At 37.5% G+C, this 143110-nt stretch overlaps 1 protein-coding gene across 2 annotated transcripts; it reads left to right on the top strand.

The window, feature by feature from the left end:
- Nucleotides 1-28465: 28465 nt before the first annotated feature.
- WRN (WRN RecQ like helicase) lies at nt 28466-131179 on the top strand (the record flags this gene model as incomplete). 2 transcript variants are annotated; one of them, XM_079726533.1, is made up of 34 exons in its annotated part: nt 28466-28558; nt 29218-29330; nt 33261-33406; nt 33872-34020; nt 34755-34904; nt 36123-36192; nt 41111-41225; nt 43161-43596; nt 45883-45948; nt 47888-48026; nt 49276-49336; nt 50786-50853; nt 51141-51249; nt 51824-51892; nt 56491-56573; nt 61227-61333; nt 73797-73984; nt 86814-86988; nt 89260-89441; nt 93245-93346; nt 93630-93722; nt 98332-98473; nt 106693-106863; nt 106940-107037; nt 108063-108132; nt 108963-109039; nt 114897-114972; nt 115198-115310; nt 116986-117100; nt 118026-118157; nt 120566-120728; nt 123995-124209; nt 127741-127872; nt 130485-131179. In XM_079726533.1, 34 exons carry the CDS (start codon nt 28466-28468, stop codon nt 130602-130604), a joined length of 4338 nt encoding a protein of 1445 aa, XP_079582659.1. In that variant the 3' UTR covers nt 130605-131179. The 2 variants fall into 2 exon arrangements, with proteins under 2 accessions (XP_079582659.1, XP_079582658.1); XM_079726532.1 differs by having other exon boundaries at nt 49261-49336.
- Between the last annotated feature and the right edge of the window lie 11931 nt (nt 131180-143110).

The following is a 143110-nucleotide window of genomic DNA, read 5'->3' as shown; positions in this document are numbered from 1 at the left end:
AGTCTGATAGGCTAGCTCTTCAGGGCAGGGCAGAGATTCACCCTCTCTCTAGGTCTCTGAGGCCGAGAAGGTAGAGATATGGGATCTTCCTAGTGTATGGTAGGAATAATAGGAGCCCATTGGAAAAAATATCAAAGGTTTGTTGCTTCTGGAAATTTTGATGTGTAGCATGAGACATCACCTATTGGCACCTGATCTTTTTTTTTTTTTTTTGAAAATGATAATGCACAGGTCCATGGTATTTCTTTATAGAACAATTAGAACTATATGGCAAAGTCAAAAGGAATACCCATCAGTCATTATTTGGCTAGAACACCAGGTTAGTAAAAGTGACTTGGACAGATGAGCAATGTTTGAACATATGTCACCGTATTTCACAGTGGACCTTATCCATGTGATAGATCATCAGTGTCAGGGACGTCTGCTGTTGAATAATGAATGTTTCCATGCCTGGAAGTAGGAACCTGATCTGCTTTTGCTGTTCATTCATGAAATGAAGGCACTGGAGTGTGGTGGTAAGATAATTGGACTGGAAGATAACTTTTGCCTTCTGGGAGGTGTACAATCACAAGATTGCTGATTTTTCCTTTTACTCATTTCACGTAAACTTGCTGTTCTTTTCCTTTTACTCATTTCACGTAAACTTGCTTCCTGTCTGAAGAGGCCAATTTGAAGTTCTTATGAAAGATTTGTGTTGGGTAAACTTATGGTTGCTTTCAGAATTATATATTAATTTTCCAGTTTCTTTTTCACTCTGTCTCTATTTTATCTTTTGCTGTTCCTCCCACACTTAAATTGGTCTTATTGTAAAATACTGCATTTTTCTTTCTACCTGACAATGCTGAATTTCAGCTCAATACAGAGCTTTGCATCCTAAAGTTAAATATCACTGCCATTTATTTAAGTTATTGTTTTGCCGAAAACCTTACTTTTGGTTTCAAGGTTCGTAGGATTCGCTGGCAAAATAACCACTCTGCACTAAGTTAAGCAAAAATTTAAAGAGTTTGTTGAATTAACACGAGAATACAGTATATTAATTAAGAAAAAAATAATATAACTAATTAAGAAAGAATAGTAAAGACAGAGGTTTATACATCACCGAATTGGGGAAGCACCTACATCCATATCCAAGCAGCGCTGGGAAGTCCCTGGTACAGCAATCTGGAGTCCCAATTGTGAAAAGGCCCCAGGCAGTGCGTCCACCCCACGGGTGAGACTTCAGCTTGCTACAAGAAGGAGTCCCACTATAAGCACCAGGCCGAAGGCTGATAATAATCAGCCTGCGTGCAAATTTGCAGCTCTGGTATTGTCATAAATGTCTTGGTCTTGAAAGTCTTGGAATGTTGTCTAATCCCCGGGGGCTGGCCAGGCCCTCAAGGTTCAAGCCCCCAGACTTACTCCCTGTCTTATCTAATGATTTACAAGGTGTGCTGGCGTCACCCCTGCTGGCCTGTATGTAGCTCAGCAGTTTGGCACTTAGCCAGTTTTTAGGGTCGTTGCCTGGTCCGAGAGAGGCCTAGTGCCGCCTCTGAAGCCTGAACAAGACTACTTTACTAGCTTCCCCAACAGTTATAATTTTCTGTTACATTGCTATTTAATGTTATTTTATTCTTATTTTGATTTAAAAAGATTTGAAACTCTATGAAGTTATGAAACTTTTGGTATTGTATCCTTTGTGTGGCTAGTTTTTTTATTGTTATAATTTATTTTAAGATAAGGGGTTAAAGAAAGAAAAGAATTGGCCACATACTTTTATTTTCAATTATATTTGTGTATTAGAATGCAAGCACAGAAAACTTGATTCAAACAGGCTTAACAAATAAGGAAATTTATTATTAAAATGAAACTTGAAGGCTGAGGTAGGGCTGACTTGAAGACTGGTTTAGTCCGTCTACTGTAGCTCCATTTCTCATCTTTGCTGTCTTCTGTGTGTTGGCTTCGTCCTCAAGCTGGCTTCCATCATAATGGCAAACGGGCTGTAGAAGGCCCAGGCTTCCCATTCTCAAATATAGGGCATCTCTTCTGGTACTTTCTTACAAGAGCAAGACGCGTTATTCTCAGAAACCCCCTAAACACCTTCTTTTGTATCTCATTGGCCTGAATTAGATCATAGGTTTTATTCTTAACCCAAATTCAAGGGAATGCCTTGAGTTTAGGTCTGAGTTTCTGAATCATCATTGTCGCAAGGGGAATGGGATTACTTTCAGATCAGTTGGATTTTCCATGGGAGCTGGTAGTAGGGGCAGCTGTCTTGAAGCACATTGGCTTTGTGAGTAACTGGTCATTATCTCAATTAAATTTATGGTACTGTACAAAGGGTACAGAGTGGAATGGATGCTGGGTAGGCAACCGTCAATGTCCTCTTGATAATGAGTCCTATAAAATTTCATCTCAGGCCATATGAAGTAAGAGTAAAAAATAAAAAGGAAAAATAGGCAGCCTAAGCAAGTTTTAAATTGACTTACTTGAAAACTTCCTCTGCAGTTTCCCAGTTTATAGTGGTTGATTTTAGCTGACTGGCTATTGCTACTTACAGAACAGAGGAAATTCATTAAAAATAATGAATTATTCAGTTGGATAGTGAAATTCAGTTATAAAGCACTTCACTGTGCCATGGATTCCGTTCAGGTAAAGTCATGTTCCTGGTTTATGGGCAGTGCGGCTTCTCACAATGACACAGCATAGAGAGAAGCTTTTATTTTTTTCCCGTTGCTAGCATTTTAATGGCATTTTATTGTATTTATTTGTTTCTATTTGTATTTTATTTCAGTTGACTATTAATACAAATTTTAATTTATACTTTGTTATTATAAATTACATATTACATAATACTTGACAGTTATGAAAATTTGGTAGATGCCTATAAAGAAGTAGGTCTCTCAAAAAAAAAAATATCCCACTACTTTTAAAATTGCTGTGATTTACTGTAGCTGGACCAAATGCTAGTGGTGGTTTTATTTAGCTTTTCTTGTTTGCTTGCTTGGGTTATTTGGAGTGAAATTAAGATTAGCCGAAATCGAGCAATAGATTAATTAAAGCCTCTTTAATTAGGGAATTTAATGAGGGCTCTGTCGTGGGTTCTTTGGTCCTACTTTTTTCACTCTGCCCCTCCTATTCCTATTAGTGCATTGAAAAGTAGAAAGGAGTTCTCAAAAACAGTACAGGAGAATACCTTATAAATTATATCTTCTACAATAAATTATAGATGGTACATGCATGTGTATATGTGTCTATATAGCATATGTATATATATATAAAGTAGTTGCTAGTATATTGGTTAAGTATAGATAAACTCATAGGGCAAGGTTACATTTTCAGAAACTAATATAATAAAAGAACTCAAACCCAGAATTTTTAAAGTTTGTGGCATTGTTGATAACATTTGAAAGACTTTTTGACTGGAAACTGCCTCTTTTAGTAAAAATAACATAACTGTATAGGTGAAACCCAAAGTGTCTAACCAAATTTAGGACATTGATAACCAAAGTGAATTGCTGAATCATTTAAGCTGCTTTAGTCTTACAAGCTTTTTGTTAGGTTATTTGAAAACACTTACTAATCCAATCTTATAATTTATCAGTCTTTAAAATTTATTCTTTTTCTATGTTCTCATCTACACACATGAAAAGTTAGATGAGTGTATGTATATTACTGTTGTAACTTGGATTGTAGTTGGAAACCTCCTAAATATAATTTGTGTAATACACAGAGAAATAAAATAGATGCATGTTGAAATTTAGTACTCCTTGGATCAGATCTGATGCGTAAGAATGAAGTCTTTTTGGATAAATGAATCCATTTTCTTTTCTCTATTTGGATTTATTATTTAAAAGAACATTCTGCCTATGAAGCACTTCAGTGTTTAACTTTTTTTTTTTTTTTTGCGGTACGCGGGCCTCTCACTGTTGTGGCCTCTCGGTACGCGGGCCTCTCACTGTTGTGGCCTCTCCCGTTGCGGAGCACAGGCTCTGGACGCGCAGGCCCAGCGGCCACGGCTCACGGGCCTAGCCACTCCGCAGCATGTGGGATCTTCCCGGACCGGGGCACGAACCCGTGTCCCCTGCATCGGCGGGCGGACTCTCAACCACTGCGCCACCAGGGAAGCCCTTTAATTAACTTTTGATAAATTTATATACTTAGTCTAATTTGTGTGGATTTGATATCTCTTTCTGTACCCATAGGTTCTTGATCCTTCTCAGTATACTAAAGAGAATGAGGTATAATAGCAGTAAAAGACCTATCACTACTCCTATCAGTATGCCAACTCATGTACAGCTGCAGTTTAAGAGATGTCACATCAGGTTTATCACTGTTTATCTTCACATCAACCCCGTGGTCAGTAGGGCAAGTAATATATAATAATAATGTAATATAATAAGGCAAGTAATATAATGGCAGTTTAATCCCATTTTACAGATGAAGACATGAAAATTTAGAAAAGTAGTGCCTTGTGCAAGATCACATGAATACTAAGTGGCCAAGTGTCACAGCATATTTTTCTAAAAAAACTAAAGACACATTCTCATACAAATATACAATGAGCACATCACATTTGTTTAATTCAATAATGAGGGAACCAAAATTGGTTCAAAGCGGAGCAAAGATTATATAGGTAATAGGGTTCTCCAGAAAAATAGAACCAGTAGGATATATATATAGATACAGAGAAAGATATTTACTGTGAGGGATTGCCTCATGCGATTGTGGAGGCTTAGAATTTCCACAATCTGCTATCAGCGAGCTGGAGGCCCAGGAAAGCCAGTGGTGTTATTCTAGACCAAATTTGAGGGCCTGAGAACCAGAGGAGCCAATGGTGTGAGACCTGCTTAGAGTCCAGAGGCCTGAGAACCAGGAGTGCTGATGTGCACCGGCAGGAGAAAATGGACATCTCAGCCCAAGCAAAGAGCAAATTTCCCCTTCCTCTGCCTTTTTGTTCTATTGAGGTTCACAACAGATTGGATGATGCCCACCATTGGTGAGGGCAGTCTTCTTTACTCTGTTTACCTATTCAAATGCTAATCTCTGGAAATACCCTCCCAGACACACCCAGAAATAACTGTTTTACCAGCTCTGGGCTGGTAACCCTTAGCGCAGTCAAGTTGATACATTAAATTTACCATCACATAAAGACATTGGAGAAAGAACTTTGAAACAGTTGCTAGCTTAGGTACCAGGCTGTCCTACAGGGCAGTAAAAACCATAGGCGTTGAGATGATCTTTTCTGCTGGACAGAATTCAGTTGCATTTTTACTAGATAAAATTTTACAAGTTAACATGTAACTTCATAGAGTCTGAGTTTTTAATCAGTAGTAAATAATGAGTTAAATAAATGTATATTCCATATGACATAATCATTGGGTGGGCTTGTGCTCCTGTATGACACTGAAAGGACATATTGCCTTCTTTTTGTCTTACTTAGAACTTTTGGATAATTTTTCTTGATACAACGCAACATTGGAGCCTAGGTTTTCTGACTCCAAGTCCAGATTTCTTCCCACTGTACTTCCCTGCTTCTTTTTTTTTTTTTTTTTTTTTTTTTATTAGTTTCTGCTTTATAACAAAGTGAATCAGTCATACATATACATCTGTTCCCACATCCCCTCCCTCATGCATCTCCCTCCCTCCCACCCTCCCCATCCCACCCCTCCAAGCGGTCACAAAGCACCGAGCTGATCTCCCTGTGCTCTGCGGCTGCTTCCCACTATCTATCTACCTTACGTTTGGTAGTGTATATATGTCCATGCCTCTCTTTCCCTTTGTCACAGCTTACCCTTCCCCTTCCCCATATCCTCAAGTCCATTCTCAAGTAGGTCTGTGTCTTTATTCCCGTTTTACCCCTAGGTTCTTCATGACATTTTTTTTTTTTTAAATTCCATATATATGTGTTAGCATACGGTATTTGTCTTTCTCTTTCTGACTTACTTCACTCTGTATGACAGACTCTAGGTCTATCCACCTCATTACAAATAGCTCAGTTTCGTTTCTTTTTATGGCTGAGTAATATTCCATTGTATATATGTGCCACATCTTCTTTATCCATTCATCCGATGATGGACACTTAGGTTGTTTCCAGCTCCGGGCTATTGTGAATAGAGCTGCAATGAACATTTTGGTACATGTCTCTTTTTGAATTATGGTTTTCTCAGGGTATATGCCCAGTAGTGGGATTGCTGGGTCATATGGTAGTTCTATTTTTAGTTTTTTAAGGAACCTCCATACTGTTCTCCATAGTGGCTGTACCAATTCACATTCCCACCAGCAGTGCAAGAGTGTTCCCTTTTCTCCACACCCTCTCCAGCATTTATTGTTTCTAGATTTCTTGATGATGGCCATTCTGACTGGTGTGAGATGATATCTCATTGTAGTTTTGATTTGCATTTCTCTAATGATTAATGATGTTGAGCATTCTTTCATGTGTTTGTTGGCAGTCTGTATATCTTCTTTGGAGAAATGCCTATTTAAGTCTTCTGCCCATTTTTGGATTGGGTTGTTTGTTTTTTTGCTATTGAGCTGCATGAGCTGTTTATAAATTTTGGAGATTAATCCTTTGTCAGTTGCTTCATTTGCAAATATTTTCTCCCATTCTGAGGGTTGTCTTTTGGTCTTGTTTATGGTTTCCTTTGCTGTGCAAAAGCTTTGAAGTTTCATTAGGTCCCATTTGTTTATCTTTGTTTTTATTTCCATTTCTCTAGGAGGTGGGTCCAAAAGGATCTTGCTGTGATTTATGTCATAGAGTGTTCTACCTATGTTTTCCTCTAAGAGTTTGATAGTTTCTGGCCTTACATTTAGGTCTTTAATCCATTTTGAGCTTATTTTTGTGTATGGTGTTAGGGAATGATCTAATCTCATACTTTTACATGTCCCTGTCCAGTTTTCCCAGCACCACTTATTGAAGAGGCTGTCCTTTCTCCACTGTACATTCCTGCCTCCTTTATCAAAGATAAGTTGGCCATATGTGCGTGGGTTTATCTCTGGGCTTTCTATCCTGATCCACTGATCTATCTTTCTGTTTTTATGCCAGTACCACACTGTCTTAATTACTGTAGCTTTGTAGTATAGTCTGAAGTCAGGCAGCCTGATTCCTCCAGCTCCGTTTTTCGTTCTCAAGATTGCTTTGGCTATTCGGGGTCTTTTGTTTTTCCAAACAAATTTTGAAATTTTTTGTTCTACTTCTGTGAAAAATGCCAGTGGTAGTTTGATAGGGATTGCATTGAATCTGTAGATTGCTTTGGGTAGTAGAGTCATTTTCACAATATTGATTCTTCCAATCCAGGAGCATGGTATATCTCTCCATCTATTTATATCATCTTTAATTTCTTTCATCAGTGTCTTATAATTTTCTGCATACAGGTCTTTTGTCTCCTTAGGTAGGTTTATTCCTAGATATTTTATTCTTTTTGTTGCAATGGTAAATGGGAGTGTTTTCTTGATTTCATTTTCAGATTTTTCATCATTAGTGTACAGGAATGCCAGAGATTTCTGTGCATTAATTTTGTATCCTGCTACTTTACCAAATTCATTGATTAGCTCTAGTAGTTTTTCGGTAGCATCTTTAGGATTCTCTATGTATAGTATCATGTCATCTGCAAACAGTGACAGCTTTACTTCTTCTTTTCCAATTTGGATTCCTTTTATTTCCTTTTCTTCTCTGATTGCTGTGGCTAAAACTTCCAAAACTAGGTTGAATAAGAGTGGTGAGAGTGGGCAGCCTTGTCTTGTTCCTGATCTTAGTGGAAATGGTTTCAGTTTTTCACCATTGAGGACAATGTTGGCTGTGGGTTTGTCATATATGGCCTTTATTATGTTGAGGAAAGTTCCCTCTATGCCTACTTTCTGCAGGGTTTTTATCATAAATGGGTGTTGAATTTTGTCGAAAGCTTTCTCTGCATCTATTGAGATGATCATATGGTTTTTCTCCTTCAACTTGTTAATATGGTGTATCACATTGATTGATTTGCGTATATTGAAGAATCCTTGCATTCCTGGAATAAACCCCACTTGATCATGGTGTATGATCCTTTTAATGTGCTGTTGGATTCTGTTTGCTAGTATTTTGTTGAGGATTTTTGCATCTATGTTCATCAGTGATATTGGCCTGTAGTTTTCTTTCTTTGTGACATCCTTGCCTGGTTTTGGTATCAAGGTGATGGTGGCCTCGTAGAATGAGTTTGGGAGTGTTCCTTCCTCTGATATTGTTTGGAAGAGTTTGAGAAGGATGGGTGTTAGCTCTTCTCTAAATGTTTGATAGAATTCGCCTGTGAAGCCATCTGGTCCTGGGCTTTTGTTTGATGGAAGATTTTTAATCACAGTTTCAATTTCAGTGCTTGTGATTGGTCTATTCATATTTTCTATTTCTTCCTGAGTCAGTCTTGGTAGGTTGTGCATTTCTAAGAATTTGTCCATTTCTTCCAGGTTGTCCATTTTATTGGCATAGAGTTGCTTGTAGTAATCTCTCATGATCTTTTGTATTTCTGCAGTGTCAGTTGTTACTTCTCCTTTTTCATTTCTAATTCTACTGATTTGAGTCTTCTCCCTTCTTTTCTTGATGAGTCTGGCTAATGGTTTGTCAATTTTGTTTATCTTCTCAAAGAACCAGCTTTTAGTTTGGTTGATCTTTGCTATCGTTTCCTTCATTTCTTTTTCATTTATTTCTGATCTGATCTTTATGATTTCTTTCCTTCTGCTAACTTTGGGGGTTTTTTGTTCTTCTTTCTCTAATTGCTTTAGGTGCAGGGTCAGGTTGTTTACTCGAAATGTTTCCTGTTTCTTAAGGTGGGATTGTATTGCTATAAACTTCCCCCTTAGAACTGCTTTTGCTGCGTCCCATAGGTTTTGGGTCGTCGTGTCTCCATTGTCATTTGTTTCTAAGTATTTCTTAATTTCCTCTTTGATTTCTTCAGTGATCACTTCATTATTGAGTAGTGTATTGTTTAGCCTCCATGTGTTTGTATTTTTTACAGATCTTTTCCTGTAATTGATGTCTAGTCTCATAGCATTGTGGTCGGAAAAGATACTTGATACAATTTCAATTTTCTTAAATTTACCAAGGCTTGATTTGTGACCCAAGATATGATCTATCCTGGAGAATGTTCCATGAGCACTTGAGAAAAATGTGTATTCTGTTGTTTTTGGGTGGAATGTCCTATAAATATCAATTAAGTCCATCTTGTTTAATGTATCATTTAAAGCTTGTGTTTCCTTATTTATTTTCATTTTGGATGATCTGTCCATTGGTGAAAGTGGGGTGTTAAAGTCCCCTACTATGATTGTGTTACTGTCGATTTCCCCTTTTATGGCTGTTAGTATTTGCCTTATGTATTGAGGTGCTCCTATGTTGGGTGCATAAATATTTACAATTGTTATATCTTCTTCTTGGATCGATCCCTTTATCGTTATGTAGTGTCCTTCTTTGTCTCTTCTAATAGTCTTTATTTTAAAGTCTATTTTGTCTGATATAAGAATTGCTACTCCAGCTTTCTTTTGATTTCCATTTGCATGGAATATCTTTTTCCATCCCCTTACTTTCAATCTGTATGTGTCTCTAGGTCTGAAGTGGGTCTCTTGTAGACAGCATATATATGGGTCTTGTTTTTGTATCCATTCAGCCACTCTGTGTCTTCTGGTGGGAGCATTTAGTCCATTTACATTTAAGGTAATTATTGATATGTATGTTCCTATTCCCATTTCCTTAATGGCTTTGGGTTCGTTATTGTAGGTATAGTCCTTCTGTTGTGTTTCTTGCCTAGAGAAGTTCCTTTAGCATTTGTTGTAAAGCTGGTTTGGTGGTGCTGAACTCTCTCAGCTTTTGCTTGTCTGTAAAGGTTTTAATTTCTCCATCAAATCTGAATGAGATCCTTGCTGGGTAGAGTAATCTTGGTTGCAGGTTTCTCTCCTTCATCACTTTAATTATGTCCTGCCACTCCCTTCTGGCTTGTAGAGTTTCTGCTGAGAGATCAGCTGTTAACCTGATGGGGATTCCCTTGTGTGTTATTTGTTGTTTTTCCCTTGCTGCTTTTAATATGATTTCTTTGTGTTTAATTTTTGACAGTTTGATTAATATGTGTCTTGGCGTATTTCTTCTTGGATTTATTCTGTATGGGACTCTCTGTGCCTCCTGGACTTGATTAACTATTTCCTTTCCCATATTAGGGAAGTTTTCAACTATAATCTCTTCAAATATTTTCTCAGTCCCTTTCTTTTTCTCTTCTTCTTCTGGAACCCCTATAATTCGAATGTTGGTGCGTTTAATGTTGTCCCAGAGGTCTCTGAGACTGTCCTCTGTTCTTTTCATTCTTTTTTCTTTATTTTTCTCTGCATCAGTTATTTCCACTATTTTATCTTCCACCTCACTTATCCGTTCTTCTGCCTCAGTTATTCTGCTATTGATCCCATCTAGAGTATTTTTCATTTCATTTATTGTGTTTTTAATCGATGCTTGATTCATCTTTAGTTCTTCTAGGTCCTTGTTAACTGTTTCTTGCATATTGTCTATTCTATTTCCAAGATTTTGGATCTGGGAAATAGAATCTTGGATCAGCTTTACTATCATCATTCTGAATTCTTTTTCAGGTAGACTGCCTATTACCTCTTCATTTGTTAGGTCTGGTAGGTTTTTATCTTGCTCCTTCACCTGCTGTGTGTTTTTCTGCTTTCTCATTTTGCTTATGTTACTGTGTTTGGGGTCTCCTTTTTGCAGGCTGCAGATTCGTAGTTCCCGTTGTTTTTGGTGTCTGTCCCCCGTGGCTAAGGTTGTTTCAGTAGGTTGTGTAGGCTTCCTGGTGGGGGGGACTAATGCCTGTGTTCTGGTGGTTGAAGCTCGATCTTGTCTTTCTGGTGGACAGGTCCACGTCTGGTGGTGTGTTTTGGGGTGCCTGTGGCCTTATTATGTTTTTAGGTATCCTCTCTGCTAATGGGTGGGGTTGTGTTCCTGCCTTGCTAGTTGCTTGGCATAGGGTGACCAGCACTGTAGCTTGCTGGTCGTTGACTGAAGCTGGGTGCTGGTGTTGAGATGGAGATCCCTGGGAGATTTTCGCTGCTTGATATTATGTGGAGCTGGGAGGTCTCTTGTGGACCCGTGTCCTGAAGTTGGCTCTCCCACTTCAGAGGCACAGCACTAACTCCTGGCTGCAGCACCAAGAGCCTTTCATCCACCCGGCTCAGAATAACAGTGAGAAAAAGTAGAAAGAAATAATTAGTAGAAGAAAGAAAGAGAGATTGAAAGAAAGGAAGAAGGGAAGTAAGGAAGGAAGGAAGGAAGAAAGAAAGAAAGGAGGGAGGGAGGAAGGATGGAAAGAAAGGAAAGAAAGGAGGGAGGGAGGGAGGAATGAAAGCAAAAGGAAGAGTGAATGGAAGAAGAGAGGGAGGGAGGGAGGAAGGAAAGAAAGAAAGAAAGACAGGAGGGAGGGAGGGAGGGAGGAAGGAAAGAAAAAGAAAGTGGAAAGAAGAAGGGTGGGAGGGAGGGAGGGATGGAGGAAAGAAAGAAGGAAAGGAGGAGCGGAGGGAGGGAGGAAGGGAAGGGAGGAAAAAAAGAAAGAGCAGGTAAAGTACAATAGAATAAAGTATGAAATATAGTAGCGTTATTAAAATTAAAAAGTAATTATTGAAAAAAAACACGGACCGAAAGAACCCTGGGACATATGGTGGAAGCAAAGCTATACAGAGAGAATCTTACACAGAAGATTACACATACACATTCACAAAAAGAGAGCAGGGGGAAAAATCAAAAATCTTGCTCTCCAAGTCCACCTCCTCGATTTGGGATAATTCGTTGTAAAAAGAGGAAAAGGGCGAAAAGTCTGAAATCTTGCTAAGTCCACCTCCTTAATTTGAGATAATTCGTTGTAAAAAGAGGAAAAAAAAAGGGGGGAAAGTCTTAAATCTTGTCCTCAAGGTCCACTTCCTCAATTTGGGATGATTCGCTGTCCATTCATGCACTCCACAGACGCAGGGCACATCAAATGGACCGTGGAGCTTTAATCCACTGCCTCCGAGGCTGCACAGAGAGATTTCCCTGTCTCTGCTCTCACAGCTCCCGGGTCTCAGCCTTGGACCTGGCCCCGCCTCTGCGCGTAGGTCGCCGGAGGGCGTCCGTTCTTCGCTCAGACAGGACGGGTTTAAAGGAGCCGCTGATTCGGGGGCTCTGGCTCACTCAGGCAGAGGGGAGGGAGGGGAATGCCCTCTCCTCGCGCACCAGGCAACAAAAGGGAAAAAAGTCTCTTGCCTCTCCGGTAGCTCCAGACCCTTTCCCCGGACTCCCTCCGGGCTAGCACTAACCCCTTCAGGGTCTCTTCCTGCCGCCAGCCCCAGACCTCTCCCTGCGCTCCGACTGAAAGCCGATACCCGAGCCTCAGCTCCCAGCCCCGCCCGCCCTGGCGGCCGAGCAGACAAGTCTCTCGGGCTGGTGTGTGCCTGAGGGCACCGATCCTCTGTGCCAAAATCTCTCTGCTTTGCCCTCCACACCCCTGTTGCTGTGCTCTCCTCCGCTACTCCGAAGCTTTCCCCCTCCGCCACCTGCAGTCTCCGCCCTCGAAGGGGCTTGTAGTGTGTAGAAACCTTCCCTCCTTCACGGCTCCCTCCCACTGGTGCAGGTCCCGTCCATATCCTATTGTCTCTGTTTATTCTTTTTTTCTTTTGACCTACCCAGGTATGTGGGGAGTTTCTTGCCTTTTGGGGGGTCTGAGGTCTTCTGTCAGCGTTCAGTAGGTGTTCTGTTGGAGTTGTTCCACGTGTAGATGAATTTCTGATGTATCTGTGGGGAGGAAGGTGATCTCCGCGTCTTACTCTTCCGCCATCTTCCTCCGGCTCCCCTCTGCTTCTTCATAGTATGATTTTTAAGGCGAGAGCACTCTGCTGACCTTTGCAAAATCAGCTAGCGTTTGTTAGTAGTTTTCCTTTGTGTGCAGTGATGGTGATACAGCTTTGTTCCTTAGAGAAACTTTGTGAAACTCAATGGATATTTGTAAAATTTGCATCAGTGCCCAAAGTGAGAAATAGAAATTTTAGCTTGTTTACCGTGACTTCTCTTTTGTGACATTTTGTTAGAAAATTTTAGAATAATTCTAAAATTCTTGCATTTTTGATTAAATAATCAGGTTTATAAAACAGTGTATTTCATCAGGTTAGCCTTCATATATTTTGAACAAAACAGAATTGAACCATTTTAGGTAGTAACTGAAAATTTGTCCACATTAAACAATGTAATTGTCTCTCAGAGTGAGGCATTGAAATACTTACTGATAATTTTTTCCTGGACTTGAAATGGTTATCTGCATGTGCCATTTAACTTAACAGTGTATTTTTGTTTTTTGGGGGATGCATTTCAAAAAGGTTGGGATTCTTTATTAGCCCTCAAGCAATTAGGCAAGTCGGTTACTGTGGTAACAGTAGGCATTAATTTCCTTACCTTAGAGGTTTTAGGAACAAAGAAATCTCTGAGCTAATCCACTGAAACCCAACTTTCTCTTGAGACTGGTGTGAAGTCTGTCCGTTCTCTAGAAGATGACACCATTCTAAGGGAAAAATGTGCTTTTGAGATGAATTTCTACTCTGCCAGAGAGAAGTGTATAGTATGATTTAAAAGCTAGGTGGTGAAAAAGTTATCCCTTCTTAGCTAATTTGGAACTGTGATTGGTCTTAAATTTTCTAAATCTGTTACTAATTTAAATCTTAAATCTTATTGGTGTGATTTCTGTTGACATGAACTAGAAGGGGCTTGAGTGGATAGCTTATCCTACTATCTAATTGCTGTCAAATAAAATCACCTTAGAGGACTTCTTTCAAAACATAATTTGTAATTTTGGCAGATAATCTGTTAACATTTAATTGGCTAATATTACTAACCCTATAGTAAGCTCACTCATTTAGCTATAATGAGGTTCATTTTGCAACTAATTTATCAAAAAGCTTTTCTTTTCCAAGAAGTTGCATTCTTATTAGGTATTTTATGAATGTATTGTGGTGATTTAAAAAAATAGCTATAGTGGGTTGTTAATCACAGCAGCATTGGATATTTTCTAGTCTTAGAGCATTTTGTCTGTGTTCTATAGCAGCAGTTGGCAAACTGGCTAGTAGGTCACATCTTAACTTGCTGCTTGTACTGAATATGAGCCTAATGGTTTTTACGTTTTTAAGTGGCTGAAAAAAAAATAAAAACAGTATTTCATGAAATTTGTGTAAATCCAGGTTTCGCTGTGTATAAATAAAGTTTTATTAGAACATAACCATGCGTATTTCTTAAGTATTGTTTATAGCTTTTGTTCTATAGTGGCAAACTTGAATAGTTGGTGACAGCAACGGTCTGCCTGGAATATTTACTATCTGATCCTTTAGAGGAAAAGTTTGCTGACTCTTGTCCTATAGTATAAAAAAATGTAATCTTGGGCTTCCCTGGTGGCGCAGTGGTTGAGAGTCCGCCTGCCGATGAAGGGGACACGGGTTCGTGCCCTGGTCCGGGAAGATCCCACATGCCGCGGAGCGGCTGGGCCCGTGAGCCATGGCCGCTGAGCCTGCGCGTCCGGAGCCTGTGCTCTGCAACGGGGGAAGCCACAACAGTGAGGGGCCCGCATAGCACAAAAAAAAAAAAAAAAAAAGTAACCTTGATTGTTCATTAAACAAACAAAAAAAATCTTTCCCACTTTTACTGGCATACGTTTCCTCTGATTGCAAAAAGGTAACACGTTTTCTTATAGAAAATTTGGAACATATAGAAAAGCATAAAGAAGAGAATTAAAAGCTATCTGCATTTGTGGGATAACCACTTATATTTTGGTATACATTGCCAAAGGCCTTTAAAAATGTGTTTGTGGGGACTTCCCTGGTGGTCCTGTGGTTGAGACTTCACCTTCCAATGCAGTGTTGTGCGGGTTCAATCCCTGGTTGGGGAGCTAAGATCCCACATGCCTTGCGGCCAAAAAACCAAAACATAAAAAGAAGCAATATTGTAACAAATTCAATAAAGATTTAAAAAATAGTCCACATCAAAAAAATCTTAAAAGAAAAATGTGTTTGTGTGTGTATATATATATAAAATATGTTAATATATGCATATAGACAAATACACATACATCTTTATTTTCTGAAATTAGTCTAACTTGCCTTTTTCACTTGATAAATTATAAAAACATCTTTTTAATGACTGCATAGTGCTCTGTTTTATGGATGTACCATTATTTATTATTTAACCATTTTTCCATTGTTGGATGTATAGTCTAATTTCAACTTTTATTATTCTAAATATATATTGCACTATATAATATATATTCTAAATATTGTGTATAACATGGATGACTATCCTTGTATATAAATCCTTCTGGGGAATACTGGTTATTTTTTTAAGATTAATTCTTAAAAATGTAACTATAGGTAAAGTGGTGTGAAAACTAGAGAAGTATTTTGAAGGGATATCTTGGTATTGTGTGAAGAAACTCCCTTGGCCTGCCTTCATGAAGATGGTTTATCTTCCATTTACCCTAGGTTCTGTTTAGACATACTAATTTTCACACTAGACCATCAAACTAGTCCTTTTAATAACTTTACTGTTAAAGCATTTGATTGATGCTGATAGGTTGATGGACTGGAAGAACTGGGCCAGTGCCCCACTCTGGGTTCATAGTTTTTTTTAAAATTAATTAATTAATTAATTAATTTTGGCTGTGTTGGGTCTTCGTTTCTGTGAGAGGGCTTTCTCTAGTTGCGGCAAGTGGGGGCCACTCTTCATCGCGGTGCACGGGCCTCTCACTATCGCGGCCTCTCGTTGCGGCGCACAGGCTCCAGACGCGCAGGCTCAGTAGTTGTGGCTCACAGGCCTAGTTGCTCCGCGGCATGTGGGATCTTCCCAGACCACGGCTCGAACCCGTGTCCCCTGCATTGGCAGGCAGATTCTCAACCACTGCGCAACCAGGGAAGCCCTGGGTTCATAGTTTTTACTCACAGTTCTACAGATGGGAAGGTAAATGATTTGCTGTGTGAGTGTTCCTAGCATCATTGTGGAGGCCATAGAGTGGAGTAATGCTCCAGGCCAGTATGAGTTGACACAGTAGACTCAGAAGTGGGGAGAAAAAGGAGATGTGCTCCAGTCTTGGGATAATTGACTTCCTACTCCACTAATTAAGTAGATGCCCCAGACTACCACCCTGTTTCCTGTGGGCCTCTTGAAGGAAAATCCATTTGTTGGCCTATTCCTACTCTTTCTCAACCACTCATTCAGTAGTGCACCTACAAAAATGTACCCAAGTATTTCACTCAAAGGATGATTTATGAAGGGGTATTGACTCTTAAAATTTCTAGGGATACTCACATCAGCTGCTAGTATTGATCTGTCTACAGCAGAGATTAGAATGAAGAGGCCTGCAGGAAACTGGGTCTTGGAAATTGATATGATGGAAGATTGCATAGTAACATCCAGTTCTTTTGAAAAATTGGAAGGTCTGGCAACACTGGGTCCATACTGACCGTTGGCAAGAGTTAACTGGAGCAAAGTTAGTGCCTTCCAATTTGTGCTGCAGCATAGTGATATGGGTTATAGTAATGCAAGATTTTGATGGTTGCATATTTTTTATAATTTTCAAGTATAAAAGCACTTTGTAAGGCAAACATTCAAAGATTTATACTAGGTAAAATTATATTTGAACACTTTTTAAAAAAAAATACATTTATTTATTTTTGGCTGCACTGGGTCTTCATTGCGGCACTCGAGCTTTCTCTAGTTGCAGCGAGCGGGGGCTGCTCTTTGTTGTGATGTGCGGGCTTCTCATTGCCGTGGCTTCCCTTGTTGTGGAGCACGGGCTCTAGGTGTGTGGGCTCAGTAGTTGTGGCACACGGGCTTAGTTGCTCCGCAGCATGTGGGATCTTCCTGGACCAGGGATCAAACCCGTGTCCCCTGCATTGGCAGGCGGATTCTTAAACACTGTGCCACCAGGGAAGTCCTGAACATTCTTTATGTAGATCCTTTTGTTAGCTACTTGAGTTCAATAACATGTACGGTTAGGCATAGTAAACATGGTCAAAAAGAGTTGTGTTGTGGCTGTATCATGTAGTACTTCCTTCTGACTTTCCTGTTAAATAATTTCCTATCAATCACTTTAATTGGCTATGTGTATGTTATTTAATCATTGGGAAAGTTATGGGCGTTCTTTAAGTTTTAATTGTCTTAATTTTCCTAATTTTACTACTAGCATAGAAAAGAGTAGGATTATTAGCTAATTATTATTGTATGATATTTAGTGTTCTCTAATAGATTACAATTAATTTTATTAATTTTCTTATTATTTAACTTTTAATTATTTATTATGGGCTTTTGATGTGACAATATGGCAAACCCTGATTTTGATAGAATTTTATAATGTTTGTTTTTAGAATTTAAAGAACTAGTGTTTATGTCTAAAAATGATTAATTGAACACATGCAACTCATTTGATTCAATAAGGAAGTATAAGGCCTTGTAACTTTAGAAACTCATTTAAAAATATATTTGATTACCCTGAAGTATAATTTATGTACTTTAAAAGTTTTGATTATTAAATTAAATGAAAATAAGTTATTTCAGTACACTTAGTTTTTGTTTAGTCTCCTTAATTAAAAAAATTTTTTTGGATAGGATTTGTTTAGAAATATTCATAATACAGACAGGCTAAACAATTGACAAAAAACTTTTCCCAAGGAATTAAAGACCTGTAGTATTTTAAGTACTTTATATTCAAATAGATTTAATTTCTATAGATACCTGCTTTCCCACTATGATGTCTAAGGTAGTGATTAAAGCTGGAAAGTCATCCGATTCATGAGTTGAACCATAATAGTTAAGTATTTAATCAATAATTAGGCAGTAAAGGATTATTTCAGAATTGGATTTGGTGTTCCCATAATTCTTCACTTTCAGCCTAAATCAAATGAGGTAGGGATGTCAAACAAAATACTCTGGTACCTTTTCATAAAACATCTATTTTACTAAACAAAAGATCTGAACTTTTGAAAGCGTCTTTGAGCAAAAAATAAGAATGAATATAAGAGATTGATAAAGGAAATAGTAGATTGAACTCAAGAAGCTAGTTACAGGATTGCACAATGAATAAAGCTCAGATTACCTCACTAGTTTGCTAAATCTGCTTTTTTTCCCCCTGCCTATGCGGAACACTATGTTTGGACCAGTGGGGCAAAGGAAGTGGAAGAGTTGCCATTTTTTCAATTATTCTATTAGAAGGTATGTTGAAGATTTGTCAAGGACACAAAGACAACATTAATCCAGAAGATTAATGAAAAAAGTGTTCATCGCAGTTCATAAATATTGGCAATGGTCCTCAGTTAGAAGGCTGTATAGAATCCTTGAAAAATGCCTGGAAGGACATTATTTGCTTGGTAAAGAAGTTCCAAAACCAACCGGGGATGAAAAATGAAGTGAAAAATGAATATTTTGAAACATATGAGACAGTGGAAATTTGGGACTGGTAATAACAGAAAGATATAAAGACTTTATGTTAAGTTTCAAGGTAAAAAACCTGATATTCCAAGTAATATGTTGCCTTAGTCACAGAGAAGCTCTTGTATATTAAAATTTGCCTGTAGTTATGAATTCTACATTAAATGATGTCATACAAATGGTGAATCTAATGAAATCCAAGCTGCTACAGTACCTTCTTTTCAGCTTTAGGTGAGGAAATCTGATTAGCTATTTCATTACTGAAGTGTGTTGACAGTCCAAAGGAAGATTTATAAGCTAATGGGAAAATTTCAAATTATTCTATGTGAATGACTCTTACTTTGCAGATTTGTTGAAGTATAATAATTGGCTTCAAAAAATGGTATCCTTAACTGACATTTTGAGCACTTGAATTAACTTAATCAAAAGTGCAGTGATCGTGTGGAAAATATTAATATATTCACATGTACTGACAAAATTTATGGATCCAGAGTAAAAATTCAGCTTTGCCAGAGTGAAGTTAAAATAATTTTAGAAGTGATTTTTTAATCGGTGTTATTTGAATCCTAAAGAAGGATTAATAATATTATTAGAGCAAAGCCAGTGTGTACCTGAGACAGAGCTTTTTAGCATTATATTGAAATACTTGATATAAAAACATTCATTTTTGAAGCTTATTTACATCATCAGAAGAAATTAATGTATTTCTCAGTAGAAGAAAAGGAGAAGCATTAGATTTAAAGACTTTCAGCATCCTTGAAGTGCAATTTAAAGGATCGAATTGTTGGAATGCTGGTTAACAGTGAAAAAGGAGTCTTCAGTATATTGGAGCAAAGCCTCCTCTTTTGCTATTTGCTACCACTTGTGCTAACAAAGCTTCTTTGTGATGATTGCTCTACAGAATATTAAGAATGTGTTGTTAAAAGGTCTTAATCAGGAATTGTGTGTAACCATTTTAAACATAAAGCATAACATACAAAAGTTATTTCATCTAGGACTTCTCTGGTGGTGCAGTGGTTAAGAATCCGCCTGCTAATGCAGGGGATACGGGTTCGAGCCCTGGTCCGGAAAGATCCCACATGCTGCGGAGCAACTAAGCCCACGCGCCACAACTACTGAGGTTGCGCTCTAGAGCCGCGAGCCACAACTACTGAAGCCTGCGCGCCTAGAGCCTGTGCTCTGCAACAAGAGAAGCCGCTGCAATGAGAATCCCGTGCACCGCAATGAAGAGTAGCCCCCGCGCGCTGCAACTAGAGAAAGCCCGCGTGCAGCAGCGAAGACCCAATGCAGCCAAAAAAACAAACAAAAAGAAGTATTCCATCTAAATGATTTCAAGTTTGTTTTTAAAAAGTTTGAAAATTTTAATTTTATAAAGAAGATAAAAATTTCCCAAAATTACATATTCACACTCCCAGATCCCCTTCCCAGTGTGCCGTAAAAATAGTTTCATTTTCTGAATGTGCCATGAACTTGAAAATGTTGTCAACTTCCCTATAAAACTTCATTTTTTTTTTTTTTTTTTTTTTTTTTTTTTTTTTTGCGGTACGCGGGCCTCTCACTGCTGTGGCCTCTCCCGTTGCGGAGCACAGGCTCCGGACGCGCAGGCTCAGCGGCCATGGCTCACGGGCCCAGCCGCTCCGCGGCATATGGGATCCTCCCAGACCGGGGCACGAACCCGTATCCCCTGCATCAGCAGGCGGACTCTCAACCACTGCGCCACCAGGGAGGCCCTAAAACTTCATTTTTAAATGAAGCAGGCAATTGAGAGTCATCATGTATTCGAATAAAATCAACAGATATCAAGCTTACTAAGCTGAATAGTTGACAACCTTGATAAAAAAGAATTTCTACACAAAAAAGAACTTAAAGTTCCTGTAAGTATTATCAATGGATTCAGTAGGAAATATATTAATCAAAGAACTGAAAACAGTGGAAAAGGAAAATTGGAGGGTAAGAAAGGAACTAAAACATTATTTCCTAAATAAAATACTCAATAGAATTACTGTGGGGGCTTCCCTGGTGGCGCAGTGGTTGAGAGTCCGCCTGCCGATGCAGGGGACGCGGGTTCGTGCCCCGGTCTGGGAGGATCCCACGTGCCGCGGAGCGGCTGGGCCCGTGAGCCATGGCCGTTGGGCCTGCGCGTCCGGAGCCTGTGCTCCGCAACGGGAGAGGCCACAACAGTGAGAGGCCCACATACCGCAAAAAAAAAAAAAAAAAAAAAAAAAAAAAAAAAAAAATAGAATTACTGTGGTAGAACAAATATGGCTGAAAATTAAATCGGTATTTGTTGAATGCACTGAACAACTCATTGGTCTTAGGAAGCCTACTTGATCTTTCCTGTCTTAGAGGACTTCCAGAGGAGTTGTACTGATGGGCTCAGTGTGTTGATGGGCTAGACCTTGAGATTACAACTGGGGAGACCTGTGAATAGAGATATTGCCTCCTAGTGCTTCAGTGGAAGACTTACAGTCTCTTTGTCCTCAGTTTGCAGCTTCCTGAGGGACCCTAAGAGCTGAGGCTGCTGATGGTAAACAGAGTTATACGGGTAAAGTAAAATAACAGTCCACCCAAGGAATCCAGCATCAGGGGAAAGAAGACCAACAGAACATCCAAAATAGGAAGCTCCCATTGACACAGACCTTTGAAATAGTTAGACTATAACTTTTACGAAAGAAAGAAATTATAAGCACATTTAGGGAGACTCAACTAGAGTACAAAGAGACTTTCTTTTTTTTTTTTTTTTTTTTACAAAGAGACTTTCTGAAACTAGCAATCGAGATATCAACATTATAAAAATTCAGGAGGCAAATTGAAAAAGGACTATGAAATGAAGTTGAGAATGTTGAGAATGAAATTAGCATCTTGGAAATCAAGTGGAAGAAGTCTCTTTGAAATACAGAACAAAATTAAGGAGAGTGGAAGAAGTCTCTTTGAAAAATAGAACAAAATTAAGGAGGACGTCATCAGGTAGGAAAAAATAGACACAAGCAGAAGAAATACGGGCAAGAAATTCACTGGAATGTGAATAAATGCTGTAGAAGGAAAAAAGGAATAGATTATGGCAATTAATAACTAAACTAGTAACAGGGGTATATTAGTTTGCTACAGCTGCCATAATTAAGTACCACAAACTAGAAGACTCAACAGAAGTTTATTGTTCTACAGTTTTGGAGGCTAGAAGTCTGAAATCACGTTGTTGGCAGTTTTTTTTCCGAGGGCTGTCAGGGAAGGGCCTGTTTCTGGCCTGCCTTCGTGGCTTGTAGATGACTCTTTTCCATGTGTGTCTTCACATCATCCTCCACCTATGCATGTCTTGTCTCTTGTGTCCAAATTTCTCCTTTTTATAAAGACACCGGTCATTTTGGATTAGGGACGACCCTAATGACTTCATTGAAATTTTGTTACCTCTGTAATGACTCTATCTCCAAAGATTAGGACTCCAACCTATCTTGTACTGGGGAGAGATACAATTCAGCCTATAACAAGGGGAACATTTTCTCATCTTAAGTAAAGACTTGGAAAGCAGTCTTTTCCAAGGACTCAGTGATTCCAAGGAGAGTAAAGAGTGTACACTTAGGCTCTTAAAAATATGAAAATCCTTAAACATTTTTAATGCTGCCAGATGGGAAAAATATTACCCACAATTGAAGAAAGCATCAGAACAATGGACTTCTTACTTATGACATTAAAAGGCAGAACACTGTAAGAGAACATCTACAAACTGCTGAGAGACTGTTATGTTCAGCCAACACATCATTCTCTTACCTGTTTGAAATAGATTTTCACATATGCAGGGGATCAGTGCTTAATCACCTACATATTCTACTTGAGGAAAATAATTGAAAAAACCTCTGAACAAACAATTGAATCAGAACAGAGATTCAAGATTGACAAGATTAAGGGAAGAGGAAACTATAGTAAGCAATATATACATTTACATATATATTTAAATTTATATAAACATATTAAAATGGATGATGAAATTGGTAACATAAATGTTTAGAAAATAGTAAGGATTGTTGAAGTAGAAGGGCAATACTAGAAAACTTACAGGCTGTAGCCAAAACCGTATCAACAAAAAAACAGTAGTTAGAAGGGTGGGGAAGTCAAAACATTCCAAGAGTTTACCTTGGTGGGTAGAGGGACAGTGCAAACGTCAGGTCTTGGTGGGGAAGGGATACAGTTTTACTATTTTGCTGAGATAGTAGAGTAATAGGATGGAAAAAAAGTGAAATTTTAACACTGGCAATGGTAAAAAAGTATGGATGGTAATTTCACACAGTTGGAAAAAGTGGACAAAGAATAAGAGGAAACTGAAGAAAGGAAGGTAAATACTAATCAAAGTAAATGAAAGGGAAAACTCAAGTACTTACACTAACTGTGAATGAGATGAATCTCCTTATTGAAAGACAGATGTGTTCAAATTGGGCTGTTCAAAACCGAAACCAGAAAAATAAACCACAACAAAAATCCCAGGTGTATGTTGTTTAAAGCCAGCCTTCAAAAAAGCGATAAAAGTTGAAAAGTAGCAGGTAGTGGTGGATAGATACGTGAGATTATTCCAGGAAAGTCCAAACCAAAACAAATCAAAATATATTATTTATTTCAAAGAGGAGCTTATTATCCTTTAATGGCTCAAAGTGAAGCATTATGAAATGATACGACTTGATTTTAGAAAAAGACGTGTCAACGTTGTTCATACTCAACACGTAACAGCTAAATACATAATTTAAACATTCTATTATTCAATGACTTGGATCCCTCCCAAGAATAACCTTTATCTGATCAATGATTAAAATCCTCATGTAGGGACTTCCCTGGTGGTCCAGTTGTTAAGACTTCACCTTCCAATGCAGGGGGTGCAGGTTTGATCCCTGGTTGGGGAGCTAAGATCCCACATGCCTCGGGGCTGAAAAAACCAAAACATAAAACAGAAGCAATATTGTAAGAAATTCAGTAAGACTTTAAAATGGTCCACATCAAAAAAGAAAATCTTAAAAAAAAGAAAAAGTTAAAAAAAAAATCCTCATGTACGCTGAAGAATTTCCCTATTGCAAATTATTCTACAACTTTACTTTTCTGTATGCTTTTTATCTGTCCCAAGATCTAAGTAAATTTGACACAACTGTTAGGTTTGTAAACAATTTTACTTTCAAATTATTTGCCTGGAGGTATCTAGACAGAATTTTGTATGCAAAAAAGAGTATTTACATCTAAAAATTAGACATTTTAAATTAAAATGATTTTAGCGTTATAGGTGGCTGCAGGGAAGAGTTATTGAAGTTTATTGAAGTTTATTTCTGTTTTGGTGGTATGAATGAATTACAGAATTCCAAGATCTTATAGTTGTTTTTATTTATTTATTTATTTTTATTTTTTGCGGTACGCGGGCCTCTCACTGTTGTGGCCTCTCCCGTTGCGAAGCACAGGCTCCGGACGCGCAAGCTCAGTGGCCATGGCTCACAGGCCCAGCCGCCCCACGGCATGTGGGATCCTCCCGGACTGGGGCACGAACCCACGTCCCCTGCATTGGCAGGCGGACTCTCAACCACTGCGCCACCAGGGAAGCCCCCTATAGTTGTTTTTATAGAATTGTTTATTATTTTCAGAAAACTCAATTTTCTGGCAGTTTTGTAAATGATCTACTCTGCATGTAGCAAAAACTTGTTTTCCAGTTTAATAAAAATGTATTTTAAGGTTAAGAATAGACTCTCCTTTCCTGTGTGTGTGTGTCTGTGTCTGTGTGTGTATATGTATGTGTATATACACATACTTTGGGATCAACTTTTGACTGTCCTGTCAAGGGTTTTGGATTTGTGGCAGATATAAACTTATTAATAACCACTAACATTTGTAAAATGCCTTACAATGAATAAAGCATATATAGTTTATATATTTTATCTTATTACATATAATGCACTAACATTTGTGTTGTCCATTCTGGTTCACTGAATCATAGATCTTCCCCAATGCCAAACTTTGCTAATGATTCAAAGAGCACCAAGTGCAGATGGAATATTCTTTTTTTTTTTTTTTTTTTGGAGGAACCCCAAACTCTCATGCACAGATTCCAAAAATGTCCTTTTCTTCTGCATTAGTACATGTTATGGTTTTGGATTAACAGAATAGTTTTGAGCAATGTGTGCAAAAAAAAAAAGAAACTGCTCAAAGGAAGTTTTCATTTTGAAACTCCTCCGTTTTATATTTTCTAAATTACATAGCTTACTGATGTTGACTTAAAAAATATGTACAACGTGAGAGTTGTGAGTTAAGTTTTATTTGGGGCAAAATGAGGACTATAACTTGGGAGACAGCATTTCAGATAACTCTGAGAAACTGCTCCAAAGAGCTAAGGGGGAAGGTCAGTATATATGTGATTTTGGTGAAGAGGAAGTACATGCAATCAAGCACATTTTTTGCAGAAGGTCTTTGGTAGCCACGAGGAGCAGTTGTCACCATGAAGGATTTTAATGCTTTTCCAGATATGAGGAGATACAAGATTTGGGCTCATAAAATTGTCTCCTGAAAATATTGAACTCTCTGAAGACCTGTTCTGCCAGTTTTTCCCAGAGCGTAGAGGGCCTCCTTCCTGCTCTCCACGCTGAACTCCTTTCAGGGGGTGTTGAAGGTCAGCTGCTGCAGCAGCACATGGTTTAATCCTTGTAGAGGTAGATGGCAAGTGCCAATGGCAAGTGCCAATTGTAGTTGACAGGGCCCCCTCACGGTCATAAATTGGACCATGATTTGGGAGGCATTTCATGACCATTTCGTCCTGTGGTGCTAGGAAGGCTCATTCCTAGGTCTGGCAAAAATTTTGCTGATAGTCCACTCAGTGTGCTATTACTGGACTAGGTCTTATTAACAATAGTCAAAGGACCACCTGTCCTACTAGTCTGTTACGGTCCAGAAAAAAATTCTGCCTTGTTGCATCCATCTTCACATATGTAGAGTTGCACTATTACAATTATTGATCTCATATAAAACTATGTATTTTTGTTGGAGGCTCAGTCACGCATTTGGTAATGCAAGAAACAACAATCTTGTAAAACAGGCAAAATACAAATAACATAGCTGGCAGTATTATTAAAGTCGTAAGTAAGAATTTTTTTTTATTATTAATTAATTAATTTATTTTTGCTGTGTTGGGTCTTCATTTCTGTGTGAGGGCTTTCTCTAGTTGTGGCAAGCGGGTACCACTCTTCATCGCGGTGCGCGGGCCTCTCACTATTGCGGCCTCTCTTGTTGGGGAGCACAGGCTTCAGACGCGCAGGCTCAGTAGTTGTGGCTCACGGGCCTAGTTGCTCCACGGCATGTGGGATCCTCCCAGACCAGGGCTCAAACCCGTGTCCTCTGCATTAGCAGGCAGATTCTCAACCACTGCACCACTAGGGAAGCCCCGTAAGAATTTTTTAAAATTAATTAATTAGTTTATTTTTGGTTGCGTTGGGTCTTATTGCAGCACGTGGGCTTTCTCTAGTTGCGGTGCGCGGGGGTGGGGGGTGGCTTCTCATTGTGGTGGCTTCTCTCGTTGTGGAGCACGGGCTCTAGGCACATGGGCTTCAGTAGTTGTGCCACACGGGCTCTAGAGCGCAGGCTCAGTAGCTGTGGCTCACAGGCTCTAGAGCGCAGGCTCAGTAGTTGTGGCCCACGGGCTTAGTTGCTCTGCGGCATGTGGGATCTTCCCGGACCAGGGCTTGAACCCGTGTCCCTGCGTTGGCAGGCGGTTTCTTAACCACTGCGCCACCAGGGAAGCCCCTGGATTGATTTTTTAAATTAGCATAGGATCATGCCCATGATAGGAAAACATTTGATTCATATGCAAAGGTCCAAGAAGTCAAGAAAATGTTATGAAGGATCATACAAGCCAGGTCCAGGATCTTGGTCTAGCTGTCTGCTTCTGATGTCTTCTTCCTCTCATCCTAGTGTGAGTGTAGTTTCTCCTCTGAGCATTGTTTTAAGGTGATTTTGAGGTCAGCCATAATCTCTAGGCCGGTCCAGTGTAGGGACCCTTTGTAAGTGGGGATTAATCCGAATCAGTTCTCTTCAGTTTCAGTATGCATGAGCTAGTTAAGAGTCCCTGATAAGAGTTCTTTTGTCTAGGTTGGAGATAGTCCTTTAAATTATGTCTTTTCCAGTATGCATAATCCCCTGGTTGCAGGTCATGGGGCATCTGATCTTCATCCAAAAGATTACTGAGATAAGCTTCAAAAACAAACTTAGAGTGTCCTTTTAATAATTTAATTAAACTTTGCATTAATATAACCTAACAGCAAGGAACTATCTAGGAAGTGAGTCTTAGTAAATACAGACCCCCCATTAACAAAACTGGGATTTCCGGGATTTAATATTCATTGAAACATAATCTTTTTTCTCTCTAAATTTACCCTCATTTCTTCCAAATATAACCAAATTAAGACCAATTTGTTTGCAAAATAAGACTGGTCTCAATAAACTTGGCTTGATGATTAATATAACTATAATTGATCGTATAGGCTTTTTTGCTTTGATGAAACTTTTATAAGGAGTCTCAAACTGAACTTTTAAAAGACCTCTCAGGGCTAGGGAAGTCATGACAATGGTTTATCACAGATTTTGCTTAACAGATCTAGGTGGATTCCTCCCTTTTCAGGGTCCCCCAAATACCTTGAGATTTCTGTCACATGTTGTGCATTTTTTTAAGTCTATACTGACTACCCCCCATTTTCCAGACATAATTAATAAAGCCAGAATTCCAGGCTTATTTATGATAAGCAGCCTAGATAGGTTAGTTATATCTGGCTAACATTTTCTGGATAGATACTCAGGTATTTTTCTGCTAGTGGATACCACTGATAGATTTTCAAGGCTACCATCCAGTTTGAGGTCATTAGCACATTTGGTGGTGGAGGTCCTTCATTCCTTCTTCCCCAGTAGGGCCAGTGAGTTCCCCTTTCCTGCCATTGATCCTTTCCTTCCCAGTGCATAAGAATGATGGAGTTTGTTCTGTATGGAAAACTTGTTTGCCAAAGTAATCTTTAAAAATTTTCTTTCATACATTATTAGTGTTCTCAGTTTTGGGGGTTTATGCTTGGGAAAATGAGCACTTAAATGGATACTTGCTGGATATTGTTTAATTTTTTCAGAATTTGTATTGCTAAATATCAGTAGGGATAACAGGCTATCCCATAATCATAAATAGTTGCTTTGATTATTTCATATTGACATTGTTTCATCATAAGAATCTTCAGGTGTATACTAAAAACTGCTGTGCCTTTACTAGAAATTTGAGATAACAGGAACTAAGGTTGGGGTTTGAAGAATTTTATTAAGAACTTAAGGCCACTTCAGTTTAGTGTATTAAGTCACATGAGGATATGGATCTGTTTTATCTTTAAAAGAAAGAGTATGTCATGGTTTTCCTATTAATTGTATTTTCTACAACCATTCTTGAAGTGTGGTTTATATTGAGTAGAGCCCTCAAAGCTCGTAACAGATTTTAAAAAAATATTCTCAACGAAACTCTTATTCTTAGGGAGACTGGTTCACTTGTTAGGCCAAGAGTATAATTAAAAACCCTTAATATAGAAAAGCTTATCTGTCTCAAAATTCTCTTCAGGTAGACTTGTGAACAGTTTAACAGTTTGATGAGTTTACTTAGATCTTAGGAAAGATGATAAGAAAATTAAAGTTGTCAAAAATTTATAGCAGTTTATACACCCAGATAGTCTCATTGTAAACGAGATAAAGATTATTTTTTAAAAGGATCAAAGTCAGAGAATAATACAATTTTGAAACTGCTAGAACCTTAGAACTCAATTAAACTGGCTCACTTATTTTGAAAAGAGGAAATACTAAATGTATGGTCATTAGAGCTAGCATGTTGTATGTTTCTTTTTCTTTTGCGATTCCAGCTCTTATAACCTATATTTGGGCCTAGGTGCTGTAACTTAATTTAAACATGTATATTTGGATCTTCAATCATATTGATAGGTCTATCTCTGAGTTTTCTTACAAAGACTGTATTTATTCACAAAGTACTTGTTTTTTGGATTTTGCGACTAGAACCTTTTAAAGATGAATGAACAAACATTGGAAACAACACAGCAGCGGAAACTTCCTGAATGGATGTCTACGCAGAAGACGACATATACTGTAGAAGAAAGAAAGGTATGTATGCCGTTCATTGATTATTCTTTCAGGTGGAAAATTTAATGTGCATTTGACTGTAAAATGAGTCAATCCTAACTTGTAAACTTCAAGCCATTGTTTACATTTAGAGTTGCTGTTGTGTGAATGAACCAGAATCTAGTCATTGAATGGATGAATGGGATTAAATTTTAACTGGGTTTACAAAAATGAGAATTCTTACTCTATACTTTCCCTTTTAATCTAGTTTACATGGTTGACCTTGCCAGTTTGTTCCAATTCAGATAATAATTTAGACAGTATTTATTTTGGTGAATTTTTATGGTTAAGTGAGTTTTAAGTCTTCATAGATTTAAGCTCCATCAACCAGTCTTCAGCATTTTATAGCAATATTATTGCATGTAGAATACTAATATAATTGAAGAAAAATTTAATAAAATAAATGCTTTTATGAAAATAGGATTAGAAGTTTGCAAATAAATTTGTTAGAAAAATAGTTTTACAGTGGGTAGCTTTATCTTTGTTAAATTGTCCGTATGACTTCATTAATCTATAAAGCATTAGTTGATAAAACTTAGAACTATAATTTGAGTGCTTCAGTGAACTTTATTATTTCAGTGAATATTTATTATTTAATGTGAATTTTATTTGTGCCTTTTCGGAATTTTGTTTAACTCAAGGCATCTATTCAGAAGAGTGTTTTGGAAGATGACCTCCCCTTCTTAGAATTCACTGGATCCATTGTGTACAGTTATGAAGCTAATGATTGTTCTTTCCTATCAGAAGATATTAGGTAAAGATTTAAATTTCCTACTTTCAGTTGAATTTGGACCCTTAGAATATAACTATTATGGTAATATTTGTATGTGTATTGAGTTTTATAGTTGAGGTGTGTTCAGTACATAATTACTTATATATGTAAAATATCACTGATAAGTTCTAATTCTGCTTTTTAAATAAAAACTTAAAATCACTGAATTAAATTTGTAATGTACCTGTTTGTTCATTCATAAGCCTTTCTGTTACTCTAGCTAATTTTTTGACTTTTCAGTACTTAAGATGTTATATATAGAACACACCAGTTTAGGAAAAACATGCAAAAACTATTCAACCTCTAAAACGCCCCTTTCTGTTTCATTAAAAATACCGACATAGTAATATTGAATAGTGATTGTGATTGTCTCTGTTGCATTTAGTTAGCAACAATTATAGCAAATGATCCTTAAAAAGAACATTAAAAATGACTTAGTATTTTTTAAATTGTCTAATTAAATTAGTACTCTGCAATAATGCAGTCTAAGGCTCTTGAAGCATTTTACAAGGAGAGATAGGGAATTCATTCAGATCTTTGAAGTTATTATACCTGTCCTTTTTTTTTTTTTTTTAAACTGTTACACATTGGCTTAGAAGAAGCAGAAGTAAGTTAAGCTATTTATTAATGGTCTCCTGGTAGATGTATTCTAGAAACAGCATTCAGGTGTCCTCACTCCCACTATAGTTATCTGGCTACTTTTGGGACTCATTAAATAGAACTAAACTGTCTCACAGAGAAGGTAAAATCTGTTATTTATGATTATGTATTAACTCTACCATCTTACCTTTGACAATGCTATAGTATGTCCTATCTGAAGGCAATAAGCGTGTTTTGAAGAGTGTAGTTCTGATGAATTGTATGTTTTATGGAAGGCAGGCAAGTTTTTTTTATTTTTCACCTCTTTTGGTTACTTTAAAGATTTTTGCTATTCCAGGTTTTCAGCAGTTAGATTATGATGTGCCTTTGTGTAGTGTGGTTTGTGTTTATCTTGCTTGGGGGTTCAGTGAGCTTTTTGGATCTGTGGGTTTATAGTTTCATCATATTTGAATAATTTCTTCAAATGCGTTTTTTCTCACTTCCTGTTATTCTCCTCTTTTGCCGCTCTCAATGCAGATAGGTTAGATTGCTTGATACTGTGTTGTTGGTCATGAGGCTCTTCCAGTGTTTAAAATTTTTTCTTTCATTCTTTTTTCTCTCTGTGCTTCAGTTTGAATAGTTTCTTTGGTTCTGTCTGCAAGTTCACTTATTTATTTTTTTATTCTGTAGTGTCTGTTCTGCTGTTATCCCATCCTGTGAATTTTAAATTTTGTTGTATTTTTCATCTCTAGAAGTTCCATTTGTTTCTTTTTAAAAATATCTTCTATTTTGGCTCTTATCATATTCATGTTTTCTTTTTTTTTTTTTTTTTTTTTTGCCATACGCGGGCCTCTCACTGTTGTGACCTCTCCTGTAGCGGAGCACAGGCTCCGGACGCGCAGGCTCAGCAGCCATGGCTCACGGGCCTAGCCAATCCGCGGCATGTGGGATCTTCCCGGACTGGGGCACGAACCCATGTCCCCTGCCTCGGCAGGCGGACATGTTTTCTTTTAAATCTTTGAACATGTTCAGCATGTTTATAATAGCCGTTTTAATGTCCTCTTTTGTTAATTCCACTATACTAGTTATTTTTTCTGTTAAATGATTTTTATCCTGCTTATGAGTCATGTTTTCCCGTTTTTTTTTTTCATGGCTGACAATTTTTGATTGGATGTTGTGATTTTACCTTGTTGAATGTTAGATTTTATTGTCTTCCTTGAAGGAAAGGAACTTTGCTCTGTCAGGCAGTTAAGTTACCTGAAGATCAGACTTAACATTTTGAGGCTTATTTTTAAGCGTTTTTAGGGCATATCTATGGTAGCCTTTATTCTGGACATGATTTAGCCCTGTAATGGGTGTGACCTTTCTGGAGTCTTTGTTGACTGCCCCAGGTGATCAGAAAGAATCTACTCCAACTTTTCAGAACTTTAATGCCTCTTACCTCTCTGTAAGCCCTAGGAGCTGTCCAGCTTACAGTTCCCCGGTTTTTCTTGGTCTAGCCTCGTAGTGTCACTGCACGCTTGCACGTCTTTTCCTGCCTAGCTCCCTCCTCCCCAGGACTCTACCCACAACTTCTAGCTGCCTCCTCTTCTCTGGCTGTGAGCTCTGTCTCCCAGTTCAGTGGTCTGCTTTGGGCTCTCCTCCCTGTTCTGTTATCTGGAATGGTCAAGGCAGAAAGCTGGGGCAGCAGTAGGCCTTACCATTTATTTCCTTCCCCCAGAGAGCATAGTCCCGTGCTGCCCATTGTCTAGTGTCTGAAAACCGTTGTTTATATATTTTGTCCAATTTTCTATTTGTTCATGAAGGAAAGTTATGACTGATCAGTGTTATTTCATCTTAGCCCAAAGCAGAGGTTGAGTTAAAAAACTTTTTTTAAGTACATTTTTCACTTTTAAAAATTGTGAAATAGGCATATATAAACAATAATATAACAAGCACCCATATTCCTTCCACTAGCTTTATCAAATCTTAATATTAATTTTCTTCAAATCTTTATTAAGACATGAAACAATAAAATACAACTGAAGCCCGTGTACGCCCTTTGTGATTCTCTCCTCTGCAGTCCTCTGAGAGAACTTCTGTCACGAGTGCAGTGTTTAGTATTCCCTCACATATTTTCTATAATTTTCATAATTTCATATCCCCAAATATCATATACTATTACTTTGCCCATTTAGAAACTTTAAAAATAATGCTATCGGGCTTCCCTGGTGGCGCAGTGGTTGAGGGTCTGCCTGCCGATGCAGGGGACGCGGGTTCGTGCCCCGGTCCGGGAGGATCCCGCGTGCCACGGAGCGGCTGGGCCCGTGAGCCATGGCCGCTGGGCCTGCGCGTCCGGAGCCTATGCTCCGCAACGGGAGGAGCCACAGCAGTGAGAGGCCCGCATACCGCAAAAAAAAAAAATAATGCTATCAAACTCTGTTTATATTCTGCCACTTCTTTTTCACTCAACATTTTATATTCTTGAGAATTTTTCTTTTTGGTTTGGTGTATGAAGTTCTATTTAAACTTTTATATAATGTTACATTGTTTCAATATGTTACAATTTGTTCATTCTCTGGTTGATGGAAATGTAGTGTGTCCGTTTTTGCCAGTTGGAACAGTATTGCAATGAACATTCTGAAACGTTTCTGTGTGTGCACATATGAGAGTTTCATGTATTTATGAGAAAAACTTGTCAGTTCATGCTGTTTACACATCTTTAGCTAGATATTGTCAGTTTTTTCCAAGAGGATTTTATCAGTTTCAACATTCACCAGTATGTGAGTGGTCCCACTGGTAGATACCCTTCTCAGCATTTAATATTGTGAAGCTTTGTCAGTCAGGTAGATGTGAAATTGTATAGGTTCAATTTACATTTCTCTGAGTTCTACTGAGATTTTGTATCTTCATATATGTATTTGAATTTATTGGCCATTTGGATTTCCTTTGGGGAATTGCCTGTTCCTATTTCCCTCCTTTTTTTTTTTTTTTTTTTACGGTACGCGGGCCTCTCACTGCTGTGGCCTCTCCCGTTGCGGAGCATAGGCTCCGGACGTGCAGGCTCAGCAACCATGGCTCACGGGCCCAGCCGCTCCGCGGCATGTGGGATCCTTCCGGACCGGGGCACGAACCCGTGTCCCCCGCATCGGCAGGCGGGCTCTCAACCACTGCACCACCAGGGAAGCCCCTCAAGGAATTTTTAATATTTTCTGACTATTCATTATCAGTTATATGTATTACAGATATCTTCTACTGTCTGTGGCTTGTCTTTTAACATTTTGAATGATGTCTTTAGTTATGTAGAAATTAAAATTTTAGTGTAATTAATTTACACTATTTTTCCCCATTTAGCATGAGTGTGTCTGATGGAGATGTGGTAGGATTTGACATGGAATGGCCACCAACATACAGTAAAGGGAAACTGAGCAGAGTTGCACTAATTCAGCTGTGTGTGTCAGAGAGCAAATGTTACTTGTTTCATATTTCTTCTATGTCAGGTTGGTATCTCTTTTATTTGTTTCATTTTTATATGGTTGATAATTGTATTATGTCAACTTTATCCATATAAAATTAAACTCTTGAATTAACTGGTGCTTCTCTCATCACCTTATGTTTATTTAAGTATTTATGTTCTACCTAATTCACTCATATCCCTGTTTTATTTAATTTTTACATCGTCTCTGTCAAGCGTTGATATTATTCCTGTTTTAGAGAGTAGAGAACTGAAGTATAGAGGGGCTAAATTTTAGTGATAACAGAGGTAGCATTTATGTTAGTTGTTTTTCTGTCATTTATCAATCAGGACTTTTTGCTTTAGGCAAGAAAAGCAACACTCAAGTTAAGTGTGTTTCTGAATTTAAACTTAAACAGAAGTTTAAGTATAAACATAGAATGTGTAAGAAGTAGAAAATAAATCTATCAAATTTGATAGAACCTATGGAAATAATAAAAAAATGTTACAGTTTTCCCTCAGGGATTAAAAATGTTGCTTGAAAATGAAGCAATTAAAAAGGCAGGTGTAGGAATTGAAGGAGATCAGTGGAAACTTCTACGTGACTTTGACATCAAGTTGAAGAGTTTTGTGGAACTGACAGATGTTGCCAATGAAAAGGTAGATATAATATGTATATTATTTTCACAAACAAGAAATTTGTGTTTCACAGAATGTCCCTTCTCTCTGTTTTAGATTTTTTTGAAGAAATAATGTAGGCTATGTAATGTTTTTGTAAAAAAGAAGTCCCCAGTGAGTGTTCCATAATGAAAACCTTCAGTTCTAATCCATTGCCTTAGCAAACAGTTTCTTTAAGCAAGCACCCTCTCCCATATTTAGTATTATTTCACTTTGTTTCATATATATGCAAATTTAAATATTGTATTTTAAGTTTATCTCTTTAATCCATCTATATCAATATCTTTTTTTTTTTTAAAGAGCATAATGCAGCTCTTGTGGTATGATGCTCTTAGTGGAAGTTTGACCATCCCTTCCATCCCATATTTCACCTATTTTATTCATGTAGTCATTAAGTTAAATTCTCATATTAGCCAACTATTCATTTGGCTGAGAAGTAGAAAGCCTACCAACCTATTCAACTTTTGTCTATGAATGATGCTTCGACAGTCCAAGAATTTTAATACCTACATTGGGGAAATTCCAGTATTCTTATAATGTAAACTGCAAATGAGGTTTTTAGTGACAGGAAATCTATTAAGGACTATCTCTGCCTTATATTTTGGTGTAACATTTCCAACTTTATGTGTGACATGATCATTTGGTATCAGATAATTAGGAATATCTGAAAATAGAAGGAAATAATTTTTGCTGAGTTGATTTTTCATTGCTTTTAGTTGAAATGTACAGAGACCTGGAGCCTCAATGGTTTGGTTAAACACCTCTTTGGTAAACAGCTTCTGAAAGACAAGTCTATCCGCTGCAGCAACTGGAGTAAGTTTCCCCTCACTGAGGACCAGAAACTATATGCAGCCACTGATGCTTATGTAGGTACCAGACATCTTTAGACTATGATCTGTTTGTTAAACTTTATAATAACTTACTTTATAAAAGTTTTATTGTGGTAGTGGCACAAACTTAACTAAAATCTTTTAAATCAGTTTGGCATTAAAAATGCTTAGGAAGAAATTTAGTGAAACTTGTAATTCTGAGTATTAATTAGCAAGTACCAATCAATAGATTGTTTAATACTAGTTATTTTTATTGTCATGAAGCCAAAATAATGTCCAATTTGTATGTAAAAAATGTGAGTTCTCTGAAAACATGAAAGGCGTATAAGCTTAGACTGAGCAAGAACAAATGGTATTGATGATGTATTTTATTATAGGCCACTACAGAATAAAAATAACTACAATACAGTTTCTATATTGAAACTGGCCTTATTTCTTATGTTTATATTTAAAATGTGGTAAAAATTTAGAAAAATTGCCTCCACAATTAGCTTTTTACTGCTGTTAGTCAGATGTATTTTCATATTTACATATTCGTACATAATGAAATCTGGCCTTATCTATATATATAGTACTATTGTTTGTTTGTTTACAAGAAATGTATTTTATGTCCCAATGGACTTTTTTTCCCTTTATACTTTTATTTGTAGATGAATATCTTATTGTTTACTTTTTTGCATCTGTTTTTATGAATGGAAGCTCCTTTTATTTATAAACAGAAAAAATTCAATTTTGTGGGGAAATAGGAAGATAATTTTCCTTTATGTTCTGTTTAAAAAAATCAGAAAACTTGTTGAGAACTAGTACAAGTTCTGTAGCATTTTTATTCATGAGAAATCCATGTGACTTGATTGTTCCTATTAACAGTAATTAGAAGGAGGACTGTATATACACTGACTAACAGCTAATAATGAGATAATGGGGAATGGATATCTGTAGTCAAACAGTTTTCTCTTACTTGATTGTATTTTGTTAGATTCCACTTATAAGTTATTTGATTTCGTTACCTGCTCATAATATTGGATGTTAAAATGTGAAAAATTCTATTTTAAGGTGTAGACAGCTACTTTCTGCATTCTCACAATTGGTGTGGTGAATAAATAAAGACATTTAGATCCTTGCATAACTTAATAGGTTGAATTCAGCTTTTTGGGTGCCTTGGGAATCATTGTTTTAGATTTTTGTAAAGATGGGACATGAAATTTTATTTGGTGATCTTTAGTATACTGTTATCATTTTTTTGTTTTCCTGTAGGCTGGTTTCATCATTTATCAAAAATTAGAAAATTTGGGAGATGCTGTACAGATATTTGCTATACATGAAGGTATGTTATGGTCTGAAAACAAAAGGTAAAATTTGAATTTGCTCATTTGTGAGGTTTATCTCCAAAAAGTATTCACACATGTGCAAAATATTTAGTATTATTACAACTTCTTGATTGTCTGAGCAGTGTTGACATTAGGATGAGGTCTATTTGGCCAAAGCTTAGGGCTTCAGGCATGTTGGTTGCAGCAAAGCAGGACTTAACTACTTTTCCTTTGTAGCATTGCTGTTCATTAAGCTTCTAGAGTTGGGTCTTAATAACATCAGTGTTACAAGCACCCACCTCTCAGTCTGGAGATTATACATCTTTGCTATAAATATTTAAAGTATATAAGATGCTTTATAGTGCCCTGGTTTAAATTTCTAAATTTTCTCCAGGATACGATAACTCTGTTGTTTTTCTCCAAACAGAATGGCCACTTCCCCCCTCCCTCTCTCCCTCCCGCCCTCCCTCCCTCCCTCCCTCCTTTCCTTCCAGCAGTGTCAACCTCACCTTTCTCAAATTTCCCCCGTGTATATACAGACGATATTTTCAAATGACCACTTTTGGTTTGTATTATAAGTTTGTGTTTTTTCTTTTATTAAAGGATACAAGAAATTAGAACATCAGAAAATAAAAAGATTTTTGCACATTGTTCGTCTCTTAAAATACTAGCTTATTCCCAAGATGGTAGCTAATAAACACTAAATGATACAGTAGTTAAATATATTTTTATTCATTTATTAAATATTGTTCAGCCCTTTACGAATGGAGATCCAGCAGTGAACAAGACAGGCACGATCTGTTTCCTGAGAGGGAAACCTGCAACTTCATGGGGGATATAGATGAACCAAAAAAAGGCAGTGTAGGAAGATGAGGCTTATGATGTGGGAAAAAAAGGTGTTACGGTTAGCGTATAGGAGAGGCATCCATGCATATTTGGAGGTATTAGAGAATATTTTATGGAGAAAGTGATGTTTACGGCAAGACCTGAAATATGAGCAGGAGTCAGCTAGCTGAAGAGCAGAGAAGTGTCAAAGGCACAGGAAATAGCAGGGCCCAAGTTTCAGAGGTAAGGGGTATCTATAGGCAACGGAAAGCAGTAAAGCACGGTGAGCTATTGAATATGACAGGGTGGGGGGTGTAGGAGAAGCAGAACAAGGAAAGCAGAAAGGCCATGTTAGAGGTTTACATTTCCTCCTAAGAGCTATTGAGGGTTTCAAGCACAGGAGTGACGTGAATTACATTAAAAAATACGAACTTGGACTGTAGAGCAGAAAATGGGTTCTGGAGGGCAAGGGTCACAGTGGAAAGACCTGTTAGGAGGCTGTGCCCATAATCCAGGTGAGAGCTGATGGTGACCTGGCTTGGTTGGTTGTATTGAGGATGGAGAGAAGTGGATAGATGCAAAAGACGTTTAACAGGGCAGTAGAATGAAGAGAATTTAATGTGATGGTGTGAGCCATGTGCCAAGGATCCGTCCTGTGCTGTTGGCATGAGCAACAGTGATGAGAAACGTTGAAGAGGAGGAGCGGGGTTCGGGGTCGAGGAGGCACACGGTTGACTTTAGGCACGTTAAAGGAAGGAAGCCTGCGAGCTAGCGAAACGGAAGTGGTGGCCCGCAGGCACTTAGATACCCAGCCTGAAACTCAGGGGACAGTTTGAATTAGAGGTAAAGAATGAGGAGTTTGAGATAAAGAAGTGGGGCTGAGAGTCTCGAGGAACTCTTAGTATTTAATGTTTGCATGGAGGAGGGGGACGCCAGAGGAGCTGCCATGGGCATAGAAGGAAATGAGGAGGCGGGGTGTGCAGCAGACCAAGTAAAGAGCATGTTTTTTGTAGGAGGGTGTTATCAACTGTTTTAAATTTTCCTGAGAGTCTGAGAAGCTGAGGACTCAGAATTAGTCCTTGGATTGGGCAATGTGGCAATCATCTGTAATCTTTTACTGCAGCAGCTTTGGTGTACTGGGTGACAAAAGGGTATATCGGGGAGAGAGTGGTCATGGGGGCACAAAAAAGGGTCACAGGCTTGGGTACCATGAAGGTACTATAACCGAAGCAAGAGTGGAGTAGTGGAATGATGTGGGAGAAGTCACGTTTGTGTGAATAGAGGACTAAGATGTAAGGAAAGTGAGAAAGCTCGTGTAAATAACTTTTTTTTTTTTTTTAAGAAGCTTGGTTTGGAAAGGGAATATTTATTCATTTATTCATATACCATATTTGTTGGGTGTTTATTATGGGTCAGGCAAGCGTACTTGCTGACGAAAATGCACTGAACAAAACAGACCAAACCTCTTTACTTCATTTGTCTGAGTGAGGGAATGATGCCCAAGGGGAGAACATGGAAGGCGTGAGGGGAAGAAAGAGCAGAGTGTCTGAGGGACAGTGAGTGTAACTGAGGTGAAATGAGTAAGAGTGAGAGGAATAGGAAATGATGCCAGAGAAGTAGCTTGGGCCAGAGCATTTAGGGCCTTATAGGCTGTGAATCTGACTTCATATTTTATTAATTAAAATAAATACCACGATGAGTGATGCAAAATCCTTATAGGGTTTGGAGCAGCAGAATGATCTGATTAAATTTTTATCTTGAAAGTATTTTTCTGGATGCTGTAGGAGGGCAAGCGTTTAGGCAGGGAAGTCGGTTTGGAGGCTACTGTAATAGTCCAGACAAGAGATGATGATTGTGTGGATTAGGCTGGTAGCAGCAGAGGGGTGAGAGTCGGTAGAGGGTGTGTGTACTTGCTGATGAATTCTCTGTGGGGGGTGAGATGTAGAGAGTGAGAGGACAATCTGGATATTTTGGTTGGATCCACTGAGTGAACGGGAGGGTCAGTCACAGTGGAAAGATTATGAGGAGAGCAGATTTGAGTGAGAAAAATCTAGATTTCAGTTTTGGCTATGCTAAGTTTTAGAGGCTTATTCATATCCAAGGAGATATCTTAGTTGGAAACATGATTCTGGAGTGCTTTCAGGTGGTTGGAGATATAACTTGGCGGTCGTCAGCATACAGATGGTAGTTAAACCAGAGGAGAGAAAATAGGGAGCGAGTGGAATAAAGAACAGAAGAGGCCCAAGTACTGACGTCAAGGGCACACCAACCTCTAGCGGTCAGGAAGATGAGGCGCATGCAGCAAAGAGGCCTGTGAAGGGGCAATGATGGAAGAGGAAGCACAGGAGGGTGGTGTTCAGAAACCAGCGAAGAAAATGTTGTGAGTCCGAGTAAGTCATCTGTTTTCAGTGCCTCTGAGAATTTGAGTGAGATGAGCAACTAGGATTAACCGTTGCATTTGACTGTGTGGAGGCCGTCGGTAACCTTTCTAAGAGCAGCTTTTGGAAGAAGCTTAGTGGGAGTCAGTTTAGGAGAAAATGGAATTAGAAAATTTGAAGACAGTGAGTGTGGACAATTCTCTCTTTCAAGGAATTTTGCTGTAAATGGGGGTAGTGATACGAATACAGACTAATCAGCAGATTGGTGGGGGAAGACGAGATGATTCTCATTGTTGTTTCTGTTTTCTTAATGAAGTAAGAAGTGAAGTTGTACTCTGAGTAAAAGGAGGGACAGGCAGGTGTTGGGGGCTTGAAGAGAGAGAATGAGGTATGAAATAGTCATCTTGAGAGTGGGAGAGTGGGAAATGTAGAATAATTAACAGTCATTGCTGAGGGTTCGTCGAGGTCTGTGCATGAATTTAAAGCATAGTGTCATAATCATAATTGTGTTTTATTTTCAACTTATCTTCAACTGTTTGGGTATAGGCATCAAGTAGGTAAAGACAGTGGGTTTAATTAGAGTAGTGTTTTGCCATAGAAGAAGGAAGGAGCAAAAGAGTTCAGTCCACAGGAAGGAATGATTAATGTGGGTAAGGAAGGACCGTAAGACATGGGTGACGGGGGGAGTGACAAGGGCAATGGGTAAGGAAAAGGCGGTAGGTCAATGGACTTGGTTCTGAAAGTGTGACAGAATTGTTGTATTGGGGAAAGCGTGTTGGAAGGAAAGATAGCACGCAGGTGTTCAGAGGATGGAATGCTTGTAATTGAAGTTTGGAAATGGTGACTTTACTGGCAATTGTAAAACCAAGGGTATGGTTATGGGAAGCAGTGGCTGAGGTCAGTTGAGGAAAAGATGGTTGGAAATGGAGGGAATGAGGAACTGAAAAGGCCATACTCTTAGGTGGCCAGGAATTATCCAGTTACCTGTGAGTGTTGAGGTTACCAGGAATTACCACAGGCGCAGTAGGGAAGGAAGAGACAGTGAACCAGGTGCCGACATCGTCAATGAATGATGCAATTTTGAGATCACAGGATAACTGCAGCAAGCAGGAATAGCTAATGGTGTATCCTATGTCCAGTGCTTCAGAGGAGCCAGGTGGACTTGTAAAGGACACAGGAAGTGGTGATGAAGAGTAAGAAATTCTAAGCAGGGAAAGGGTTTGGGAAAGGTGGGCAGGTTTTGTGGTGTTGATGGAGACCCATCAGACAGAATGAAGCTGTGAGTTTGGGAGATGATCAGTGATTAGAAAGGCTTGCATTTTATTTTGTGATGACTGGTAATGAGGGCAGTGAGGAATGGCTGTCAGGTAAGGTTATGTTTACCAAACTGTATTTAGTACGTAGGCTCCCATGTGGTGTTATATTGATTTCTGATTTTGAAATAGTGCAGATGGGTTCCGATTCTCATTTCTGCCTTCACCTTCTGCCTAGGTTGATAACCACTGGGTTGTAATATGTATGAATGAAGATCACTTAGAATTTAGTCTAAAATTTTAAAGACCAAAAATTTGGAAGGGAAATAAAGTGACTGAGGTGATTTGGAGATAGGTTAAGGAAGTCTTTTTGTTGGAATTCATTTAAAGAAACAAAATGAAAATTTAAGCCCTAATACTGTTTAAATAAATATCTCTGCTTTGCAGTTTGAAAATTAGTACTGATTCTTTTTTTCCAGAGGAAGAAGTACTACCTAGTGACGTGAAGAAACAATTGATTTCAGCCTCCGAGGAGATGATAGATCTGGCTAAGCATCTTCCTGATACTTTTGAAAAAGTGGAAAATCCACAGAGGTTAAATATTTCTGTTTTCATCAATTCTATTTGTTCTTATTGCATTTTCCTATATATAGTGAAGAATTACTGTTCATTAGGGTAGACTCATGCTTGCATACATGCACACAGACTGATGTATAAATGTAGAAATATCTTTCCAGTTGTTAAATTGTGCACAAAAAGTTTGAGGCTTTTCTGTCTGCCTTGTAGGATGTTTTATGAAGCAAAGCAAAATAAAACTCCTAAGTTCACATGAAAGAAAATATTGAAGATTCAAAGTTGTCTCTTTCTTTCTGTTTATGCTCACTTTTCATTTAATTATATTTATAGTTTGGTTACTTGAAATCTATAAATAAAAGCAACTTTTAGTAGCCTCATTTTTCTGGTTATTAAGTGATTATTATATAAAGAAGTCTACCTAATCAGCAGACGGTTAAAACAAGAGGCATTTAGATTTTAAAGACTATTTTATAGCCGAAGCATTAGATAACTTGAGATACTGGGATTAACAGACATTGGACTGCTGGTGCCCAGCAGCTGATTCTTCTTGGAATCAGGCCTGGCTCTGTCCTTAATTGCTGAATGACTCCCTTGTTAAACCTCTAAAAGCAGGAGTGCTCTTGAACAGTGATTGATTATAATGTGGTAATAAAATTTTGAGGCCAAAATCCTTTGTATGAATGTGAAGCAGTTAGTTGAAATAGAATTCTGACTCTGACAAAACGCAATGTTAATGTATTCTTTTTTGGATGAGATTTGTGATAGATTTTGATGGATTTCAAAGTATGAGATAGAAATTCAGCTCTTTTTCAAAGTGATTTTCCCCCTAGCAATTTGTTTCAGTAGTTTTGATGTAACTTTGAGAATTTCTGAAAGAAATAACTGTCAACTGGGGAAAGGTACTAATAAAGCTATTTCATATTCATTTTTACATTTTTCCCTCCATGGAAGAAGAAAAATCACCATTTACATGAAAAATTACTGTTCACATGCATTTCAGATTTTTTCTAGGAATTAGAATATCTATTGAATGTAAATTAACGTGTGCTTAATGCTTTGCTTTGTAATATCAAAGCTAAGTAGTTTTCTTAGAATTTGAGAATGGGGAATACTGGATTCATTTTTTTAAAAAAAGATTTATTATTTATTTATTTATTTTTGGCTGTGTCGGGTCTTAGTTGTGGCCTGCGGGCTCTTTGCTGCGGCGCACGAGCTTCTCTCTAGTTGAGGCGCACGAGCTCAGTAGTGGTGATGCACGGGCCCAGCTCCCCGCAGCATGTGAGATCTTAGTTCCCTGACCAGGGATCGAACCTGCATCCCCTGCTTTTGGAAGGTGGATTCCTTACCACTGGACTACCAGGGAAGTCCCTGGATTCATTTTTAATAAAGGTATATCTTGTAAAGTATTAGTGTCAAAACAAAAACTAGTTAAATCTCTTATTTCCGGTTCTTTGTAAAAGTCTCCGGTATTACTTCACTTATTTAGATTACACTTCTAAACCAAGGGAGAACAAAAAAGGCCTCTGAACAGCCAAAATACATGCCATAAACATGAATTCAAGTTCACTTAACTGCACTTCCAGTGGACTGCGTGAGGCCGCATTCAGAGCATATTTGCTTTTTATTTATAAATACAATTTGACAGGCTTGGATATCTGCTTAACATGAATATCAGGTATGGATAAGGAATGACACCATAAACAATTAGTTTGGGACCAAACACTACTGACACTTTAGTAAGCACGCAAGTCAGCTGTTGAATGTAGAAGTACCTTGCTGTACTAGAGAGTAGCCCAGAAGCTATAAGCATATAGTGGGTATTAGGGTATGAAGAGCATCTTTAATCCAGTGTGTCCTTTAAGTGAAGATCTTCTTCTTTTAAAAAGCATTAAAACTTGTCCTTAGAGTTAACACAATTAAAGTTGAACTCACCTTTCTTAAAATTGTTTTTAGGGTTTCTGTACTATTGAAGGATATTTCAGAAAATCTGTATTCATTGAGGAAGATGATACTTGGTTCTACTGAGAATGAACTGAGGCCCAGCAGTAATTTTCACTTATTACCGTTGGAAGAGCCCACTGCTGGTGAAGTACAACAGAAACAAATTAGAGAACATAAAATTTTTACTAAAATTACAGATGAAGCATGGGACACAACACCTGATAATTTAATTAAACATGATGGAGAAAATGTACTTGCAAACGAAGTAAAACAAGAAGAAGATGGATTTGAAGATGGACTAGAAGATAATAAGTTGGAAGAGACTCCAGAAAGAGTTTGTTTAATGTCATTAGATATTACAGAAGATGAACTCCAACGTTTGGAACAACAGGCTCAGGAAAAACATCTTGGTGATGTTACTTGCAAATCTCCTGAGGTACTAAATACAGTAAAGAGAAAACAATTTTCATTCATGGTAGTGGTTGGCTGATTTTTTCTGTAGAGGGGCAGATAGTAAATATTTTAGGCTTTGCAGACCACACGGTTTCTGTTGTTAACTGCCCAGTTCTGCCAATTCAGTGTGAAAGCAGCTATAGACAAATAGCCTGTCTGCATTTCAGTAAAACTTTATTTACAAAAGCAAAAAGTGGACTGGGTTTGCTACTCCTGACTTACTATAATAAGCAGCATTTTATAGTGGAAAGATTTTTAGTGTCAATACACACTTGTTATAATTTGCTAAGCATTTCTCCTACCTAATATATACCTCTTCTTCTTTTTTTTTTTTTTTTTTTTTTTTTTTGCGGTACGTGGGCCTCTCACTGTTGTGGCCTCTCCCGTTGCGGAGCACAGGCTCCGGACGTGCAGGCTCAGCGGCCATGGCTCCCGGGCCCAGCCGCTCCACGGCATGTGGGATCCTCCCGGACCGGGGCGGGAACCCGTGTCCCCTGCATCGGCAGGCGGACTCTCAACCACTGCGCCACCAGGGAAGCCCTATACCTCTTCTTTTTGTGGATTCCCTACATATCTACTAGGGATTCTCTTCCAAACTTGATTTTTGAGAGTAGTTTTATTTCTTCATATGGGTTTTCTTTACTTGATAGTCTGACAAGGTTTCTAATAAACTGATGTTTTTGCTTGACACTAACCTTTACCGTCCTCTAGAGTCAGAAACCTACATTTTTTTCTTGATAGATTATTGTTAAACATTCTATATTTTCTCTCAACTTCATGTTTAGGTTTCTAGTTATTATGTTCCGATTTGATTAGTTTAATTTGTGAGATTATGTTTTTCTGTTGGCTAACTTAAGCATATTTTTTGAAATAGTAAAGTTGTATTGGAGGAATCATTGTGTTTCTTTTATTGTAGACAAAAGAGACATAACTATACTTTTTACCTCATTTGTTTTTCATTAATTAAAAAAATTACGTATGTTGCTTATATTTGGTAGAATTTTATACATTTTCTTTTATAATAACTAAGTTTTAAGTTTTTAAAATTAGATTTGAAAGTCATTTAATAGGATTATTTCCTCAGTTTTCTAATGACAGAGTCTCAGTATTTCTCTGTGTTCGGTAACTATATTAGTAATCACTTCTATTCAGTATATGAATGCACTTTATTTTAACATTGTTTTCGTACCAACCATTTGTAAAGCAGATTCCTCTTTTGGGGAATATCTTTTGCTAACATCTGCGTTACCTTTTGATTTTTTAGAAATTTTGTATTAGGTATTCACTTTAAAGTGATATGTTTCATACAGTGACATAGAATTGTGATCAGGATTTCATGATCTGACTCACATCTTTTACTCCAATTATTGCCATTTTTTATTGTGTAATAATTATTAGCATTTAAAAAATCCATTAAAGACCCACACAGCAAATAAATAATGATTTAAAAAATAAAAGATTTTTTCTTTCCTTGTATAAAACTTACTTTAAAATCTTCTTTAAAGCTTAATTTTTGCAGGTTAATTAAGGCTGTACTTCCTTTTCCCACTTCCAATTTAAAGATTAGCCTTTTTTTAGGGTCCTTCTGTATTTCTTTTGTGGGTTTCTTTTGTACAGGTTTCTATCCTTGGACACCTGCTTCGCGGGGATTGCCATGTTATTGTAGTTTCGTCATAACCAGGTATTGGCAATAGCTGAATAAATAACTTATCTGACCCTGTTTTTCAAACACCTGTAGATGCTATTTGCAAAATAACAATATTTAAAGGTATTATTACAATCATAGTAGCTTTTTTTTATCTTTTAAAAATCAGTGGCTATAAGAGAACAACTGTTGTTCCTGGCTTTGTACAGAATTTTTCAAGATTGCAAAGAGGTTCTGGTACTCAAAAAGTTTGGGAGACACAGTTTGAGATTTTTTTAACCATAGGTGAGCTTGTCACTCTGTACTCTCATTTAGAGAGTGTGGGCTTTATTTCATGTCTGTTTGTCTATCTTGTTTATCTTTCCAATTATATTTCTTTTTTTCTCTTTTTACTTGGTTCTTTGTTTCTTTCTTTGTTTCTATGTTTATTCCTCCCTACCATCCTCTCTCCCTTCCTTTCTATCTACCTGTCATATAAACATATAAATATATATTATAAATTTATTTATTAGAGAAGAATAGGAAGTAGTCTAAAGTTATTTAGCATATAGGAACTTTATTTTGTGGAAAAGAAGGTATGGAGTCAATTATACTGGAAATTAATGTTTGAAATTTTTTTTTTTTTTGTCTTCCAAGTATAACGAAGAGGATATATCTTATGTAATTGAGAGTGATGAAGATTTAGAAATGGAGATGCTTAAGGTATGTTCAACATTATGGAAAATTACTTCCAGTTCTTTCCAAGGGACATTAATTAAGTAAAATATTGCCTAATTCTAAACTGGTCCCACCACAATGAGATTGCTATCACTTATGTAACATTAGATTTTGTTTTCCATTTCATATTTCTTTATACCTTGGTGTGGTCTATGAATAACGTAGTAGTAGTAGGAGGAGGAGGAGGAGTATACTAATTTTTACATACTAGAAAACATAGTAGTATGTTTTCTCTTCCCTCTTAGGTCACTTACTTTTAATCTTTTCCTGGAACATGGGTAGTGATTCAGCTCTCCAGTATTGAAATAGGTTTCTCTTTCTTCCCATCCATGTGTATCCACTTTTATTTGGAAGTTCTGTTTTTATACATTCCATATTCTTCTTTACTTCCTTTGGTTTTATTTGCTGTTTTCTATTATATATAATTTTCTAATGTTTTAAATGGTTCAGTTTTCTCCTATTTTGTTATCAAAGTTGAAAATATCATTTTATAATTTATGTATTTTCTACTTCACCTGACCTCGGGTTTCTTTGTCAGGTCTTATGAATCAAGGATGGAAAATTAGAAACGCCTAAATTTTGCTAAATAAAGTGAAAAATGAAGAAAAACACAGAAGTTCACCATTATGCATACTTGTTAGTCCTCATCTTTAGGTTGATGTGATTTTTCTTTTTATGAAATGAGATTAAGTTACTGATTCTTTAATTTTGAGGCAGTGTAGTGGGTAGTGATAGGAATGTGGATTCTGAATGTAAATGTGGGTTCGAATTCTAGCCTCTCCCTTTATTAGCTGTGTGACTTTGGGCAAGTTTCTTAGCTTTTTGATACTCAGTTAACAGTCGTATTTATTATTAAGGTGTTACTTTTGAAGAGTTTACTAAAGAGCCTGGCATTTCCTAAGTGTTTATAATAAATATTAGCTAACAATAATAAAAGAGTGTACGTACTAAATCATATTCCTTTAGTGATGAGCCATTTCTCCGAGGAGTGCTGTTAAAGTAGTGTATTTATAGGATAGTTGTGGACTTTCACAAATTTATATTATATATTGAACCTCTTAGAAGGCAACCTGGGTGCCCATATGAGAGAACTTTATTTCCAAAATGCTTTTCTAAGTCTGTTTGTCGACTTGAATAAAAAATCAGGAAGAAAATCACTTGTTTTTCCTTTTGTAGGCCTGAAATGAATACACTTTTAAAAAAAACCTTTAAAGTCAAACTTACTAAATGGAAGGTTTATTATAAAGAGAAAATGAAGAACTGTGGTTTAATAATTCTTCCTGTTATTTCTTAGTTAGAAATTTTACAGATGAAACAATTTTGAAATATTCTTAGGTTCGTTAAATAGATAACCTTGATTTAGGGGAGGAAATCAGATATCAAGCCAAAATGAAAACAAACTTTATTTCACATTTGTAATATTCCTTTCCTAAAATTATTTCAATCTTTTGTTGTTGTTTTGACAACTCCAAAAACACATTTATTGTTTGCTTATAGTTTAAACCTTACGCTTACTCAAAAAGAATGTGACTGACACATGATATAGAGAAACTCATTACAAAAATAACATTAAAACCCACATTTACCACTTGGGAATTGAAAGCATTGAAATATGATAAAGAAAAAAATGTTTTAAATAATCTAAATTCAAAATTTATGGTAACTTTCCCTAGGGGCAGTTCATTGTATGGTATTAATGAACCCTGTTTATGCTGGCAGTATTCCTCTTTGGCCTTGTGCCTTAGAAACCATTCTTGAGCACATATTTAAACTGGAGCACACATGTTCTTTTGTGGTATTGCTTGCACATCTGCCAGCTTTGAACTAAATTGTAGGCTCTGTTAATAATACTCCTTTTGTGTTTGCTGAAAAAGATACAACACTGTCAATGATTTTGCTTTTAAAAATTCTTTTAAACGTTCAGTCGTTAGATATCCTAAATAGTAGCACAGTAGATCCAAATCATTCAAAATGCATAGAAATGGAAAGAAATCTGGGTCTTCCTTCTGAAGAAGATGATGAAGATGAGAATGAAGCTATTGAAGAGGAAGAAGTTGATGAAGGTAAGCACTGTAATATGTTTGAAATGACTCGTCTCTGATACCTACCACTGATTTTAATTTAGGGTCCAGGTTATAAACATTTTGGAGGTCAGTGATTTTGTGGCATGTAGTTAATTAGGTCCTAGAAACTTGTCATTAAATCCCTTAGTGCTTTGGTCTTCATAAAGCACAATGTTACTATTTAGAAGAGTAAAGTAATAGAAGTGTTGTGTCATTTGGTGAACATGGTGATGTGAAACTTTTCGTCCTAAATTTTATATTTTGTTTGTCAAAATCATAAAAAATAATTAATAAGAAATCGTAAATTAATTACTTATATTAAACATTATTGTAAATGGCATAGGTACACAGTGTCCTTCAGGAGCTTATTACTTAAAATAAGTGACACAGTGTCAGATAGCAAAATGGACTAATTTTCATCCTGTATATGCAAACTCTAGTAAAGAATCTACTAAGTGAATCTTCTGTCATTTAAGTGATATGGTACTCATTATGACAAGATGTGGGTGTCTTCTCATAGAGTAGAACTCTTTAGAGCTAGATTTCGTCAATGTTAAAATGTGGAAAATTTAAAATAATTTTGTAGATGGAGATACATGAAAATGTTAAAAAGGTTTTTTTCCTATGTTTTCTTGTATTAAATATGGACAAATATTCATTTGTTTAGAAATGAATTATCTTGACTCTTTGCTTTGCTCTTTCTCGGCCCCTCATGAACCCTTCAACCTGAGGAAAAAATGAAAATCAGTGGGGTAAAATTAATGTCATTCCATTCTGCTATGCAGTTGGAATTTTGGTCAAAGATTTGGTGGAATGGTAATTAAAATGAAGATCTTGTTTTATCTGTAGATTTTATTTGTGGCAGTAATGTGATTTCTGCTTACTATTGATTGAAAGTTGGTTATATTATAAAATTTGGATTGGCGTTTTGCTTGCCATTGTTGGCTCTAAATGTTAGTTTTTGAAAGTATAGCAAATTCCAAAACATTGTTTTTTTATGGGGCTGGCAAACTGAATCACAACAAAGTTCTAATCCTTAGTATTAGGTAATTAATCAAAGGGTTTACCTGGAGTCATGACTGGTACCCAGAGGACAAAATTGGGTGGATTTAAAAGACAACAGTGACCTTTGGTACCTACCACTATATTCTTTAAAAGAAGTCAGTGAAATAAAACTTACTCCCTCTCACTTTGTGTACTTCTATTTTAACGTAAATGTCCATTTTATTTTAAGACTGTTCGTTACCAGGACCTACTGCAGAGCAAATTAATTGCCTCAAGACCTACTTTGGCCATTCTAGTTTTAAGCCGTGAGTATAATCTCAGTTAATTAAGTTGCATATTTACTGTTTTCTTCACAAAGGAAAAAAGGCAAATAATCCATCCATTTAACAGTAAAAGCACAACTTCATTATAGTTTATACATGCCACACTGTATTTTTTTCTAAGTGACTACAGAATTATTTTGAAGTAATATTTTTGTAAAATTCATATCTGCAGATTGTTTTTATAAGCAGGGAAAATGGTTTTCCTTACTATAGAGAGTTCTGGGTAGAGACATTAATAAATTAATTTAATGCTGACTTGTATTTTATTATATACGTATCTGTGTGCCTGTTCTGTGCATCTCATTGTCCAAAGCATGTTGTTGTAATAGAAATTCATTAGACAATAGTTTGAAAAACAGTGATAATCATATCAGTTTTAACATATTCAAAGGTATTTACATCCAAGGGGGCACATTTATAAGTATTAAAATGAGAGGAATACAAATGAGATGAAGAACAAGTAAAGTTGAATAAAACTAATAAGAATGTAAAACTCTAGACTGTATTTTTTCTGTTTTGGGAATTTAAAATTTAATCCATGGAAGCATTTCTTTCATTTTTCCTTTTGATCTTAAACAATTAAAAAAATTAAACTATGTCCTACACATAGAAAAATGCACATAAATGTACATATCAGTGAATTTAAGATCACCTTTCCAGTTGATTTTTCCCTCAACATTTTATTAAAAGAAATTTCAAAGATACATTAGAGTTGTTTTTTTTTTACTATGAATACCTGTATATTCACCATTAATTCACTATTAACATTTTATTATACTTGCTTTATTATATATTGATTTTCTCTCTACCCACTTTTTAATCCATTCAATTTTTAAAATGCATCTCAAGGTAAATTGTAGACATCCTTACACTTCCCCCTAATTACTTTAGCATGTAAATCATTAACTATAGTTAAATATTTATTTATTTATTTTTAAACTTTTGAGCTAAAATTTACACACAAAGAAATGGTTAAACCTTAGGTGTTTAACATTTGCAAATCTTAAGTGTACATGTAACCTAAACCCTTTTAAAAATATGGAACATTACAGTCACTCCAGAAAGTTCCCTCATTTCCCTTCTTAGTCAATCCTTTCACCTAGAGCATTTCTCTGATTTATTTTAAATCAGTGACTCTGTTGGATATCTAGGATATCCAAATTCTAGGAAGCTGGAATTTATGTTATACTTTAGCTATATGTAATAAAATTTAATACAAATATGGACAGAAGTCCTAGTTGTTCAGTCAGCTTGAATGGCAGGTTGGTCAAATGGGGCTTTTGTTTTCAATTCCAGGGTTCTTATATTTTTATTGAAGCTCAAAAATGTAAACAAAATTCTGGAGGAAGTGAAAAAGTTAAATGGATTTCAACTTGTCCCTTGGGTTTCTTGTTAGTAAAACAGAGCAGCTTTTTGCTTTTCATCCTCCAGGGTTCAGTGGAAAGTGATTCATTCTGTATTGGAAGAAAGAAGAGATAATGTTGTTGTCATGGCAACTGGTAAGTTGTACTTAAGCAAATAATCTAATCCTTTAAAAAATAAAACTTCAAGGTTTTGACATGCTTAGTCTTTCTATAAACTCTCAAAATACAAATATGTATACAAATGGTGTGAAATATAGAAGAGAGTGAGCTGAGGGTAGATGCTCAAATTTATGCATGAATTAACTCTTAGGAAGGTAGCACATTAGTAGTGACTGTTCATCTCACACAAGTACATCGTAAAAAGAAATCAAAGTACCAAGGATTTAGTTTTATTTGTCTGAATGTATTATTTTTATTTTAAGGGTATGGAAAGAGTTTGTGCTTCCAGTATCCACCTGTTTATGTAGGCGGGATTGGCCTTGTCATCTCTCCCCTTATTTCTTTGATGGAAGACCAGGTGCTCCAGCTTGAGTGAGTAATGCTTTCATTGCCACATTACCACCCTTTTTTTTCCTCCTATGAAGGAAATATTTGATTTATCATGTATGTTAAAATCTAGTTCGCAGTAACGCATTGCTAAAAGTGTTGCTTTGTCTTTATTAGTAATAAATGACACTTTGGTGGAAAAGCTTATCTTCTTTCTTGAGTTCTCTGTGTAATTCAAGGCTACCAGATGGCCCTGAAAAAAATTTTTAAAAAGCAAATTTTATGCCAGTTTACACTACATATCACAAAATTCTTTTCTCTTTTGGTTACCCTTCTTTAGCCTAGTGTGAAGTATATACATGGAAGTGTAGTTTTTAGTTGTGAAAAATTTTAAATTTCTTTAGTCTGAGCCTGCGATCTTTTTGGGAAACCCACCTTAACAGCCTGTCTTCTAATACAGCCTTTGAAGGAATTTATTTGTCAAATTAGTGAGTTACAAAAAGAGATTGCAAAGAAGAGGGTGTACCTCATTATATTTCTTTGTTCTTTCTCACTTAAAAATGAAGTTGATATTTGTAGTGTGCACATGGTTCCAGAATATTTGTTTTTCTTCTTACAGAATGTCCAACATTCCAGCTTGCTTTCTTGGATCAGCACAGTCAAAAAATGTTCTAGAGGATATTAAATTGTAAGTAATCTATATGATTTCTGATCATGTGGTCAAGTGTCTGTGGTATGTGGGAAAATTTTGTACACAAAAAATTTTTGTTTAATGCATGGGCAAAATATCCATAATTTAAAAATATACTTCCTTTTTATAGTATATTTATGGAACCGTTAATTTTAAAATCTTTCAAACTCAAAGAAATCTGTTATGTTCAGTTCTTGGACTGGAAGGCTAGCATTATTATGATAGAATTGTAAAATTTTGTTTTGGAAGAGAACTTGGAGAGTATCTAGTATTGTCTCATTTCACAGATGAGGAAACTGAGGCCCAGAGAAAAGAATTTGCCCAAAGTCACCTAATGAATTAATGGCTGAGTGGGGACTGTTTTCTAGGTCTTTTGCCCCACCAATCCTGTCATGACATAATTCCTAACAGGAATAATGTCTCAGGCACACAGAAGTGTGTGTATATATGTATTAACATGTATATACATATATATTAATACACATTCACACACACATACATTTACTGAGTTTTAATAAATGCATACAAATATGTAACCTAAACTCCTAGCCAGATATAGAATATTACTGTCACTCCAGAGGGTTCCTTCATGTTCCATCCCAGTCTGTCCTTCTATTCACCATCCTAAAGTGAACCACTGTTTTAAGTTTTTCTACCATGCTTTTGTTTTGTCTGTTATAGAACTTCATATAAATGAAGTCATACAATGGGAACTCTTTTAAGATTTCTTTCCTTCAGCATCATGTTTTGACAGTTCCCCATGTTCTTGCATGTATCAGTAGTTTAAAAAAAATCAGTGGTATTTTATTATATGAAATTACCACAGTTGTGTTTTCATTTCCTTATTGATGGACACTTAAGCTGCTTCTAGTTTTGGAAAATTACTAATAAATCTGCTATGAACATTCCTATATATCTTTTTATTTTATTTCTTTATTTTTATTTTTTATTTTATTTTTGGCTGCGTTGGGTCTTTGTTGCTGTGCGCAGGGTTTCTCTAGTTGTGGTGCGCAGGCTTCTCATTGTGGTGGCTTCTCTTGTTGAGGAGCACAGGCTCTAGGTGCACGGGCTTCAGTAGTTGTGTCACGTGGACTCAGTAGTTATGGCTCATGGGCTCTAGAGCTCAGGCTCAGTAGTTGTGGCACACGGACTTAGTTGCTCCGCAGCATGTGGGATCTTCCCGGACCAGGGCTCAAACCCGTGTCCCCTGCATAGGCAGACGGATTTTTAACCACTGTGCCACCAGGGAAGTCCCAGTGTATACAAATTTTTGTATGGACATATATTCTCATGTCATTGGTGTAAACCAAGGAGTGGAATGACTGTGTCATGTAATGGATATATGTTTAACCTTTTTATTCTAATTGAGGTAAATCTACATAATATAATATTCACCATTTTAATTATTTTCAAGGTGTACAGTTCAGTGGCTTTTAGTACATTCACAATGTTGTACAACCATCACCACTATCTAATTCCAGAACATTTTCGGAACCCACCCCCAAAACCTCCATGTCATGAAGCAGTCACTCCCTATTGTCCCCTCCTTCACTCCCTTCCCGTCACTAATCTTTCTGTCTCAATGATTTGCCTATTTTGGACATTTCATATAAATGGTCTCATACAGGATGTGGCCTTATGTGTCTGGCTTCTTTCACTTAGTGTAATGTTATCAGTACTTCATTTCTTTTTGTGGATGAATAATATTCCATTGTATGGACATTTCATATTTTATTTATTCATTCATCAGTGCTAGACATTTAGGTTGTTTCTACTTTTTGGCTGTTATGAATAATGGTACTATGAATATTTGTGTATAAGTTTTTTTTTTTTGTTTGTTTGTTTTTTGGTTTTTTTGCGGTACGCGGGCCTCTCACTGCTGTGGCCTCTCCCGTTGTGGAGCACAGGCTCCGGACGCGCAGGCCCAGTGACCATGGCTCACAGGCCCAGCCGCTCCGCGGCATGTGGGATCTTCCCGGACCGGGGCACGAACCCGTGTCCCCTGCATCGGCAGGCAGACTCTCAACCACTGCGCTACCAGGGAAGCCCTGTGTATAAGTTTTTATGGGAACATATGTTTTCAGTTCTTCTGTGTACATGCCTAGGAGTAGGATTGCTGAGTCATATGATAATTCTGTGTTAACTTTTTGAGAAACTGCTAGATGTTTTTGAGACTGGTTGTACCATTTCATGTTCCCACTAGCAGTGTCTTAGAGTTCCAAATCCTCCTTGTCTCTGCCATCACTTGGTATGGCCAGTCTTTAATTTTAGCCATTCTAATAGGATGTCAGTGTGTTTTTAATTTGCATTTCCTTAATGACTAATGATGTTGAGCATCTTTTCATATACTTGTTAGACATCTGTATATCTTTGAGGAAGTGTTTATTTACATCTTTTGCCTATTCCTTATTTTTGTTTTTTTCTTATGAATTTTGATAGTCATATTCTAAATATAAATCCTTCATTTGGTATATGGTTGGCAAACATCTCTTAGTTTATGACTTCTCTTTTCATTCTCTTAACAGTTCCTTTAAAGAGCATCACTTTTTCATTTTCATAACGTCCAGTTTGTCAATTTGTTGTTTTATGGATTTTGCTTTTGCTGTTGCTTTTTGGTGCCTCACTCATGATCACAAATATTTTCTTTTTTATTTCCTTCTAAAAATGTTATAGTTCTATGTTTTTGTTTTTGTTTTTTGCGGTACGCGGGCCTCTCAGTGTTGTGGCCTCTCCCGTTGCGGAGCACAGGCTCCAGACACGCAGGCTCAGCGGCCATGGCTTACGGGCCCAGCCACTCCGCGGCATGTGGGATCTTCCCGGACTGGGGCACGAACCCGTGTCCCCTGCATCGGCAGGCGGACTCTCAACCACTGCGCCACCAAGGAAGCCCAGTTTTATGTTTTACATTTAGATCTATGACGCATTTTGTGTACATTTTGTATATTGTACCAGGTATTGATTACAATTCTTTTTTTTTTTTTTTGCATAGGCGTATCCATTTCTTACAGCTCCATTTGTTGAAAAGACTATCCTTTCTGCACTGTATTTCTTTTGCACCTTTGTGAAAAATAAATTGACTAAATATATGTGGGTTTATTGCTACACTCTTTATTTTCTGTTCTGTCAATCTGTTTGTCTGCCTGGATTGGTGTCTTGAGTACTATAGCTTTGTAATAAGCCTTGAAATAGGTAGTACAAGTCTTCCACGTTTGTTCTTTCAAAAAAATTTTTTTTGGTTTTGGTCTATTCTGGGTCCTTTGTATTTCCATAAGTATTTCAATATCACCTTTTCAACTAAAATGCCAACTGGGATTTGACTGGGTTTACCTTGAATCTAGATATCTAAGAATTAGCTGTCTTTATAATTCTTATCACTGTTTTACACTGAAGAAACTGAGGCACACTGAAGAAACTGAGGCACAGCGAAGTTAAGTACTTGTCTAAGATCACTTAGCTTGTAAGAGGTAGAACTGAGATTCAAACCTGAATAGTCTGGTGTCAGAAGTAATTATATGATTTCCTGTGTTAATTAGACTGAGTTAATTTCATGAGATTAAAAGCATATCTGTTCTGTTCTTAATTGTTTTGTTCCAATTCCTAGTGAAAGCACCATGCCTAGCACACAGTAGATTAAATATTTCATCGTCTTTTCATATAGAACATTGTTTCATTTTATTTAATTTGATCTATGTCTTCATTTGGTAGAATGGAAAAGAGACCCTATACATATTTTGCCCTAGCCCTAACCTTTATTGCAGACATTGTCTTAATTAGGATTCTATATGCCCAGAATAGAAATCAGTCACACTAGTTTAAGCAAATACTGAATTTTATATTAAGGATACAGGAATGTCTTGTGGATCCCTCTGAAAAGAAATTGGTCAGCCCTCAGGAAGAGACTGGAATGGGTATTAAAAATACAGTAGGGCTTTCTTTTTATCCATAGCCTCTGAATGTGTTCCTCGTTCTTCTCTGTGAGGAGGTGAGCATTCTCTGCTTTTCTAGTCACAAAATAGATTGCTCTGCAGCTTCTTTTTGTTTTTTTTTTTAACATGTTACAGGTCTTGACACTTGGAGACTGACTGGTTGTTTCTTGGTTAGACCCCCAAATTCTAGGACAGAGACTAACTGACTTGACTTTCATATGCTGTCTGTCCCTGGCCCGAGAAGATGTAGGCAAGACAGCAGAGTACACAGGAGAAACATGGGTGCTATGGATTTAATCATGGAGATGGGGGTCAAGGGTAGGATAATGGGTGGATTGCTAACATAAAAAAGGTTTACTCTAGGCTTGATCATTTAACTCAAGCCACTGTAGTTTTGGGGCTAGACTGCTGGAAATCAGAATCTGGCTTCCAATGGCACCTTATGCTGAGTCCTCCCCGGCTGGTATTGCCAACGTTTGTTTTGAGGCATTGAAGTGAAATCAGAGAACCAGCATATGTGCATCTCTACATACATATAACATTCATTTTGTTTTTAATAAGTGGTGTAATATACTACTTAAAAAATTATCAGGTGTTATGGTTTTCGGTTGTATTCATTGGGTGATTGTTTTTATATTTCCTTTCCTGTTTCTTTGTTTGTTTTTACAGAGGCAAATACCGGATTGTGTACATAACTCCAGAATTCTGTTCAAGTAACTTGGACCTACTCCAACAACTGCAGGCTAATATTGGTAAGTGGTATGATAGAATCTTTATAAGTATTTATTAAATTGAGATATTCTTTAAAGTTAAACTTATGAATAGATACCGGATTTTACTTCTTTTAAAGTTTATTTCAAACCTTATCTCCTGGGGGCTTCCCTGGTGGTGCAGTGGTTGAGAGTCCACCTGCCTATGCAGGGGACACGGGTTCGTGCCCCGGTCCGGGAGGATCCCACATGCTGCAGAGCGGCTGGGCCCGTGAGCTGTGGTCGCTGAGCCTGCACGTCCGGAGCCTGTGCTCCGCAGCGGGAGAGGCCACAGCAGTGAGAGGCCCGCGTACCGCAAACAAAACAAAACAAAACAAAATAAAACCAACCAAACAAAAAAACCCCTTATCTCCTCCAGGAAATTTCTGCCTCTGCAACGTGGTGTCTCTCCTGTCCTATCCCAAAGTATCCTATAATTCCCTCTGCCATAGAAATTAGGCTCCTGCATTGTAATTACCTGTCTATAGATCTGTTTTCTTCTGCTATACTGTAAACTTTTCAGGGAAAAATGCCGTTCTTATTTCTTTATATTTCCCGAGTGCAGTGCCTGGCACATAGTAGGCATTTAAATGTATTGTTGAATAAATATTGAATCTTAGATTCTGTGAAATTATAATTTCCTCTTTTTCATATTCTGAATCTAAATTAAGTCAGTGTAGTGATTCTCTACCCTTGTTGTTCATGAGAATCACCTTTCAAACTTTAGAAAAATGTCAGATCCTCAAACCTTGAAAATTGTGATTTAATGCACCTGGCACGAGGCTGCGGCATCTGTAGTTTTTTTCACAGGTGATTCTGATGTGTAGTCAGGTTGGTTTGATTATTTGCTACCAGTGAGTATGATTAATTTAAAAAATTAGATGGTAAGTCAGAGCCTGTGTCCTAGAAAGTGTAAATATAGAATTAGTTAAAAGCTGGTATCATTTTTTTCTTTTTTGTGATTAAAACATTTCTGTTGGTTTTTCGCTTGTTGATGGTTAGGCTCAGCTATCCAAGAGTTGCAGTCACGGCTTCTATTGTAATTGCACATATTTCAAACATTCAGCTGAACCAAACGATCTTAGCTTTCTAATGTAATATGATCTCATTTTATAATTATATATTAAAATAATTCCTAACAGGTAGTTTTTTAACATTGCAGTGTCTCATTTAATGGTTACTTGCATATAACTCTAGGAAAGCATTTAACAGTTGTTCTAACAATATAGTGAAAACAAATACTTACCTTTTAACATGTGTTAAATATTAACAAAAGAATGAGGGCAGAAATTATCATTTGATTAAATATATTATCAAAAATTGCATCCATCAGCTGTTAAACTCCCCTGTTGGCATGTTATATTTTTGCCTTAAATGGAAAACAAATTTGATGTGTGTCCTATTAGGTTGTATGAAGTTCTTATGAATATTTCACTTTAGATTAAACCCAACAACCCTAGATATATAAATTCCATGGTTTTACTGCAAAAGTTAGGGTCTATGTCCATAGTGGTCTGGATATGTTTCGCTCCATTTTAGTATTTGTTTTGTTTCTGTGGTGGGGTTAATCCAGTATTTACTTAGATCCTTTTGACAGGTAGTTCTATTTCTCTATTTTAATTTTTTTCTAAAGGATTAAATTATGAACACTGCAGTTATTAGAGCTGCGTACTCTGCATAAAATGGATGAAAATGCTCTTTTTGGTTGACTGTCAATGTTGAACAAAATAGAATAAATTCTTTCTGAAATACTTTTTTTTTCTTTTTTTTTTGCGGTACGCAGGCCTCTCACTGTTGTGGCCTCTCCCGTTGCGGAGCACAGGCTCTGGACGCGCAGGCCTAGCGGCCATGGCTCATGGGCCTATCCGCTCCGCAGCATGTGGGATCTTCCCGGACCGGGGCACGAACCTGTGTCCCCTGCATCGGCAGGCGGACCCTCAACCACTGCGCCACCAGGGAAGCCCCTGAAATACTTTTATTTAACTTTTATTTGCAGGAATTTGTAAAACGCTTGCAGCAGGGAATATACTCAGAATTTTATTTGTACAGTAGTTTGACATTTAGCTATTCAGATTTATGATTTTTATGATGTGTTATTATTTAAGTAATATGGGTTTATAACAGAAGCAGCAAACAGAATTTTACATAGAGACACCTTAAAAGCAAACACACCTGTAATTGTCTTGTAACTTTGGAAGTAGGCTTGAATGACAGATGTGCCAGAATGAAATATATCCTGGACCTGGGCAGACACTTGGACTTGCACGTTTAATGTGGAAGTTGGCAGAAGCTTGCCTCAGCTGCTTGTGAAGGGCAAAGTTTAACTCCATTAAAAGCTAGTTAGTTGGACTTCCCTGGTGGCGCAGTGGTTAAGAATCTGCCTGCCAATGCAGGGGGCACAAGTTCGAGCCCTGGTCCGGGAAGATCCCACATGCCACAAAGCAACTAAGCCCGTGCGCCACAACTGCTGAGCCTGCACTCTAGAGCCCGCGAGCCACAACTACTGAGCACATGTGCCACAACTACTGAAGCCCGCATACCTAGAGCCCGTGCTCCACAAGAGAAGCCACCGCAAGGAGAAGCCCGCGCACCGCAACTAAGAGTAGCCCCCGCTTGCCGCAACTAGAGAAAGCCCACATGCAGCAACGAAGACCCAGTGCAGCCAAAAATAAATAAATACATAAAATAATAAAAATAGATAAATAAATAAAAATTCTTATTAAAATGAGCTAGTTAGTCAAACCTGTAATTATAAGGAAGGTTTTAAAATAAAGGAGGAGCTGTCATCTTTGTTTTAATTTATTTAATTTAAAATCTGGGTCATGTAGTTTCTAAACCCAAATAAGTATAGTGGTACCATTGAATTTGTCCCAGCCACTCAGGAAATAGAAATTTGATGTGATCAACCTGTATTTGTTCATGTTCAGTAGGTTTCTTTTTTTTCTTTCTTTCTTTCTTTTTCTTCTCCATCTCATTGTACTTGGTAATCTCAATGAATTGTAATTATTTGCTTGTCTGTCTGTCTCCTCTTTTAGAATTGTGAGGTCCTCAAAATCATGGATTGCATTTTACTAATCATTTTATACCTAGAAGAGTGTTTGGAACATAGTGGGAATTTAATAACTATAATAATAATAGCTTATTTTTTTTTATTGAGCTGTCTTTTATGCCAGCCCCTATCTTAGTGTTTTACGTGAATGATCTAATTTAATCTTCAGAATAACTAAAAACTGTTAGGTACTTTTATTACCTACCTTATCCTTGTGGGAAACTGACACTTGGAAGCTTAAGTAACATGCTTAAGGTAATATAAACAGTAAGCCAGGTTATGCATCTAGGTAGTCTGACTCTAGAGCACATGTTTTTAATCATCTCACTAGTGGCAAAACATTATAGATTCTCAGATAAGCATCAAGTAGTGATCATCCCCATTGAAGGGAAATATTATTTTTGTCTTAAGTATTAATTTGGTGATCGAGGGCAAAAGCACTACTGTCACGACTTTGAAATATCTGAAGACGTTTTAGTGAATGATTATATAATAAAACCCTTTTCCGAAATGCATTACTACACACTGTTGATTCTGTTTCAGTGTGGGTGTGTGGTGTGAGGGCTGAGTAGAGGCATTGCTTGGGGAAGAGAACAAAGTACATTCCTTCTCACCTACTTTGTACATAATGAGATTTGGTTCTTCCCTTATCATTTTATATTAGAAAACGTGGATGTCATCTGTCTTCCAGAACTGGCATTACAGAGGAACTCTGCAGTATAATATGTGATCAGTGATGCATTTAATCTTAGTATGAAATACGCTGAGTCTTTCTATCTCTCTTTTTTTTTTGTCGTTTTTACTGTATTTACTTATTTATTTTATTTTTGGCTGCATTGGGTCTTCATTGCTGCGCACAGGCTTTCTCTAGTTGTGGTGAGCGGGGGCTACTCTTTGTTGCGGTTTGCCGGCTTCTCATTGCAGTGGCTTCTCTTGTTGCGGAGCACGGGCTCTAGGTGCGCGGGCTTCAGTAGTTGTGGCACACGGGCTCAGGAGTTGTAGCTGTGGCTCACAGGCTCTAGAGTACAGGCTCAGTAGTTGTGGCGCACAGGCTTAGTTGCTCCACGGCATATGGGATCTTCCCAGACCAGGGCTCGAACCTGTGTCCTTTGTATCGTCAGGAGGATTCTTAACCACTGAGCCACCAGGGAAGCCTCTCTATCTCTTTTGATAGCTAATCCATGAGATAAAATTGAAAGTATTACCAAAGAGAAAGAGAACAGCTCTTTTTTTTAGGGCATTATCGTTGCAAGTGAGTGATAGCTTTGAGGACAAAGTAATAGTAAGTAACTAATTTCTCTGAGGAATAATGATGAAAGTTAAAATTCAATAAATATGTTGTTTGAAAAATATATATTTCTCTCTTTTATCCATATGCCTTTTATCCATATATCTCCCTTTGCCTATTTTCAATAATGATTTTTGGTGTTATCTGATGTTATTTATGCTTATATTTTTATATGAACCAAATACTTTGATTTGAATTATTTATACTACTTTCTGTAATATTTATATATTCTAATGAAGATGGTGGTAACAATTTAGATGCGTTTATTACTTTTTTTGAACTTTATTTTCTCCATTTACATATTTTTCTTTTTTTATAGGTATCACACTTATTGCTGTGGATGAGGCTCACTGTATTTCTGAGTGGGGACATGATTTTAGAAGTTCATTCAGAACTTTGGGCTCCATAAAGGCAATACTCCCATCGGTAAGTTTTGCCAAGTGCAATGTCTTGAAATGACTTTCTTACCAAGGGAGAGTCCAGGATTGGGGAATGGCCAAAAAGCTGAAGATTCCTCTGTGAAAGGGCAAATGGATGATGTAAGCAGGGGAAAGATTTTTTCTTTTAAATTCTAACTTTGACTTCCTTCTAAGGCTGGCCTGTAATTTATTGAGGAATACTATAGAGCAGGAGTTGGCAAACTTCTTCTGGTTCTCACACTTTCTTTCCTAATTATAAAGAACAGGAAAGTTTTACATGAGTGTTCTATATGAATGGCATATTTTATACGAAGAGCTTAAAAACTTAAAATTTTATTTTTTATTTTGAAAAATTATGGATTCACAGGCAATTGTAAAAAAAAAATGTACAAGGATGTTCTATGTACTGTTTCCCCAGTGGTAATATCTTGAATAACTGTAGTATAGTATCAAGTAGGTATATGACATTGCTACAGTTTATTCTTAGTTCACTAGTTTTATAAGTGTGTATGGGTATGTATGTATATTGCCCTATACAGTTTTATCTCATATGTATGTTTGTATAACTACCATTGCAATCAAGATACAGAACTATTCCATTACCATAGGCTCCCTGGAGCCGTCCTTTTACAGGCATACCCACCATTCCCATCACCCCTAACCCTAACCCCTGGTGACCACTAATCTGGTCTCCATTTGTATAATTTTGTTATTTCAACAATGTTAAATAAATTGAATTGTATGGTTTGTCACCTATTGGAACTGGCTTATGTGAGTAAACCAAAAAAAAAAGTATTAGAAATTATTTGTTATTCTTTTGATAGATTATCTAGTTCAACCTCATTTCTTATTAAGCGTGCTTATTGAGAGCTATCTTAAATATAGTTTCTTTTTTGTTAGCTCTTCTCATAAAGATTTTTGGAGCAGACATTACAATAAAACAAAACAAATGAACAAAAAACTTGAATGTAACACTTAGCAAGGATATATTGGGAGAGAATCAAAGTAATGTGAATTGAGCTCCAACTATGGGACTGGCCTTGGGTCAGTGTTTTTATCTTGGTTAACCCTCATAACAATCCAGCAACATAAATATCTTCATTACTTTCTTCTTTTTAAAAAAATTTTTAATATAATTTTTAAAGGTTACATTCTATTTACAGTTATTACAAAATATTGGCTCTATTCCCTGTGTTGTACAATACATCCTTGAGCCTGTCTTACACCCAGTAGTTTGTACCTCCCACTCCCCTACCCCTGTGTCGCCCCACCCCACTGCCCACTAGTTTCATTACCTTCCTCTTGAAACAGTTCTTTTCTTACCAGTAGGATAGCACACTCCCTGGTTCTCTTCCTTCCTTATTATCTCTTCTTTCTCAGTTTCCTCTGCTTATTTCTTTTCATCTCCCTGCCCTTTTAACATTGGCATGCCTAAAACCTTAGTCTTTGGACCTATTCTCTTTCCTCTCTGTACTTACTTCCTTGGTCATTTCATCCAATATATGGTTTTAACTAAAATCTTTATGCTGACAACTCCCAAATTTATATCCTCACCCTGAATTGATACCAGCAATGTATGAGTGGTTCAGTTTCTCTCCCTCCTTTTTAGCATTTGCTGTTATTATTACTATTTTTTATTTTAATCATTTTATGGATTCATATACGTATACACACACACACACACACACACACACACATTTACATAAACGTTAGCTGTCTATTCAACGTCTCTCTACTTAGATGCCTGATAGGCACCTGAAACGTAACCTATTCTTAACTTCCTGAGATTCTCTCCATCCCAGAACAGCTCTTCCCTCAATCTCCCCCATCTCATTTAGTAGCAGCTGCATCCTTCTGGTGCTCAGGCCAAGATTTTTGGAATTTTCTTCACCCTTCTTTTTCTCTTACAGTCTACCCCACATTTAAACAGTAAAGAAATCTCATGAGGTCTTCAGAATATGTACAGAATCTGATCACTTCTCTCTTGATCCCTGCTACCACTCTGGTACAAGCCACCGTCTCCTTTCACCTGGCTATTACAGCAGTCTCCTGGTTGGTCTGTTTTCACTCTTACCCTCCTTAGTCTATTTCGATACAGCATCCAGAGTGATATTTCAAAAATGTTAAGTCAGGACTTCCCTGGTGGTGCAGCGGTTGAGAGTCCGCCTGCCGATGCAGGGGACACGGGTTCCTGCCCCGGTCCGGGAGGATCCCACATGCCGCGGAGCGGCTGGGCCCGTGAGCCATGGCCGCTGAGCCTGCGCGTCCGGAGCCTGTGCTCCGCAACAGGAAAGGCCACAGCAGTGGGAGGCCCGCGTACCGCAAAAAAAAAAAAAAAAAAAAAAAATGTTAAGTCAGACAGATCATGTCTTCTGCTCAGAACCCTCTGGTTGTAGACCATTTCACTCTAAATAAAGACAAACACTACATATCCTAAATGATGATCTGGCCTTTATTTTATCTTTGACCTCATCCTCTGCTACTTGTCTCCTCATTCACTGGCTTCTAGCCCTACTGTTGGTTTTCCCTGATATTCTTCAAAGGTGCCAACCGTGCTCCTACCTTAGGGCTTTGTTCCCACTCTTCCCTCTCCCTGAATAATTTTCCCCTGGGTAGTTCACATGGTGTATCCCTCACTTTTCTCAAGTCTGCTGAAATATTACCTTTTTTTTAGGCCTCCTGGGCCACCATATTCAAAATTTCAAATTAACCCCTCTCCCCCAGCTATCAGCTTTCCTCATATTCCTTTCCTGTTTTTAAAATAGCACTTATCACTGTTTAACTTAACGTATTAATAATACACTTTGTCTATTGCCTGTGGGTCCCCACTAGAATATTCTTTGTGGGCAGGGTTTTTGCTGATTTGGTTTATAAAATCTACAACAGTACCTGGCACATAGTGAGTGTTCCATAAGTAATGGGGTAAGTGAATAAATTAATTTCGATGAGAAAGCTGAGAATGTGAGAAGTAACTTTCCAACACAAGCAGTGAGTGGTAGGGCCGGGCAGTGCTTCACAGTAGGGCACTATGCTGGTTTCTAAAGCAAATGACTCGAAAGAAGTTTAAAATAGTTTCTGCCCTAAAGTAGCACATAGTCCAGTAAAGGAGTTTAGATTCAGATTTACCTATAAAAGTAGAAGCAATAGTACCAAGCAGTAAATGGTGTATGGAACAGTATGAATAATATAGAAAGATTAATAGTGTTAATAGTACCTGTATAGAGAAAGAAGATATTTGTATGGCGAAAGTCACTAGGCTCAGGTTCCTTGATGACTGCTTTCTATTAATTTAGAACGGTTTAAAGTAAGCTTTTAGAAACTAGGAAGATTGCTTTCTTTTTTTTTTTTTTTTTTTTTTTATTTATTTTTTTTTTTTGCTTTATCACAAATTTAATCAGTTATATGTATACATATGTTCCCATATCCCCTCCCTTTTGCGTCTCCCTCCCATCCTCCCTATCCCACCCCTCCAGGCGGTCACAAAGCACCGAGCTGATCTCCCTGTGCTATGCGGCTGCTTCCCACTAGCTATCTACCTTACGTTTGGTAGTGTATATATGTCCATGCCGCTCTTTCACTTTGTCACAGCTTACCCTTCCCCCTCCCCATATCCTCAAGTCCATTCTCTAGTAGGTCTGTGTCTTTATTCCTGTCTTACCCCTATGTTCTTCATGACCTTTTTTTTTCTTAAATTCCATATATATGTGTCAGCATACAGTATTTGTCTTTCTCTTTCTGACTTACTTCACTCTGTATGACAGACTCTAGGTCCATCCACCTCATTACAAATAGTTCAATTTCATTTCTTTTTATGGCTGAGTAATATTCCATTGTATGTATGTGCCACATCTTCTTTACCCATTCATCCGATGATGGACACTTAGGTTGTTTCCATCTCCGGGCTATTGTGAATAGAGCTGCAATGAACATTTTGGTACATGTCTCTTTTTGAATTGTGGTTTTCTCAGGGTATATGCCCAGTAGTGGGATTGCAGGGTCATATGGTAGTTCTATTTTTAGTTTTTTAAGGAACCTCCATACCGTTCTCCATAGTGGCTGTACCAATTCACATTCCCACCAGCAGTGCAAGAGTGTTCCCTTTTTTCCACACCCTCTCCAGCATTTATTGTTTCTAGATTTTTTGATGATGGCCATTCTGACTGGTGTGAGATGATATCTCATTGTAGTTTTGATTTGCATTTCTCTAATTAGTAAAGATGTTGAGCATCCTTTCATGTGTTTGTTGGCAGTCTGTATATCTTCTGTGGAGAAATGTCTATTTAGGTCTTCTGCCCATTTTTGGATTGGGTTGTTTGTTTTTTTGTTATTGAGCTGCATGAGCTGCTTATAAATTTTGGAGATTAATCCTTTGTCAGTTGCTTCATTTGCAAATATTTTCTCCCATTCTGAGGGTTGTCTTTTGGTCTTGTTTATGGTTTCCTTTGCTGTGCAAAAGCTTTTAAGTTTCATTAGGTCCCATGTGTTTATTTTTGTCTTTATTTCCATTTCTCTAGGAGGTGGGTCAAAAAGGATCTTGCTGTGATTTATGTCATAGAGTGTTCTGCCTATGTTGTCCTCTAAGAGTTTGATAGTGTCTGGCCTTACATTTAGGTCTTTAATCCATTTTGAGCTTATTTTTGTGTATGGTGTTAGGGAGTGATCGAATCTCATACTTTTACATGTCCCTGTCCAGTTTTCCCAACACCACTTATTGAAGAGACTGTCCTTTCTCCACTGTACATTCCTGCCTCCTTTATCAAAGATAAGGTGACCATATGTCCGTGGGTTTATCTCTGGGCTTTCTGTCCTGTTCCATTGATCTATCTTTCTGTTTTTGTGCCAGTACCATACTGTCTTGATTACTGCAGCTTTGTAGTATAGTCTGAAGTCAGGGAGCCTGATTCCTCCAGCTCCATTTTTCGTTCTCAAGATTGCTTTGGCTATTCGGGGTCTTTTGTGTTTCCATACAAATTGTGAAATTTTTTGTTCTAGTTCTGTGAAAAATGCCAGTGGTATTTTGATAGGGATTGCATTGAATCTGTAGATTGCTTTGGGTAGTAGAGTCATTTTCACAATGTTGATTCTTCCAATCCAAGAACATGGTACATCTCTCCATCTATTTGTATCATCTTTAATTTCTTTCATCAGTGTCTTATAATTTTCTGCATACAGGTCTTTTGTCTCCTTAGGTAGGTTTATTCCTAGATATTTTATTCTTTTTGTTGCAATGGTAAATGGGAGTGTTTCCTTGATTTCACTTTCAGATTTTTCATCATTAGTATATAGGAATGACAGAGATTTCTGTGCATTAATTTTGTATCCTGCAACTTTACCAAATTCATTGATTAGCTCTAGTAGTTTTCTGGTAGCATCTTTAGGATTCTCTATGTATAGTATCATGTCATCTGCAAACAGTGACAGCTTTACTTCTTCTTTTCCAATTTGGATTCCTTTTATTTGCTTTTCTTCTCTGATTGCTGTGGCTAAAACTTCCAAAACTATGTTGAATAAGAGTGGTGAGAGTGGGCAACCTTGTCTTGTTCCTGATCTTAGTGGAAATGGTTTCAGTTTTTCACCATTGAGGACGATGCTGGCTGTGGGTTTGTCATATATGGCCTTTATTATGTTGAGGAAAGTTCCCTCTATGCCTACTTTCTGCAGGGTTTTTATCATGAATGGGTGTTGAATTTTGTCGAAAGCTTTCTCTGCATCTATTGAGATGATCATATGGTTTTTCTCCTTCAATTTGTTAATATGGTGTATCACGTTGATTGATTTGCGTATATTGAAGAATCCTTGCATTCCTGGGATAAACCCCACTTGATCATGGTGTATGATCCTTTTAATGTGCTGTTGGATTCTGTTTGCTAGTATTTTGTTGAGGATTTTTGCATCTATGTTCATCAGTGATATTGGCCTGTAGTTTTCTTTCTTTGTGACATCCTTGTCTGGTTTTGGTATCAAGGTGATGGTGGCCTCGTAGAATGAGTTTGGGAGTGTTCCTCCCTCTGCTATATTTTGGAAGAGTTTGAGAAGGATAGGCGTTAGCTCTTCTCTAAATGCTTGATAGAATTCGCCTGTGAAGCCATCTGGTCCTGGGCTTTTGTTTGTTGGAAGATTTTTTATCACAGTTTCAATTTCAGTGCTTGTGATTGGTCTGTTCATATGTTCTATTTCTTCCTGATTCAGTCTTGGCAGGTTGTGCATTTCTAAGAATTTGTCCATTTCTTCCAGGTTGTCCATTTTATTGGCATAGAGTTGCTTATAGTAATCTCTCACGATCTTTTGTATTTCTGCAGTGTCAGTTGTTACTTCTCCTTTTTCATTTCTAATTCTATTGATTTGAGTCTTCTCCCTTTTTTTCTTGATGAGTCTGGCTAATGGTTTATCAATTTTGTTTATCTTCTCAAAGAACCAGCTTTTAGTTTTATTGATCTTTGCTATTGTTTCCTTCATTTCTTTTTCATTTATTTCTGATCTGATTTTTATGATTTCTTTCCTTCTGCTAACTTTGGGATGTTTTTGTTCTTCTTTCTCTAATTGCTTTAGGTGCAAGGTTAGGTTGTTTAGTCGAGATATTTCCTGTTTCTTAAGGTGGGATTGTATTGCTATAAACTTCCCTCTTAGAACTGCTTTTGCTGCATCCCATAGGTTTTGGGTCGTCGTGTCTCCATTGTCATTTGTTTCTAGGTATTTTTTTATTTCCTCTTTGATTTCTTCAGTGATCACTTCGTTATTAAGTAATGTATTGTTTAGCCTCCATGTGTTTGTATTTTTTATAGCTCTTTTCCTGTAATTGATATCTAGTCTCATAGCATTGTGGTCGGAAAAGATACTTGATACAATTTCAATTTTCTTAAATTTACCAAGGCTTGATTTGTGACCCAAGATATGATCTATCCTGGAGAATGTTCCATGAGCACTTGAGAAAAATGTGTATTCTGTTGTTTTTGGATGGAATGTCCTATAAATATCAATTAAGTCCATCTTGTTTAATGTATCATTTAAAGCTTGTGTTTCCTTATTTATTTTCATTTTGGATGATCTGTCCATTGGTGAAAGTGGGGTGTTAAAGTCCCCTACTATGATTGTGTTACTGTCGATTTCTCCTTTTATGGCTGTTAGTGTTTGCCTTATGTATTGAGGTGCTCCTATGTTGGGTGCATAAATATTTACAATTGTTATATCTTCTTCTTGGATCGATCCCTTGATCATTATGTAGTGTCCTTCTTTGTCTCTTCTAGTAGTCTTTATTTTAAAGTCTATTTTGTCTGATATGAGAATTGCTACTCCAGCTTTCTTTTGGTTTCCATTTGCATGGAATATCTTTTTCCATCCCCTTACTTTCAGTCTGTATGTGTCTCTAGGTCTGAAGTGGGTCTCTTGTAGACAGCATATATATGGGTCTTGTTTTTGTATCCATTCAGCCAATCTGTGTCTTTTGGTGGGAGCGTTTAGTCCATTTACATTTAAGGTAATTATTGATATGTATGTTCCTATTCCCATTTTCTTAATTGTTTTGGGTTCGTTATTGTAGGTCTTTTCCTTCTGTTGTGTTTCTTGCCTAGAGAAGTTCCTTTAGCATTTGTTGTAAAGCTGGTTTGGTGGTGCTGAACTCTCTCAGCTTTTGCTTGTCTGTAAATGTTTTAATTTCTCCATCAAATCTGAATGAGATCCTTGCTGGGTAGAGTAATCTTGGTTGCAGGTTTTTCTCCTTCATCACTTTAATTATGTCCTGCCACTCCCTTCTGGCTTGTAGAGTTTCTGCTGAGAGATCAGCTGTTATCCTGATGGGGATTCCCTTGTGTGTTATTTGTTGTTTTTGCCTTGCTGCTTTTAATATGATTTCTTTGTGTTTAATTTTTGACAGTTTGATTAATATGTGTCTTGGCGTATTTCTCCTTGGATTTATTCTGTATGGGACTCTCTGTGCTTCTTGGACTTGATTAACTATTTCCTTTCCCATATTAGGGAAGTTTTCAACTATAATCTCTTCAAATATTTTCTCAGTCCCTTTCTTTTTCTCTTCTTCTTCTGGAACCCCTATAATTCGAATGTTGGTGCGTTTAATGTTGTCCCAGAGGTCTCTGATATTGTCCTCTGTTCTTTTCATTCTTTTTTCTTTATTTTGCTCTGCATTAGTTATTTCCACTATTTTATCTTCCACCTCACTTATCCGTTCTTCTGCCTCAGTTATTCTGCTATTGATCCCATCTAGAGTATTTTTCATTTCATTTATTGTGTTTTTAATCGATGCTTGATTCATCTTTAGTTCTACTAGGTCCTTGTTAACTGTTTCTTGCATTTTGTCTATTCTATTTCCAAGATTTTGGATCATCTTTACTATCATTATTCTGAATTCTTTTTCAGATAGACTGCCTATTACCTCTTCATTTGTTAGGTCTGGTGGGTTTTTATCTTGCTCCTTCTCCTGCTGTGTGTTTTTCTGTCTTCTCATTTTGCTTATGTTACTGTGTTTGGGGTCTCCTTTTTGCCGGCTGCAGGTTCGTAGTTCCTGTTGTTTTTGGTGTCTGTCCCCAGTGGCTAAGGTTGGTTTAGTGGGTTGTGTAGGCTTCCTGGTCGAGGGGACTAGTGCCTGTGTTCTGGTGGATGAGGCTGGATCTTGTCTTTCTGGTGGGCAGGTCCACGTCTGGTGGTGTGTTTTGGGGTGTCTGCAGACTTTTTATGATTTTAGGCCACCTCTCTGCTAATGGGTGGCGTTGTGTTCCTGTCTTGCTAGTTGTTTGGCATAGGGTGTCCAGCACTGTAGCTTGCTGGTCGTTGAGTGAAGCTGGGTGCTGGTGTTGAGATGGAGATCTCTGGAAGATTTTCGCCGTTTGATATTATGTGGAGCTGGGAGGTCTCTTGTGGACCAGTGTCCTGAAGTTGGCTCTCCCACCTCAGAGGCACAGTACTGACTCCTGGCTCCTCAATTTGGGATGATTTGTTGTCTATTCATGTATTCCACAGATGCAGGGTACATCAAGTTGATTGTGGAGCTTTAATCCGCTGCTTCTGAGGCTGCTGGGAGAGGTTTCCCTTTCCAGATTGCTTTCTTTAATCCTTTCCTGGGCCTTTGATTCTAGAAGGATTGTGTTAGAGGAGTTTTAAATGTTTTATGCAGTTCTGAAACACTTTTCAGTGTTGAATTAAGTCTTTTATTATGTCAGGCTGTGGACTCCATTAGATTCTTTTCATTTCTTGGGATGATTCACTGTAGCACAGGTTGTTCGTCAAGCAATGGCTGAGAAAACCTTTTTCCCCTAGTGTTTTCATGAATTCTCTTTATTAGCTAAGTGGTGAGAAATGCCACCTGGTGGTTGTAGGACTCTCATTTTCCTCACTGTTCTCAGTGCTTTTTTTCTTCTAATCACAATCACCCTGGGACAACTGGCGTAAACCCACAGTGCTTCACACCATATTATTTCAGTAAGTTCAAAAATAGCAAAAAATCATTAACTCATTGTGCATAAAGATTCCCATTTGGAGAATCTGACAAAATGAGTCTCAAGAAAGAGCAGCCAGGTAGAAAGCTTTACATCAGCCTTAAAAGTCTGAAATTCAAATAAGAGGAACTGTGAGAAATGTGAGACATGTTGGATCTCCCCATTACTTTCTCCCCAGCCCTTTCACAAAGATCAGCACATAGTAGACACTCAGGAACTATTTGGAGTTAGTGAATGAATGAATGAATGAATGAATGAAGCATGATATTATAGAGTCCATAGATTAGCTGTACCACCCAAATTTAGAAGCAGATATAGTTCTTGGAATTCGTAGATGTGACACCATTCAAGTATATATCTAAGGCATTCCTAAATTTATAGTCACAAGATTAATTTACATTTTGTTGCCTTTTTTTTTTTTTTTTTTTGCGGTACGCGGGCCTCTCACTGTTGTGGCCTCTCCCGTTGCGGAGCACAGGCTCGGGACGCGCAGGCTCAGCGGCCATGGCTCACGGGCCTAGCCGCTCCGCGGCACGTGGGATCTTCCCAGACCGGGGCATGAACCCGTATCCCCTGCATCGGCAGGCGGACTCTCAACCACTGCGCCACCAGGGAAGCCCGCAACATTCTTAACTGTGACTTTCTAGAATGTTGGCAAAGGAGGGAATTTATATTGATTTTTCCTGTTAGCAGGCCACTAGAATAAGGAGTTTCTAGTAGCAAAGTGAGAATTTTTAAGCTAGAAGAGAGGTAAACATCCTGTAGGCCTCTCCATCTCATATTTTGATGAAAAAACTGAGGCCAAGAGAAGTTAGCCCTTTCCAAAGTCAGTGGCAAGTCTGGGAGTAGTGGCCATGTCTCTGCAGTTCTTTTGTAGAATTCTTTTCAGTTGTTGCAGTAATATCTGATAGCTGACACTTCTTGAGTACTTACTAGACACTAGACCTTTGTGTTCAGCACACTAGACCTTTTATCCCATTTGGTCTTCACAGTGACTTTATGAGGTTGTTGCTGTTATTGCAACCATCTTATAGATGAGGATAGCAAAGTTCAGAGAGTGAAATAAATAGCTCAAGGGACTTCCTTGGCAGTCCACTGGTTAGGGCTCTGCGCTTCCACCGAAGGGGGCACGGGTTCGATCCCTGGTCAGGGAACTAAGATCCTGCAAGCCATGCAGCGTGGCCAAAAAATATATATGTGTAAAAAAAATAAACAGCTCAAAATCTCACATCTAGTTAGTGGCAAAGGCAGGCTTTGAACTCAGACAATTGATTCTAAACGAGATTTTTACACCACTGTGCTGCTTTTTGCCAGATTTTTCTACTAACTTCTTCAAAATGTGTTATGGTTCGTGCTTATTTCCTTCTTTTCACAAAAGCATTGCTTGTCCACTCATACATTATATTGCTTAGAAACAAATCAAGCCCTCTATTCTTAATAGTCTCTATCCTGAAAACTTCTGTCTTTATGTGTATATGCAGTTAAACAACAAGCATTTTTTAGTGCATTTGTAAATTGAGTAACGCACTTACATTGATGGAACTCTTTGTTGTTGTGAGGGTGAGAATATGCCTGTCCTAAGAACTTCAGTGTTTAAACTTTCCTTATTCTCAGCCATATATTTGCTATAGATATTTTTATTCGCTATAAAGACATAAAGCAGGTATATACATATATATTAAGCCTCGATTAGAGAAACTAACTTCTTTATAAATTGGCATATTCATATATAAGTTGTTAGGCAGACACTCTCTAAATTCAGAGAACAGTCTGATTGTAAGCCAAAAATCAATTAAGTTAATTTTTAAAATAATTTCACAGAATTTAAGGATAGAGAATATAAAAATGCCAATTACTGGTCACATTGATTTTGATATAATTTTTTCCCATTTAAAAATTACTCCCAAACTTAATTGATTTTTTTTACATGAGCTTTGAGATAATTTTTAATTCAGCAAAGCTATATTGATTGTAAAAATAGTTTTTAATAAATTGTATCTTGTTTTTCAAATTCTGTAATTGCTTTTTTACAAATTGCACTTAAATTTTCATGTATGTACGATAATTGCTTAAACTGATTTGTGAGGTAGATGTATTGTCTCTGAAGAACTATGTTATGAGGATATTATTTACTGTATTTGTAATAAGCTAAAAAGAGTATTAAGAAAGTTGTGATCTTGGATATCGAGCAGCTAATGATACAGGAACAATTTTTCTGATTATGAAATAATAGCATAGTTGATTAGAACTCCCTATGATAATAGTGACAGAAATATTAAATCTAGTTTCATGGGAGGTGTGTTGTTATCCCACTTTAGAATTTCTGAAGGATCACATACTCATGTTTTTCCTGGTACCTGCTGTGCCTCCTGCTTTGGCTGCTAACGCAGTCAAGAAGTCTTCGCTAGACTGAAAATAGAACATGACTCGGTTGCTCAAGGAATCAGTTAATAATAGATGTTTCATTCTCTCCTTTTTTCTTTTACATAGTATGCCATGATTAACCCACTCTAACTGGTGAGAGGTTATCCAGATCACTGAGAGCTTTTCTTTTACAATAGATCTGAAAAGCCATTGACCAATATATTTAATATAGGAGACAAAAAAGACTTGGGCTTTGTATAGGTAGATTTTCAGTGAATGAAGGGTTTATAATTTGTGAATGATAGATTAATGAAAAATAAGTCATAACATACCCCTCATTTGTACCGGCACTATTATAAATGTAAAAATAATAAATGGAGAGGTAGATAGTTAATAAATGGACTTAATTTAATAAGGTAGATTGCATTTAGAAATCTTACGAATTTAGTGTTTTATTTGAATGATTTCTCAAAAGGCTGAGAAACAAATATGAAGGAAGTGGTCTTCTCTTCTTTGAAAGAGAATAATTTTAAAGTTGCGTTTTTAACCCTGTTCGTCTGTTCCTCCTGTAATTGTCTTCCAGTCTCTTTCTAAGAGGCAGTAGATGTTGGGAATTATTGAGCTCTTCCCTTGGTTAAAAATCACTTTTACTTATTTCAGGTTCCAATTGTTGCAGTGACTGCTACTGCAAGTTCTTCAATCCGAGAAGACATTGTACGTTGCTTAAAACTGACGGATCCTCACATTACCTGTACTGGTTTTGATCGACCAAACTTGTATTTAGAAGTTGGACGAAAAACAGGAAACATCCTTCAGGATCTGAAGCAATTTCTTGTCCAGAAGACAAGGTGAGAATTTCATGGTTGATAAATTTTAGGAACTATTTTCTTCTTTTTAAAAAATGTATTTTATTTTTTAAAGTTATTTCCTTCTAATGTATATTTAACATATTTCAAATTCTGCTTAGCTTTGGTTCAAGTCAAGTGTGATGTTATATAATCAGTGACTGAGGAAGGTAGAAACTAATTCTTGTAATATTTTTATACTCCATACTGTTACTTGAAGGGGACATACACTTAATAATTGACAAACAACAAAAACAAATGAGTCTTTTATCTGAATTCTGTTTAGTTCACTAGTTATATGACTAACTTGAGTATTAAGGAATTTAAAAAGTCATCTTAATAATAAATACTTCTTGAGCCCATATCATGTGCCAAGGACTATCGTAGGTGCTTCATATAAGTGATCTAGTTTGATCCTTATAACTGCTCAGTAAGCTACATATTATTTTTCATTTTACTGATGAAGAAACTGTCACTAGCTCTTCTTCCTATTTATTTTGCTTGGAGGCTTTTTTTTTTTTTTTTCCCGGTACGCGGGCCTCTCACTGTTGTGGCCTCTCCCGTTGCGGAGCACAGGCTCCGGACGCGCAGGCTCAGCGGCCATGGCTCACAGGCCCAGCCGCTCCACGGCATGTGGGATCTTCCCGGACCGGGGCACGAACCCGTGTCCCCTGCATTGGCAGGCGGACTCTCAACCACTGCGCCACCAGGGAAGCCCCGCTTGGAGGCATTTTATATGTATGCTAATAAAGCTTCCCTGAGCCTTATTCCCTGATTTGTTTTCTCAGTGAAAAGCTTATAACTTTTGTGTTATGAACTGTGTTTTTAAGTCAGAGTAGATGGAAATAATGTTTGTCCTACCAATATAAACAGAAAACAAATAGAGGAGAATAGGGTTTAAAGAGTATCATTAGTGTTTTTCTTTTCAGAAAGGGGTAAAAAGAAGATTGACCCTAGGTAAGGAAACCCTATGGTAACTCTTGGGGTCCTTTAGGATGAATTTAAATGTAGAGTTCACTCTTGGCTTGACTGTCCTGTATTCAGATTAAAGCAAGAATGTAATGAATATACTCTGGATGTTCTGCCTGCTCTAGGGATCTCTCCAAAGTGAATACACATCATACTTCACTTTCTTTCTGTCCTAAAGGTAAAACTTTCTCTTGAAGAAGGCTGTTTATTTTAGGTTAGAGTATCCACAGTCAGATCCTTATTTACTTTCCTAATGTTTGATCCTTTTCAGTCCATAGTATTCTCAATCTCTATGGCATTTCCCCCTGACCCTCTCCTTTTTTTTTTTTCCTGACGTGATTATATTGTCCTCTTATGATATCTTATGTAAATAATTTCTTCTCACTATCTTTCATGTTAATTCTTCTAACTGAGGTTTTTATTACTTTTTAGCTCAGACTGTTATAGTCTCTCCTAACAGACATCCTTGTTTCTCAGGGCTCCCTGATTTTCAGATTTATCATCTGAAAGCACATCCCTGGGTCATGGTGTTCCTTTCCTGTGGACTAAAGGCCAGACTCCTTAAGCTAACATCCAAGACCATCCAAAGATTTTGATATTGAATGTGACAGTGGTTTTTCTAAAAGCAAATCTGGAAAGATTTTGTACCCATTTTCAATCCTCCAAGAAGAGTTGTGGTAGCAGGGAACCATTCAGAGTCAGAATGCTCTCTGCAGATCTTGGGCAAATAGAAATTTACCTCTTAATGAGCAGCGAGATGGAGGGTAAATTGAGACTTCAAAGTATTACCTTTTATTTTCATTTTCTTCCTTTCATTTAATTCTGCCATTTGTTTATCAGTATTCACATTTTTTCTCTTCATTGAGCTAACGTGTTTCTTAAACTCTGATCTTATTTGTTTTCTATATGCATGGTGCATTTAAATTAGATCAGCCCTTCTCACCTATCTAATTTAATGGTTAAATGATGATAGATTTCTTTTCCCCCTCAGGAAATTGTTATGAGGAAATAACAGTCTTTAGTAAACCTCTTAGCAAAGTAGTGAATCCTTTTGTAATAGTGAGGTAGGAGATAGATGGGCTCCAGGCTGAGCAGCTGCAGCCAGTCTCCTGCTGACACTTTGAGATAAGATGCCAGGAGGAGTGTTGGGCCCTGAGACCACAATTTCCTCATTCTGTGGTCAAGGGGATTTCTCAGCCTGACACATGTGCAGAGAAAGTCCTCAGTCATCCCCTAAGGAATTCGGGATGACACAGCTCTAGGGGAGGGGCCAAAGGAGGTGCCAGCCCGTAATATGTCCTGCCAACCTCCTAGAAGCCTTTGTGCTGGAATCCATCTAGACTAAGAGATGCGTGTGATGCCCCAAGAAGGACCCTGAGTCAGGCCAGATACGGGCAAAAGCAAGATGATTGGCCAGAGACAACCTGGAAGACTGCCCCCATGTAAGTGATCTAAGCCACCCCTATTGGGTGCAGCTCACTTTGCGAGTTTGCCCATGTGCTCTTCCACATCGGCCTTTTGGGCTGTTTGAGTCCATGCAGCCGTGTTCTGAATCTTTTAGACTCCTGGTCCCGGGGGATACACCCCAGTGTAAGAAAAATAATCATAGGACAATGACTATATAATCAAAATATCCTCCCCAAGGAATCCCTGGCAACTGCAACATTTTTCTCTGCGCAAGGAACTAAGTTCAACCAGAGACGTCTGATTCAGGGTTGATGGGGATCTAGGGGACACTCTGGACCCCTTCCAAATTAAAGCCTTCTGGCAAATGTTTCCAGGACACTGGATTCCATTCCTAGGTGAGCCTCTTCGTCCTTGGTTGCAGGTTGCTCAACATGGGAGGATCCCCTTCTAAGCCAGAAGAAACACCTCAGGGATGTGTCCTTAAGAACTGGAAGCTGGGGCTTCCCTGGTGGCGCAGTGGTTGAGAGTCCACCTGCCGATGCAGGGGACACGGGTTCATGCCCCAGTCCGGGAAGATCCCACATGCCGCGGAGTGGCTGGGCCCGTGAGCCATGGCCGCTGAGCCTGCACGTCCGGAGCCTGTGCTCCGTACCGGGAGAGGCCACAACAGTGAGAGGCCCATGTACCGCAAAAAAAAAAAAAAAAAAAAGAACTGGAAGCTTTTAAAATCAGATGGGCTAAGAAAAAAAAAGCTTAAGTTTTACTATAAGACTGCCTGGCCTTTATATGTTGGGGGATGGAGAAACATGGCCCCAAAATGGGTCTCTAAATTATAAAACCATCTTGCAACTGCATCTGTATTGCCGTAGGTTGGGAGAATGGACTGAGTTTCCCTATGTCCAGGCCTTCATGTCCCTTTCCCAGAATCCTGCTCTATGCGGCTCTGGTAATCAGAGGCCTGGAGAATCAGAGAATTCTCTCGACATTCTAGACGGTCCTCATTTAACTCCCCCAAACTCTCAGGAGGAAACCGAGCCTCTCCTACTCCTACAAGCACCCCTGCTTCTCGGGATCCCCCTGGCCAATCCCAAACCCCGCCTCCCTATGCCCCTCTATACACACTGGTACCCCAGGATGAAAAAACTAGTCCTACGGGGGTAACCCGTAGTGGGACTTCCTATCACCGAGGATCAGGGAGAATATGCCCTCTTGGGCAAGTGGCAAATGGCGAAGGCACAATCAGAGTACACATGTCCTTCTTCCGAACCGATTTAGCCCAGTGCAAACAAAGGCTGGGCCAATTTTCTGAAGACCCTAGTAGGTTTATTGAAGGATTTCAGGCCCTAACCCTGGCCTTTGATTTAACCTGGGAAGATGTCCAAATAGTACTGTCTACCTGCTGTACCCATGAGGAGAAAGAAGCAAAGGATTTGGACAGTAGCCCAGGGGCACCCTGATCAGCTCTCCAGGGACCAACCCAACATTTATGATATGGGTGGGGACGCAGTCCCAAATCAGGATCCCCCTTGGGATTATAAGTCCCTGGCGGGAACGAGGGCCAGGAACCACATGGTTCAATGCCTGTTAGAAGGAATGAGAAAATGCATTAGAAAAGCAGTCAACTATGAAAAGGTCATGGAAGTGACCCAAGAGAAAGAAGAAAACCCAGCCTTCTTTCAGGGACGGCTTGTGGAGGGTCTTAGAAAATTTACTCACATAGACCCCTCCATTCCCGAGGGTCAGTCCCTGCTAGGACAACATTTTATCAGACAGTCTGCCCCTGATATTAGGTGAAAACTCTAAAAGTTACAATTAGGCCCACAAACCCCTATGCCCAAACTCCTAGACGTAGCCTTTGGGGTATTTAATAATCGAGATCAAACTGAGGAGGAGGAAAGAACTCGGCATGAGTTGAGGCAGGCCAAGGCTCAAGCAAGTTAAACTGGTAGCCCTTGCTGTCAGACACACTGTTGAAGTTGAAGTTACCTTGCAACTTCAGGGCAACCCAAAGGGGCCAAGAAGGTTCAGCCATCAGTCTGGAGGTAAGACCAACAAGGGCGAATGCTTCAGATGCAAGTCAACCGGTCCCTGGACCCGTGAATGCCAGAGGAGACCCCCAGGCCATGCCCAGTCTGCAAGCAGACTGGTCATTGGAGATGGGACTGCCTTTGGTCCCGACAGGGAAGAGGGGCCCCCACTCCTGAGATGGCCGTGCTGGGCAACTGAGGTGGCCCTGGGATTCTGGCAGCTCTCCCCCATGAGATGTCTCTCTCCATCAAGGAGCCGTGGGTCATTCTTGATGTGGCAGATAAGAAGATCAATTTTTAAATTGATATCAGAGCCACATACTCTGGCCTGATTTCTCACACTGGACCCTTCCTCTAAAAGCTGCACAGTGACTGGTGTCGACGGAAAGCCTTGCACCCATTACTTCACTGGGGCTCTCACTTGGCAATTTGAGCAGTGTTTGATCTCACATGCCTTTTTGGTTGTCCCTAAGTGTCCTATGCCACTACTGGAGAGAGACCTTCTGGGCTCCCTTGGGGCCATATTACAGTTAGGAGGCCCCAAGCAGCCCCTTATCTTGACCCTGACTAAGGCAGATCAACAAGAAGAGCAAGGGCCTGTTCCCAGCCATATTCTCCAACCAATGAACCAGTTTGGGACAGAGGAGTCCCTGGGAGGGCCATAAACACCCAACCTGTAGAAATTAGCTTTAAGCCAGAAGCCACTTACCCTACCAAGAGACAGTACCCCATAAGATTGGAAGGAAAAAAGGGTTACAACTCCTCATAGATAACTTCTTAAAACATGGCCTCTTGGTGCCCTGTCAGCCTCCATGTAACACCCCTGTTCTGCCCGTTGTTAAGCCAAATGGAGAACATAGGATAGTGCATGACCTCAGAGCAGTAAGTGATGCTGTGGTTCGTACACACCCCCTCCTGGCCAATCCTTGTAACGTATTAGTCCAGGTCCCTGAGGATGCTAAATGGTTTACTGTGCTCAACCTCAAGGATGCCTTCTTTTGCATCCTAGTTCATCCCTCATCACAATATCTGTTTGCCTTCTAGTGGACTAACTCCCACTTGGGCCAGATGCAATACACCCGGACAGTACTGCCTCAGGGGCTTCGGGACAGCCCACACTTGTTCACCCAGGCCCTAGGAAAGGAACTAAGGGAAATGCACCTAAAAGAAGGGGCTATTCTATAGTATGTAGATTTGATATATTAACATGTAGCCCCTCCATGGAGGCCTCAGATCAGAACACCACTGAAATTCTTAATTTCCCTGGGACCCGGGGTTACAAGGTCCCCAGAAAAAAGGCACAAATCTCAAAGCAACAAGTTAAATACCTGGGATACATTATAAACCTTGGAAGTAGACAACTATCTCCAGACAGAAAACAAGCTATATTAGGCCTAAGTGCTCCAGAGACAAAAAAAAAACATCTCTGTACCTTTTTAGGCATGGCAGGATTTTACAGAATCGGGATCCCAGGATTTGGGTTAATGGCTCAGCCCCTGTGTGAAACTACTAAAGGCCCAGATACAGAACCATTACTTTGGACTGGGGAACAGGAAAAAACTTTTAATAGTATCAAACAGGCCCTCACGAAAGCTCCTGCTCTGGGTCTTCCCAGTTGAAAAAAGCCATTCATCTTGTATGTGGCTGAAAAGCAGGGTTCAGCCCTGGGGGTCCTAATACAGAAGTTGGAGAAGTTCCTCAGCTTATAGGCTATTTTTTCAACAACTAGAAGTTGGCCTGGCTGCCTTTGGGTAGTAGCTGCCTCTGCTTTATAGGAAGAAGCTAACAAGCTTACCTTTGGAGAGCCACTGGAAGTCCAGACCTCCCATCAAGTACAAGGGATCCTGGAGCTCAAAGGCCACCATTGGCTAACTGGAGGCTGCCTAAGTACCAGGCTTTGTTCCTCGACTCCCCAGAGGTAACCCTTAAAACTTGCTGCACCCTCAACCCAGCTGCACGGATGCCCGCTGACAGCCCAGAACTAATGTATTCCTGCCTCGAAACCCTTGACCAGGTCTGTGCCTGTAGGTTTAATCTAACAGATCAAGCCATAGAAAACCCTGAGGAAGAATGGCTTACTGACAGCAGTAGCTTTATTAAGGACGGGGTCAGGAGGGCAGGGTATGCTATCATGAGCGCTCATAGTGTCACAGAAGTGAAACCTTTGCCACCCAACACTTCAGCCCAGAAGGCTGAACTGATAGCTCTAACCCGAGCCTTAACCCTAGGGGAAGGAAAAACTGTAAATTTATACACAGACTCAAAATATGCCTTCCCTGTTCTACATGCCCACATAGCTATCTGGAAGGAAAGAGGACTTTTTTTTTTTTTTTTTTTTGGTACGCGGGCCTCTCACTGCTGTGGCCTCTCCCGTTGCGGAGCACAGGCTCTGGATGCGCAGGCTCAGCGGCCATGGCTCATGGGCCCAGCCGCTCCGCGGCATGTGGGATCTTCCCGGACCGGGGCACGAACCCGTGTCCCCTGCATCGGCAGGCAGACTCCCAACCACTGCGCCACCAGGGAAGCCCAAAAGAGGACTTTTGAATGCCGAAAATTCCCCTATAAAATATGGGATTGAGAGCCTACATCTCATAGAAGTGGTTCAAAAACCAAGACAAGTAGCAGTCATTTACTGCCGCGGACATGAAAAGGGAACTTCTCAAATTACCCAAGGGAACAACAGGGCAGATCGGGAAGCAAAGAAAGCAGCCCTGATACCCACAACAGAAATGGCATTGATCCCATCCCTTGCCCCTTCTAACATTGTACCCAGATACTCAACTTCCGAAGAGACCTGGTCACGAGACCAAGGGGGAACTAAGGGAATAGATGGCTGGTGGCACATAGATCAAAAATTGCTCATACCTCTTTCTGACCAATGGAAAATTATTAAAGGGCCACATGATTCCTCCATCTGGGGAGGGATGCCATGTCTGCTGTGGTTTTCCAGCTTTTTACAGGAAAGGGCTCCCAGAGACAATCAGAAGGGTTGCTTGAGCCTGCGCCCTCTGCACCACACATAATCCGGAGGCAGCCTCAAGCCGCACCCCCAACCCCTCTTGTTAGCCCAGCCCAGTGACGTGGGACTTACCCAAGAGAGGACTGGCAAATGGGTTTCAGTCAGGTGCCCTCTTTCCAAGGTTTCAAATACTTATTAGTATTTAAAGACACTTTCACTGGATGGGCAGAGGCCTTCCCCAGTAGGACGGAAAAGGCAACCAAGGTGGCTAGAACACTTCTATCAATAAAAGAAATCACTCCTGGGTTCAGGTTACCCCGCCACCTCCAGAGTGACAGGGGACCCTCTTTCAAAGCCACGGTTACCCAGCAGCTCTCACAGGCCTTAGGAATCAGATACCACTTGCATTTGTCCTGGAGACCTCCATCCTCAGGGAAGGCAGAGCAGGCCAGTCATACCCTAAAGAAAACCCTGGGCAAACTGTGTCAGGAAACATCAGAACCGTGGTACCGCCTGCTGCCAATAGCTCTCCTAAGGGTCAGGGGGGCCCCTAAAACAGCTATTAAGTTGAGTCCCTTTGAAATGACACATGGAAGGCCACTCCTCACCCTGGACATGCTAACTGACCCAGAAACCAAGCCCATCTTAAATACATTATAAACTGGGCCAGGTCCAAACGGCCATAAAAGAACATGGAAACAGAACCCAGCTCTCCCAGATAACAGCCCCAGTCGCTCCATTGTAAATCTGGGGACTGGGTGCTTTTAAAGACCTGAAAGAATGAGTCCCCTGGCGCCCAGCTACTCCCAAAGTGGAAGGGTCCTTAACAAGTCCCGCTGAGCACCCCTACAGCAGTTAAGCTCCAGGGAGTCACGAGTTGGGTCCGTCTGTCCAGGATTAAACCTGCCTCCACTGATATGTTACAGGAACCCGAAGACATATATCCCAGCTATTCCTGTGAACCTACCCCAAACCCTCAAATACCCCTTCTAGAAGGTGATCCCTGAGCCAATGACAACCGCATTGATAAGTAAACTCTCGCTTTGACATTGATTCCTTTGGGACTCTCTGGGTGACAGAAACAAGATAAGTGATGGTAGGCTGGGACTCCATAATTGCTATTGGGCTTTCGTTTACTATATGATTTCTTTTGATGTTTCTTTGCTACTTGCTATCTGTTTGCTTCCGAAATTAAAACCCTGATTGATGCCATTATGAAGTTATCAATCACCCTAACTTTTCTCTCCCTCTTTTGGGGATCCACGTCAGGGGAACGGGAATCCAACACAGTAGTAAATCTCTCAAGAATTATAGCTCAGGGATAAAATCTACCCCAGTGCTGGATCTGTCATCCCTATCCTCAGAGCGATGCCTATGGGTTAAAAACAAGCTAATCTTTATACCTAGCAGTGACGACCTTACCTTACTGAGGGTCCTTCTAACCCTACTCTTAAAGTTCATATTCCGTCCCTAGCACAGCTTCCACGCTTAGACCTTAACCCCTCGCATCAATAGATCTGATGAGAACCACACACTTATTTTATTTTATTTTATTTTATTTTTTTAAATTAGTTTCTGCTTTATAACAAAGTGAATCAGTCATACATATACATCTGTTCCCACATCCCTTCCCTCATGCATCTCCCTCCCTACAACCCTCCCCATCCCACCCCTCCAGGCGGTCACAAAGCACCGAGCTGATCTCCCTCACACACTTATTTTAAATTGCAATAAGACTAGCTTGTCTTGCTGCCGCTGCCCCTATGCAACCAGCGTGAAAACTTGCAGTAACACTCTGGGGAACCTTCAGAATCTGATCAATGCTTCTGTTACTCCACAATTTAATTGTTCTCACCCGCCCTGACAAAGATACAGGTGGAAATCTCACCCATTGGTGCCCTCACCATAAATACAATCAAAGACTAAAAAACAAGGACAAAGCCCAGATGGGATATGTACTTACTGGGCAGGAAAAACACCAATTGTCTGGAGTGTAATGTAGGTCCCCCCTATGGAAGGGTCCCCACCCCTCCTGCACCCTCATATAATGGTGGGCCTCCCTCCTCAAGCTGTAACGGGATCCCCTCTTGGGCAGGCTCTCTAGAGAATTGGTTTAATTCTACAACAGTGCGTCAGGCATGTGCCCCTTCTGGATATCTGTTCCTTTGTGGTCTAGACATAGACCCATTGCCTCATCAGAACAACCCCAATCCCTCTTTCCCTTTCCCGGGATTAGCTGTAGCCTTTCCTTGTGTAGACAGTGCTCTGTTTACGGGACAGTGTACGTTAGGCCAACTGAGTAATCAAAGGAACCTAGGTATTACCATCCATAATATCACCCACCCCTGGCGCAAAAGGGCAATTGGCCTCATTTTGGCAGGGATTGGAGCTGCTGTTGGGTTGGCGTCCCCTTGGGAAGGCTTTGCTTGCCATGAAGCAGTGCTCCGCAGACTTCTGGATAACCTTGTTAGCGCTGAGTAGGTCCACAGGGAATGCAGTTTCCAAACTTTCGTTGTCTGTTAGTTCCTCAGCTGATGTAGTAATGGATAACAGACTGACCTTGGACTTTCTTCTGGCTGAACAGAGAGGGGTATTTGCAGTTATTAATAAGACATGTTGTACCCACATCAACACCACTGGGCTAGTAGAAGAGGACATCTTACCATGCCAGATGGCTTCATTCCTTCGAACAGGGATACCCAAGCACTGACTCTATCTGGACTGCAATCAGAGGAGTGTTACCAAGTGTAACCTTGTTCTTACCCCTGTTTGGGCCTCTAGTTGCAATAATCCTTTTCCTGATCTTTGGCCCATGCCTTTTAAATCTGCTTGTTAAGTTTGTTTCTTCCAGCTTGCAGCAGTTCCATGTCAAGATGATGGTGATGCAGGGATGCTAGCCACTCCCTGAAACAGATACTGCTGGGATAACAGCAGAAGCCTTTCTGGGGTCCCTTGACAAGGCCTTGACAAGGCAGGGTGAGAGTTCCACGGCACCAGTTAGGTAGGGTCCATGAGCCTAATGGCAGCCTGAAGAAGCTACAGAAGGACCTTCCCCCTTCATCCTCCCAATAAAGATTCCTTGGGGGGCCTCCCTGGTGGCGCAGTGGTTGAGAGTCCGCCTGCCGATGCAGGGGATACGGGTTCGTGCCCCGGTCTGGGAGGATCCCATATGCCGCGGAGCGGCTGGGCCCGTGAGCCATGGCTGCTGAGCCTGCGCATCCGGAGCCTGTGCTCCGCAACGGGAGAGGCCACAACAGTGAGAGGCCCGCGTACCACAAAAAAAAAAAAAAAAAAAAAAAGATTCCTTGGGGTCCACACCTCTCAGAGGGGATTTGAGGTAGGCGATAGATGGGCCCCAGGCTGAGCAGCTGCAGCCAGCCTTCTGCTGTCACTTTGAGATAAGATGGCAGAAGGAGCATTGGGGCCCTGAGACCACAGTTTCCTCATTCTTGTGGTCAGGGGGATTTCTCAGCCCAATACATGTGTAGAGAAGGTCCTCAGTTGTCCCCTAAGGAATTCCGGATAACACAACTCTAGGGGAGGGGCCAAAGGAGGGAAGAGACACCAGCCCACAATATGTCCTGCCAACCTCCCAGAAACCTTCGAGCTGACCAGGAAGGAACCTGAGTCAGGCCAAATATGGGCACAAGCAAGATGATTGGCTAGGGAAAACCTGGAAGACTGCCCCATATATGCGATCTAAGTCACCCCTATTGGGTGCAGCTAGCTCTGCGAGTTCGCCCATGTGCTCTTCTGCATATACTTTGCTTCTCATAAATGCTGTATCTGCTTCACAATCTTGGTCTCTTTGCTGAATTCTTTCTTCAGAGAAGACAAGGAGCGAGGTCCTTTTACCAGCCACTTCACTGCTGTAATCAATAGGAATTTTTACTGCTTTGATTTTTCTGCTCTATAAGTTCAGATTTTTGTATTTTCTGCTTTTTTTAATGTAAAAAGTGATCCACATTGTTTGTATCAATTTGAACAATACAGATGCATGTAAATTGAAGAGTACGTAGATTTTTTTCCAGTCCCATTCCTCAGTTATTATTACTGTTGATATTTTTGCATTTAGCGTTTTAGGCGTCTGTTCTTTGTACTGTGCAAATATGTGTTCCCAGTTGTTGTTAGGTTGCTATAGTATGTCAATTTTTTCTGCAGTTTTCTCCTATTATATAAAGTATTGCTGCTATCTTTCTATATATTACGTTTAATGTTTAGGATGTTACAATATTCACATTTTGGTGTACAATTTTTCCTTCTTTGAAAAATGTTTTTTAAATGAGATTCTTATACATTAAAAAGATAATTTGCATTTTTTTCACTCTGTGGAGTTATCTACTATGAATTTTTGACATGGAAGTCCATTTGGTCACTCTCAAAAATTGCTTTGAGTAGATTATTCAGTAAGACTCGTAGAGTAAAATTACTGTCTAATTTTTCCCCTCTAAGTTTTCAGTGACTTTTACCATAGTCCTTCTTAAAGGTTTTATATACATTTAATTTTTAAATATTTACTTCACATTTTGTAGTATGAATGTATATGATCATGAACATTTAGATTATTTTTCACTATTATAGTTTTGTCGTGAATATTTGTGTATATGTATCTTTTGGCAGATGTGTGTGTTTGTAAAATAGATTCCTAAAATTGAAATTGTATCACAGGTTATGCACATGAAAAATTAAATAAAATAACTTTTCCTAAATCTAAATAGTATATTCTTTTTATATTGGTTAGATCAGCATAAATGAATGTATTTACATAAATGAATATGTGAGGAATTAAATAAATGTTCTATGGAGAGCATTATTTATACTTTTAATAAGTAAGCGCAAGTTTCTAAAACAGGCTTTCTAACAGATGTTATTTTCTGTAATGTTCATATAGTCTCAAGATACTAGTAAATACTTCCTTGAACTATAAAAATGATCTTTTACTATTGCATGAAAGTTCTTGCTTTTTTACTAAACAGATATAGAAATTCAATTTTACGATCATAAGAGGGAATAAGAATAATATAAATTTTATTCCTTCTCCTATGTAAACATTACATTTCTTATATAAATGAAGACTAATTGTTAATCTAGTGCTTTGCAATTCCAAAGGACGGTAACTGCGTTTCCATTAGTTTACAGGTTTTTAGCAAGGCTTCCGCTTCAATAAATAAACTTGTCTCTGGTTTTAGTTTGAACAAAAAAGTGAAGTCAAAGTTGTTTGGGTTTAATATAATTTATTTCCACGTTTGAGTGTCTAAAATGTTTCAGGTATTTGTTAAATATGTCATTGTTTTTTATATGCTTTCTCCTTTTAGTTTTTTACTAAAAGGAAAATTAAAGTTTAAAAACTAAATTAAAATGAAATTAAATTAAAATTTTAAAAAGAAAGGGAAAATTAAATGAGGTAAAACTCAAACTGGTCTGAAGCCTATATGCATATGTTTGTCCTTTTGCTCTTCTTTTTCTTTAGTTCTGATTGGGAATTTGAAGGTCCAGCTATCATCTACTGTCCTTCTAGAAGAATGACAGAAAAAGTTACAGCTGAACTTAAGAAACTGAAGTTAGCCTGTGGAACATACCATGCAGGACTGAGTATTAACTTAAGGAAACAAGTTCATCGTAGATTCATGAGAGATGAAATTCAGGTGTGAAGATTGATCATCATTACTGTCTGTTCCCCATAGTGGAAACAGATATTTCTCTAATATTTATTTACAAAATCTTTATTGAATACCTTCTTCTTCTTCTTCTTTTCTTTCCAGGAGGGACAATCAACTTTTTTTTTTTAATTTTTTTTTTAGTTAAAAATGTTTTAAATTTTTTAAATTTAAATTTTATTTTATATTAGAGTATAGTTGATTTACAGTGTTGTTAATTTCATACTATATATAAAATAGATAACTAATAAGAACCTACTGTGTAGCACAGGGAACTCTATTCAATACTCTGTAATGACCTATATGGGAATAGAATCTAAAAAAGCGTGGATATACATATATGTATAACTGACTCACTTTGCTGTACAGCAGAAACTAACACAACATTGTAAATCAACTATATACTCCAATAAAAAAATTAATTAAAAAATTTCTTTAAAGTTGGAATTGAATTTCATAATTTAAGTCTAATCATGAAAAATATTCATTTTGCGTTTAAGAAATCGAAAAACAAAAAGGTATATAAAAACATTTCAGGTGTACAGCCAAGTGATTTATTCATACATACACATTTGAATACCTTCTTTCTGATGAGCATAAAGCAGTCACTCTGATAGAATCAGTATATAACGTGGGAGATAGATATGTAAAAAAACTATTGCAGGCTAGTATAAATGGCAGCCTGTATATAGAATAGTGTTTAGGTGCACAGAGGAGGGAACGCTGGCTGTTAAGTTAGGTTGTGTAATGGGGTTGGTTCACCCAGGAAGAAGCAATCTGAATAGAATCTGAACAAGTGAATAACAGTTTGTCAAGTATGCAAGGCCAGGAGGTGATGAGGGAAAAGGAATAGGTTATAGAATTCCAGGAAGAAGGACTGGCATGTGCAAAGGCACTGTGATATGAGAGAACGTACTGGGTTCAGGAAATTGTGAGTAGTTTGCAATGGTTGGAGAAGAAGGGAGTATGAAGTAGGAAGGGCACGAAGTATAGGTAAAATGCAGAGAGGAATGGTGGAGACTCGTAGGAAAAGAGTTGAGTGGGTTGTTTGGCCACGTTGTAGAGGGTCTTAAAACTTGCAAAGAGGCAAGCTGGGATTGGTGTGAAGTTTCTCTACGTTTCCCAGACTACTTTAGCCGTAGAATTCTTTATTTAAATGAAATTTTATCTAATAGGTAAAACAGATTAAAGTAGAATCATTCTTGTTGAAGTTGATGTGACGGATGAAGGGGTCCAAGAGCTTCCCTATCTCCAAGTCAGTCCCTGGGGGTATTTTAGAATCCTCAGAGTTCTGCAGAACAGAATTTGGAAACCACTGTGACAGACTACTCTATATTTTTGAGCAAGATAATAGTATTATAGAAACATTAGACTGGGAGCACCAAGTAGGAATGATCTGAAGGAGAAAAACTGAAGAAAGGAAGGGTATTGATGAAGTTATTGTGAAGTGTTACAGCTGAGATTCATATAATGACTGGAATCCTGTCAGTGGGTGTCATACAGATTATTTGGGAAGATTTAAATTCAAGCCATGTGAGTAAGTTTAAATCATCACCATCAGGGGCTTCCCTGGTGGCGCAGTGGTTGGGAGTCCGCCTGCCGATGCAGGGGACGCGGGTTTGTGCCCCAGTCCAGGAGGATCCCGCGTGCCGCGGAGCGGCTGGGCCCTTGAGCCATGGCTGCTGAGCCTGCGCTCCACAACGGGAGAGGCCACGGCGGTGAGAGGCCCGCGTACCGCCAAAAAAAAAAAAAAAAAAAAATCATCACCATCAACATCATTTCCACACCCTGTTGTTATAAGCCTGGACTAGTCATCTCAAATTGAGAAGAACTTAACTTCTGCTTTGCATTTTCTTTAATGAGAAGCTTCCTTCTACCTTAGAATAATGCTAGAAAATATTAAGATACTATGCAGTCTTGAAACTTCATAATATTATCCCAAAGGCTCATTTACTATAATAAATAGTTTAAGAGCCTCTTTTGTGTCTTGTACTCATATGCATTCAGAGAAACCACTTTATTTGCTTCTTTTAATAGAGACGGAACAAATCCTATTTTATGGTCACCATTCCTTAATCTGTAAATTGGGCAGATAATCTTTTAATCTGTAAGCAGTTGGTTGAAATTATATTAAATTCATTTTCATGCCATGACTTTAGTTAATTAGTTAATGAACTAATTATTCTTACCAAAAGGTAAACATGTAAGGTTTTAGTTCTGCTAAATGATTGTCAAACTATGTTGTTATTTTATTCTCAGTGTGTAATAGCTACCATAGCTTTTGGAATGGGCATTAATAAAGCTGACATTCGCCAAGTCATTCATTACGGTGCTCCTAAAGAAATGGAATCATATTACCAGGAGATTGGTAGAGCTGGCCGTGATGGACTTCAAAGTTCTTGTCATGTACTTTGGGCTCCAGGAGACATTAACACAAATAGGTAAAAACATTTATTGCTTTCACCCTTGCAGATTTCTTTCTTTCCACGTAAGCTTCGAAAGTATTTGAGACAACATTCAAAATTTAAAGTAATATGTATAAGTGCATTTAAAACCAAAAGAAAACAGAAGACGTCTAAGAAGAACTTTGTGGTGTGTTGCTACCCAGAGGAGATGACCTAATTTCTTCTATACCTCATTTAGTGTGAAGAGTTAACTAAAAGCACTATACTGGGAATGTAACGTAGATCTTATGGAACACTTTTTAATATTGTTCATCGATGAGCTGTTTTTCTCCTCAGGTTCTCTCAAGTTTTGATATGTCTTCAGCCATAGTTACTTTAGATACCATTTATTTTGTTTTTATTTTTTTCTTCTCATGCTGCCATGGTGCTTATTCTAAATGACTTCTACCAATCCCAGTTTGTCTCTAATTACCATTTTTGTTTCCTTTGTTAGTTGTAAGAGAGCATGTCAGCTCTCCTTGGCACTGTGTGAATGATCATGTTGCCCTGTACTGACTGACTGCCATGGAAAAAATATTGTACTTAGTGTTTAGATACAGGAAAAACCATTCCACTTAAATACTAAACAGGTATCTTGTTGGCATTTATGTTCTGTGAGATTGATATTGAGAGGAAAACTTCATCTTGCAAAGTTTTAGGGACAGGGTTTACCAACTTATTCCTTCATCCATAAGAAAAAAAAATTCAAGAAAAAAAACCTATACGTGGTAACTGATGGGCCTGCTGATATGAGGTGTTTTCAAAATGCACCTCCATATAGCTACATAAGTTGAACTCTTGGATGGACCTATTAGGCCATCTTATTAAAATGATGAGAGTGCCTATCTAATACAGTTTTTGCTTTTATTTATTACTCAGCAATTTTTTTTGGAGTACTCACTATGTTCCAAGCATTATGCTTTGTGCCGGGGATCCAATGGTAAATAAAAGCAGATATAGTACCTGTTCTTATAGAGTTTACTGTATAATGGGAATGGCAGGTCTTAATCACAGAATCGTACAACCGTGGATACATAGGGTTCATTTTACTGCTCTTTTGTGTTTGAAAATTTCAATAACCAAACGTTTTTTTGAAAAGGATAATGCAAATTTGTATAAAATTAAAACTGTGTTAAGTGCTATGAAGGAAATTGCATCGAGTAGTGAGTATATTATGGGTGTGTGTTTACCAAGTTATAAAGGTCAGATAAGGCTTCCTTGAGGAAGTAATGGGTTAACTTGAGATATGAAAGAAGAATAGGGATTAATTAGGTAAGAATGTTTGCTATAAATTTTAAGCTTCTTTTAAGAGTAGTCACTAACTTTTGTTTCTTAACATACAGTCAATAAACCATCTTCTTAAACAGAACAATTATTATTTTCCTTTTGACACTGGTGTCTATGTGAAGCTTTTTATAAACTAATTTAAAATAATTGGGATAGAACACAGCTCTGCATGCTACAATTAAATTTGGGATTGCATCAAACATAAGTTGATTCCTACCAGTTCTGATTTTATTTGTGCATTGTGTTAAAGATGCTGAAGACTTAACAGCCCAAGTTTTACATTGTGGCTTGGCAGGTTCATCAATAGATATAGTTCCTGTGTATCTGAGTCTCAAAAGATATTTTAAATGGTTATCTCATTAAGATTTAACAGAGAGGGCTTCCCTGGTGGCACAGTGGTTGGGAGTCCGCCTGCCGATGCAGGGGACGTGGGTTCGTGCCCTGGTCCAGGAAGATCCCACGTGCCGCGGAGCGGCTGGGCCCGTGAGCCATGGCCACTGAGCCTGCGCGTCCAGAGCCTGTGCTCCACAACGAGAGAGGCCTCAACAGTGAGAGGCCCACGTACTGCACACACACACACACACAAAAGATTTAACAGAGAGTAACAGTGATTAGTAATCAAATAGTGGTGCCAGGAAATCGACTCTTGAATCTTTAGTACAGACAGGTTGTTCTTTGCATCCATATTAAAGGAAATAAAACTATAGGGTTAATCAGCATTAAAAAACATTTCAGCAAGGATTGAGGCCCAGATCTCTGACATCCTTGTGACAAAACTCTTCTATTAGAAAAAACAAAGTTTTAGAATAAATCGAATAGCTGGTTTTCAAATGAAAAGATCACTGTAATTCACAAAAGTTTTAGTCTGTCTTATGCTAGAATCCTGTGACTGAGAGAAGAAACTTGTCCAGTCATCAGTGTAAATATGCAATTTTATATTTTTTATTGGCAAAGTCTCAATGTCTGCACCTGCCATTATTTAAAACAGTCAAACCCAATAGTTACTGTAATTTTTGTTTAAAGGGAATAATTTGCAAATTAATCTCAGTTTAACAAATCTTCCACTGGCTTCACCTGATTTCTATTTATGGTATTGTTTTTAGAATATTTCTTCTTTTTCAACTTGTTTTTATTCTGTGGAATACTATACTTTAACTATTTTGATGGTCCTAAAAGAAGAATAAATATTCATTTGATTTGTTGTTAGAGACTTGTTACTTTATTTTCTTCAATTTGTTACTGAAACTGATGAGATTAGTTAAATGTAGATCATGGGAACCAAACATAAGGGAAGATCTAGCTCTCAGAGTGTGGGCATTGTTTCCTTTGTTCTTTCTATCTGAGGAGAAAGAGGTGAGCTAAACAAACAAAACAGAGCAAAAAAGGAAACTAATATTTAGCCCATGAGCTAGGAATAATGAGGTTAGATGGTTAACCTAGGAACTAGAGTCAATCATTGGAAGAGACTTTTAGGGAAATTACATGGAAAGGCATGGTGGTTGGTGGTGTCAGATGATAAGAATGTTTTTGAATAAGAGATCATTTGTGTGTCCAGACTTCCCAGAACTCACTTAACTGGATTCCCTGTTGGTATCATCCTTGAGAATTGTACAGAGGTATTTTTATCAGTTAAAAGGCTGTATAGTCAAAACATGAGTGATGAGGATCAGTATTATCACTTAGATCTTGTGGATAAATTATTGTTTTCTTTTGAAATATTTGAAACCTGTTCAACTCAGATTTCTCTTTATTCTTGGAAAGATATGCAAAGACTATTTGGAAGATTGTCATCATCTGATATACGATAGTCATGGAACTTCTTCACAGGAGAGTAGAATTAACAGAGTCAGGATGAGGTATAGCAGCATTAACTTAAAAAAAAACATCTTTAGTGTTACTTAAAAAGTTTATATAAATTCAATATTATGGGGAAAAAATGGTTAGAATTGTTTGAGGAAGGAACTTAATTCTGATACTTTATTGGTGTCCTGTAATACCCCATAATACAAAGAGGTAGTTTTTAGAGGGCTGAGAAGTTCTCTGAAGAGCTAAAGTGATGAAGGCTCATATTTAGATCATGAGTCTTTTTCAGTATTCCTTATATAGATTAGATGCCTTTAGTTTCTCATATAAAATAACTTAAAGAATAACCTTTTACTGGGAAAAGGTAAAAATTCACGTACAGTAGAAAGATTGCCAAAAAAGCAAGTAGCATATACGTCAAAATGAAGAACTTTAGGGTTTTAACAGTTTTTCATAGGCAGCTAAAAAATTGATGCTTGGACATGGGTAGAATTCTTTCAAAAGTAATTTTCATAAAAATCAGAAAAATGCTTGCCTCTTATGGGGGCATTGACTGGGAAGGGACACAGTAACTTTCTGAGATGATAGAAGTGTTCGTTATCTTGTTAGCACTGTGGATGTTATAGGCTATGAAAAATAAACAGGAATAAATAAATGAAATAAAACTGCTAATACAATTTTAATACTACTGTGGTATTCTTAATTGACAGGCGCCTCCTTAGTGAAATATGCAATGAAAAGTTTCGATTATACAAATTAAAGATGATGGCAAAGATGGAAAAATATCTTTATTCCAGAAGGTGTAGGCGACAGTAAGTATTATTTACTTTATATCAGTTAATAACAAGGACTTATAGATAATACTCTTAAGAAAAAAGTTTTGCAAAGTAATTAGAAGTATTTAAAAAGTATTTGATGGTGTTACATATGTGCTGAATTTTTAAGGCAACTTGCTTTGTGCCACAGTAAACTGAAGCCAAATAATGAGGTCTCAGCTGAATCAATTAATGTTGATTTCACCTCATTATTTTCAGCAATGAATTTAACATATATGTTTTTGTTCTTTTATTTAATTTAAAATTTTTTCTTGGGTAGACTCATCTTGTCTCATTTTGAAGACAAACAGCTACGAAAGGCCTCCTTGGGAATTATGGGAACTGAAAAATGCTGTGATAATTGCAGGTCCAGGTAATGTTTTCTTCTTCTAGATGGACATTCTAAAAGTCTTTGTTTCTCTTCCTTTGCAAATAATTTTTAATTGAATTTTTGTTGAGTGATATGTATTGCAGTTTTTTAAAAACAAAATAATGAATTTATTTATTAAAAAAGAGGACAAAGCAAACAGTATTACAATCTTTTACTTTTATAAATGGATAAACCAATTAATGGTAGACCTAAATCTAAACATATCAATAGTTATATTAAATGTAAATGGTCTAAAAATACCATTTAAAGGCAAAAATTGTTAGAATTGGTTTAAAAATATGACCCAACCAAATGCTGTCCACAGAAATCCACTATAGGTATAATTATATAGGTAGATTAAAAATAAAAAGATAAAAACTGTATACCATGAAAACATTAATCAAAAGAAAGCTAGAGTTGTTACTTTTAATGTCAGATAATGGAGACTTTGGAGGAAGAATATTAGCAGGGATAAAGAAGGACATTACATGATGATAAAAGAGTCAGTTTACCAATGTATCAGTCAGGGTTCTCCAGAGCAATACATGCACATATGTGTACACACACACGCACACACACACACACACAGATAATGAGAGAGGGAGAGAGAGGTTAATTTTAAGGTATTGGCTCATGAAGTTGTAGGGGTTGGCAAGCCTGAAATCTGTAGGCAGCCTAGCAGGCTGGAAAGTTGGGCAGGGTTTCTACATTACAGTTTTGAGTCACAATTCCTTGTTCTCCAGCCAACCTCAGTCTTTGCTCTTTAAGGCCTTCATCTGATTGGATGAGACCTACTCACATTATCAAGGGTCAGCTCCTTTACCTAAAGTCAACTGATTGTAAATGTTAATCCCATCTACAAAATACCTTTATAGCAACATCTAGGTTAGTGTTTGACCAAATGACTGGGTACCATAGCCTAGCCAAGCTGACACACAAAGATAACCATTATATATCCAAGAACACCTAATCCTAAATGTGTATATACTTTAAAAAGAACTGACAGAATTGAAAGGAGACCCTGTAAGTAAAGTTGGTGACTTCAGCATCTCTCAGTAATTAATAGAGCTAGTAGACAGAAAATCAGTAAGAAAATAGAAGAAATGGAACAGGACTGTCAGCAAACTGTCTAATTGACTTTTATAGAATATTCCACCTAAGAACAGCAGATACATGTTCTTTTCAGGTACAGATGGAATGTTCATGAAAAGAGACTGTATTCTGGATCATAAAACAAACCTTAACACACTTAAAAGATTTGTATTTATATAGAATACATTTTCTAACTAAAATGGAATGAAACTAGAAATCAACAGCAGAAAGATAACAGTAAAGTCTCCAAACACTTGGAAATTAAGTAACACACTACTAAATAATCCATTAGTCAAAGAGGAAGTCTCAAGGTGAATCAGAAAATATTTTGAACTGAGTGAAATGAAAATACAAAATGTGTGGGGTACAGCTAAAGTGATACTGACAGCGAAAATTAGAGCATTAAATACTTACAGTAGAAGAAGGGTTTCAAATTAGTAATTAAGCTTCCACCTTAAGAAACTAGCAAATAGGGGTAAAGAAAACTAAAAGGAGGCAGAAGGAAGGAAAGATAAGAGCATAAACCAATAGAAAACAAAAACAATTAGAGAAAACCAATGAACTCAAAAGCTCATTCTTTGAAAAGGTCAATAAAACTGATAGAAAGTTCTAAAAAAAAAAAAAAAAAAAAAAGAGGAGACACAGATTACCAATATCAGGACTGAGAGAGGGAATTTCACTCTAGCCACAACAGACATTAAAAGGATAATGAAGAAATACTATGAATAACTCAGTGCACATACATTCAGTAATTTAGGTGAAATGGACCAATTCCTTGAAAACCTCAGACTAATAAAACTCACTCACACACACACAAAAAACAACAAAAAAAACCCTCACTCACAATGAAGTACATAACCTGAATAATCCTACCACTGTTGAAGAAATTGGATCCTTGTTAAAAACTTCCGAAAATAAAATTCCCTAGCCCAAATGATTTCAGTGGCAAATTCTACCCCCAAAAAAGAAGAAATAATGCCAGTTCTACTATTTATGTGATATTCTCTCAAACATAAAACTGCACTGTAGAGATGAAGAAAAGATTAGTGGTTGCCAGAGATTAGAGGGATGGGGTCAAGTTTATGATTACAAAGGAATAGCACAAGGGAGTATTTTGCAGTGATGGATTTGTTGCATGTTCTGATTGTGGTGATGGTTAGAAGAATCTATGAATGTGTTTAAATTTGTAGACCTTAACACACACACACACAGACATACAATCAATTTAACTGTATATTAATTGAAAAAATAAAATACAAATGGTGTATGTAGTTGAGCTAACCATATACTAGGTGTGGTAGCTGTATTACTGTTAGACAAAAGGAGTTTTATTAGGGATGGAGAGGGTCTCTATGCAGTGATAAATGGTTCTTCCACCAAGAGGACAGAATTGTTCTATGCACCTTAAAAAAAACCCTACAACTATGTAAAGCACAGACTGACAGAAAAGCTGGAAGAAATCAACAATTCCACCATCAAAGTAGGAGAGGTTGATATAATTTTTAGTTATTGGTAGGTTAAGAAATCAAAAAATTAGGAAGCAATAGAAAATCTGGTCAATATGGTAACAAGTTTGATTTATTGGACATGCAGTATGTAGAAGCCTTTACCAAGCAATTAGAGTAATGTGTCTCAAACATTTTTACTTCGTGACCCACATAGTTAATGGCTAATTGAGTCTAGGTTCTGTTCAGAACCCTAAGATCTCAAGGGATTAACCTTCAGCACACCTATAATCCATTTGTAGCACACGGGCTGGGAAGCGCTGAATTAGAGACTACACTTCTCAAACATAGATGGCATATTTATAAAAATGAACTATAGGGACTTCCCTGGTGGCACAGTGGTTAAGAATCCTCCTGCCAATGCAGGGGACACGGGTTCGAGCCCTGGTCCGGGAAGATCCCACATGCCACAGAGCAACTAAGCCCGTGCACCACAACTACTGAGCCTGTGCTCTAGAGCCCATGAACTACCACTACTGAGCCCGTGAGCCACAACTACTGAAGCCTGTGCGCCTTGAGCCCGTGCTCCACAACAAGAGAAGCCACCGCGATGAGAAGCCTGCGCACCGCAACGAAGAGTAGCCCCTGCTCGCCACAACTAGAGAAAGCCCGTGCATAGCAATGAAGACCCAACGCAGCCCAAAATAAATACATAAATAAAAAATTAAAAACGTACTATATATTAAAGCAGTGGGTGGCAAAACTATGGCCCATGGACCAAATCCACTCACTGCCTGTTTTTGTAAATAAAGTTTTTTTGTAATACAGTCTTGCCCTTTTGTTTATATATTATCTATGGTTGTTTTTGCAGAGTTGATCTAAGTAGTTGTGACACAGAGATTGGCCCACAAAGCCTAAGCTATTTACTGTCTGGCCCTTTATAGGAAGAGTTTTCTAACCTCTGTACTAGACTGTAACCTGTCTCAAGTTTTCAGTGTATTGGTTTCAAACACACCACATTTTCTGGCCAGAATGCAACAGAATTAGAAGTAAACAAGAGGATAAAAAGGGAAATTCTCATTTATTTGGAAATTTAAAATAACACTCTAAAGTAACTCATCAATCAAGGAAAAAACTCAAACTGGAAATTAAAACATTTTTAGAACTTACTGATAATTACAGCAATATACATTAAAACTTGTATGCTGCAGCATTGGTGGGAATTTGATAGCTTTAAATACTCGTATTAGAAAAGAAAATTAATGAACTAAGTATCCTATTAAAGAAGTTAAAATAGAGAATAAACCTAAACATAGCCTTTTTTTCCCTAAAAATATATCTAGAATACTATATTCTTATTGCTATTTCAAAGATATTTATTACAAAGAAAGCAACAGAATTAGGTAGTTGAACTATATTAGTTGATTTTCTCTGAGTCCTTTTGTTCTCAACATGCCATAAAGAATTCTCATTTGTATTAATGAGAATTAATACAAATGAGAATTTCATTAATTTGTGTTAATGATAATTTCTACCTGAAAGATGGCTTAGGAATTTAACTTCTAAATGGACTTACATGAAAAGCTTATAATCTTTGGTCATATTTTAAAGTATGACTTTAACAACTTCTTGCATAGGAGATGTGTTTTTTCAGTTCAGAAGTTTTGCGGCAGGGGTGGGGGTGGGCAATAAACCTTTTCTTCCATCAAAACCTAACACAAAAGTCCAGTATTTATACAGTCGGTCAAGTGGATCTGTTTGAGCTGTAATCCTGCGTTCTGCTTGCTTGAACCTGTTTCTCTCTATGGCCCAAGGTACCTCCTGTGAAACTTGGATCCTAGGGCACTAGCTTCGAGAACCATTAATATAACATACCTGTGATGCTATATTATAGTTTATATTTCATGTTTTACATACTTTACATGCTCTCAGCTGTATTGAACTTTATTTGTATCTTCTGAAGCAGTTGGCACATTTAAGATATTTTTTTACTGTGCTAACTGTTACACGAAATCTTTTTATTTCTAAAGGTACATGCCTTGGCTAAGCTTTCTTTACATTTTGTTTTTATTTAGATTGGAACGCTGCTATTCCATTGATGACTCAGATGATATGTTACAGGACTTTGGTCCACAAGCATTCCAGCTCTTATCTGCCGTGACCATCTTAGGCGAAAAGTTTGGAATTGGGGTTCCAATTTTATTTCTCCGAGGATCTGTAAGTATGTCTGTGAGTCACCTTCAGAGTTCTTCTTTTACTCCTATTACACTTTTCTTCATAGGTTTGCTGTTGTACGATTATAGCTTTGGCTTTAGTTATCAGAACTCAGAGAGTCATATTAAGTTCCATTTAAGCACTGCATTCATTACCTTTGACAAAACCTGTGTGTATCATTAAGACACTGCTTCCAGGCTGTCTGTTTCAGTTTATTACATTGCAGTTGGATGAATCCCTAGACTGGTCTTTTATAGGATAATTAAGAAAAGTTTACTTTCATTGTGTCAAGGGACAGGTAGAACAAATTTGTATCTTTTGGTGCCCTGTGAAGTCGTAAATTTTTTGAACAAAATTTAAATTTCAGTGATTATTTGTAAATGTCTAAGTTCACTAATAATATTTGGTAGTATATTTTTTCTTTCCTTCTATTTTATTTCTAATCAGAAGTATTTAAAATTCTAAGAAAGTTTTTTTCTTCACCAATGAATAGTTAATTCTGCTACTTTTTTTTTTTTTTTTTGAGTGATTAGTATGCCAGCATTATGCTAACAGTTGCAGGTACAAATATGAGTAGGTCATGACCCTTATAGCCAAAGAGCTTTTTCTGTAGTCCTTTTGTTTATATGATTTTATTCCTGATTTAGAAGTCTGTAAAGCTAAGTATTATATATTGACGTTAGTTGAATAAACCAAAAATGGGAGATAGAATCCTTTGCAACTACGTATATTTATTAAAAATATACTAAAAGTGGAGATTAAAATTCTCACTGTGTATGTAGAACTTTTTTTTTAAGTTTTGTTTTCTTTATCTATTTTACTTATTTATTTTTGGCTGTGTTGGGTCTTTGTTGCTGTGTGTGGGCTTTTCTCTAGTTGCGGTGAGCGGGGGCTTCTCTTGTTGCGGAGCACGGGCTCCAGGTGCCCCAGCTTCAGTAGTTGTGGCTCACGGGCTCTAGATGCAGGCTCAGCAGTTGTGGCTCAGAGGCTTAGTTGCTCCACAGCAACTAATGTGGGATCCTCCCGGACCAGGACTCGAACCCGTGTCCCCTGCATTGGCAGGCAGATTCTTAACCACTGCGCCACCAAGGAAGCCCTGTATGTAGAATTTTAAAAATAATTTAGGTCAGCATTCATTTCTTAAATTCTCAAATACTTTGTGTAAATATTTACTTTCTGAGTTTTTGTTTTGTTTCGAAAGGGACTTATTAAGTTAGCCAGTTGTGAAATACTTTTTTTTTTTTTTTTGCGGGACACGGGCCTCTCACTGTTGTGGCCTCTCCCGTTGCGGAGCACAGGCTCCGGATGCGCAGGCTCAGCGGCCATGGCTCCCGGGCCCAGCTGCTCCGCGGCATGTGGGATCTTCCCAGACCAGGGCACGAACCTGTGTCCCCTGCATCGGCAGGCGGACTCTCAACCACTGTGCCACCAGGGAAGCCCGTGAAATACTTTTAATGAAATGCTAAAAATATGTTAACTTCAGGTACTGATGTTTTTAGATTATGGAGTTTAAAATTTTGTTCTTAAATCTCAAGTTTGGTTAGAAATTTAACGGTAGAAGTGTTGCCTAAGGTACTTGGTTTAGCTGATATGAGTGCTGCTATATTTTTTTTAAAAAAGAATTTAAGTTGCAAGGGATAGATTTAATGTAATTGAGATCTATGAAAATTTCTTGTCTCTGTCATCTTTAAAACCTGTGTATCCCAGCTGAATGTATAATTTATAAAAATTATCCTTGTTTTAATTTGGTGTAATCCAGCAGTATCCAGTATCAACAGCTAAGTGGAAATGGGCTCCTAGACAAACTTGAACTGGTCGCAAGACGGATCAGATTTCACCTATTATTTGAAAACCAAGTCAGACCGCTTATACCAACGGTCTCTTTTGGGAGTCTGCAAATTAAGAAGTTTATTCTTTGTGAAATTTTATATTACCCTTGCTAGATAAAGGCGTAAAACTTTTTAAAAAAGTACCACTTAACGAAAATTTGTAGACATTAACTACAGTGAAAATAAGGCAAGTTTTTTCCCCCCAATTTCAGTGATCTTGGTATCTACTGGGATACCATTTTTTAAATTATAATTTTATTTCCTTTGAGAATTTAGTGAATCATCTACCTTAACTAATTTAGGAAAAATTAATATCTTTATAGATAATTTTCATTTGTAAGATGATTAAGTATCTTAACCTTGAAACTCTTGGAGTTTATTTAAACAGATAATATTTGTACATATGAAACAAATATTTCAGCAGCACATGAGTCTCCTCTTTTACATAGGATGTTTAAAAATAGTATAAATGATTATTCAGGCCATTCAGGTGTTTGTGAATGGAGTTTAAAATTTTGTTTTTAAAGCATAAGTTTTGCTGGAAATTAAATAGTAGAAGTATTGCCTAAGGAACTTTGTTTTAGGGGTCTAAATAGCTCACCACATAAAAATCTTTTTATTTTATTTTATTTCTTTATTTTTTTGTGGTACACGGGCCTCTCACTGTTGTGGCCTCTCCTGTTGCGGAGCACAGGCTCCGGACGCGCAGGCTCAGCGGCCATGGCTCACGGGCCCAGCCGCTCTGTGGCATGTGGGCTCTTCCCGGGGCACGAACCCGTGTCCCCTGCATTGGCAGGCAGACTCTCAACCACTGCGCCACCAGGGAAGCCCCACATAAAAATCTTTAAATACCTTTGTGAATTAAGTATTAAGATATGCAGTTATCTTAATTTTACAGATTAGAAAACAGACACAGTCATTAATTTGCATAATCAGAAGATTAAGTGAAACCTCTTTCCTGATCATGTTATCAAAGTGCTAAACCTTATCATGGCTCCAGAATTAGAGGACACTTTTGATAAAAGATGCTTTGACTATAGGCAGCCACTGGAAAACTATTGTTAGTTTTAATTACCCTTTATAATTTTCAAACTTTCTAACAGGAGAGGGTTATCCGTTTAATTTTTCGGACAAGCTATTTCATCAGGTTGAAATATATTCCTAGAGATAATTATTGTAACTTTATATTTTGGCTTTATTGTTCACATAGAATAACAGTCCCAGAAATGACCTTTTTAAGCTCTGAAGCGGCAGCTGTGAACTTCCTTGGCCTGTAGGAACTGGGAAAGAGGCAAAAGAAAAAAAAATTAGTTAAAATATAGACAGAAACTATGGACTTATTTTGCACTTTAAGAACACAGGAATCTAAAACTTCTTAAGAGTTTATAACTACTTTTTTCTCCTAGTTATTAAACTTTTTTTTTTTTTTTTTTGGCCGTGCTGCATGGCATGCGGGATCTTAGTTCCCCAACCAGGGATCAAACCCGTGCCCCCTGCAGTGGAAGCATGGACTCCTGACCACTGGACCGCCAGGGAATTCCCAAAACATCTATTTTTGTGGGAGCTACTGTACTCTGTTTTGTGGGGAATTCAAAGCGGAATTAGATGAGACATCATCTAGTATGGAAGGTGTTACTTGAGAAGAAATAAGTATATTGCAGCATAAAAAGAGATCGGGGACATATGAATAGATATAAAGTGTTATTTAAGTTCTGAAGAGAGAGTGCTTGTTAATGGCTGTGAAACTAGAGAAGTCTTTGTTATGGTATCACTGGCGCTTTCTATTCTGTGGATGATAAGAGTAGAGTTGGGCATTCAGAGCCAACCCGAGGGAAGAAGGTGGAGAGGAATGTGGCATTCCCAGCGGAAAGAACTACCACAACAAGCAATCGTGATTTTTAAAGAAGTTAATTCAGAGAAGTGGCAAGTTTGTTTGTTTTCTCTATCAGATAATGGTGCGAAGATTTGGCTTTTATTAGAAAGTGATCCTTTGGGACTTGTGCTCTGGCCAGTCGGCTCCCTTTATTCTAACACACATCGATCCATTCATAGGTTTCCAGACTCCCTGATGCATCCATTTGGTACCCTAACTTTTCCAGCCTGCTTTGTAAAGGAAAAGAATGGGTTGATAATTTCCATTTTTGAGACTTTGTCCCATAGAAGTAGACACTCTTAGAGCAAAAAGATTATTTAATTCTACCACCTTATTATACAGCGGTTAATACTAAGTCCCAGAAAGTTAAATGACCTGTGTCACGTCAGGTCATTACTTTGTGCCAGAAGCAGGATGAGGGACAGCTTTCCTAACTAACGTTCTAGTACTGTGTCTGTTTTATTATGCTGTTCACATGCAGTTTTAAATTTGTATTTTTAGGTTGAATGATCTAGAGATACTAGAATGAAGATTTATGATTGGTAAGGGATATGTGCATGTATAATTGTGCACTCCTTAAAATCAGTGCCCAAATCTCTATATCCGCTATGGCAGCTTTCTCATCCTTAGCAGTTTTACTTCGTCAGTGGGTTAACCTGGAAAATTAAGTTAACTAGAACATATAAGTAATTAATGGCAGATGCCTCGCTCAGAGTAAGAAATTGTTAGACATGTGTGGGTTTTTTTTTTTTTAGGCATTTGTTGTTGAAAATCCTTATTCTGTTTTTTCAGAAATGTTACTTGGGTAAATTTGGATTTCTCGTTGAAAAGAGAATATGATTTCTTTAAAACAAAATGATCTATGTCGAAGAGCAGAAATATTTCGTTTGTGTATGGTGATTGCTGTGGAAACATGACAGTGTAAATTTATTCACACAATACACAGTATTCACAATGATTATTGATCATGAGGGGAAGGGACAGTTACCCCTGCTGATGAGAAGAACATCTCATTTCTTCATATCAGCAAATGTGTTCATTCACTTCAGGTTGTTTTCTGCTTATGAAAGGGAAGGCTAGAGGAATAATTTTTAGTGTCCAGATTGCTAATAAGTACTAGTTAGGCAACTTAATATCTTTGGTGTTATTAGTTTGCAAGCAGTAGATTCTCCTACTATAAAGGTAAGCCCCCAGCAGGTGTAGAATGCCATTACAAATGTTCTGGGAAAACTGACTCGATACTGAGTCAGGGCTTTTGCTTTTATGTTAAGGAAGGCAGGCTAAGTTAAAGGATCAGCTGTTAACTCATAAAAATAAGGTTAATATTATTGAGCCAGGCTCTGTCCTGTCCTGGTTACTCAATCTTCATGACATCCCCAAGAGATAGGAAGTATTATTATACTTGTATAGCAGCTGAGGAAATAGAAACACAGGTAAGTTAAGTAACTGACTTGCCCAAAATCCAAAAGCTAGTAAGTACTGGAGCTGTGACTTGAACCCAGGTGGTCTAGCTGCACTAACTACAATCAGTATATATGTATATGTATGTATATTGGTGTCTGTGTGTCTGTGTGTATATATATCCCTGGTGTAGTGGTCTGGAGGACTGTGTCCTAGTCTTACCTCTATGACCTTAGGCTACCTCTTAACATCTTTGAGCCTCTGATTGTTTGTATCTGAGTAAAAATGACGAGATAGATCAATGAGCTCCAATGTTCCTTCCAGATCTGAAATTCTGTGATGTTTGATTTTAAACATTCTACACAAATCAAACCAAAGTCAGTTAGTATAGGTCGTAGAGGTTGTTGTGGAAAAAGGTGCCACGTTGTACATGGGTGTTTCTGTTTCTCTGAATCTTGTTCTAGTACAATTTTTGTAAATATAATCACCATGATACTAAAGCTTTATTACTTAGCTATTTTAATACAAAATTCAATTTCAATTTTTATTTTTAGAATGCATGTTACAGACCCTGTTAACTAAACCTATAAGAAGCCTGTGGGGTTTTTTTTGTTTGTTTGTTTGTTTTTTTCCTTTTGTGGTACGTGGGCCTCTCACTGTTGTGGCCTCTCCCGTTGCGGAGCACAGGCTCCGGACGCGCAGGCTCAGTGGCCATGGCTCATGGGCCCAGCCGCTCCGCAGCATGTGGGATCTTCCCGGACCGGGGCACAAACCCGCGTTCCCTGCATCGGCAGGCGGACTCTCAACCGCTGCGCCACCAGGGAAGCCCAAGTCTGTGTTTTAAAAAAGCTCAGTGTATCTAGGCACTGATGTGTCTCTGATGGGAACTTTCCTAATCTAATCTAATTTCAGCCTAGATTTCTTTATGTGAGGGATCAGTCTTTTTAGGTTATTTCACTTGTATTCACATTTTTAACATTCCAAAATCATAAACTTGTAACCATAACGTTTTCATCAGTTGAACAAAACCAATACATTTGTAATATAGTGAGGCTTATAGTGCCTGAGTTATGTCTGCTGGAACTCATTCTGTATATTCTTTTCATTTTGTTCCCTGGATTTGAATATGCACTGATTGTTAAACCATCATTAGAGTATAGATGAAATATAAAAATGTTGAGTGACAGGATGTGCCTATTTCTAAAATTTTAGATTGTATTTAATATTGAAAATTTTAGAATACAGGAACTTCTTGACATACTCAAGGAGTGAATGTTTTTGAAACATGAATATAATCTAAAATACAGTATTTGTTATGAAACTCATGATCAGTCTAGCGAATTTAAACAGAAAGGTATTTATTACTGGGTGTTAAGTGGCTTAGAGTATTGTTGATAAGATTATACTGCAAAATAAATTGCCATGGAAGCAGTTGCCTCTTCTGTGGTTAAGAAGTTATCTGTCAGTGCCTGACCCCAAACTGCGCTGAATAGGGAGCTATAACAATCAGGAAGGTTCTATTTCTGCTCGATCTGGGAGCTGCCTTCTATAATCTGTATCAACAAAATGAATGTCTCCTGTTACTTAGGAAGCTAGAAGCTGTATGCTAGGTTCTTTGCTAACACTTTCTCATAAAAAGCAAACCCCTCCACAGTCATGCATACCTGCAAACAGCAAAGTAGACCCCTTTGCCTCACTTCCTGCATGTAGATGTCATGCAAAAATGCCTTTGTTTAGTGAACTTAAATTACATCCAGAAGCCTAGTTGAAACAAAGTTTGAGAAATAGTGTTTGTAACTTACCAGATTCTGTGGTAGAAGTCACAGTGGAGGAAAGGCAGAATGACCCTCGAATTACAATCTGCTGTATTCACTGCAAGTACATTAGATAGAAGCAATTCTCCAGAGAGCCCTGTGTTCATATAGTACCATACACATTTAAAAGTAGTATTTAGATGTGTAGGATGGATGAAGGAGGTAATCAAGGACTTCCCTGGTGACACAGTGGTTAAGAATCTGCCTGCCAATGCAGGGGACATGGGTTCGAGCCCTGATCTGGGAAGATCCCACATGCCACAGAGCAGCTAAGCCCGTGCGCCACAACTACCGAGCCTACGCTCTAGAGACCACGAGCCACAACTACTGAGCCCACGTGCCACAGCTACTGAAGCCCATGCGCCTAGAACCCGTGCTCCACAACAAGAGAAGCCACCTAGAGCCTGTGCTCGGCAACAAGAGAAGCCACCGCAATGAGAAGCCCACGCACCGCAACGAAGAGCAGCCCCCGCTCACCGCAACTAGTGAAAGCCTGTGGGCAGCAATGAAAACCCAATGCATCCAAAAATAAATAAATAAATAAATAATTTAAAAGGGGTAATCAGAGGGCAAAGTGAATAGAAAAAGTTCTCTGTGGAGAGTGAAGGTGGGGATAGTCATTTCCATTAGAGGAGAAGAGAATTGCATATGATGGGCTAGCTTCCCCAATATTTCTAGACCTTGACGGCTGTGAAGAGTCTCCGATCGGAATCCTCTGGTCACTTAGGGAAAAATATCTCAAAAGCATCAGCTGTCTAGCATGCACCTGCTTTTTCTGATGTATCTCAGTGAAGCAGCTAAATCAGAAATGATTAAGTAAACTTTGCTGAAACAGCACGGACAAAAAGCACAGTAATGACAACAATGCAGTGGAAACCTGAGTCTTGGCACTGCACTCACTGATTAGCAGCTATGGGTCACACTGCCTTTAACACCCATGCTTCAAGTCTTGAGCTGTAGATTTATGATCACGATTTTCAAACAATAATGTGAGTATGTTAATAAAAGGTCTAAATAGCAAAGGTTAAATATTCCAAATATATCCAAACCTATGCATTGGGAAATGCATGTGATTTATATATGAAATTTCCTGCCGTTATTTAAAACAGAAAAGGAACACTATTTTGAGTGTATTTATTTGTGACTTAAGTAATCAGAGCAAGCAGGAGGGGTTTAAAAATTCTGTAGGTTTTTAAGGCTGAAATTTAGTGTTAAAGCCAAAGAATCAATAGACGGTTTCGTGTTTTACATCTCCTGTTTAATTAAATAAACATTTTAAGGAATTGATTTTATGCCTAATTTCAGAATTCCCAGCGACTTGAAGATAAATATCGCAGTCACAGTTTCTTTGGCACTGGCAAGGATCACACAGAGAATTGGTGGAAGGTTTTTTCCCATCAGCTCATAACTGAGGGATTCTTGGTAGAAGTTCCTGGGCAAAGCAAATTTGTAAAGATTTGCACCCTTACAGAAAAGGTAAACAATGTAGAAGTCTGCCTGTTTGATTGAATTTTCTCACTGTGCATTAAAAGATTCTTCTTGTGTTCAATAGGGTAGAAATTGGCTAGCTGAAGCCAAAACAGAATCTCCTCAAAGCCTTATCCTTCAAGCTAATGAAGAATTGTGTCCAAGGGAGTTTTTTCTACCAAGGTTCATTTTTCAGTTTTTTTTTAAACTTCTGGGTTTTCTGTTATTTAAATGATTCATTTTGTACCAATTTACAGGTACCATACAAAGTAAAATGAGTAAAGATAATCATTTTTGCATACCTCTTTTAGTCAGTTTGGGTGTGGGAGTCAGTAGGGAGAATGATAAATCATAGAACACTGTCCTGGTGAATAGGAAATAGATGACTATAGTACTTAGAAAGCTGCTCTCCTCTAGATTAAAGAAGTGTATAGCACAGGGAACTATATTCAGTATCTTGTAATAAACTATACTGGAAAAGAATCAGGAAAAAAAAGAATATAGATATATACATACATATATGTATAACTAAGTAACTTTGCTGTACACTTGAAACTAATACAATATTGCAAATCAACTATGCTTCAATTAAAATAAAAAAATAAATAAATAAAATAAAGAAGCAGCATTGAGGTAAATGTTGAAGAATCTATATACCATATTTCCTTCTTATGTATAGAGGACAGGAAGGGAATACACGTGTTGCCTACTTTTTAGTACCTTTACATGTTATCGATCATCTTTCAATTTTTTTTAAATTGAAATATAATTGACATTTAACATTGTGTAAGTTTGAAGTGTACAAGTGTTGGTTTGATACATTTATATATTGCATTGTGATTATGGCAATAGCGTTAGATAATACTTTATCACATCACTTGAATAGCACTTCTTTTTTGTGTAGAGAACAATTAAGATCTAGTCTCTGAGCAACTTTGAAGTTTATAATACAGTATTATTGACCATAACCATTATGTTGTACTTTAGATTATCAGTTTTACTTTTAAACTTAAAAAACTTTAAAGAGTTTTAAGTCTAGACTTCGAAGAGCTTAAGCTCTTTGGAGGGGAAAAATCAATTTAAAAAAGCATCAGTTCTAAAAGAGTAATATAACCGTATCTGCCTTTCTAAGAGTGGAGGTGTGATGATTCATGTATTAGAAAATTACATTTTAACATTTGAGATAATTTAATTTTATTATTTTTCAGTTCTAAAGCTGTATCTTCCGGCACTGAGCAACATTCCTCTAATCAAGTACCAATTGAATTAACTTCAGAGGTTTGTTTTTATTAAAGAGATGGTTCTTATTATTTCATTCTTTATTGATGCAACTCCTGTTTAAAATTTTTCTGTTTTATTTCCACTCAAAGAGGAAAATGCCATATATAACAAGATACAAAGTGTGGAAAGAGAAATGATATGAACAGAATAAAATATGCAATATATGATTTCTGGGGTTAATAGAACAGAAGTATCTGAGAAAGTAATATTTATTTTTTTTCTTTTAAGCCTATTTTATAACTCATTTGGCTTCGATATTATAACACTTTTTATAATATCTTTTTTTGGATATCATAATACTTTTAGTTGATGGAAAAATAAGCCTGATTCCTAAATGTTCTCATTATAGTTACATAGACACATACACATACACACCTTTTCTTGCTTTGTTTTGGATCTTAGGTAACTATTACAGATTAAATACTTATCCACAGGCTGACATCCACTAATGAGGATACTAGGGTGATGGGATGATGGACAAATGTGCTGAATTAAATTTTCTGGTGAACTTTTTCTGCTTTATTAAAGTATACACAATGTAATTGAATCATTTTTGTGACTTTGGCTCTTGCTATGTCTCTAAGAATTCTTTTGATCTTATATTCTCTATAGATTTGGGAGGAATGGGATATTACATTGCATTTCTAACTGCCTTTAGAGCCCTAGAAGTTGATAATTCATGAGCTTATTTTCAGATGATTTATTTGATGAGTTGGTTAGTAAAAGGAAAAATTATTGTAATATTTTGTATCTTATTTTCTTCATTTTTAAAAGTTTTTTGAAACTTCTCTCTTTTTTTTTTGAATGGACCTTTATATGTTTAAAAGCAGTCCAGCATGTCTAAGATGTATTCTTACAAAGCACGTGATAAAATTTCTTCTGGGAGGAACATTCCTGAAAAAAGGTACAGAATTCACATCTTTATTTTCTATACTCACTTCATTTGCACTTTTTCTCATTCTTTCCTAGAGAGAAAGGTCTGTCAGATGTTGGGCTATTTCATTGGCAGAAGGAAGTGAAAACATAAGCCTCTAATATTATAATTATTAAAGCAGACTTATAAAATGATAGTTTTAATATTAATTTAATAGCTAACACTTCTGGGCATTATTATTTGCCAGATTCTGTGCTAAATGCTAAGCATTTTATAAGTAATATCTCATTTAATTCTTACAGTAACCTATGAGTTAGCTACTATTATTTATTCCCATTTTACAGTTGAAGAGACTAAAGGTTAAGAAGTTAACTAACTTGTTAGGAGCATCCATCTAATAACAGAGCTGACTTTCAGATCTATATTTGTCAACCTCTAGCATCTAAACACTATTATTATATTATATTTGTATGAAATATGTATATATTCTGACTCCATTTAAAAAAAAAGATCTTATGGCAACATAAAATGGTAGATATTGGGGTTGGTAGAGAATAAAGGTATTGCACCTATTGTGCTCTCAAGCTTAATGACTTTCTGACTTAATAAAAGTGTAGAGAATGTACAGAATTACAGAAGGTCTGAAAATGGAGAATTTAAAGAACTTGTTAGGACATATGCACAGATTAAGTGGACTCCACTTACATACATAGCAGGTGAAAGAAAATGGTCTGTTCTTTAAGGGTTTGCTCACTTAGATAGGTCATACTACTTTGGATCTGATAGAAACATTTACCATAATACCAGTCTCCTACGCCAGATAATTTCTTTTTGTTTGGGTATATATATACTGTATTTAATGTAAACAGAGGGTTTAAGGAGTGTGCAAAACAATATACCTGTTCAATATGCTGAAGCATTTCTTCATGTAAACACTCCCTGTGGCATCTTCTTTGTGCCATGTACTATTCTAGGCACTGGGATTCAGTGGAGGATAATAGAGACGTAGTCACTGGCCCTCCCAGAGTTTATATTCTAGTGGAATATACACATAAGGGAACAGAAAATTACAATCCAGGGTTGTAACACTTTGGAAACACTTTGGAAGTGACACTTGAGGCTTAAGTAGCAGTTGGGTGAAGTGAAGGGATGTTTTCTAAGCAGAGGAATGGTCCATGTACTAAAACCTGAAAGCAAGAGAGGGTATGACACAATTGAGGGATTCAGCAGTTTGCAGTTAATTCCCTGATAGAGGGAAGCAAGGGAGTGGGAAAATTTAAGACTGGAGAGTTGAACAGGGTCTCAAATATCCAGTTCCTTTCAAGCACTCCATTTGATCATAAAAGCAGTTGGGCGCTAAGGAAAGGTTTTAGGCAGAACAGTGACATGATCAAATTTATGATTGAGAACAGGGGTTGACAAACATGAAGGATCAGATAGGAAATAATTTAGGCTTTGAGGGTCAGGTGGTCTCTGTCTCAACTACACAGCTTTGCCGTTGTGGCCTCAAAGCAGCCATGGATGATATGTAAATGAATGAGTGTGGCTGTGTTCCAATAAAACTTTATTTAGGGACACTGTTTTGATTTTCATATAATTTTCACATGTCACAAAATGTTCTCCTCTTGATTTTTTTAGCTATTAAAAAAATGTAGAAGAAGCCATTCTTAACTACAAGCCTTACCAGAACAGACAGATTTGGCCTGTGCACTCCTAGCATGCCAACCTGTGGTAGATGACTCTGGCTGTGGAGGGAATGGACTGCAGGAGGATCATAGTTGTAGAGACACAAATAGGGAGGCTGTTGCTGTGTTGTTTACAAGAGGCTATGGTAGATTAGTCAAGGGAAGTGGCAGTGGGTGGGGAGAGAGAGATTTGTAAGATATTTAGGAGATGGAATTGTTAGGACTCAGTGATTGAAAAGATAGGCAGGTTAAGGAAGATGGAGGACTTGACTGTGAAGCTTGGGTTTTTGTCTTTGATGGTGGGTAAGTGCTGCCATTTCCTTCACTGGGCTATGTAAGAGGAAGACAGGTTTGAAGGGCTGCATGTTTAGGGGATGAGGTTAAATTAGTTTAGTGATAGACATACTAAGTTTGAGACACCTGTAGAGTGGTCCAGAAGTTAATTTTAATATATGGGCTTAGTGTACAGAAGTGACGAAGATGCTTACATATCAATAACTATTATTTTAAATTTCATTTGAATTTTCATTAAAATAATACATGTGAATGTTTTTAAAAGTCAGTTGAGACTTAAAGGCATATAACAAAGCACACCAGTTCACACCCTTCTCAAACCCATTTTATTCTGTTCTATAGAAGCAATCACCCTCAGATCTTCTGACCAGTTTCTATGGTATTGGCCTCCATATTTCTTTTTTTAAAAACACCTTTTTGGGACTTCCCTGGCAGTCCAGTGGTTAAGACTCTGCACTTCCAATGCAGCAGGTGTGGGTTTGATCCCTCGTCGGGGGGGAGCTAAGATCCCACTTGCTGCACAGTGCGGCCAAAAAAACAAACACCTTTTCAGCATATATTTTATTAATATTTATTGTACATTTTGAAAGGCTGAAAAAAAGTGGAGAAAAGGCTAAGAGGGCTATTGTTGACAATAACTCATCTTTCCTTTTTTTAAAAAATGAAGTATAGTTGATTTACAATATAGTTTCAGGTGTACAGCATAGTGATTCAGTATTCTTACAGATTATACTCCGTTAAAAGTTATTACAAGATAATGGCTGAAATTCCTTGTGCTATAAAATACACCCTTGTTGCTTATATATTTTATATATAGTAGTTTGTATCTTTCAATCCCATACCCCTAATTAGCCCCTCCCCTTTTCCCTTTGGTGTAAAACCTGTGAGTTTTGCATATACATTCATTTGTATTATTTTTTAGACTCCACATACAAGTGATATCATACAGTATTTGCCTTTCTCTTCCTGACTTATTTCGCTACACATAATATTCTCTAGGTCCATCCATGTTGTTGTAAATAGCAGAATTTCATAATAGCAAAGAATTTCATTCTTTTTTACGGCTGAGTAATATTCCATTGTATGTATCTACACCATATCTTTTTTATCCATTTGTCTGTTGATGGGCATTTGGGTTGCTTCCATATCTTGACTATTGTAAATAGTGAACATTGAGGTGCATGTATCTTTTTGTATTAGTGTTTTTGTTTTTTCTGGCTGTGTCCTTTTGAATTATTGTTTTCTCAGGGTATATGGCCAGGAGTGGGATTGCTGGATCATATGGTAGCTCTATTTTTGGTTTTTTGAGGAACTTCCATACTGTTGTCCATGGTGGTTGCATCAATTTACATTCCCACCAACAGTGCACAAGGGTTCCCTTTTCTCCACACCCTCTCCAGCATTTGTTATTTGTAGACTCTTGGATGGTAGCCATTCTGACGGGTATGAGGTTGCCTCTGTATTTCTAAGTGACATGCTTAGATTACTATTTTTTTGACTTACCAGTTTTAGAAATTTTCTGTTGACATCCTATAATGGTAAATTAGGGCTTGTCTCCCATATCCCCTTCCTTCATTTCTTCTCCATCAATGTCACGTCCCCCCCTTCCTTAGAACAAAATTATATTTCAATTTTTGGTCAAATTAATGATTTGTTTTTACATTATTGTATCTACTCAAATATTATATAACACTAAGGCAATCTGTGTTATTATGCCACCACTCTTAATTTTCTTTGATGTTAATCTCTTTTTTATTTTCTTTACTTGTTTAGTGTTCCTATTACTAATTTTTCTTTTATAGTAGGTCCTCGTTGGTTATCTTTTTAAAATATAGCAGTGGGTACATGTCAGTCCCAAATTCTGAATCTATCCCTCTCCCCAACCCTTCCTCCCTGGTAACCATAAATTCATTCTGTAAGTCTGTGAGTCTGTTTCTGTTTTGTAATCAAGTTCATTTGTATCACTTTTTTTTTTTTTTTTAGATTCCACTTATAAGCGATATCATAATGATATTGGTCTTTCTCTGTCTGACTTACTTCACTTAGTGTGAAAATCTCCAGGTCCATCCATGTTGCTGCAAATGGCATTATTTCGTTGTTTTTAATGCCTGAGTAAGCTATTATTAATTTTTATTTTCTCCTATTTTCAATCTGTTTTTATTTGTTTACTCTCTTGGAGAGTTCCTTGACTTTATATCCCCTCCCATCGGGTGACATTTTAATTTTAGATATCAAATTGTTCATTTCTAAGAACTATTTGTTCTTGTTCTCTTTCTTTAATCATGTATAGCAATCTTTTCTTGATTCATGGTTAGAAGATTTCCACTTACCTCTTCAATGATATTCATTATATATTTTGTTTTTTTTTAAGATTTTCATGATTTTTCTATCATAATTTATTCCAGACTTACTGAGATTCCTTTTTTTAAAATAAATTTATTTTATTTTTATTTATTTATTTTTGGCTGCGTTGGGTCTTCATTGCTGCACACGGGCTTTCTCTAGTTGCGGCGAGCAGGGGCTACTCTTCATTGCGGTGCATGGGCTTCTTATTGCAGTGGCTTCTCTTGTGGAGCACAGGCTGTAGGCGAGTGGGCTTCAGTAGTTGTGGCACGTGGGCTCAGTAGTCGTGGCTCACGGGCTCTAGAGCACAGGCTCAGTAGTTGTGGCACAGGGGCTTAGTTGCTCTGCGGCATGTGGGATCTTCCCAGACCAGGGCTTGAACCCGTGTCCCCTGCATTGGCAGGCAGATTCTTAACCACTGCACCACCAGGGAAGTCCCTTATTATATATTTTGTACTTTTCTTCTGTGCACTTGTAATAGCATTCATAGGCAAAACATTTTCCAGCAAACATTTTCCACATATTTTTCTGCTTCAGGGATATGTTACACAGAATTTTGCCAGTATATATGATAATAAAATTTTTTTGTGAAATAATTTAACATACTAATTTTCAAATAGTCCATTAGTATAAAGATTTCCATAAATACTAAGATAAAGGTAAATATCTTATTACTTAAAACAAATTTATAGTTGTCTTGAGTCACCTGCTATGACTAATTCTTTGAACTGGAGTTTTCTTTCCTCATGTTCAGATCTCTTTATTCTAGTGATAAAATCTGATAATTGTAAAAATGAAGTCTTACTTTACACTGTAAATTTTTAATTCTTGAAACAGGGAAATTTATAAACATTTCTTAAATATCAAACATGTTCTTCTCTTTACCCTCCAAAAGCAGAAATTTCTTTAAATTTGACACCTTTTACATAGGCTATTCTATACAATTTCATTTTTATAACTTTTCCTCTTTATAATTAATTTATCTGTGAAATTGCCTCTTGTAGAACCTGGTTTTCTATCTAGTTTGCTGTCTTGCACCTCTCATACCATGTTAATTGCTAATTGGGTGTTTTAAATTCTTCTTTCGAGGAGCCAAAGGCAAAATTACTCCTTTTGGCTTATTTTTTTTAGTTTGATTCTGAAGAAAAATGTGAATAATTTGATTAATTACATGCTAATGTTCCTCAACAGCCAAAAAATAGTGCTATCACAAGAAGAATTATAGATTGTATCATTCTTGGTTAGAAAAATTTTACTTTGGTATAGATAAGGAGTATTTTCTTTCAAAGTATTTGATTGATGAGGAGGAGGCGAATGCTGTTCTTAATTGCACCAATTTTGTGATTGATTCAAATTATAGTTTTAACTTTACCTCTATAATGAATGTATTTGATACAAAATGTTTCAAATCTAGGCTGTCATTTAAGTAACAGTTGCCTTACTGGTATTGTGACAAATAAATGTTAATATTGTTTTGGAAAGATATTCTCATTTTGGGGGCAAAATAAAAAGTGAACTTGGAAAAAGAAAAGCTTTTATTATTTCTTTTCTTTTAAATGTTTTAGCATCATGGTGACATCACCAGGAAAATATTACAAGTCCTCAGAACCTGTTATTTCAGCCGAAGAGCAGGAGACTCAGGTATGGCTTTTGTAAAAAGGCAGTTAGTTTTTGAGAAGATAGTTACGAGTCTATGCATGCTTAAAATTCTCTTGCCAGTATTTTAAAAATTGTTCTTTAGCTAAGAGTCTAAGATACAGTTCATTTTTCATCCTAAGGGGGAAATGTAATATCTGAAGCTCTAAAAATAAAGGGCTGGATTTTTCTAAGTACATTTAAACAAATGTTTCTTTGCTTTTCGTTCAGACTATATTATATGGCAAATTGGTGGAAGCTAGGCAGAAACATGCCAATAAAATGAATGCTCCTCCAGCTATTCTGGCAACAAATAAGATACTGGTGGATATGGCCCAAATGAGGTAAACTATTTGCATATTTCTAACTTATTTTCTTCTAACATAATAGATTTGTAAAGTACATCATTTAGCGATAATATGACTATGGCTCCAGCAGTCACATCCAAGAGGTGGTTCCCAAATCTCCCATGTTGCTGCCAATGATCTGTTTCTTCACTGAGCGTTAGTCCCACATGAAACCAACTGTTTTCAGCAATCAGATCCTGTGTATATAAAATCTAACTCACTACCCACCAACCCTCCGTACATGCATTTCATGAAAATGCCAAAACTCTTCCTTCTGAATTCCTTATTTTTGTTAGTCATACTGTCATGTTCCTAGTCATGCCTGTTTAATACCTCTGATATTACTTTTACTCTTCTAACATATATCCCCATCTTTCTCTTATATAGTTTTTAGACTTTTTCATTTCAGTGTTTCTTCTGTGTCTGTCTATGCTTTTCTTTTTTTAGTGACACCGTGGTAGTTCAGACCATTACCCTTGGACTGTTGCAAAAGCCTCTAACTAGTTACTCTTTCTTCAGCCTCTCCCTCTCTCTGTTTCGTCTGATATGTGAATACCAAATTAATCTTTATCATGTTGTACTTCTGCTTAACTAGTTTCCCACTGTCTTAACTTACTTAGCCCACAATTCAAGGCCTTCCATTTATGGACTTAAACCTTCTTTTCCATCTGAGTCACAGAATTTTAATGCTTAATCTTACCTAGATTGTTTACCATTTGTTTGTCTCCTTCTCAACTTCCATATACTTATTTAGAATGTTGCTTCTGACTTGTAGTTTCCTTGGTTTCCCAAAACTCCTATTAGGAAATCCTTTAAGATCTGGCTTTATTGTTATTTGCTCCATGAAGCCTTCCATGTTTTTATCAGCAAAGTGATTCCTCTGTGGAATGCATAAAGGACTTTTAAATGTAAATTTAAAAGATGATTCTATGGCATTTATTACATAATGCTTTATTTTTTTGTTACTATTGGTATTCATGTATATGTGTCTTCTAGATTTTAAACTCTGTGATGAAGATGTTATATTCCTCATCTTTTTGTGTTTTCCAAAGCACCTAGCACAATGCCTAATAATCACTAGGTGGTCAATAAATATTTAGAAGAAATTATTTCCAAAGAATTGTTGCTTGGTAATTGTACTCATCTTGTATACTTCCTTTTCAAAAATTGTTTCTGTTGCTAAATTTCATTCAAGAGATGTTACTTTAGAGAAGAATTTTCTAATAATGTTACATAGTGCATATATCTTATAATAATTATTTCATTAAAAATAAATATTCAAAGACCACATTTTAATATTCAGTGAAGATATTTAAAGGAAAAGGAGTAATCATTAGATTGGCAGATTTTTAGAAAGAAGACATCAGACATTCTCTTCATATTGGACACAATAAGAAATATTAAAAGCCTGAAGTAGTTAGTTAGCTAGTTTATTGTTACAGGTAAAAACTTTGTAAATAATGAATGAGATTTTCTTCTGAGTTTCTTAGCCTCTTAGTTGTCCTCTAAGAATCATAAAACACAATTACTTGTTTTATACATTGTTTTTGGTTGCTGGAAAAAAATCCATGTTTATTGAGTGTCAGTATTGAAGCTAAATATCTATCAGCTGTGTTGCTGGAGTGGTAACGTTTCAGTGGTTTCTTGACTTTTTAATTTTTTAAAACGACAGACCTACTACAGTTGAAAATGTGAAAAGGATCGATGGTGTTTCTGAAGGCAAAGCTACGATGTTGGCCCCTCTGTTGGAAGTCATCAAACATTTCTGTCAAATAACTAGTCTTCAGGTAAAATACTATGGTTTGCAGGAGTTCTGAGAGAATAAACTTTTTGACAATTACAAAACACCCTTCAAAAGCAGCATTTTTTATTTCTATGCTGGACACAGAAAATGAATCAGATAGTTTCTATAGTAAATCAGTTATAAAAACATGTTATCTATTTTTTTAATTGAAGTATAGTTGACTTAAAATATTATATTAGTTTCAGATGTACAACATAGTGATTCAATATTTTTATATATTATACTCTAAAGTTATTATAAAATATTGGCTATATGCCCTGTGCTGTACATTACATCCTTGTAACTTATTTGTTTTATACCCAGTAGTTTGTACCTCTTAACTCCCTTTCCCATCTTGCCCCTTCCTCCACCTCTCTCCCCACTGATAACCACTAGTTACCTAATTTTTAAGATGATTCTGAAGTAACAGTTGTCAAACCTGCTTATGTCTGTTTATTTTGTTGAGAGGTTTTGTTTTTAAATCTGAATAAGTACTGTATTTTAGACTAAGAATTTATTTTACCTTCAAATGTAGATAGAAATTAAAGCTTCATTCATTCATTCGCTGTTCACTTCTGGGGGATTAGGGGACTAATTTAGAGGCAGAGTGGTCCACGTTATAGTTCATTTTTAGTCCCTCTTATTGGCTTAAAGGGAAGACTAGGAATTTCTAGTTTTACAACCATGTTTGTAATTACAAATATTTTATTCAAAACTTATTCCCTCTAACCTTATTTTACCTTTTAAAATCAATATGTAAAAAATAAAAAAACCTTTTTGAGCTCCTCATAAAAAGGGAATTTGGAGCTGTTCCTTAGAGGTTTTATTTGTGTTATTTTTTTCCCTAATAGCTAATGATCATGTTGATATTCTATCAATCATTATAATGATATTATTTGATCATTTGTGCTACATTTAAAATTTTGTAGACAGACCTCTTTTCAAGTAGAAAACCACAAGAAGAACAGAAGAAAAGTCTGGTGGTGAAAAATAAAGCAAGCTCACTTTCACAGTCTGCAGCCATCACATATTCTTTATTCCAAGAAAAGAAAATGTGTTTGGTAAGTGTTACTTTCAAGTTAGAGGGAGTTTTTAAATTTATCTAAACGTGTGTTATCAGCTTTTCAATATCAAAGTTGAGACTTGGGATAAATTTCTTCTAATCCTACAATATTTTATGTGGTTTCATTTTATAATTAATTTTAGAACAGAATGTCATTTGCTTTTTCTGCTAAGCCCTTTTCTGTTAATTAAGTAAAAACAGCAAGTATAGTTTGACCATGATTATCTTATAGAGGTTGTATCAGAGGTACTGATAAACACATTTATAGCTTAGGGATATTGGAGAAGCCATATTTTAAGACTCCATTTTTTTAAATGGGATTAATAGTTAAAAAACTATTACTGTATGTACTGATAAGAGATAATCTCCAAGATACATTGTTAAGTAAAAAAAGGAAGATGCATAGCACTGTGAAAAACATACATAAATGTGTATGTATATATATTTGCATGCTTATATATTCACATGTCCTTGGGTATGTATACAAAAGTGCATAGAATATCTCTGAAGGATGTCGAAGAAGCTAGAAATAAGTTAAAAAAAAATAACAAACTTGCTTTTCACTCTGTCTCCTCTAGTGCAATGTTCTATTTTTTTTAACCATGTGTGCTTGATGCTCTTTGAAAAAAATCTGATTACTGTGAAAAATGGCCATACTTAATGCTTCTTCATTGTTTTGGCATAAGTCCTTAAGGCTGTTGAGATTTTTTAAATCTACAAAATGAAGAGGATATCTTAGTGGAATAGGGACAGAATGAGGCTTCCAGCGAAGTTTCACTAATTTGCATTCCTGTCCTCTCTGATGTTAAATTGGTTTAGATTAGGCTGTATGGTCCAGGGCCTGCTTTTCCTGTTCTCTGTGTCTCCATCCACTAGGCTATGTTACACACTTTCTATTCTGGTTAATAGCCAATATAAATAAGAATAAACAGTCCATAGCTTATCTTAGTCACTTAATATATGTTCTACTTACATAGCCAAACTCCTTAATTAAAAGTACAAAAGCCATTACACAAAGAACCAAATAATTCCCTTGAACTATTTTTGAAACATATTACATGATAAATAGGAACTTTAAGTTCATTCTCTTATTTAAACAGTAGCTTACATGTACATGTAAAACATGCTTGTATATACACAATTTGACCAAATATGTATGGTATAACTGTATATAATTACTAAGAAAATATGGAATAGCCTCCAAATTTTTAAAATAAATTGTATTCTCATACTTAGCCAGGATATGAAGTTTCATGTATTATGTTACATATTCATGGTTAAAAATGTGAAGACTGGTATATCTTCATTTGTGTCTTTTGCTATTATTTGGTTGTATGTTATTGTGAAATATTGTGGTGTAATTATCTGTACTTCCCAGGAGTCTGAGGGGGTCTTGCCAGTTACCCACAAAATTAAACATGCCTAAGGACTAATTAATCAGGAGGAATAATACAATTAGTTTTAGGTAATACGATGCCTGGTATCAAATAACCCTGATATTATGCACACATGGTACACATCTTCTAGTAGAAAAAGTGTAGACATTTAGTGAAAGTAACTTAAAACCTTCCTTTGAAGGATGAAAATATTGCTCTAAATGCTCTATTTTGTGAAAATAACAGCATTCATACAAATACAGTCCAAATTCAGACTTTCAAGGTGTGTTAAAAAAGTGTCATGAAATAATTTAGAGCTGAGTGACTAAACTTTCTGAATGTTTAAAAGAATGTTTTATCTAACAGACATCTTAAATGGATTTGGAGCTACATTTGTTTAAAAGCTACATAAATATGTAACAGTGTCCTTAATTTAGCACAATTCATGTTAAATTCAATGCTAAGCAAATGATGACAGCCACTTGTAAATTGTGGTTATTATTATTTTATGAATAGAGCCAATTTAAAGCACTTTTTAAACTCTTCTTGAGAACCTTTTCTAGAGTACATTTGGAGCCTTATGTTATTGCTAAGCATTTTATGATTTGTCTTCCTGGAAATACATATAACTGAAGTACCGTGTGTTATTTCAAGTATATATATTATTGGGTTACAGTTTACTGTATTTTTAAAAGGTGGCAGCTATTAGACTTACGTAGAATGACTACTCTCTGTCACTAATAGGTTTTTAAGGTGAATAATTACAGAGGGATGAGGATTGATTTCTTAGCTAAACCTGGGGGATTTTGCTTTATTCAATATAATAAGTATAAAAAGTAGCACCTGTGGAGTTCTAGCATGTGAGTCATTTTAAAGAATTAGTTAAAATGAGAAATTTAAATGAAGGTTTAGTCCACTGTTTATTTCTCAGTGAACATTTACTACCTGAAGGTTTTGGACCTTGTATTTCTATACAGTACAGTGGAAACTTAAAAAAAACTCACTGGTTGTTTTGCTGCTATTTCTCTAGAAGAGTGTAGCTGAGAACAGGATTCTGCCTCTCACAGCAGTTGGCATGCACTTGTCCCAAGCAGTGCAAGCTGGCTACCCACTCGATCTGGAGCGAGCAGGTCTGACTCCAGAGATTCAGAAGATTATTGCTGATGTTATCCGAAACCCTCCCATCAACTCAGGTGATAACCATGACCCTGGTCTGCAGCCTTAATGACTTGAGTCATTGAACCCAGATGAAGTAAACAAGCAATCCACTAATATTTTTCACTCTGATTGCATTAACCCTTTATGCTACTATGAAAACTTTATTTTTGTAATGCTTTTTATTGTTTTAGAAAAACAACCTTTCTTCCCATTATCACTCAGAGAGAAGTCTGAGTCTGAGAAATTCTTGCTTTTTTTTTCAGCTTCAGGTTACAACTTCCACACCCGTCCCCCAAACAGTGCTCTTTCATCCTTTTCTAATTTCTACTTCATCACTTGAAAAAAACACACATTCATTCCCCATAGCTCACTGACTCTTAGCTTTTTTCTAAATCTTTCTGATTCCCTGTCACTGGTTTTACCTAGGTAGCCTTTCTCATCAATACAGTCAATAGTGTCAGGCACTGTGGCGTTGAAGGGATGGACTGAGTTCTCTTGGGCCCCGTGTAGAAGGGTTTCCTCCTGCCACTTTGCTACAGAACCTCAACTGTGCTCATGGAGATCAAGCCCCTTTGTTTGCCTTGCAGAAAATTTAAAAATAGGCCTATTTTAAAATTATGATCCCTTTTTTACAGAAGTAAAAATGAGGTGGATTAGAAGGATTTTCACACCCTAAATGTAAACTAGGTGTGTTATAATTCAGTAAATCTGATAAACTTTTTTTGACTGTTAGGACAGAGCAGTGGACATACAAAAAGCCTTATCTCCAAAGCTGCAGTGCAAATAGTTAAACTAGTTACCTCAAATTCTTTCCCACTCAGGAACAAGTATACAGTTCTCCCCCCAAATTTAGAAATAAGGGAAAACAGATCACAATTAATACTATACTTAACTGATCAGAACAAACGTATTTAAGTCACCTTCAAAGGCAGCATTTGTTCTAGGCTTGAGCAAGACTTGACTGAAGGACACCTCCATCTCTCCTTCCATTGCTCAACCTTGGAGGCAAGGATAGAGACGGAGGCAAGTTTGGGCAGTGGTCCTCTAAGTTAGTTCCAGGAAACCGAAGTTTCTCTTTTTACTATACCATGTTAAAGTTGTACTGCCAACTATTTAAAGGAAAGAAATATGCACTTTCTAATCCTGGTCAATGAGACTTCCAAGCGTTTTCAGGGCCTGTTGATAGCTTATGTCAAGATCTTATTTGAGGGAGATGCCTTAACAACTAATTCTGCTTCTGTATCACAGCTTTCTGGTTATGATTTGATTTCCCATGTAGGTCTGTCTATAGGGAAAATATGTTCTAGTCTTGCTAATCTGGGTGCTTATCTATATGATAGTTGTGAATTCATAATTGGAAATTAATGAATTGGCATTTTGTGAGCTTGGTTAATGTGGCTCTATTAAGGTTAAAGTAGGTTTGTAAATCTGAAAACATGAGGGCCAAATCCTGTACTGCGATAAAATATCCAAGGTCACTTAGCTGTGAGTCACCTTGTGAGGAAGCTAGCCAGCTCTCCTGGTCACTCTCCAGTCTTTCTAACTTCAGCAGCCATTTTACTAGAAATTAAGGAAGAGGAAGGACAACAGTAATTAATTGCAGGGTTAGAATTGGGATTGTATAAAACCTCTCCTTCTCCAATGCAGAATGCAATAGTATTTTAGAGAAAGTCAAAGACTCAGATGCCTTCTTGATTTTAATACCCTAGAATTATTTTTTCCTTTATGTATGTATTGTCTCTCAGGATTTAGAGAAAGATATATCTTCGATGAGCTGTTTGATAGTATGCAGTATTCTCTGAAAGAGTTTGTGCACTTTTTTCCCTTTTTCCTATTGTCTTTACTATTATACACTGAGTATAGCAAATAAATTTTCATTCAGTTAAATATTAAATTGAAATTCCAAAGAACAATGGAATTTAAATTATACTTATTAAACACTTACTTCATCTTTCTGTCAATACACTGTATATAGGTTGTACAAATAATACGAAAAAATATATTATTGTAATTTACTTCCAAAGCCAAAATTGAGAAAGATAAGTATCATGAGCTCTAAACTTTATTTCTTTTGATTGTATGGTCATAGTCTGTAATATATCATTTATTGATGTGAAATTTTATTTTTGAATTCTTATTTTTCCTTGATAAAATACTATTTGTTCTCTTAGTGGAGGAAACATTGTTGAGTTATAAATTATAATAAGAAATGAAGATATCTATGCCACACTAATGATTCAGATATGATATTTCATCTTCTACTTAACTGTAGCCATATCACGTAATTTGGTGTTTTAATGAACAAGTTTGTTGGCATTTAAATTTTGCACAATCTTGAATTGAGAATTTTCTATATTTTATTATGGCATAATCTTAATCTTAAAAATAGAGTATTTGTGAATTGAGAAATTATATCTATTATTTTCATGCTATCTTATTTGCTAAGTAGGTTTTGTCCTTGTAACAATATTTTAAGGAATTCTGTACCTTTTTATTCTTTCAGTTTTTTCCATGTTTACATGACTTTAAGCTTCTTCTTTAATGGAGTTGAGATTCTAACTATGCTTAATAATAAATGAAGCAAAGTATTTAATGAGGTACCTGGAAAGTATTTTTAATAATTTTGTTCTTTCATTCTTTATGTGCATGTAACTAGAAAATTAAGGGTGGCTTGCAAGGGACCTGCCACAAAAGTAGGGGTAATATGATCTCTTTTAAGCACTGAAAGAATGCAGGCGGTGCTCATTATTTCACTCTCCAATAGATATTTTCAGCACTTACTTGTGTGGAAAGTTAGGGCAAATAAGATCTGAAAATAAAATATCTTTCCCAGAAAACTTATTTAAATAATAGGCATTTAAAATAGTTGACGTGTTTTGTTATGCTTCGATAGCCATTGAAAGAATCCTTTTTATTAGCATCTTATTTACAAGTATGATTAGCTTCTATTTTAAGGCTAAATTATTTTCAAAAAATTAACTTATAATTGATATTTGGAATTTCTGTGGATGGTGGTTTTGATTCTCAGGGCAGCCCTCAAAAGACGGTTTGAAACAGAAGTTCAACAGAGTCGATAGCCTGACCTGACTCTGGGTCTTGGAGGCAGGGGTGCAGGTGGTGCAGGAGTGAGGGGACATGTTTTACTCCATTTCTGTTCTGTAAGGGGATAGGCATTTGAAAGAGGAACACTTTCTTTGGCCACCTTCTTCCTTTCTACAAAATGTCACTATTTCCAGCTCATAGGTTTTCTGCAGTGTTCTGTGTAATTTATTTTTAAATCTTTTTTTTTCATCCTTTACAGATACAAATAAAATTAAACTAATTAGAATGTATGTTCCTGAAAGCATTGACACCTACCTTATCTACATGGCAACTGAGATCCTGGAAAAAGATTGCGAAAACAGGATGCTATGCCCATCTTCATGTGATTCCAGCAAAAGGAGATGTTTCCCCAACTCTGAAGAGAGCTGTTCAAATTCTAAGAGAAGGAAGGAAGAAGTGGGCACTAATACCAAGGTGTTAATTATATGTAGAATTTTCATATAGTGTCAGATAGTTCAATTTGCATATCTTAATACCAGAATGCTGTATTTTTTGAACTGTTATAAATTCTGATAGAAGGTTACTTTTTAGAAAATCTTGGTGCTGTATTTCCGTTGCTTTTCATAAATCCGATCTGAGAAAAGAGATTTTTTTAAACACCGGGAAAAGAGGAATATAGTCCATCTATTTAGCTTATTGTATGGGAATGTCAGCTTAAATTTTTTTTTTTTTTTTTTTTTTTTTTTTTTTTTTGCTGTACGTGGGCCTCTCACTGTTGTGGCGTCTCCCGTTGCGGAGCACAGGCTCCGGACGCGCAGGCTCAGCGGCCATGGCTTACGGGCCCAGCCGCTCCGCGGCATGTGGGATCTTCCCAGACCGGGGCACGAACCCGTGTCCCCTGCATCGGCAGGCGGACTCTCAACCACTGTGCCACCAGGGAAGCCCGTGTCAGCTTAAATTTTACCTCTACCTTATATTGACTATATAGTTTGGAAATTCTCTTTCTTTCATAGATATATTTAATATTGGCTGTAAGCATATGGTAGTTTATGTGGTTAATGAAAATAAAACCAAATTCTATGATATATACCTCCCCAGATATTGGAATTTGTCTATCATTCTGTTACTCCTCAGGCTCTGTTCCTGTTATATTGAATCTCTCAGGTACAAGGATAATTGTAGCTCATGGTCCTGGCCATATCCCAGTGCACTTGTGCATGATCAGAGAAAGACATTGAGTTTAGTATTATTTTTACATGGTATATTTTATTAAAATCAAATGCTTTGAATATTATTGCTGTGTGTTAATATGAGATAAATAAGTAGTAATCAGAGAATAACTATTCTTTGACATTGTGACTCTACTAAATGATTGAAAAGACTTGAAAATTTGACCTTTAATATCTTCCAGGTCTAAAGTTCCATGATAAAAGTTTGTGAAAACTATAATTTACTCAAAAATTACTTTAGTTCCTAGATGATAAATTCAGCATGGTGGTAGGTGGTTGCTACTATTTATATTAGAGAATTAGGGACTTTATTTCAGTTCTAAGTAATCTCTATAGGATTTCCAACAGTTAAACTCCGTTTCTCAATAGCTTAACAAGTAAGAGGAACTGATCTTTTAAAATTCTGTCCTTCAGCTAGATTTGTATATAGTCATGTACTAGATAACCTAATGAAATTTGATTAACTGGAATTCTTTACATTATTTTGGCGGTTGAATTAGCTATAAGAAGGGCATTACTAACACACCACTGTAAAGCAATTATACTCCAATAAAGATGTTAAGAAAAAAAAAAAAAAGGGCATTAAAGGAGATATACGTTGGGCAGGTGGTAGTGAAATTTGGCTGCTATTCCCAGCCTTTTATTTCTGAAATGTATACCAGGTGCCTAAGACCTTATTTTTTTCTCAGCTGTATCTGTCAATAGGAAAAGGTGTAACTTGTTATTTTTCCTGAATATTGAAGCACATTTATAGTGAAATACTGTTATAACCACACATTAATATTGCTTTCCTCCTATTGAAATAACATCATATTCTGAAAAAAGAGTGGGGGTATTTTGGGGGGGTGGGTATTTAAGTGGGTGGAAATTAAGCCTACTGGATTCAGCCTTTTCTTTTTCCCCATTTAGGGGAACAAGAATATTGGGGCTAGGAAGTAGATTAAGGGGTGAGTGAGCCAGCCAAAGTGTTTTTCTTTCGTCTGCCTTCCAGTATAGAAAGCTACTCTGAACACTGTGGAGTCTGTTGGAGGCCTGGTTTCAGGATCCTTCATGTGTTAACATTCATCTTCTCTACTGACCTGGGTTGTATCTCTTAGTCTGTTTCATCTTATGATTATGAGGTTTCTAATAAAAAATAATGTCAAAACAAATTCTTCTTATTAGTTGATGCATTGTTAGATTTACATCTATTGTGACTGCGGTTAAGATAGAAGCTCAATCATGCCTATGTTTACTGGAGGAAGATTATGTCTTGATAATGGTAGTTCTGATTCAATATACGAAGGTACACAGTGGATTCTTTAAATGTGTAGGTATTTTTTTATTTCTGGAAAGTTTTCTTAAATTGTAGATTTAAAATTTTTATTTATTTCAGGAAGTTTCTAAAAATTTTACCTTTTGGTATTTTTGTCCCATTGCTTTGTAGTTCTTCTTAACGGACTTCTGCTCTCTATATGTTGGATCTTCTTTACTGAGCTACAATATCTGTCACTTCTCATGAATTCTTTTTGGCTTTTCATTTCTCTTTAAACTTTTCTTCTTTTTCACCTTCTATTTCTGTTTGGACACAATCTGTTGTATTTATTGCTATGTTCCTTATAGTTTAATATTCACTTCTATAATTTTTTCTTTTATTTCTAATTCTTTCCAGAGCTTTTCCCCTCACTTTTGAATTTTTCTGATTTTAATTTATGATGTTTGTTTTGAATTATTTTCTTAATGTTTTTCAGCTCATTTTAGGAGGTTACAGTTTTCTATATGTTAGCAAGTCGGTGTCAGATTTGACCTCATAACTTCCTGTTGCTCCTTTTTGTGTGAAATTAGTTTTCCTGCACTTTCAAAAGACAGCATGCTTCAGGATATTTTTTCCAAGTTCCCAGAGCTCTCCTGTTGATTTTATGTAGCATTCAAAATAGGAAAACTTGGTTTATGACATACCCCGTTCTGCCACTTTTACCTGGACTTTCTCTTCCCTTTGCCTCTATTATACCCGTCCTGCTTAATTTTGATTTAACCCCAGCAGTTCTCAGTGTCAGGCCTTCACCTGGAAGTTAATAGGTGCCAGCTGCTCTAGTCACTTAAGACACTGCTGTGGACCCCTTTCCATCGCCTGCTGTTGCATTGGGCAAAGGCCCTCCCACTTTTCAGATGCTGTTCTCAAATAAACCTTTCCAGTGTATGCCTGTGGGCTGTTTGGTTCTCCTGTTCTCAGGCACCTCACTGCCTGCCTCTGCTTTCTCCCACACAGATGCTGTACATGCAGGTCTTAGGGCTGTTGGTGGTTTTTCCTCACATGCTTGTAGTTTCAGTTTCCTGAGGATACCTTTAATAAACTTAGTTTCTTTGTAAATGTAAATGATGAATTTTTGGTTTTGCTCCCTAATTCTATCTGTTTTAATGCTGGGATTCAGAGAGATTAAAAAACTATGCTGCTGCTGCCACCATCTTCCCAATATGCCACTTTTTTCCATCTTATTTTTCTTGACTGCCTGAGAGAGAGAGAGAGAAAGGGAGAGAGAGAGAAAGAGAGAGAGAGAGGTCTCATGCCCTGCCACTGAGTTTCATTATAAATTAAAACATACAACATTTTTATAAACTACTTTAAGATACTCAGGAAAAATGCTGGGGGGGTAATATTATAATCATTATTGTTAAAATTCAGTACCTCAGAATAATATGAATTTTCTTAAGCTTTGCTTTTTTAGGCATAGTTTGTTATTTTCCTAAGGAAATAGTGCATGTAGTAACTATTTTGTATTCCACAAAAATTTTAAAGGTTGATGGAAAACATTCTTGTGATTTTTCACTGAAAGATGAGAGTCACAGAAATTCACTAAAACTAACTTCCTGGAATCAGCCATTCAGCGATCCCAAAACAGAAGATTCCTTGGTAGATTCTCATTCACAGGTAAAATTGATTTAATAAAATAGTTTTCATGACAAATATATTATGCTTGATAACTAATATACCTAGATTTATCTTAGTTTTTAGATGAAATTAAATGCAAATATAATGTACATATTTGCTTACATATATATGGGTACATATTATCAGCAAATGAGTTAATGTTTTATATTCTCAACTTAATGATAGTGGCTTATTAATAGAACTTGGAGTACCAAGTAAGTACTTATTTAAATTTAAGTAAATACTTACTTAAATTTTCATTATGATTGCTGGGAATTTTAGCCTTCTACTAATGAAGGAAATAGTCACTGAAAAGTGTTGTTTCTGTTATTAGACCTCATAATTAAAGTCCTCCAGATACTTATTGTTGAGACTCAAAAGATACATTCAGTGTAAGCAAGCGTTTTACCCCTTTCTCAATGAAATAAGCTCATTTTTATAATGATAGGATAAATGCTGAATATCATATTCTATCAATATAAAAATGTTATAGGAGATAAAAGACTTGAAATGATATTAGCTACCAATTAATGAATACCAAGAATAAATCAGGATGTGTTTTGATATTTTGTAACTCTCCAAATAATCCAGTGATACAGTATTATATACTGTTATTCTCTTTTTCTGTGTGAAGAAATCAAGGCTTTAATAACATTCGTAAGGTCATACATGTAGCAAATGACTCAATTAGAACTCAAACCTAGTTCTGTTTTTTTTTTAAGTTACTTAGGCTTATTTTATTTATTTATATTTATTTTTAATTGGAGTATAGTTGCTTCACAATGTTGTGTTAGTTTCTGCTGTACAACGGAGTCAATCAGCTATATGCGTACATATATCCCCTCCCTCTTGGACCTCCCTCCCACCCCTCCTCCCCCATTCCACCCATCTAGGTCATCACAGAGCCTATCTGGTTTTAAAGTCCCTTCTTATTCCATAGTATTTGGCTACGGCTACAACAGGACTTCGGGTTTTTTCTTTGGCTCTGTTATTGTTCAGATCTTGTACTCTGTTTTACTTTTTGGCTTTGTTATAATTTTAACTGGTTTCCTTCCTCCAATTGCCCATAAACTCTAATTGCAAGCAATGATAGTTGTCTGTGGCTGCAAGGGATTTTGATAATAAAATTCTGGGGGGAAGAGTACTTCTGGGCCAATTTCATCTCTACCCAAATGCCTTTTATCCGTGCCAATTTATATCCTTAATACTTATTATTTCTAAGTCAATCATTATAGTATCATACAGTGTGTATAAATCTAATCTGTTCTCCTGGTCTTCTCTTCCCTGTGAGGAAATAGGTGCCTGGGAGAAAAGTTGCTATCTTGGCTGTTTTTTTTCTTTAGCTTTTGCTAAAGTGTGAATAGCCCTTTCTTCGGCACTGGATTTATTTAAGTTGGAATAGATAGCAGCTTTTACCTTTTAAAAATATAAGGTCACACAGTTTTTTTGTCAAGGATTTTTTACTTTTTTTCCCACCTTTAAATATTTTGAAGCCATTGTTAAACACAGAAAACATAATAAAACATAGCAAGCAGTTAACGAACAATTCATAGATGTAGTCTTCATTCTTGAAATGGAATAAATTATACTGGTATACCTTAGGCTAACAGACACATTGTAACTTAGATGAGACCACCTTACCTTAAAGCCCTCAAATAGTTCCAATAAATAAATTAACTCTCCCAGATTCCAAAGTATAGTCATATTAGAATGATTTCTCCATCATGTTGGTTTAAGGAGCTAGAGTTCAAGCTGAGATAACACAAATTAATACCATTTTGAGCTTATAGAACTTACCTATTAAAAGTTTTAATAGGTATTAAATTACCTATTAAAATTAATTTAATGTACAGATAATATAAGTATACAACCACTGCCTTTGGGTTTAATTTTGTTTTCAGGGACCTTTAACTAGGGTTCTGAAGCTTCATTTGGTGCACAGGTCCCCTAAAATTAGGCAAAATATCGTGCATGTGTACTTTGTCTTTTTTTCTCATAAGTGGACCTCTAGTTTTTAGCAGATTCTCAAAAGAGTCTATGAAACAGGCCCCTTTTTTTTCCCCCATTTATTCAGCAAATGTTTTTTGAGTACCTGTTATGTCTCAGCAACTCTGCAAGGTCCTGATGATGCTTGAACCACTCTCCTAGTCTGTCTACCACTGTAGATGTACAAGTTGTATGCTTTTTAAAATGCCTAATATAACTCTGTGTGTGTGTGTACACATGCTTAGGCAGATGCCTTCCTTGGAACATTAAATTCACCATTTTGGCCAAGCTAAAGCAAATACACCATGGGACATAGATCTGAAATAATATCCAGTTCTTTCCTTTCCAAATGAGAGTCTACACTTGAGTGTCTAAAAATAGGTAACAGCATGGCCGGTAATTGCCTAAAAAAATGATATAGTTGATTTTGTCTCTCTCTCATGTTTATTTTTGGATCCAGAAATAAATTCTGTAGATCATTATTTTGTTTTATTTGGAAAGGGAAGGCTTGTGGGTGTATATTCAATAACCTATGTTACTTTGCAACTGAGACACATTTTCAGCAGTACAAATATATATATATATATATATATATATATTTTTTTTTTTCTGTTTCTTTCCTATAGACTTCATCTGAAACCTCAAAGAGAAAATTACCTGGGTGGTTTGCCAAAGGAAATGAGACCTTACCTGATGCCAGCAAGACATCAACGGCCAAAACTAAAAAGAAGGGTCTTTTTAGTTAAACTGGCAACTGCCAGAGGAATTATGTGTGTCTTGCTGTGTTTTAAGAGGGAAGCTGTATTTCATTTCTGAAAAGAGTGGGGAGTAATATTTTTGTTTAAAAATTATTCTAATCTCAAAGTAAAACTCACCTATTTATTGAACAGCTGGTGTCTTAAAACAGCCTTGTCCAATTCACATAAAGTTGAGTCTTCTGAGAGCCTGAGTGAGTACCTCATAGAACAGAATCTTAGTTTCCTATGAGATTGCTTTAAGAAATCATGTTACTGCCCTGTTTTCTAATCTCTTTACTTACTTCAGCAGTATGTTTGGAATATGTAATGTGCGGTGATTTAACATAGATAGCAGATTATCAGTTGTACGTGATTATGTGTGTGATATGAAATATTCCTATATTACCAAAATTCTGTCTTATAAATGAAGAACGCATAGTTATTTTACAAATTGTTTTTTCTATTGTTAGAAGAAACTCTTATACACATTTTAAAATGATATTAGTGGACCAGACCAGTGAAAATGAAACATTTCGGGTTCTGTGTGAATAGAGGAAAGAATATAGCAAAGGAGACCAATTGCACTAGACGACTATGCATTTTGTATATTATATACGATTTCTATTATTTTTCAAATAATAATAAAAAGTCTTTAGTACTGAATATTATAAAGATATGTATTTTAAACTTTCATATATTGAATTACCTTGAGCACCTTTAATTTTTGATGTCAGAATTTGATTCTAATATCTCTTTATGTAGCACATTAACTGAAATATACAAAACACATACTGACACTGAATTGGGTAAATGATAGTTGATATAACTTTAAGCAGTTCACCATATGGCATTTAATTGACTTTTTGTAAATAAAAGTAACTGTCATTGGGGCTTCCCTGGTGGCGCAGTGGTTAAGAATCTGCCTGCCAATGCAGGGGACACGGGTTCGAGCCCTGGTCTGGGAAGATCCCACATGCCGCGGAGCAACTAAGCCCGTGCGCCACAACTACTGAGCCTGCGCGTCTGGAGCCTGTGCTCCGCAACAGGAGAGGCCGCGGCAGTGAGAGGCCCGCGCACCGCGATGAAGAGTGGCCCCCGCTCGCCGCAACTGGAGAAAGCCCTCGCACAGAAACGAAGACCCAACACACCCAATAAATAAATAAATAAATAAATAAAAATTAAAAAAAAAATAATAACTGTCATTAATAAAGAAGAAATATATGTTTGCTGTAGAAGAATTAGAAAATCCAGAAAAGTGAAAAAAAAAATCACAAAAGTTCCACTGGTAGGTAATCAGTTAACCCCTTTCATGTATCCTGCCAAGCCTTTTATTTATTGATTGATTGATTTTGGCCGCACCGTGCGGCATGCAGGATTTTAGTTCCCTGGCCAGGGATCAAACCCATGCCCCCTGCAGTGGAAGTGCGGAGTCTTAACCACTGTACCGTCAGGGAAGTGCCCTGCCAAGCCTTTTTATATTCACTTCTTTTCTTAGTTTGTTACATGTATAATACATGAATGAATATTCTTTGTGAAGTATTCAAGCTATACTTAAAACATTAAAGTCCCCCATATTCCTGTTTCCCCACATCCCATTACCAGCCCCTTTCCAGAAGGTAACTCCTATTGAATATGTGATGTATTGTTCTCTAGTCATTTCTTCTGCATTTACGTGCCTCTGCATGTGTAGCTACACATACATTCTTGTTTTTTTTTGCGGTACGCGGGCCTCTCACTGTTGTGGCCTCTCCCGTTGCGGAGCACAGGCCCCGGACGCACAGGCTCAGCGGCCATGGCTCACGGGCCCAGCCGCTCCACGGCATGTGGGATCTTCCCAGACCGGGGCACAAACCCGTGTCCCCTGCATCAGTAGGCAGACTCTCAACCACTGCGCCACCAGGGAAGCCCCCATTCTTGTTTTTTTTTATTTTAATTTTTATATTGAAGTATAGTTGATTTAAAATACTATAATCATTTCAGGTGTACAACATAGTGATTAAATATTTTTGTAGATTATACTCCATTTAAAGTTATAACATATTGGCTATATTCGTTGTGCTGTACAATATGTTCTTGTAGCTTATTTATTTTATACACAGTAGTTTGTACCTTTTAATTCCCTACCCCCATATCTCCCCTCCCCATTATCTTCTCCCGTCTGGTAACCACTAGCTTCTTCTGTGTATGTGTGAGTCTGTTTCTGTTTTTTATATTCATTCTTTTTTATTGTTGTTTTTTCTACATATAAGTGATAACATACAATGTTTGTCTTTCTCTGTGTGTCTTATTTCACTGAGCATATTACCCTCCAGGTCCGTCCATATTGTTGCAAATGGCAGAATATCATTCTTTTTTATGGCTGAGTAATATTCCAGTATCACTCTCTGCAGATGACATGATATTTATATATAGAAAATGCCAAAGCCTCCACCAAAAAACTGTTGAAACTGAATTCAGTAGAGTTGCCGGATACAAGATTTATAGAAATCTGTTGCTTTTCTATACACTAATAATGAGCTATCAAAAAGAGAAAGTAAGAAAACAAAAGTTTTAAAGTTGCCCAGAATAAAATACCTAGGAATAAACTTAACCAAGGAGGTGAAAGACCTATACTCTGAAACCTAGAAAACATTGATGAAGGAAACTGAAGACGTTACAAAAAAATGGAAAGATATCTTATGTTCCTGGATTAGAATGTTAAAATGTCCATACTACCCAAAGCAATCTACAGATTTAATGCAATCCCTATCAAAATACCCATGACATTTTTCTCAGAACTAGGACAAATAATCCTAAAATTTACATGGAACCACAAAAGATTCTGAATAACCAAAGCAATCCTGAGAAAAAAGAACAAAGCTGGAGGTATCATACTCCCTGACTTCAGACTATACTACAAAGCTACAGTCATCAAAACAGTGCTGTACTAGCACAAAAACAGACACATAGATCAATGGAACAGAATAGAGAGCCCAGAAATAAACCCATGCCCTATGGTCAATTACTCTACAACAAAGGAGGCAAGAATATACAATGAGGAAAATATAGTCTCTTCAATAAGTAGTGCTGGGAAAACTGTACAGCTACATGTAAAAGAGTGAAATTAAAACATTTTCTCACAGCATATATAAAAATAAACTCAAAATGGAGTAAAGACCTAATTGTAAGACCAGGATCCATGAAACTCCTAGAAGAAAACATAGGCAGAACACTCTTTGACATAAATCTTTTTTTTTTTTTTTTGCACAAATGAGATCATGCTGTATTTAATTTTCTGCAACGTATTTTTTCTACTTAATCTATCATGAAGATCTTTGCTTGTCAGTATATATATTGGTCTAGTTGTTTTTTATAGCTATCTACTATGCTATTTGGTGAATATACTATAATTTATATAATCACTTCCTATTGATGGTTTTGTCATTTTTCTGTATTTCAGATTGTTTCTAGAAGTACAGTTAGAAGAGTTAAGCACAAACATATTCTTTGTTACTTATATTTCACTTGAATATATTATGAACATGTTTTTCCCTGTCATTAAGTAGACTTCCACAGAATCTTTTTTGGGGCTTCCTATAGTGCAGTGATTCTCCAAGTGTGGTCTGCAGACCGTTAGGAGTCCCTGAGACCTTTCAGGGGATCTGCAGAGGCAAAACTATTTTTATAATACCAAGATGATATAATATTTGCTTTGTACTATGTTGAGATTTGCATTGAGAGTGCATAGATGCGGTGAGTAAAACCACTAGCAATTTAGTGCAGATCAAGGCAGTGGCAGCAAATTATTGATTTTATTAATTCTCATTTCTTAAGCATATTTTTTCAATATTCATTGTGATAAAACGGCAAATACACATAAAGCATCTGTGCTACATACCAAAGTATGATGGTTGTCTTCTAGAAAAGCACTTGATTGTTTGAGTTGTGAATTGAATTAGTTGCTTTTTTCCTGTGGAATATCAATTTTACTGACAAGAATGACTGATAGAAAATATGATTGGTTATTGCTCCTAGGCGGAGGCATAGGCTTTCTAGATCCCCAAGTTCTCCATTTTCCATGAGCTCCTTCTGTTTTTTGTTTTTTTTTTTATCCTCCCCGCCTCCCTCCTCCCCTTGCCTGACATCCTACCACCAGAGTGTGTTTTGGAAGCTGTGCCATATATATATATATATCTACCTCATCACCAGGTGCAAATAACTGGTACAAAATGACCTCAGCACATTACAGAGTATTTACCATAAGAATATATGGACTGAACTTTAATTTCCTGGATGAAGCATGTTTCTTCAGCAGCCTCAGGCCTCAAGTTTGCCTCAGGTTCATTCTTAAAAACAAGGAATTTCTTTCTTTCATTGATTGATTGATTGATTGGCCGGGTTCATTCTTAAAAACAAGGAATTTTCTTCCTTCCTCCCTTCCTTCCTTCTTTCCCAGGTTCTTTCTTAAAAACGAGGAATTTATTTATTTATTTATTGGCCGGGTTCATTCTTAAAAACAAGGAATTTTACTTATTTATTTATTTATTTATTGGCTGGGTCGCGACTTGTGGGGTCTTAGTTCCCTAACCAGGGATTGAACCCGGGCCACGGCAGTGTAAGCCCTGAGTCCCAACCATTGGACCGCCAGGGAAATCCCCAAGGAATTTCTTTTAGAGTACTATTCTTATGCTGTCTCCTCCAAAAATATTAATTACTTTTTCTTCTGTGTTACTTGTCATTGGACCATAGGCCCATGATAACAGAGTCAGACAAATCCCTGACATTTATTTAGAATTCGGAAAACTGTGGTCTAGATAGTTAGAAGGAGAAAAGAATAGAGGATTCTTCCTATTCAAAGAGGTTGCTTTAGAATTAACTGAGAGCATGAAAGATCCAGTGGAATGACCTTAAAATCATTTTAGCGCTAACTAGACATTCATCTATCTTATGGGGAGCAAGGAGGTGCAAAACCAACAAAAACACTGTAAGAAAGTTAGGTACAGGGCTTCCCTGGTGGCACAGTGGTTGAGAGTCCGCCTGCCGATGCAGGGGACACGGGTTCGTGACCCGGTCCGGGAGGATCCCACATGCCGTGAAGCGGCTAGGCCCGTGAGCCATGGCCGCTGAGCCTGCGCGTCCGGAGCCTGTGCTCCACAACGGGAGAGGCCACAACAGTGAGAGGCCCGCGTACCGCAAAAAAAAAAAAAAAAAAAAAAAAGAAGAAAGTTAGCTACAGTCTTGATGGGAGCTGCGAACTGAAGCCATCTCAGCTATCTGAGAAGACGTCCCCATCATTTTGCTTGGGAAGGCAATCCAAAAATCATTGGGATAACGTAGTTAACTTCCTTACTGGGTAAGCATGTTTAAACCTCAGAAAAGATGAGAAATAAGTAGAATACAGAGTAAATTAAACCTTTGGTTGTAATATTTTAGGGTTAAGGAATGATAAGTACATATTTGATATTGTAAGCATTTGTAATGCTTGAGATATTTTAGCTTATTAGAATAACAGATTATTCTTGTGACTCATTTAAAACGTATCATTGAAAAATTAGTAATATATGCTTGTTATTTTTAAGTTGAAATCCTACCGTTTGAAACATTATTGGGATATTTAATGAGTTTTAAAATTTGTTATTGCATAGAAATAGTACCATCAACAAATTTCCCTTATAAGAGAAGGAAAAAAAATCTAATATTATACTTACTAGTAATACTAAGGTTAATATTAATATCTATTCATTAAACCCAGAGCTTTCATTGTTTTTCAGAAAAATTAATAAAACTTCAGCCTCATGTCCAGCTTCATTTTCTAACTCAATTTAAAAAGGTTATTGAGAAGTATGTACTCATTATGTTTCGGTCAATAAATATTTGCATTTATAGTTTGCAAGACAATATGCTGACTTCATGAAAGATGGAACAAATAGGAGAAGAAGAAGCAATATGGTTCCCATGCTTCAGAGAAGGGGAGGTTTACTCTGTGAAGAACTAATAGAAGAGCATCTCACAAAGTACTTCCTTACAGGAAGCAACATGTTGTTGTTGTTTTTTTAATTTTTGGCTGTGCAGTATGGCATGCAGGATCTTAGTTCCCCAACCAGGGATCGAACCTGTGCCCCCTGCAGTCCACTTAACCACTGGACCGCCAGGGAAACTCCCCTGGAAACACAACATTTTTTTCACATACTCAGTAAGATATAAGAAGAAATGTGTGAAAGACATTTTTCTCTGTAAAGGAAAAAAAAAAAGACTCATAGGAAGGGATCATAATGATAGCAATCATAACTAATAATTTATTTAGCATTTGCTGTGTGTCACAACCTGTGCAGTTGACCTTCAGGATAACATGTAGAGTTGGAGTCATGTACTGGCCTGTTTGTGTACACATAATATACATGTCAGGAAGGAGATCACAGTTCATGGATATGTAACCAGGTGGGGTTAGAGGTCAAGTGGGACTTTGCCGTTTTTCAAGTGGAACTTTCATTTTTTTTTTTCTGACTTTTGACTAAACCTAGAATTGATAACAAAAGATACTAAATGCTCCAAATTCTAAATTCAGAGCCCTTCTAGCTATTTGAATTATAGTGTCTTTTTAGCAAAACTGGCACCATCACTTCTCCCTCATTCGCACTTCGCAAAAGAACAGTATTGGGTGAGAGAGAGAACTTGCTTTGCAAGGGAACAGAGGGCAACAAACCTTTCATCCTTTCTTTACCGTGAGGAAGGAGGCTTTTCACTTGGGCCTCCCATCCTTATTTCTAGAAGACTGAAGGTGTTGGAACCAGGCACTAGATTAAGGAGTGTGATGGTCTCTTTCTGGAAGCTCTGACCTGCTGGTCCAGTGGAGTACCTGATGCTCCTGGAGCCTCGAAATATGGTGGGGCTGAGAATACAAGGGCCAGCGGGACAGCCTGCCCACCACCACATGACACAGCAAGAGTGTGTGTTTCCCGAGGGTTGAGTGGACCCCTTGGAAGGAGCTGGGTTTAAAGGCCATCCTTATGGTCCCCTCAGAAGAAGGCGACCTGAGGGGTGAGTGCATCCCAGCAGCAAGAACACTTGGCAGGAGTTTGGAGAGGGGTTAACCCCCTTGAACCCTTGGGAGGACCAACGAATAAACCCCAAAGAGAGCCGACATTTGGATAACCTGCCAACAGACTGAGCAACCTCTAGTCAATTAGCCAGAGAAGGAACCACAACAAAAAGAAAGGGAATAAGCAATCCTGCTGGTCAGTGACATGCTTTTGTTTTTCTTCCCTTTCTCCCCTACTTTAACTCCAAAAGGTAAGTGCATGGAAGAGGGAGGGGGTGTGAAAGAGGCAACTGGAACCACCTGTCTAGTCGGAGGTGGATGTGACGAGAACTTGGAAGCAGACAAGCGATTGAAGACTCAAAAACTGAACTGACGCTGTTCTAACGTCCCCAAATGTTAGAAAATTCTGAGATTGGGCTGAGATATAAAGGGGGCCACCACTCAAGGGGAAAAGCGATTTGATACTTGGTAGAAGTTAGAAGAAGTAAAAGATGTTTATACCCCAACATACCCATTCGATACATGTTTGTAGGAGTCTGAAGTTGTAGACTGAAACACTCCTCATTAGTTAGTGGCTGGGTGTCCAGAGGGAGGCAGTCTACCTCCCTATATAGTAGTTGGTGGACACTACTTGCAGAAATCACTGTGGTCCAGCATGTGCCCCTTACTGTGTTTGCTCAGAAATCTGGGGTGTCAACGCCCCAAAGTGGCTCCTTCTTTCAATGGCAGATTCAGCCTCTCATCCAAGTTGACAGAGATGGAAGTAAATATTCCGCAAATATCTATCGAGTACCTCCTATGTTCCTGGCACAGTTCTAGGTGCTGGGGACATAACAATGACAAAGGAAACAAGTAAAACGTTGTGTCTTGGATGGTGACACGTGATAGAGCAAAGCAGCTTGGAAGGGGTAGGTGGTGTTTCACACGGCGTCAGGGAAGGCCTTGCTGAGCTTTGGAGTTAGCCTGGGCTTGACAACTTGTAACTGCGACCTTGAGCAGATCAATCCTCTCTAAGCCTCATTTATCAACTTCATTTTACAGAAGAGGGAGCAGGCTTAGAGTGATTGGAGAATTAAGTGAAGTACAGCCTTTATCATAGTTCTAAGCATGCTGTAGGAATAATAAACATTAGCTGTTCTCATTCTTTGCCTATAGGAAGGCTACAGGGGAAGCCACATTACATATAATCAGAAGCTGCCTAGTGGTTTGGTCAAAGAAAGGGGAGTTAGGTAATTTTAATATTTAAGGGCACTGGATAGATTGTACCAAAGTAAGTATTTTTCACTTAACAAAACATACAAAGGGGTGGGTATTCCAGAAACTTTTAAGAAAATAATTGGAATAATAAAATATTTGGAAGTTGATGAAATACCCTGGTTCATGAATCGGTTATCCAAGGCACAGTCTTAACATTTCTGAATATAAACTATTTTAAATTTCCTCAGAGGTTTATTGCAGCTGATTAAGGGTAGGGATATTTAAGCTGGGGAGTGCAGTGTACCCAGGAGAGTGAGGAACAAAGAGAGAGAAAAGGGGGCTGCTGGAACCCTAAGCCTTAGAGGAGATGTGGGACTTGGCAAGGCCCCTTAACCCCCTTTGTCTTAGTCCCTAATAGGGTCAGTTCATTATTTTTATAGACTCCTTTGAATTATACAGTTTTAAGCACCAAGAACCCATCCGTTTCTTTCTTTTTGAACCTTTGTCTCATCATTTTCGCACAGGGAGTAACTAAAGGAACATTGACCTCAGTGGTTCAAGAGCACCACCTAGTGCTCACGTTTGGAAATGTCAGGGTAGAACGGTACACAGGAAAATCAGATATAATTTCCTTCGGTTTTATCTTCACGTGGTGCTCGGCTAATGTGTCAAGATTTGGAGGGAAAGGGAGAGTTGTTTACTCTGAGCCAGTTTTTATAAGCCACAGAAAAACTAGGATCTGTTTAGTCACTTATAGAGCAGCCAGAGTTTGAATCTAAGTCCGTTCATCAGTTCCTACCTACAGGGCATGAGATTTACTTACCTGATCTCAAGTGGAAATCTTCTTTTGACCTGTATTGAAAAAAGTCTGTGGCTCCCCACAGTCTAGAAAGGAGCTTCTTAAACTTTCTTTTCTCATCTACCCCGGCCCTCCCCACCACAGAGAACTCAACCCACAGCCTCCTATACAGAATGAGAGCAATGCTTAGTCATCACTTCATGAATCTCATGTTTATGTCTAGTCTCCACACAGATTCTAGGTCTTGAAGGTAGAATTGCACTCTCGTAGAGAGCATCTCTGAAGCCTAGGGTATGTATCACTTCCGTCTCCTCTCTCCTACCAACACCAGGAACTGCATCACCCAGCCATTCTCTTTCAAGGACTCTAGATTAATTTCAAATGGCAAGGTGATGGTGGTCGTGGTGGTGGAAGGGCTGGAGGACGACTGCGGAAGTGATTCCAACAGTACAGTAAGATCAGCAAAATGGAATTCCAGAGGGATTAGTGAGCGGCTGGGCATAATGGGGGTAAACAAAGTCCGAAATTCTTAGTTTTCCCAGATGACCATCAACTCCCAGAAATGCTCTGGGTTTCCACTGTAACTTTCTAATTAATCAGATGAACTCTGCCCTTCAAAAATGTTACAACCAGATTGTTATATCCTTACTAACGAATCCTGCTGTGTACCTTGGCAGGTCTCCTCCATAATTCATATGCCAGGATCCCTGCCTGCTGATCATTCAGTAAGTTTGCTCAGAGTTCTGTCAAGTGAACTGAGGTACTGACTTATAAATAAAATAATGTGTTGCCTGGCTTTAACGATATGAAAAAGGTAACTAATTTTTCAAGTGTGCTAATTCAATATAACATAATAAAGAAAATTGCCTTGCATTTAGAGATATGTGATTTCAGAACCTACCAGTTAGCCTGCTTCCAAATTTCAATTTCCCTAATGGGGAAGAACATATTTAATTCAGATAGCCCTAACCTTGACTTTGGTGATGAAATGCACTATTCAGAAGCCACTAGTTTTTTTTTTTTAATTGGGGTATAGTTGTTTTACAATGTTGTGTTAGTTTCCACTGTACAGTGAAGTGAAGAAGAGTTCCCTGTGCTATATAGCAGGTTCTCATTAGTTATCTATTTTATACATATTAGTGTGTATATGTCAATCCCAATCTCCCAATTCATCCCACCCCTCCTGTTTCCCCCTCTTGGTGTCCATACGTTTGTTCTTTACATCGGTGGCTCTATTTCTGCCTTGCAAACTGGTTCATCTGTACCATTTTCCTGGATTCCACATATATGCGTTCATATACGACATTTGTTTTTCTCTTTCTTACTTTACTGTGTATGACAGTCTTTAGGTCCATCAACGTCTCTACAAATGACCCTATTTCATTCCTTTTTATGGCTGAGTAATATTCCATTGTATATATGTACCACATCAGAAGCCACCAGTTTTATGGGCATTAAAAATTTTTAATTTATTTATTTATGTATTTTTGGCTGTATTGGGTCTTTGTTGCTGTGCGTGGGCTTTCTTTAGTTGCGTCGAGTGGGGGCTACTCTTCGTTGTGGTGCGTGGGCTTCTCATTGCGGTGGCTTCTCTTGCTGTGGAGCACGGGATCTAGGTGCGCAGGTTTCAGTAGTTGTGGCATGCAGGCTCAGTAGTTGTGGTTTGTGGGCTCTAGAGTGCAAGCTCAGTAGTTGTGGCACATGGGCTTAGTTGCTCCATGGCACATGGGATCTTCCCGGACCAGGAATTTAACCCATGTCCCCTGCATTGGCAGGCGGATTCTTAACCACTGTGCCACCAGGGAAGTCATTTATGGGCACTTTTTAAGCCAGGTAAATGATTTGTGATGAGAAACAGGTTAGGCCCTAAACCTAACCCTAACCCCAACCCTACCCCTTACCCTAATCCGTACCCTAATCCTAACCCGTACACTAACACTAACCCGTGCCCTAACACGTACCCTGACCCTAACAGGTTTCCGTAGCCTCACCTGTACCCTAAACCTTACCCGTTCGCAAGTCATCTTTATCATTTTTGCTGGGATCCAGTGCTTACTGGTTGTGTGTGTCTGTGTGTCTGTGTGTGTTTTCATGCACATGACTATACAAGTTCCTATAAATCAAAATCTTGAGACACAGTGAACCAACCATGAATGCCAAACTTGAACCAGCCAGGTTAATTTCCAGAATAATGAATTGAATTGCACCTTCATAACAATTTCTTAAACCCTAAGCCAAACCAACTTTAAACAAACAAAAAAGGTCCTAGTTTGATTTTAAATGTATTTCTTTTTCATTTTTCATTTTCTTTCTCTTCTCCTTTTACCTCCCCCACCTCCCCAGTATTTAGTGCCAGAAGACAATGGAATAATAGCCGTAAAATTCTGAAGGAAAGAAATTTTGACCAAAGGATATTATAGCCAATGAAGATGTCCTTCAAATAAAGACTTCTGGCAGGCATTGCCTAACACAAAGCATGCATGACATGCAATACTCAAGAAAATTTCTTGGGGCTTCCCTGGTGGCGCAGTGGTTGAGAGTCCGCCTGCCAATGCAGGGGACACGGGTTCGTACCCCGGCCCGGGAGGATCCCACATGCCGCGGAGCGGCTGGGCCCGTGAGTCATGGCCGCTGAGCCTGCACATCCGGAGCCTATGCTCCGCAACAGGAGAGGCCACAACAGTGAGAGGCCCGCGTACAGCCAAAAAAAAAAAAAAAAAAGAAAAAATTTCTTTATCAATGAATCTAGAAAAATAAGAGTTGAATCAAAATAAAGGACATAAGAATAGAGACCCTGTGATAAAATCACTGGTAGGTACCTTGAATCCATTTAAATATAGATCTCACACTAAAACCCATAAGAATCATGGTTACAGAATACAAAGTAAATGATATAAATCTGAACAATGTAAAACAATAATATAACTAAGAAAAATCAAGCAGTTGGAAGAAGGGATATGGGAGAACTTGTTCTTTCATAGCAGAAAGTTAGTCAATTATGTCTAAAATTTAAAAATACAAGAAAAAAAAAGAATGACTGAAAACTAAGTTTTCCTCAATTTTTTTCTTATCCTTAGAAGGATATTTTAAGAAACAATATCTCTTGAGAAGAAAGAACACTGACTTGATTTCACAATTTTCTGTCCGTTAAATTCAAGTGAAATTAAATTCAATACGTTTTTTAAAAGTGGTGTGATCCCATTTAAATAAATGTCATTTATTCTATCTTTCCAGTGATGGATATGTATGCACAGACAATTGTCCCCTTTGGGAAAGAGGTGACAGTCTTCTTTTCTAACTCTAATTTGCAAGGGTTTCCATGGAGCCAACTGGACAGCTTTGAAATGTGTTCTCCACATCTGGGAGACACAGAGGACTGGGGTCTGACAGCTGCATGGGAATTCCAGAGGGTGGGTGAAGGACTCAAAGTTGCTCTGGTGTCAGAGCTGGAAGAAGTGCTTGCTGTGCTGGGAGCAGCCTTCTCCCGTAGAGTTTGAGTAA

Source organism: Hyperoodon ampullatus, assembly GCF_949752795.1.
Source record: "Hyperoodon ampullatus genome assembly, chromosome: 20".
NCBI classification, from domain to species: Eukaryota; Metazoa; Chordata; class Mammalia; order Artiodactyla; family Ziphiidae; genus Hyperoodon; species Hyperoodon ampullatus.
Note: the sequence above shows the minus strand (reverse complement) of the source record. Positions and strands in the feature narration are given on the sequence as shown.